Here is a 144,179-nt window from a genome sequence, read left to right on the forward strand (position 1 = left end):
ATGTTTCGCTGCTGCCTATGTCCTTAGTGTCGTTGAACATCTGCCCTCATCATACTTCACTGCAAGCTGTGAATTCTACTAAACTACAATGCTCAGGTTCAACCTCCCATGTTGTCTCACTCTCCACAAACTGCAAACTCGAGTGCACTATTTTAATGTGCAATATTGAGGAACCTATACTAAGTATTGACTTCTTGTGACACCACAAACTTTCACCGGACCTAGTGCAAAACACCATGTTTCATCACCCGTCCAAAACTCACTTCACCTGTGCTACGTTGAGCGCCCCCCCGCCCTCCACCCCCCCCCTCCACCCCCCCACCCCCCCTCCCACCATGACACATTGGTCCAGGCTCATCTCATCTGTACATGCTCGGCTCTGTTGATGACGTTACAAGAAACAATGCACAAGTGCCTTGTCGAGCTTGAAAACATCACTTGCCTATGCAAGGAAAACTTTGAGCTCTCCCCCCAGCTCCACAAACTCAGCTCCAGCTATCCGGTGTAGCAAAGGAATTACAGTCACTGTAGCAAGGACAGAGCAAGGTCTGTAAGTGTGCCGAATCTGCTTGTAGTCCCAGCAATCGGGCCTCCGTGTGCTTACCTCCCGCTACCCCTCGCAATTGTGATATCAATCTACCATAACGTGTACTGACAGTTCCACAGGACCACACCTCCCTAACATGGCAGAATTTGACACTCGGCCCGACACAAGTGTGCATGCGCAATGAGCGTCACATGTTCCCGTACTGACAGCTCCTATCACTCCCCTCGTGGACAGCACCTCGAACTATGCAACTTCAGCTCCTGCGCACAGCCGTGTGACTGCCACTGACAACACAAACATCTACATCTACATCTACATCTACATCTACATCCATACTCTGCAAGCCACCTGACGGTGTGTGGCGGAGGGTACCCTGAGTACCTCTATCGGTTCTCCCTTCTATTCCAGTCTCGTAGTGTTCGTGGAATGAAGGATTGTTGGCATGCTTCTGTGTGGGCTCTAATCTCTCTGATTTTATCCTCATGGTCTCTTCGCAAGATATACGTAGGAGGGAGCAATATACTGCTTGACTCCTCGGTGAAGGTATGTTCTCAAAACTTTAACAAAAGCCCGTACTGAGCTACTGAGTGTCTCTCCTGCAGAGTCTTCCACTGGAGTTTATCTATCATCTCCGTAACGCTTTCGTGATTACTAAATGATCCTGTAACGAAGCGCGCTGTTCTCCATTGGATCTTCTCTATCTCTTCTATCAACCCCCTCTGGTATGGATCCCACACTGCTGAGCAGTATTCAAGCAGTGGGCGAACAAGCGTACAGTAACCTACTTCCTTTGTTTTCGGATTGCATTTCCTTAGGATTCTTCCAATGAATCTCAGTCTGGCATCTGCTTTACCAACGATCAACTTTATATGATCATTCCATTTTAAATGACTCCTAACACGTACTCCCAGATAATTTATGGAATTAACAGCTTCCAGATGCTGACCTACTATATTGTAGCTAAATGATAAGGGACCTTTCTTTCTATGTATTCACAGCACATTACACTTGTCTACATTGAGATTCAATTGCCATTCCCTGCACCATGCGTCAATTCGCTGCAGATCCTCCTGCATTTCAGTACAATTTTCCATTGTTACAGTCTCTCGATATACCACAGCATCATCTGCAAAAAGTCTCAGTGAACTTCCAATGTCATCCACAAGGTCATTTATGTATACTGTGAATAGCAACAGTCCTATGACACGCCCCTGCGGCACACCTGAAATCACTCTTAATTCGGAAGACTTCTCTCCATTGAGAATGACATGCTGCATTCTGTTATCTAGGCACTCTTCAATCCAATCACACAATTGGTCTGATAGTCCATATGCTCTTACTTTGTTCATTAAACGACTGTGGGGAACAGTATTGAACACCTTGTGGAAGTCAAGAAACATGGCATCTGCCTGTGAACCCGTGTCTATGGCTGAATTTCGTGGACGAATAGTGCGAGCTGGGTTTCACACGACCGTCTTTTTCAAAACCCACGCTGATTCCTACAGAGTAGATTTCTAATCTCCAGAAAAGTCATTATACTCGAACATAATATGTGTTCCAAAATTCTACCACTGATCAACGTTAGAGATATAGGTCTATAGTTCTGCACATCTGTTTGACAACCATTCTTAAAAACGGGGATGACCTGTGCCCTTTTCCAATCCTTTGGAATGCTACACTCTTCTAGAGACCTACGGTACACCGCTGCAAGAAGGGGGGCAATTTCCTTCGCGTACTCTGTGTAAAATCAAACTGGTATCCCATCAGGCCTTTCCTCTTTTGAGCGATTTTAATTGTTTCTCTATCCCTCTGTCGTCTATTTCAATATCTACCATTTTGTCATCTGTGCGACAATCTAGAGAAGGAACTACAGTGCAGTCTTCCTCTGTGAAACAGCTTTGGAAAAAGACATTTAGTATTTCGGCCTTTAGTCTGTCATCCTCTGTTTCAGTACCATTTTGGTCACAGTGTGTCTGGACATTTTGTTTTGATCCACCTATCGCTTTGACATAAGACCAAAATTTCTTAGGATTTTCTGCCAAGTCAGTACATAGAACTTTACTTTCAAATTCATTGAACACCTCTCGCATAGCCCTCCTCACACTACATTTCACATCGTGTAATTTTTGTTTGTCGGCAAGGCTTTGGCTATGTTTATGTTTGCTGTGAAGTTCCCCTTGCTTCTGCAGCAGTTTTCTAACTTGGTTGTTGTACCACGGTGGCTCTTTTCCATCTCTTATGATCTTGCTTGGCACATACTCATCTAACACATATTGTACGATGGTTTTGAAGTTTGTCCACTGATCCTCAACACTATCTGTACTTGACACAAAACTTTTGTGTTAAGCCATCAGGTACTCTGTAATCTGCTTTTTGTCACTTTTGCTAAACAGAAAAATCTTCATACCTTTTTTAATATTTCTATTTACTGTTGAAATCATCAATGCAGTAACCGCTTTATGATCGCTGATTCCCTGTTCTGTGTTAACTGTTTCAAATAGTTCGGGTGTGTTTGTCACCAGAAGGTCTAATATGTTATCACCATGAGTCAGTTCTCTGTTTAACTGCTCAAGGTAGTATTCAGATAAAGCACTTAAAAAAATTTCACTTTATTCTTTGTCCCCATTATGAATGTTTGAGTCTCCCAGTCTATATCCGGCAAATTAAAATCTCCACCCAGAACTATAACATGGTGGGGAAATCTACTCAAAATATTTTCCAAATTATCCTTCAGGTGCTCAGCCACAACAGCTGCTGAGCCAGGGGGCCTGTAGAGACATCCAATTACCATGTCTGAGCCTGCTTTAACCATGACCTTCACCCAAATTATTTCACATTTCGGATCTCCGTCACTTTCATTCGATACTATTGCACTTCTTATCGCTATAAACACGCCTCCCCCTTCACTGTCCAGCCTGTCTCTGTGGTATACATTCCAATCTGAGTTTAGGATTTCATCACTGTTTACGTCTGGTTTCAGACAACTTTCTGTCCCTAGTACTATATGGGTGTTGTGACCGTTTATTAATGAGAGCAGTTCTGGGACCTTTCTATAGATGCTCCTGCAGTTTACTATTAGCACATTAATATTGTCATTCCCTGTTGCATTTTGCCTACTCCTACCTTGCCGCATCTCAGGAGACCTCTTGTCGGACCTAGGGAGGGAATTCTCTAACCTAAAAAACCCACATGTGCATTCCACACATACTCCGCTGCCCTTGTAGCCGCTTCTGGCATGTAGTGCACACCTGACCTATTCAGGGGGACCCTACATTTCTCCACCTGATAGCGGACGTCGAGAAATTTGCACCCCAGATCTCTGCAGAATCATCTGAGCCTCTGGTTTAAGCCTTCCACTCAGCTCCAAACCAGAGGACTGCGATCACTTCTGGGAATGATACTACAAATAGTTAGCTCTGATTTCACCCCACTAGCGAGGCTTTCCGCCTTCACCAAATCCGCGAACCGCCTGTACGAACTGAGGATGACCTCTGAACCCAGACGGCAGGAGACATTGGTGCTGACATGAGCAACAATTTGCAGTCGGGTGCACCCAGTACTCTCTTTTGCCGCCAGCAGGGCCTCCTCCACATCTCGGATGAGACCCCCCAGCAAGCAGACAGAGTGAACACTGGCCTTCTTCCCCAACCTTTCCGCTATTTCCCTAAGGGGCTCCATCACCCGCCTAACGTTAGAGCTCCCAATAACTAATAAACCCCTCGCCCCGTGTGCCTGCTTGGACTTTGCTGGAGGAGCGGCCACATGTCCACTCACAGGCAGAGCAGGCGATGCCACACAGCAAGCCTCCATATTGACCCTCCGCCTCGTGCGCCGTGAACACTGTTGAACCCGCCACTCCCCTTGGGGAGAGGGTGGCCCGAACGTGCCCGGTACCCGTGAAGATGTCTCGACAGCAGGGACAGTGGGTCAAGCATGTAACACCTGAGGTGTACCATGCGACGCACTAGACTCCCCACTGCCGCTACACTCCGAGGCAGCAGCCTGAAGACGGCTGATCGCGGCCATCAACACATTCAGCTGTTCACGAACAGTGGCCAGCTCCTCCTGTGTCCGTACACAACAGTCACACATCCTATCCATCCTAAGAAATCAATTTACTCTAGAGAGTTAATCAACTTTTAACTAGACTGCTAATTCACTAAAGGCGGCTGATTGTTGACTAAACAATGGTTGCTAGACACTTCTTGTGGAAAACAATGAAAATAGCACTACCTGCCTCTGGACTGTATTGAAAACAAACACTAGCACTACTGGCACTATGGCTGACTAAAGGGACTCTCTCTGACTGTATTCAAAACAAACACGAAATCTATGGAACACTATTACTAGCACTTGACAATTAAAGCTTCCTAAAAGCAAAAGACACATGGAAGAAGAAGTGACAAGTAAGAAAAATGCAGTTAATACTTAAATTAAGGTAGCTCGCTGCACAGCAGACGTGAAGCAGACGGCAGTTACGACGACACTGACACTAGTGGAACTATGGCTGACTCGCCACTAGCACTTCACCCCGACCATGCTGCCACAGTCTGCACACTCAGACAATGGACTCACTAATGCTTAACGAGCTCTACCAACCTCACCCAACCGCAATGCCACTGGTTTGGGCCGGCGGCCAACTTGTCACGTTAACTCCTGCGACACTACAACGCCTCGGCTCCCGCTGGATCTGCCGAGTGGCTCCAAACACCACGACCTTGCCACGCCTGCCCCACCCATCTCACATTGTAAACAAACCACCTCCCGTGCTGCCGGCAACATTTCCGTCATCATCAATGTCACAGTTCTCAAGCTTCGCCTCACACCAGGCCCCCCCATCTCCAGTAAACCATGTCAACTTTGTCCCGAGCGCCTCTCCGACCTTAAAAAGCAGATTTCTTAACTTCTAAGCTCTGGCATCATCGAACCATCTGCCAGCAGCTGGTCTACACCCATTCATATGACACCCAAGAAAGATGGGTCGTGGCGCATGTGCAGAGACTACCGTCGAATAAACGCACGAACAATTATGGACACCTACCCCATACCCAACATTGCCAACTTTACCAGTTCCCTCGCAGTTGCGACCACATTCTGTGTCATTGATTGCAAACGGGCCTATCACCAGATCCCCATGGCTCCTGAAGACATCAAGAAAACAGCAATCACCACCCCAATCAGGTTATTTCAGTTTTGATTCATGCCCTTCAGTCTGAAAAATGCAACCCAGGCCTGGCAACACTTCATCAATGAAGGGCTATTCAGACTAAAATTCTGCTTTGCATATCTTGATGACATTCTTGTGTTCAGCTCCTCCATTGAGGACAACATTTGACATGTGCAAACTGTTATGGACACACAAGACAAATTGCAGCTACATCAACCCACTGTCACTTTTCTTGGTTTTTGGGTCTCTGCCAATGGCATTTCACCACTCCATGATGAAGTACAAACAATACTAAACCTACCCAGACCTCCGTCATTCAAAGAGCTCCAGCGCTTTCTGGGGACAGTTAATTATTATCGCTGTCATCTACCTCGGGCTGCGGAGATTCAGGCTCCACTGACAGCCGCCTTGGCAGGCATCAAGGCTTCTGGATCTCGGCCTGTTCCATGGACCCCTGCTATGACTGACTCTTTCACTACCCTCAAAAATCTTCTTGCTGAGGCCTGCACCATCGTGCACCCTCATCCCAATGCACAGCTTTTCATCACCACAAACGCGATTGATACTGCCATTGGCGCTGTCCTTAGCTAGACAATCGACGGCCAAACTTTGCCTCTGCAGTTCTTCTTGAGCAAGCTCACCAATGCACAATGGAAATATTCCGCATTTGACAGGGAGATGCTTGTGGTCTACGAAGCGATCAAGCATTTTAAGACCGACGTTGAGGGACACCCTTTCTACGTTTTAACAGACCACAAACCCCTGGCTGTGGCCATTTCAAACCCGCCAGCTGACCCACCCCCTCACCGTTTCAGATACGTGAACTTCATATCTCAGTTCACCACCGATGTCAGACACAAAGGGTGCTGACAATATAGTTGCTGATTTCCTTTCATGAGTCGATGCCGTTCATTCACTGTTAGACCTCTCTGAACTGCCTAACCTCCAACCCGCTGACGAGGACACACAAAACCTGATTTCAGACTCTACTTCTTCACTACACTTCATCCGCACCACCTTCCCTGGCATTTCTGGTGAGATCTGGTGCGACGACAGTACGGGCCCGTTACGCCCCCTCAACCAACCACGCTCCATCAAGCTGTCTTCAACACACTGCATAATTTAGCCCACCCCGGTGTTCGTGCGTCCGCCCACCTCATAGTGGAGCGCTTTGTGTGGAGAAATGTCAACAAGGACTGCCAGGAATGGGCAAGCTCCTGTGTCGCGTGCCAACACTGCAAAGTACACAAGCACATTTCAACCCCACTCGGCCCCTTTTCGATCCCTTCTGGGCATTTCCAGCATATTCACATTGACATTGTCGGCCCTCGCCCCCCTCCCCCCCCCCCCCCCCCTCTAATGGATTTCGTTATGTTCTCTCGTCTATCGACCGAACAACTCGCTGGGTTGAGGCTGTCACCCTCCCCAGTATCACGGCAGAAACCGTTGCTCGAGCTTTCGTCGCGTCATGGGTATCGCGTTTCGAATGTCCAGCTATCATCACGACTGACCAGGGCAGACAATTTGAGTTAGCCCTGTTCAACATTTGTAACATTTGGGGCATCCGGCGCATCCATACCACAGCATATCATCGGCAAAGTAAAGGGCTAGTTGAGCACTGGCACCGCACTTTCAAGGCGGCTCTTCGATGCCACAACTCTCTTTGGACGGAGGCCCTTTCCCTTGTGCTACTTGGCATACGTGTGATCTATAAGGAAGACCTCAAAGACACAATAGCTGAGTTCGTATATGGCCAGAACATCGTTCTCCCTGGCGAACTTGCGAGCCCTTCTGCTTCTCTCCCTCAGTCTGACTTACCTTCCTTCATGGACCACGTCAGACATCACTTCATCAACCTCCACATCCATCCGCCCACCAGCCATTCCCACCCTAAGGTTCACATCCTGAAATCTCTGAACCATTGCAAGTACATCATGCTTCGAGATGACACTGTCCGTGCTCCCCTCCAAGCCCCATATACCAGCCCGTACCGAGTCCTCTGGCGCTCAGCCAACACCTATGACATCACCTGCTTCTACGCCCCTTCAGGCCACAACCACGCCACTCACTGTCGTGGCTCATGATGCTCTGACCACTCCCTCCATGTCAGACTTACTCACTCAGTCGAGTGACTTCCAGCTATAATCGTCGAGCTCTTCTCCGACCTTGCCCTCTACTCTGGTCTCACACACTCTGTCGAGTGATCACTTGCTCCCCACATTGAGCTTACCTATGATCACACCCTTGCCACTGGGCCCTTCTCCTTTCCCTTTGACCTCTCCGCCCTCGCCTGCCTCGCCCTCTTGAGGTTTCTCACGCCCCCCCCATCTTGAATGGGCCCTCGCTCAAGTGTTTGTGGCTGTCCCCCCAGACGTAATCCACGACATCTCTATAATAATACACGATGACACACTGTTCATCATGTGTTTCGCTTCATCCGGTACTCATGACACAACCTCCGTCATTTCCTGCCACCTGGTGAAATGTGTTCCCCTCTCACCCGACGTCGACCTGGACATGCTTCATGTGTTTGCCACACCGACCGGAGACATCGTCGTCACTGCCCTGTTCCTCCCGCGAACTGCCAACCTACCTGTTGCCACCTGACCAGCATGCCCAGTATGATGCCCTGCACGCTTCAATGACTTCCAAGTTTGGTGGCCGGACCATCCTTCACGACATCTACCCACATAGCTCCCCGCTGACAATGTCGAGCTGACCGTGGTCTAGCTCCCGTGGACCACCACCCCTGCCAGCGCCATATTCACCCCTCCCCCCCCCCCCCCCCCCCCCCAGCCTCTCAGGAGGCGCCGATGAGGTCGACATCAGTATCGATCTGAGCACCAATCATCTTTGAACTAAGCAAAGCATTATCTTTGTGTAGTTCCGCCATCCAGTTCTGTGTAAGCCTTACTTGTGTGAAGAGGTGAATAAATGAACTCCTGATTATAAGGTGTTGTTTGATGTATCTCACCTGAGCATCCACCTCGCATGCAATTCATAAAAATTACTGTGAAATATTTTGCATGGTTGAAATATTTTGTGAAAACTCCACACTACCTACTTGCTTATATATCAATGCTTATATACCAGCACTTGAGTCATCTTGGTTTGAATACACTCCTGGAAATTGAAATAGGAACACCGTGAATTCATTGTCCCAGGAAGGGGAAACTTTATTGACACATTCCTGGGGTCAGATACATCACATGATCACACTGACAGAACCACAGGCACATAGACACAGGCAACAGAGCATGCACAATGTCGGCACTGGTACAGTGTATATCCACCTTTCGCAGCAATGCAGGCTGCTATTCTCCCATGGAGACGATCGTAGAGATGCTGGATGTAGTCCTGTGGAACGGCTTGCCATGCCATTTCCACCTGGCGCCTCAGTTGGACCAGCGTTCGTGCTGGACGTGCAGACCGCGTGAGACGATGCTTCATCCAGTCCCAAACATGCTCAATGGGGCACAGATCCGGAGATCTTGCTGGCCAGGGTAGTTGACTTACACCTTCTAGAGCACATTGGGTGGCACGGGATACATGCGGACGTGCATTGTCCTGTTGGAACAGCAAGTTCCCTTGCCGGTCTAGGAATGGTAGAACGATGGGTTCGATGACGGTTTGGATGTACCGTGCACTATTCAGTGTCCCCTCAACGATCACCAGTGGTGTACGGCCAGTGTAGGAGATCGCTCCCCACACCATGATGCCGGGTGTTGGCCCTGTGTGCCTCGGTCGTATGCAGTCCTGATTGTGGCGCTCACCTGCACGGCGCCAAACACGCATACGACCATCATTGGCACCAAGGCAGAAGCGACTTTCATCGCTGAAGACGACACGTCTCCATTCGTCCCTCCATTCACGCCTGTCGCGACACCACTGGAGGTGGGCTGCACGATGTTGGGGCGTGAGTGGAAGACGGCCTAACGGTGTGCGGGACCGTAGCCCAGCTTCATGGAGACGGTTGCGAATGGTCCTCGCCGATACCCCAGGAGCAACAGTGTCCCTAATTTGTTGGGAAGTGGCGGTGCGGTCCCCTACGGCACTGCGTAGGATCCTACGGTCTTGGCGTGCATCCGTGCGCCGCTGCGGTCCGGTCCCAGGCCGACGGGCACGTGCACCTTCCGCTGACCACTGGCAACAACATCAATGTACTGTGGAGACCTCACGCCCCACGTGTTGAGCAATTCGGCGGTACGTCCACCCGGCCTCCCGCATGCCCACTATACGCCCTCGCTCAAAGTCCGTCAACTGCACATACGGTTCACGTCCACGCTGTCGCGCCATGCTACCAGTGTTAAAGACTGCGATGGAGCTCCGTATGCCACGGCAAACTGGCTGACACTGATGGCGGCGGTGCACAAATGCTGCGCAGCTAGCGCCATTCGACGGCCAACATCGCGGTTCCTGGTGTGTCCGCTGTGCCATGCGTGTGATCATTGCTTGTACAGCCCTCTCGTAGTGTCCGGAGCAAGTATGGTGGGTCTGACACACCGGTGTCAATGTGTTCTTTTTTCCATTTCCAGGAGTGTATATGAAGCAGCAATCCCCTCAAACAGAAACTTTTTGATTGCCATTTAATTTTGAAAGTAATACTACTAAATGGAAAAGTGCAAATGTTTTAATTAGTTTGCTCATTCAGGATTTTATGTCTTGGCTGCGAAAAAGAGGGTAGAGTGCTTCAGCAGTTATCAGCTGAAGCATTAGAACAAGAAATAATACTGTCCCACTTGCAGTCCCAAAATATGATGCAATGTTCTATCCAAAATGACAGCTACAAGAAACAAACCCAATATCTTGTTCATTAACAAGTTACACAGCTTAACAGAAAGAGCCTGGCTAGCATAATAAACCTGGTTATGGTGACGTAAGTGTACTAATGAATGTTGGATCATATGAGAGTCACATCAAAAGAAATGCACACTATGTTTTAAATCCATCTTTTATTCTACATGTTTGAAAGTTTTACAGTGTATAGATACATCCTTTAGGCACAATATTTTCATTTCTCCACATAATTTCCATCCCTCTCAACTGCCTTATGCCATATTAGAACCAGCGCCTGTATACCCACATTGTAAAATTCTGGACCAACCTGTTGGAGCCACTGTGTGGTAGCATGCACATGGGAGCCATCATCTTCAAACCTTGTTCCACGAAGAGAGTCTTTCAGTTTCCCAAAGAGATGTTAGTCACATGGAGCCAGGTCAGGGCTGTAAGATGGGTGTTTCAGTGTTGTCCATGCGAGTTTTGTGATCACTTCCTTGGTTTATTGACTGACATGTGGCCATGCATTGTCGTGCAACAGCACAAGGTACTCCTCCACAATGGCAGCTTGGTGGGGCCATGTGTTATCATCCATCCGGAGGAAGGTGGGACCCACTGCACCCCTGAAAATTCAGACATACTGGTGCAAAATGATGTCCCGATACACCTGACCTGTTACAGTTCCTCTGTCAAAGACATGCAGGGGTGTACGTACACCAATCTTAATCCCACCCCACACCATCAAACCATGATCTCCATACAGGTCCCTTTCAAGGACATTAAGGGGTTGGTATGTGGTTCCTGGTTCACGCCAGATGAAAACCCGGCAAGAATCACTGTTCAGACTATGCCTGGACTCCAGTGGCTGCAGCAAGGTCCTGAGCAAGGCTACCTGCAGTACTCTGTGGCTGTCTGCAGGCACTGATGGTGAGATATCGGTCTTCTTGTGGTGTTGTACACTGTGGACATCCTGTGCTGTAGCGCCTGGACACATTTTCTGTCTGCTGGAGTCATTGCCATAATCTTTTAGATTAGATTAGATTCACTTTCATTCCAATTGATCCGTAGTGAGGAGGTCCTCCAGGATGTGGAACATGTCAGAAAAACAACAATACATGACAAATATTTACAACTACAACAAATAAGCTAATGTACCATTCCACAGGTCCCAAGTGGAATGATCGTCATTTTTTAATGAACACTAAGAGTCATTTTATAAATATTATTGCACTGAATTTAAAATAAAAAAGTTTTTTATTTATTTATAAGGTAAGAAACATGTAATACAACTACTGTAATACTTATTTACAATGAACACATTACTGCACTGAAATGGTGCAGAAGTTAGATTATACTTACACACTTACACACACACACACACACACACACACACACACACACACACACACACACACAAATTTTCAGTGAACACATTACTGCACTGAAATTGTGCAGAAGTTATGTTGTACTTATATACAAATCAGTTGGTTTTCCTAATAAATTCATCAATGGAGTAGAAGGAGTTGGCCACCAATAAACCCTTTAGGCTTCTCTTAAACTGAATTTCATTGGTTGTTAAGCTTTTTATGGCTGCTGGCAAGTTATTGAAAATGTGTGTTCCTGAATAATGCACACCTTTTTGTACAAGACTAAGTGACTTTAAATCCTTGTGAAGATTATTCTTATTTCTAGTATTGATTCCATGAATTGAGCTGTTGGTTTGAAAAAGTGATATATTTTTAATGACAAATTTCATTAAGGAATAAATATATTGGGAAGCTGTAGTTAGTATCCCTAGTTCCCTAAACAGGCTTCTGCAGGATGTTCTTGAGTTCACACCACATATAATTCTTACTGCACGTTTTTGTGCCCGGAAAACTTTAGCTTGGCTTGATGAATTACCCCAGAAAATAATCCCATATGACATTATGGAATGAAAGTAAGCATAGTATGCCAGCTTTTTCATTTTTATATCCCCTATGTCTGACAAAATTCGCATTGCAAACAGAGATTTGTTAAGACGCTTCAGCAGTTCTGTGGTGTGCTCCTCCCAGTTGAATTTATTATCAAGCTGTAATCCCAAGAATTTAACACCGTCCACTTCTTCTATCTTCTTGTCATCATATGTTAGACATATACTCTTGGGACACCCCTTACAAGTACTGAACTGCATGTAGTGTGTTTTTTCAAAGTTTAGTGACAAAGAATTGGCTAGGAACCAGTGATTAATGTCCACAAATATTTTATTGGCTGATCTTTCTAAGACTACACTTGATTTGCTATTTATTGCAATGTTTGTATCATCAGCAAACAAAACAAACTTGGCATCTGGTAATGTTACTGATGAAAGGTCATTGATATACACAAGAAAAAGTAAGGGCCCCAAAATGGAACCTTGTGGGACCCCACATGTAATTAGTTCCCAGTTGGATGATGCCTGATAGCTTGATACATGTCTCTTTCCTAATAACACCCTTTGTTTCCTGCCAGAGATATAAGATTTGAACCATTTTGCAGCATTTCCTGTTACACTATAATATTCTAGTTTACTTAAAAGGATATTGTGATTTACACAGTCAAATGCCTTTGACAGATCACAAAATATACCAGTTGCCTGCAATTTTTTGTCTAATGAATTAAGTACATTTTCACTGTAAGTGTAGATAGCCTTCTCAATATCAGAACCTTTTAGAAATCCAAACTGTGACTTTGACAGTATGTTATTTGAGATAAGATGGTTATAAAGACGACTGTACATTACTTTTTCGAAAATTTTTGAGAATGCTGGCAACAGTGAAATTGGACGGAAATTTGATGCTATTTCTTTATCTCCCTTCTTAAACAGTGGCTTAACTTCAGCATATTTCAGCCATTCGGGAAATATTCCACTGATAAACGACTGGTTACACAGATAGCTTAATATGTTACTTAGCTCAGAATCACATTCTTTAATTAACTTTGTTGATATTTCATCATACCCACTAGATGTTTTTGATTTTAAAGATTTTATGATGGACGTTATTTCTGTTGGGGTAGTGAGGGTCAAATTTATATTATGGAAGTTACTTGAAATGTCTGGTCTAAGGTAATCCATAGCAGCATCTACCGAACCTGACAACCCCATCTTTTCAGTAACAGTTATAAAATGTTTGTTAAAAAGTTCTGCAACACTATACACATCTGTCACCAATGCATCTTTTACTCTTAATGCTATTTGTTCCTCTTCATGTCTGGTTCTACCAGTCTCCTCCTTCACTATATCCCATATTGTCTTTATTTTGTTATCTGATATGACTATCTTTTCCTTGTAATATATTTGCTTTGACATCCGTATTACAGTCTTTAATATTTTGCAGTATTTCTTATAATGTGCTATAGCATCAACATTGGAAATGTTTCGGATTGACAGATACAGTTTTCTTTTTGTTTTACAAGATACCCCTATTCCTCGAGTAATCCATGGCTTCTTTGTAGACTTTGCTCTAACCTTGGTAAGTTTTGGGGGAAAGCAGTGTTCAAATAAGGTAAGCACTTTATTAGCAAAAATGTTATATTTTTCATTCATGCCATGAGCACTGTAAACATCAGTCCAGTGAATGTCTCTGAGGAGTGTCCTAAAATAATCAATTTTTGGCTTACTGATTACCCTCTTGAGCTCAGATTTAACAGATTTTATATCCTGTTCAGTATTAACATTTAACAGAAAGAACTGCATGTCATGGTCTGAGAGGCCATTGACTATTGGTTTTGTAATATAATTTTGTTCATTTGACTTTTCTATAAAGATATTATCAATGGCTGTTTGTGAGCAAGTGGTTATCCTAGTGGGGAACTTTACTGTGGGAATTAAGTTGAATGATAGTGTTACTAACTCAAATAGGTTCTTATTGGGAGAGTCTTTAAGGAAATCTACATTGAAATCACCAGCAACCACTATTTCTTTGTTTTTGGTTGTTAAATGGGCCAGTACAGCTTCAAGGTGGTTTACAAACAGATTAAAGTTACCTGCAGGTGCTCGATATACACTTAATATTATGAAAGATTTTTTGTGAAAATCTAATTCTGTTGCACATCCTTCCATATGCTGTTCTAGGCAAAATTTATGAATGTCTATGTTCTTAAATTTATGACAGTTCCTGATGAATGTGGCAACTCCTCCTTTCTCCATTACTGATCTACAAAAATGAGATGCTAACCTAAACCCTGTAACACTTAAAAAGTTCTATACCAGTGGTCACATGATGTTCAGAGAGGCAGATTATATCAGCTGGGTTTGAAGACTCTAATTCATCTATGCAGATAGTTAATTCATTAATTTTATTTCTCAGTCCTCGAATATTTTGATGCAATAAAGATAGCTGACATTTCACATTGACTGACTTAAAATTGGGTGGAGTTAAAATATCTGCTGACAGTTGAAAATTCTTAACCAATGGCTGTTTATGTTGATGTAATAAGCTGGAATTATGTTTTTTGATTTCTTTCTCAAACTGAAGGTTTGTCTCAGTTCTAACCTCTCTTAAAATTTGTTTTCTTTCTGTCCTCCCTACCCTAAAAAAGGGTCTTTTCTGAATCCTATAACCACTGGTATTTTACCACTCATGACAGTGCCTCCCCCCTTTAACTTTCTTGCTATTTCCCCAGCCAATTTACCCTTCCCCTTCCTGTTGAGGTGAAGGCCATGCCTAGTATAATCCCACCTACTGATAGAATCAACATGAACCACACCAATGTGTGACCCCGCACCCGACATGAGCAGCCGTTCCAGCTCCAAATTAACTCTCTTGACAGAAGAGTTCAAATGAGGTCGGTCATGGCGCCCAAGAACAGATACAAACTCAACACTGGTATGCCTCGATGCTGATGCAATCTTCGCCAGGTCACACTCTACGCTGTACCCAGGATCTCTGTCAATACTGTTAGCTGCCCCACCCACTATAACCACGGTGTCTTCCTTAGTGAAATCTTTGCAAAGTGATCCTAAATCCTCTGTCACCTGCTCCAGACCAGCACTAGGTTTAAAAAAATTGGTGACCTGGTATTCTGATCCTAGTTCATCCTGCAAGAGTTGGCCAACACCTCTTCCATGGGAACTACCTAACAACAACACTTTCTTTCTCTTTACTGATTTCCCTACATTCTTACTTTTCAATTTGCTGCTGAAAGTTTGTTGTGCCCTGTCTACACCTGTAACTGCTTGAGGCTCACCAGCTTCTAACTGAAGCAACAGGTCAAATCTATTTTCCACATTCACCATAAAGCTGTCAGACAAAGTTCTAGGCCTGTTCCTCCTGTTGCCTGTTGCCACTTCCCACCTCTCTTTACCCTTCTCCCTCCTTAACCTGTCAAGATCTCCCCTGGCCTTGTCTAACTCAGCCTGAAGGGCAGCAATTTTCCCCTCCTGTTCCAGTATCTTCCTATCTCTACTACAAATCCTACAAAACCACTGATGAGTCTCATTTACTTCCCCTATTCCCACGCCACTACAGTCACCCACATGGAAGAAACTACAGCACCCATCACACCAAAGCCCCGACCTAACAATTCTACGGCAAGTCAAGCACTTTTCACTCATGATAAACGTAATAATTTATTAAGAATAAGTCAGTTAAATTACAGATAAACACGAAAATATGGTTACACAAAATTGGCCTATACGCAACTGTGTGTAAACAAAAACAAAAGTGCAAAGTTTCTGAAACAACAAGTTAAACTTTACGCTACTTTCCGGAAATGCTAGTTAAATAATGAAGAGGTACGCTAAGTTAAATTGCTGGAGAGAGAAAGGAACAACTAAACGAAATTCTATAGATTTGCTGCAGCAGAACGTAAACAGAAAATACGACTGTACGGTCTTTTCGCGTTTTACGTAAAGAGAAATGAAACCTTTAATGGTACACTTAAACGGCACACTAATACACTTATTTACCACGTAATTAGTACTAATCTATGTGTTTTATAATCTAAAATAACTTATCTTTACGAGAACACCAAACCTCGCGCTAGTCGCTTGGCTGCAGGGCTGCCAACCTTCGTGACACACGGAGGGCTGGTGTTACGACCTGCTGTGTTTGACCAGCCTCCAGTCGTCCTAGTATTCTACCCCTCATAATGTCATCAATATGTGTTCTTTCAGCCATTTTCAACTCACAGTAACAATTAGCACATCTGAAAACGTCTGCACACTTACTCGTTGGACCGTACTCTGACATGCACCAACACATCTCTGCGTATGTGGACTGCTGCCAGCGCCACCGTGTGATGACTGCAGGTCAAATGCACCGCATGGTCTGACACCGAGGTGATTTAAACCCTCAAACTGCCCACCAGAGCGTTGTTTCACCATGTATCAGCATTATCCTTAATTTATGAGCATGAGTGGAGTTGGAATTGGAAGTGGCATATGGATAAACTAGAATGTTGTGGATAGTGAGTGGGAGGTGGAACATTACTTTAGGACGCATGGGAGGGATCTTGGATAGAATGACCCTCATATCAGGCTGTGATAAGTGCTAATCAAAGCTTTGACAGAGGATGTAGTTCTGTTGTTCCAGTTCAGGGTGGTATTGGGTGATAAAGGGAGCACCCTTTGCAGCTGGCTCTTGGTAGCTGTGGTAGAAAGATTGCAGGTGTGTCCAGTTATGCCACCGGAAATATGTTTGTGGATTAGGTCTGTGGGGTAGTACTTGTCTGTGAAAGGTTTTGCAAGACTTCCAGCATAATGGGCTGGATTAGACATTGGAGTGTTGGAGAATAGATTATTTTGGGATAAATTCAGAGACGGAGTCAATTAGAGGTGATTGGGTGTATGAACATTGATAATCAAGTAAATGGTGATTGTACCTGTTAAACGAAATGCTATGATCATATACTTACGATTGTGAAGAGATTTATTGACAATACAGAAACTTTTATGTTGAATTAGGACTTTATTCACTGTATGCGAATTATTAAAGAGTATTGGGACCGAAAATAGTTTAGACCTTATCACACTAGTATCTTTGCCAGTCATTGTCAAGGTGACCTTGCTACTAAACAAGAAATGAAAAATAGTGCCCGTTAAAAGACTAAACTTGAGCTGAACAGACATTGAAATGATACGAACCCATAATTAATACCATGTCATGAGAATTGAGAAGCTTAGACATTGTAAGGCCCAGAGACATATTTATAATTTATCGGACATTAATGGCAAATGACAGTTTCATGGGAAATCATACCTTTGGTGATAGGTATACAAAGGAATGTGGTATTGACTGACTGCTATCATACCAAAACAATGCTCACTACGATCAACTCTCCTTTCATTGATCCCCCAGTTCCATCTCTCATTAATTTAAGAACTTAATTGAGTCAATGAAACAGAAATATATGAGACATTCCCAGTGTTTAATAAATTCCATAATCAGCTAGTGCATAGACAATAATATCTGTGAACATTCAAAGGTTATTAAAGGAAGCTGATAAACCTTTTTACAAACAGATTTAATGGGATTCAACAAGTGCATACAGACTGCTAAAGTAACTAAATCAAATTACTTAGGGAAACAAATTGGTAAAAATAGACTGGAACTCAATTGGTATCTTACTCCAGAGTAATAAAAAAAACTATCTTTGGATCCATCATGGTTGAAAGTGTATGAAATATCTCAGGAAAAATGCGATCAATTTTCAACTGCTAGTTCACACGAAAAGATTCAAAACATGATTCAGAGATGTTTTATGCCCAACCCACATGGCAGGGAATGGTTCTTAACTAGCTGGGACAATATATACACAAACTTTTGAGATCAACTCCACTGCCAGGGAGGGGGAACGGCAAAGTGATATCTGTGCAGTTGCGATGACGGTGGGTGTGCAGGTATAGATGGCAGACTTAGCTGAAGGAGATGAGAAAGAAGGTGTTGACGCTGTGGAGGAATGAGGTTAGGATGCCTTGGCTCCCAAATATGAATATATCACCTCAAACATTAATATATCATCAGTGAATCTGTAGCAGACCATGGATTTGGGGTTTTAGAAGGCTAGGAAGGTTTCTTCTAGATGGTCCATAAACACTTTAGTATGGGACAGTGCCATACAGGTGCCCACGGGTATACCACAGATTTATTTATATACCTTTCCTTCAAAGGAGAAGAAGTTATGTGTTAAGAACGTGTATGAGGAAAGAGGTAGTGGGATGGAGACTGAAGGACATTATCCCCCAGACTTAGCCGGCAAACAGATTTCTCATGCCATATCCCAACACACTTCCAATTCTCCCACTACTCTCAAGAGCTAGCTACAAAGGAGTGTTCCCTTCATTATTCAGTACCACCCCCGACTGCAGCAACTGAACCACATCCTAAAATGAGAGACATCCTACCCAAGATACTTCCCACCCCTCCTAAAGTAGTGCTGCGCCACCCACCCAACCTCCACAATATACTAGTGTATTCTTATGTGACTCCCAATCCCAACTTCTTGCCACAGGGTGCAAGACCTACCCAATAGAACCACTCTGCACATTCTATTCCAATCCTGCCCCAGGCTTATCCTACCCCATCAGAGGCCAGGCCACCTTTGACAGCAGCCAGTCATTTACCAGCTCTGCTGCAATCATTGTACAGCTTTTTATATTGGTATGACTACCAACCAGCTATCCACCAGTATGAATGGCCACCATAAAACTGTTTCCAAGAGCAAAGTGGCTCACACTCTGGCACAACATGCAGCTGAGCGTGACATGCTTTATTTCAATGGCTGATTCACAACCAAGGCCATGTGGGTACTTCCAGCTCTTCTGAACTTTGCAGATGGTAGTTGTCCTAAAAACACATTCTCTGCTCTCAAAGTCACATTGGCAACCTATAGCTTCACACCCTCTGCCCAAAAGTTTATGCCCCCTCTGTCCTATCACCTCCTCCCAGTGTATGTCCCCTCACCATCATTGAGTACCACTCTCTGCCAATGCATACACCAGTCTTTTCCCCTTCTTTGTTGTCCTGCCACCTAGTCCCTGCATGCTTTGACAGGCAGTGCTGACTCCTCTTCCCCCTGCCTGTACCCTGCTATCCCTCCCACTTGCCCACCCCAACCCAGATTGCAGCTTCCACTCAATGTGACACAGCACATTCTGGCAGAAACATCCAGAGATAGTAGCCAAGTGCATGATAGTAGTATTGCATGAGGTATGGTTGCTTGTGTGAGTGTTTGGTGTGTTTCTCTTTTCCTTTATGAAGAAGGCTTCGGTTGAGAGACAATTGTACAGCAGTCTTTTTATTGTACCTGTCTGAGCTTAATGTGTTTTCTTTATAATGAGTGGCAATTAGCACTCAATCCTTTTCATAATATTGTAGCTGTATCTTAAAGGGTAATACAAACTAAAAAGTAACAGACTTAAAGGTTTATTTTTCATTTTTATTTTAGTTCATTGATAGATTAAAAATTTTACAATAATAATGGCAGAAAGTATACTTATCATTAAAAAACTATAACATGAGTTCTTGAGCAATTTCACACATAATTTGCTTATGTGTGGAAAAGTCTGAAGTATTCTGGAATGCAGAGAGATGTGTTGCAATCAGGATAATAATTGCTTGTTTCTTGTCCTGCTTGTTTTGCCAGTAAATTGTCACATATTCTCCAAATAAATCTTGAATTCCTGTGTTGGATGCTGCTTCATCATGATATTCATGTGTAAAGAAGATGAGATTCAGGGCAAATATAGCATAACTAAACTGTAATTACAGTTCCAACAATATTAGCAATGAAAAATTGTGTCAGATGACAGTTTACCTGAGTATGAATCTAGTTCAGAGTTTTTCCACTCTGCTATTTCTCCCTCTGGCCCCAAATCATTGAATTCTTACTCTTAAGTTTCCAAATTACTTTCTCACTCGGCAAACATGATAAAATTGTAGCAGAATTACAGCAAACTACCAAACTTAATGAGTGTATGCACAAAACACATGGCAATGTGAGCACACATTGGTCCTGTCACTCATCACAGCAGCTATTATATTCTCTTCTAATTCTTTTCTATTTATTTTAGAAATTGACAGCAAAAGGCAGCATCTGTCAAGATCAGGTAGCAAGAAGTCTGTGCACTGTTCTCATAAAATATGGGTCCAGCTTTAAAGAGACAAATGGCTCACACTTCAAGAAAATCTTCTGAACACAGCATTTGTACCAAACAGGACTAACAGGTGATATTGAACATATACAGAGAAGGGCAGCATGAACAGCCACAGGTTTGTTTGATCTGAGGGAGAGTGTCACAGAGATACTGAAGAAACTGAACTGGAAAACTCTTTGAAGATAGATGTAAACTACCCAAGAAAGTCTATTAATAAAATTTCAAGAACCAGCTCTAAATGATGGCTCTAGAAATATACTACAATATTACTCACATAGGGATCCTGGACACAAAATCAGAATAATTACTGCATGTACAGTGTCATTCAAACAATCATACTTCCCACAGTCCGTATGAGAATGGAACAGGAAGAAATCCTCATAAATCACACAATAGGATGTACCATCTGCCATGCACCTCACAATGGTCTGAATAGTATAGATGTAGATTGTTGTCCAAGTTGTGCTTGTACTCGATCGCCAAAGTGTTAATAATCGTACTGTACATGTGGCACAATTAACAACGTGAAGAGGATTTTTTGTGAACTGTTCATTGCTGAACTGTGCTTTAATATTAATAAAAGTAATAAGATATTCAACTCAAATCAATGGTGTTGTGTTCATTACTGAACTGAGAGACTACCAAGTAAAGCTATTTCAGAGTGGGAAATCTCATTAAGGATTTACAGTGCCACCACCAGGTTAGTATCCTTACACACATTGTCTCAGAAGGAGGATCAGTCCCACCTTGGCACTGAAAGCAAGAATTATGATTTTTTTTTTTTTAAATCCTGTTTAAAATTGAAGGGACAGTGACAGTGAAGGGACAGAGTAGTAATAAAACAATGAACTTATAAAAAGGTTCAGCTATAAGTTTTAAAGTGCACGACTTATTATTTACTATATAAAATGGACAATGTACCAACTAACATGAGAAAGTGAAGGAATGTATAATTCATTGCTTAGCAGGATTGCATACGACACTATATGGGTAGCAACATATTTGAAAACAATCAGTGAAAATTCAGGGATTTCAACACCATACTATATGGGGTTCATCCAATAGGATTAAGAGGAGGTCAGCACTACATTTGATGAGCTCAATCATGAATGGATCAGCCTGAATTTTGAGAAATCAAGACAGCAGATGGATGAGATAGAATGCAATATTGGAAGTGATAATCTGAGATGGACTGCAAGGCAACAGAAGAGGGTTGAGAAGAAATATAAAGTAAAGTGTTTAAATTTTAAACTTTTATTCAGAATCTTTTCAAAATTAGTGACAAAACTGTGAAAGGGGCTTGCTTGTTGGGTGTGAAAATGGAGTAGGAATTAGTGGCAAAAAGGTACTGTTTAAAAGTGAGCCTTGTGGACATAGTGGATCTAAATCAGTGTTGGATTAAATCTACCTCAATCAAATGGATGACAGGTTACTGGTGAGATGTCAAGAGTTTCACATAGTAAGTACTGTGATATTATTATTGTTGTTGTTGCTGTTGTTGTTGTTGTTGTGGTCTACAGTCCAGGGACTGGTTTGATGCACATCCCCATTTAACTCTACCCTATGCAAGCCTCTTTATTTCCAAGTAACTACTGCAACCTAAATCCTTCTGAATCTGCTTAGTGTATTCATCTCTTGGTCTCCCTCTATGATTTTTACCCTCCATGCTGCCCTCCAATACTAAATTGGTGATCCCTTGATGGCTCAAATTATGTCCTACCAACCCATTCCTTCTTCTAGTCAAATTGTGCCACAAATTCCTCTTCTCCCCAATTCTATTCAATACCTCCTCATTCATTACATGATCTACCAATCTAATCTTCAGCATTCTTCTGTAGCACTGCATTTTGAAAGCTTCTATTCTCTTTTTTTTTAAACTATTTATCGTCCATGTTTCACTTCCATGCATGGCTACACTCCGTACAAATACTTTTAGAAAAGACTTCCAGACACTTAAATCTATACTCGATGTTCACAAATTTCTCTTCTTCAGAAATGCTTTCCTTGCCATTGCCAGTCTATATTTTACATTCTCTCTACTTCGACCATCATCAGTTATTTTGCTCCCCAAATGGCAAAACTCCTTTACTACTTTAAGTGTTTCATTTCCTAATCTAATTACCTCAGCATCACTTGATTTAATTCGACTACATTCCATTATCCTCATTTTGTTTTTGTCGATGGTCATCTTATATTTTCCTTTGAAGGCACTGTCCATTCCATTCAACTGCTCTTCCATGTCCTTTGCTGTCTTTGACAGAATTACTATGTCATCAGCAAACGTCAAAGTTTTTATTTCTTCTCCATGGATTTTAATTCCAACTCCAATTTTTTCTTTTGTTTCCTTTACTGATTGATCAATATACAGATTGAATAACATCAGGGATAGGCTACAACCCTGTCTCCCTCCCTTGTCAACCACTGTTTCTCTTTTGTGCCCCTTGTTTCTTATAACTGCCATCTGGTTTATGTACAAATTGTAAATTGCCTTTCACTCCCTGTGTTTTATCCCTGTCACCTTTAGAATTTGAAAGAAAGTATTCCAGTCAACATTGTCAAAAGCTTTCCCAAAGTCTACAAATGCTAGAAACATAGGTTTGCCTTTCCTTAATCTATCTTCTAAGATAATTCATAGGGTCAGTATTGCCTCATGTGTTCCAGTATTTCTATGGAATCCAAACTGATCTTCCCCAAGTTCAGCTTCTACCAGTTCTTCCATTCACCTGTAAATAATTCGTGTTAGTATTTTGCAGCTGTGGCTTATTAAACTGATAATTTGGTAATTTTCACACCAGTCAACACCTGCTTTCTTTGGGATTGGAATTATTATATTCTTCTTGAACTCTGAGGATATTTCACCTGTCTGATAGATACATCTTGGCCACCAGATGGTAGTGTTTTTTCAGGGCTCATTCTCCCAAGGCTATCAGTAGTTTAAATGGAATGTTGTCTACTCCTGGGGCCTTGTTTCAACTTAGGTCTTTCAGTGCTCTGTCAAATTCTTCACGCAGTATCATATCTCCCATTTCATCTACATCTACATCATCTTCCATTTCCTTAATATTGTCCTCAAGTACACTGACCTTGTATAAACCCTCTATATACTCCTTCCACCTTCCTGCTTTCCTTCTTTGCTTAGAACTGGTTTTCCATGTGAAATCTTGATATTCATACAAGTTGTTCTCTTTACCCCAAAGGTCTCTTTAATTTTCCTGTAGGCGGTATCTCTCTTACCCCTAGTGATGCATGCCTCTACATCCTTACATTTGTCCTATACCCATCCCTGCTTAGCCATTATGCACTTCCTGTCGATCTCATTTTTGAGATGTTTGTATTTCTTTTTGTGTGCTTCATTTACTGCATTTTTTATGTTTTCTCCTTTATCAATTAAATTCAATATCTCTTCTGTTACCCAAGGATTTCTACTAGAACTTGTCTTTTTGCCTACTTGATCCTCTGCAGCCTTCACTATTTCATCTCTCAAAGCCACCCATTCTTCTTCTACTGTATTTCATTCCCCTGTTCTTCTCAATCATTCCATAATGATCTCTCAGAAACTCTCTACAACCTCTGGTTTCTTTCAGTTTATTCAGGTCTGATCTTTTTAACTTCCCACCTTTTTGCATTTTCTTCATTTTTAATCTACAGTTGATAACCAATAGATTGTCTTACAATTTAAAGCCTGATTCCTAAATCTTACCATTATATAATCTATCTGAAACCTTCCAGTGTCTCTAGGCCTCTTCAACATATACAACCTTCTTGCATGATTCTTAAACCAAGTGTTAGCTATGATTAAGATATTCTCTGTGCAAAATTCTACCAGGCAGCTTACTCTTTCATTCCTTACCATTATATAATCTATCTGAAACCTTCCAGTGTCTCTAGGCCTCTTCAACATATACAACCTTCTTGCATGATTCTTAAACCAAGTGTTAGCTATGATTAAGATATTCTCTGTGCAAAATTCTACCAGGCAGCTTACTCTTTCATTCCTTACCGCCATTCCATATTCACCTGCTACTTTTCCTTCTCTTCCTTTTCCTACTATTGAATTCCAGTCCCCCATGACTATAAAATTTTTATCTCCCTTCCCTATCTGAATAATTTCTTTTATCTCATCATACATTTCTTCAATCTCTTTACCATCTGCGGAGCTAGTTGGTATATAAACTAGTACTCCTGTGGTAGGCATGGGCTTCTTGTCTATCTTGGCTACAAAACTGTGTTCACTATGCTGTTCATAGTAGCTTACCCAGACTCATATTTTTTTTATTCATTATTAAACAAGAATGAATAGCAATCTCAATTTGAGAAAGTTAGATTCAAATACTAGAATAGATACAGAAGGATGAGAAGTGGAAAGCAAGTGTGTGGCTGTTATTGAAAAGAGTTATCAAAATGAAAGAAACTACAGATAAATATTGGGTTGTAATTGAATCCAAGTTTACTAAAAGTGAAAACAAATTTAATAAAGCCCTATATGTATATCATAATGTATGTTCTGTGTCTAGCAAAGTTTTGTAATTGTAAGAAGCTCAACAGTTTTGAATGAAATTGTAACATTCACCTACTTGATTTTATTATTTTATTCAATGATTTACACAGTAGTTAGATAATGAGAAAACATCATTTGTGCAAAGTTATTTAATAGGAGAATCATATTGATAGGCAGCTGAATTTAGAGGGTCTTGTAAAACATGGGAATACTATAGTAAGGCATTTATGGAGGCATACTGCTGTAAGAATGAACAGCCTAACATTCTGAGTGAATTTTGGAATGGTGATTTATTTTATTTATTTATTTATTTATTTATTTGTGTTCCATGGATCCAGTATACAAGAGAATTATTTGGATGTGGAATGAGTCATAATTATATATGGGAACAGTAGCTTACTTATAGATTCTAATAGAAACAAGTTGCAATATATGTAAAGGAACAAAATATGTTACAAGCTTAGGCACTTCCTAAGGTAAAACAGAGATATAAAACAATACAACAATAAATTACAGTTACCACACATTAAGTTATAACTTTTCTAGAAATCAAGTACATTGTTATTCTGACATAGGTCATCATGTTCAGTTAGAAAGTGGTAACAGCAAATATTACAAGTCAGTGTACCATATCTGACCTACAATTTAGAAGTGTTGATGTCTAAGAACTCATCAAGAGAGTAAAAAGAGTGTTTGAGAAGATATTCTTTTAATTTACTGTTAAACTGTGGCATTACACTAGTAAAACTTTTTATGTCTATAGGAAGTGCATTAAACACTTTTTTGCTTGAGTAGTGTATACCTGTTTGTACTGGGCTCAAATTTTTTCAATCCACATACAAGTTGATCTTGTGTCATAGCCATCATAGTCACTGTAGGTTTTGTGCATAGGTAGGTTCTTAATTAAAAAGGACTTAAGGGGTAGAATATATTGTGAGGTCACTGTTAATATTTTGTGTGTTTTAAAAAGATTTCTGCATGCATGATTTCTATTCACTCCACTTAGAATTCAGATTGTACTCATTTCTGAGTGACAAATATTTTATTTGCCACTGGTTGATTTCCCCAAAACATTATGTCATATGACAACAATGAATGAAAATAGCCAAAATAAGCAGCCTTAACAGTGTTAGTATTTGCAGTCACTGCTACAAAATGTAGTGCATAAGTTGCTGAACTAAGTCTTTTTCTTAAGTCCAGAATATGGCACAACCAATTTAATTTATTGTAGATGTAGAGGCCTAAAAATTTGGAAGAATATACAGGATATACATCTTGATCACTACAGCTTAGACTCATGTCCTCCTGCACTTTCTTTGACCCATGGAAATTAATGTAGTTCCCCAACCAGATGAGGCTATTGTGCCATCTCCATGACTAAATGATACCCTCTTCTTGCTATCAGTTACATATGATCAAAGTCACACTCCACATTGTGCCACTTAAATCATAATAGACAGTGAGAGATATGATGCCAGGAAAGGAACTATTAAAAGTTTCTGTCAATACTGGATTAATAGGATTAAGTGTTTCGGCAAAGAATTAAGTAGTGAATCAGTAATTGTAGGGTTAGAGAAAGAATTTCCTCAAATAACAAAATAACTGCTTTTGTCAGCTCCCAGAAGTAATATTAGTGATTTTCCAAATTTTGTGGTAAAGGTAGAAAGGGTCAGGCAGATAGAAAATGAAAATGTAAGAAATTCTGATGCAAGATATCCACCCATATGAGATAACCAAGCAAATAGAATGAGTAGGACTGGTTCTAGGAGAAATATTGGGAATCCCAGGGCAAGATGAGTGACAAATTATCCTAGTGGTCAAATAAGGAGTAATTCCAGCTTGCTATGTTCCATCATGTGAGAGCTCATGACAAGAAGGAGATGTAATATAAACCTAATTGGTATTTTCACTGAAACTTTCACTAATGACTGATGGGTGGAATTTTTCCCACAACAGTAACCAAAGTTCAACTCCTATCACCACAAGCTGTGGGCACAGGCCAGAAATGTTACATGTGCTGAACATGGTCAGGACATCACCAGTGCCCTGTCTTTTCTTGGCCTAGCCATAAGTGCAAAGAACAATGTAAAAGAATGTGTTTCACATCTCTATGCATCACATTCTAACCCAGTTCAGCCTACCATGCTCTCTTAATAACCTTATTTCATTGCACTCCAGTAAAATCTTCAGTGATAAACAATACAGTCAGATAATAACTGATATCAATATTTTTTTAAAAAAACACAGTGATCTTCACCTACTTCCAAGATTACCCTGTGGATGAAGTAGTTCTTTAATGTGCCAGCCGTCAGCATTTTGTGTTTTGAAGTAATAAGAGGCTGACATTCAGGTAGCAGCAGGTGGAGAAAAGTGAGAAGCATTGCAAATGTTTTCACACTTCATCATCTACAGCAGACCTATGCCTCACTCGAGCAATATGAATTACCTGGAAGTGATGACTGACTGACAATTCACCTGATTTTAGTACCAAAATAACAACATGCACAAGGCAGCATACCTCACTATGGCAATAAAGCTATCCTTATTTGGATTAGTATATTCCGTTGTAGATCAATGATATTTGGAAAACTGATGAAATGTAAAATCACCTGACAACAGTTTGCACAAAACTCATTGCAAGATCATACAGAACATAAGCTGTGATGCTTCTTGGTAACAGAATGCCACTGATTGACATAGCTTGCTCTCTCACTCAAAAGGCTCAGAAACTTGTTATCGTGGGTCTTCTAAGTGAAGACTGCATTGAGTAGTAAGAGATCTGTCTACTGGGCCTGTTCAAGTGGTTCTTGAGAAAAAAATTAAAAAAAAAAAAACTACTCACCTGCACTTGTGGTGTAACTGATATCACCAAAGAGAGCTAACATATCTATTAAAAACAGAAAACTAGTATAGAATGAAAACCCACAAACTGTAAGTCATCATCTCATTGTGGTACTTTCTCACGGCTAATTCCATAGCCGCACAGGGAATTATAACATTACAAACATGTTCATAAACAGATGGATATATTCATATTTTCACAGTACCTACAATTCTTTTATAACCTTTCTCATAATTTCACAACACTTAAATGGTTAGAAAATGAGCATTGTTCTCAGTAAATATATATCTGTAGCAAAATAGTCTTTGTTTCTTCCAAATAACCCTGTGTTTTATGCAGAAAGTATTTCATACTTCTGTTACAATTATCTGTATTCATAAACTTTGATCACAACTTTGTCAGTAACGAGGAGCAGTACAAACAATGCCAGTGTCATTTTCATGTAGGATAATATGCTACAAGAACTTCTAAGAAAAATGGTTGTGTTTTGTGATGGAAGCATTGTTAATAACATTACACAATAAAGAAAACAAGAGGAATCCATTTAGAAACTTTTACCAACTGATTGTGAAAAGATTTAGCCTAGTTGCGACTACAGTTTTCAGCCTTAATATCAGGACTACATCACATGATTGGATTTGATCAGCCTTCTTCACTAGTCAAAATCTCCAGGAGGCACTGCAAGGCTACAGTCTCAGTCCACAAATCACCATTAGTTCCAGTGTGTTGGAGGTTGTGAGTAAATACGTATTGGTAACACTAACTACAGAGCCCATCTCACAAAACAAGACACAAGTTGCACACAAAGACCAGGAAGGAAAAGCTTAACAAGTTCAAGGTGTGGGTTAGCACTAATGTAACAGGAGCTTAGATTAGATTAGATTAGATTTACTTCCATTCCAATTGATCTGTAGTGAGGAGGTCCTCCAGGATGTAGAACATGTCAGAAAAACAACAATACATGAGAAATATTTACAACTCAAACAAAAAAGCTAATGTATCGTTCCACTGGTCCCAAGTGGCATGGTCATAATTTTTTAATGAACGCTATATGAAAGAATCATTTTACAAATACTAATGCATTGAATTTAAAATAAAAAAGTTTTTTATTTATTTATAGGTAATAAGAAGTTAGATTGTACTTACACACACACACACACACACACACACACACACACACACACACACACACACTTATTTACAATGAACACATTACTGCACTGAAATTGTGCAGAAGCTATATTGTACCTGTATATACACACACACAAGTCAGTTGGTTCTACTGAGACATTCATCAATGGAGTAGAAGGAGTTGGCCACCAATAAATCCTTTAAGCTTTTCTTAAACTGATGGCTTCTCTTAAACTAGTACAGAAATTGCTCGGAAATGAATTCCATATGCAGAATATTTTTATATCTGTGAAACTCCAGCACATAGTGATAGCAAATAATAGACAACACAGTGGTATGGAATATATAGCACACTTTATTTTATAGAAACTCAATACATTCATGGGTATACAACATAACACTCTGCCACCATCAAAAATCAGAGATAAGACTGTGAGTTGTTTTCTTTGGCCAGCAATGCTAATGTTGCCACAGACAGTGTGGAGGCAATGACTGGGGGGTGCCAGTTAGGGTGGCCTGGTGTAGGATGTAAAGTTGATAGTCATGAAAATGGGAAAAAGAGCGGGTGGGTGGATTGTGCAGCCCATGTAAGTCAGTATGGGAGGGGTAAGTGGAGAAGATGTATCACCCAGTATGTGCACATTGGGCGAATCCGTGAAGTGCTCACTGTCTGGAGGGGGCAGGCAAGTAGTGGAGATAGCCAGGCAGCCATCATCAGTGAAATGCGTGTGCAGAGTTGTGGGGTCGACGTTATCAGGTAAGGTGAGAACTTCCCGCAAATGGTGTATTAGGGACTCAGGCAAGACCATGGAGTCATCATGGCTCTCTTTGACTACCAGCTCCTTTTCTATAACTGTGAGGTTAAAATCCTCCAGGTGGAAGCAGCATACATCGAGTAGTGGCTGGAAAGGATGGGACACAGTCAAAAAGGGAGGACGGTTGGGAGTAGGGGGAAAGTCACTGTGGGGATACAGTCTATATCAGGGGCCTCATTGATGAGATACCAGGTAAGTTTCAGTTGGTCGATGGAGACCATGACTGGTTGGCCATTAACCAGAATGTCATAGGTTTTGGTGCCACATCAGACAACTCTATGCAGGCCTGAGAATAGGGGCTCAAGTGCAGTAAGGAGGGTATCAACATGCAGCATGATGGGGTTGCATGTGGCTAGGTCTTTAGAGATGCAAATTTTAGGTGGTGTATGGGACGGAGGGAAGTGGGGAACATGAAGGTTGGCAATGTGACGCTGGATATTGCCAACCAAGCTGGGAATGGAGACTGGCAAGGGAAGGGGGGGGAGGGGGGCAGTCAGAAGAGATGAAATCACCAAGGAGGGATAGAGTCTCACTGTACAACATCTCGGTTACTGAGGCACTGAGATCTCGTTTATCTTTATGCACAGTGCAGATGCCCAGCAGCATCCATGGGAGTGGGTCTGACCAGTCATCCCCTTGGTACATAAGAGCGGACTGCAGGGTGTGATGCCACCTCTCAACAAGCCCATTAGCTTGAGGGGGGTAGGCGGTGGTTCCGTACTGCGTGATGCTGCATAGTTTACACAGTTTGGCGAACAGCAGCATCGATGGGAGTGGGTCTGACCAGTCATCCCCTTGGCACATAAGAGCAGACTTTAGGGTGTGATGCCACCTCTCAACAAGCCCATTAGCTTGAGGGGGGTAGGCGGTGGTTCTGTACTGGGTGATGCTGCATAGTTTACACAGTTTGGCGAACAGCAAGGAATTGCCTACCTTGATCCACAGTTGTGGATGCAGGCCAGCCAAAATGTGCAAAACAGGTAGACACAAGACCTCTGGCAACTGGTTCAGCAGTGTCATCTTGGATGGAGGTAGCCTCTACCCAAAGTGTTTCCTGCTCAACAATGGAGAGGAGGTAATAGTAATTGCTGGATGCGTGAAGGGTACTGATGAGGTCCACATAAACATACTGGAAGTGTCTCTGCAGTACCTGGAAGGTGACTAGCAGGGGCTGAGTGTGCTGGATAGTTTTACATTCTGGCACAGTACACAGACCCTCGTCCACAGCTTGCAGTCTCACTTAACATGCGGCCAAATGTATCACTCAGTTATAGGGTGAGTAGTAGGTTTGACACTGGAGTGGGCAATCACAAATAATTCTGCAGAACTGTTGTGGGAAGAGCGAGTGTGTGCATCCCTGGATTGTGTCACAGGCGACAGGGAGGATTGAACCAGGGATGAACTTTGGCGCAGTGGTGAGGGTGGAGGTGGCATCATTTAAGAGGTGTTGTAGCTGAGGGTCATCCTGCTGAGCCAGTGCAAGCTTGTCAAATTCGATCATGGCTGAGATGGCACCGAAGCATGACAGTCAGTGACTACATTGTCTGCCTCTTTCAAATGGTGGGTGCACTCATCCTAGGGTGGGCTCTGGGTGGTGTCAGTTAGGGGCCAGTGGTCCATGTAAATGGCAAGGGGGCCTCCTTCAATATCTTCTCTGAAATACCGCAGAGGTTCATAAACAGCCAGTAGGTCCTGGTCATAAGCCAACCACATGTGCTGCGCCTCAGTCAGCTTACAGGAGAAGAAGTTCAAGGGTTGATTGGAGCCATTGACCTCTTGCTGAAAGACAGCTCTTATTGTAAATCACTAGTGTCAGAGGTGATGGACAGGGGAGCTTCTGGAATAGGGTGAGCTAAGGTGGCTGACTGAAGCAGATCACCGGTGATCATTTGGAAAGCATGTTACATGTCTGTGAACCATGTGAGCTTCCTGAGACCAGCTGCTTAAGGATTTGTGCTGGGCAGCAGCATGGGGCAAGAGAAGGTGAAGCAAATTGACTGTCCCAAGGAAATGGCACATTTCATGGTAGTTGGATGGTGGTGGCAGGTTATGGATCAGCTCAGTGCACTCTGGAGTTGGACAGATGCCAGAAGCATTAATGATGTGGCACAAGAAGGTGACCTGATGGAGTTGACATTTTTTAGTGTTGGTCACTACACTTCAAAAGTGATGTGTGGAGTGTGAGACCAGGTCTGGGAAAAAGAAATGAGGATATCATCCAGATATGCATAACAAAAACAAAATTTTAAAAGCAGGCTGCCTAAAAAGTGCTGCCAGGTTTGTCCAGTGTGTTTTAGTCAGCAAGTCATAAAAAGTAACTCAAACAATCCAAAAGTTGTGGTTATGGCATTCTTGTGACTGTCATCAGTATCTGCAGATATGCCTTCTTGCAATCAATTAGAATGAACGCTTTAGCACTGGCAAGATAGTGAAGTCTTGAATATTAGAGACTGGGTAATTGTCCATGACTGTGCGAGCATGTAAGGCATGAGTGTCCCCACAAAGTCTGGCCGAGCTGCCCTCCTTAGGGATGAGGCTGATAGGTGAAGTCCAGCTGCTATCTGATGGGCAAACAATGCCAGTTTGTAACAACTCATCCACTGCTGCCTTTGCCATGTGGAGGCAGTAGGGGCTTGTGTGGGGTGCTGACTAACCGACAGGCTGACGTTAATGTGGTGCACCATGCTGTTCTTAATGGTTGACAAGACAAAAAGATCATGCAGGGTGGAACCACTGGTTGAGAGTTTGCCACTGGGGGCCATGTGGCGGTTGGTGTTCCAAGCGGCAGAAATGACACTGGGCATCAACTACCGGCTGGAGCTGGGTTGCCTGAGCAAGGTGGTAGTCTGCGCATGTGCTGTGCGGTCAGTGAACTGTGGAGGTTCAGACACAGCGCAGCAGGCAGTGCCACGTGCAGGCTCTGGCTCAGCCCAGGAAGTGGTGCTGTCAAATGGCAGCTGCAGAATGGAGCCAGGCTACACAGGTCAGGTTGGTGTGTGCACATGTACTGTGTGGTCAATGAGCTGCGGAGATTAGGCCATGGTACAGCAGGCAGCACAGGGTGCAGGCACTGGCTCAGCACGTGCAATGGCATACTGCATAAGTGCAGGTGCAGCACTGATGAGGCTCTTCTGTGCAGTCACAGTGTACAGGTACATAAAGGAAAAGCACTAACACGCTACAATAAAAGTTGTTACCAATGACAATAAACGCTAGTGCGGCCACTGTAAGCATTGGCAAAGAGATATTTTGCTATGCTGGAAGGCGAAAGACAAATGGTGAAAACTTTTTTCAATTTTTTTGACAATTATGAGAGAGACTCCGCCTTTAGTTCTTGTGGCAAGAAGATGTATTTCTTATCATACAGTATTGTCTGAGTAATAATTTTATGAAAATATGAAATCTGAGAATTCGTTTTTGTGCAAAACCACGAAAGTTTTCTTTTCTTGTGCGCATTATCCCAATGTTATGTCACTATAACTGCCTGCATCAGACGAGGACGTCCAATTAAGAATCAATATTCTGAACACGGTCCCAAATGAGAACTTATTATGGTGGGAGGAGAACCATTTAAGCAACTTGTGTAAATGTCAACAGCAAAGTGAATACAGGAATCGATGTAAGTTAAAAGTGAAAGACATTGCATTCGCTTAAAAATCTATAAGGGATCAAAATGATAAAACTGTGAATAAAATTAATTTATCCAATTATTTATATTATATATACTTTTTTAGTATAAATTTACACAACTGGTGACCTGGTGACATGACATTGAGAAAGCCATCAAACCAGTTGTGGAAATTATTCAAAATTATTTATGACATTGTATGAAATTTTTTTGCATGTACTAATTATTTTCAAATTTTCATGTGCAACATTGTGACTAGGAGCAAAATAACCAGAACCAGAAATTATTGTGGATAAAGTAACCAATTCAGAAGGGAATCAAAAGCGAAACCAGAATTTATGGAAAATTTTGGAAATACGCTGTTTGTTTCATCGCAGCAGAGGTAGGACGGCTACCCAACCGCTTGCTTAGCTATGTTTGGTAGCATCTCCTGCACAGTAATTGGACATCCTTTACCATGATTTCCCTTCCTAAACGTATTGTAGTGAATTTTTCAGAAATTTTACTTAATGACTAGTGAGAGAAAAGTTCGAAGTTTTTGTGTCATAATATTTTGTGTGTCATAAAAGTAGCCAATTAAAGCTTGACAACACGTAAATCACACGTTTAAATTTACAAAAATAATATATTTCAGTATTCTGTTTTCCAAAATTTTTAATTTTAACATTCAATCAGAAGGGCACAAAAATCAGTTTCCATTATTATTGACAATGGCAAAAATGAAATGAGCCAAGATGGCGTACAATTGCAAGACAGAACAATTGAAACACCAGTGCCATGTCTTCCTCGCTTAGCCATATAAATAGCTTGGAGATGAACATAACCAAAGTGAAAAGTGCTAGTGAGCTTTCACAGAGCTCTAACTTTGATGATATATTGATGACAACAGCTGAAACTACATTACATATCTCAGCAAGCAACATTCTGCTTACACTGGACAACATAGAAAGAACACATAACATGTTTTTTGATGACACTTTACCATCACCCATCACACAAAATCCAAATGCTGACTTACAAAGTACAGTTGTTAACAACCAAAGCACATTAGATAGCAACCAAAATAGCGCATTAGCCATGGTACTTCAAAAACTTGAAAAATTGAGCACTGAAATAAAAAATACAAACAACAATTTCCGAACAGACATAAATACAAAATTTGACATTCTGGCACAAAACCTTACCATAGTCACACAAGACATAAACAACATAAAACAAGAGGAAAAACAAGTTTTAAAAGATTTTCAGGATGTAGTCACACAACAGATCAGTGATTTGATAAAGAATTTCCACAAGGGAATGAATGTAAAATTTAGAGACATGGAAAAACAGCTAAAGCAAGATATACACTGCTGGCCACCGTAAATGCAACACCAAGAAAGACAAAAGGTAGCACAACAAGATTTATTTTGTAGATGACATGTTGACCAAGTAACAAATGATTACGTTTACAGACGTCTGTGACATGTGGTTCCTGCCAGAATCAGTAGCCAGAGTAGCCGCCATTGTTGGAGATCACCGCTGCCACACGTTTCGGCATTGAGTCAAAGAGACACTGGATGTGTTCCTGGGGTACAGCAGCCCAAGCAGCTTCCACACGTTGCCAAAGATCATCTGGTGTGGCAGCTGGGGATGTAATCTGGGTCACTCGTTGAGCAACCATGGACCACATGTTTTCTATCGGCGAAAGATCCGGAGAGCGAGCCGGCCAGGGAAGCAATTCAATCTGGTTATTGACGAAGAACCTTTGGACAATGCGTGCCATGTGTGGTCGCGCATTATCCTGTTGAAATATGGCTGTGGCCGAGCCCTGAAGGTAAGGAAGGACAACTGGCTCCAGCACCTCGGATATGTAGCGCCGGCTATTTAACGTACCGGCAATGCGTACTAGAGGCATGCGAGAGTAATATCCAATACCGCCCCATACCATAATATCCGGTGCAAGACCAGTGTGGCGGTGCATAATGCAGCTGTCTAGCATCCTCTCTCCACGGTGTCTCCACACTCGAATCCGACCATTGTGGTGCTGCAGTCAGAAGCGTACCTCGTCAGTAAAGACAACGTCATTCCATTCTGCCGTCCACATCCGTCTGTCATCACACCATTGGTGACGGAGACGTCTGTGGTTCTGCATCAATGGTAGACGAAGCAATGGACATCTTGCGGACAGACCACTCTGCTGTAAACGGCGTCGAATGGTACGCGCAGACACTGGATGATGTGTTACAGATGCAATGTGCTGTGCTATGGTTCGGGATGTCACTGAGCGATCCGTCACTGCCATGCGCACAATTTGCCTATCAGCACGTGCAGTGGTGCACCGAGGTGAATGCGATCGACCACGTCAGTCCGTCGTACCCTCCTGCATCCAACGGTCACATATCCGCATTACAGTTGTTTGGTTTCGTCCAACACGACTAGCGATGTCTCTGTATGATAATCCACAATCTCGGTAAGCCACTATCCTTCCTCTGTCGAACTCGGATACTTGATCAAATGATGTTCGCTGTTGTCTACGAGGCATAACTGATCGTCTTGTGAAACAACCACAAGGTAAACACACGTGCCGAACGTACACTCGTCGAAATTGCCAAGCCTTAAATGGCATTATGAGGTGGCGCCACAGGCGCGCGTGATGTGCGTCTGCGCTCAAATTCTAATCAGTTGCATATCTAATCACTGCAAACCCATGGTGTAAATTTCACTTGATTCGGATGCTTCCTTCAGGGTGTTGCATTTACGGTGGCCAGCAGTGTAATTTCAGAAATAAACAATGACACTATGAAAATAAATCAGAAATTAGACACTCTTAACGAGCAGAATGATACAGTAGAGCAACAAATCAAAGTGATTAAAGGCACACACACAAACTTGGAAGCTACACAAACACAGTTAACTTCCACAGTAAAGAACATCTCTACCATAGTGAACAAACTGCATAAGGATTACAAAAATATACCAATAGCTATTGATGAACTCACTTTAAAAGCAGCATCACTTGAAATCGAATCAGTCTGTGCCAAAAAGGAAAGAGACAAAGTTAATTAAAAATTTATCTCATGTAATTTCAAAAGCTGAAGTAGGTACTTTGGACAAAACCAGTATTGCAGCGGAAAAGGTAGAGAAGGAATGTTGATAAAGAAATGGTGTAGTTGAAAAAGTTATTCAGCAGAAGGAAAATGATATTATCGACAAAGTGAACACCAATTTGCAAGCTACAGAGCACAGGATACGCAACTACTTAAGTGAGTGATACAGAGACACAAGTTCTATACATAAACAAAGTGCCAGCCACAGCAAACCAAAGTAATGTATGCACACAGATCATTGCAAACCCTACAAACAATGCTGGCAGTAATGACAAGAATGCAGAGTGTAAGTTTACAAGGCATGACACCAGAACCAGTACCTACAAGAAATGTAAATAATTATGACAGCTATGTAAACACAGCACAAAATGCAAACAGCTTGTCCACTATATTTGCTGAGGAAGGTCTATTAAGACACTGTCAATTCCCAATGTTTACGAGTGAAGGTAAGAAGATGAATCCTGTTGTATTTGTTAGTGCTTTTCGACACGTGTTTCCTAGAAATTGGATGGAAGCACAAAAGATCAGGTTTGTTGTTGGGTACATGCAATGTGATGTACTTTTGTGGGCAACTGAGGTAGCTGAGCATTGTGCCACATATTTACAATCTGAACAGGCATTTCTTGACAGAAACTGATCAGAAGCCATACAGGAGGTTTTTAACCCCGCCTCTTTTAACACCAAATATGGTAGCTTGCGAGGGTATTTTGAGAAGTATCTCAATAAAAGATATTATTGGGCAAATCTTATTTCTTGTGTTGATGTTTTAAACATTTTAAAAAGTTGTTTGCCATCACACATTCATGAGAAATTATTTACTACACCCGAACGTGACACAGAACATCTTCTTTCCATTTTAGAGTCAATCGATCTAATATATGAGGAGAAAGTAATAACAAATAGAGTGTCAGACAGCCAAACACCACAACAACATAACTTGAATGGTCAGTACAAAAGGCTAGATGTGAAGATACAGCAAGGCTGGTAAGCGCAACTGCAAGGATACATTAACCATGATAATGGATAATGGAATGAAAATGGCAGGAACAAGAGATTTAAACAAAACTTTCCATATAACAGGAACGATTACCATTCACAAGCTAATTTCCATCCCTCCTCTAACAACTATTCACCGCATGTAAATAAAAACAGTCAGCTGTACCAAAGGCCGGCATGAGGAAACAATAATACCATGCCGCACGCCATACCGCATCCAACTTTTGCCGAGCAGAATCGCAATAAGGCAACATTCCACAACAGCCATATGAACACACAAGAAAGCATGTCACGAACTGGAAATGATACACACTGGGGAAACAATCACACAGTACAACTGACAGAAACTGTCCAGTGTACCGAAGTAGATCAGACTACACCGCAGGAAAACCCAAATCAGTCGTAGTCGAGCCCCATACTATAGACATTATAAGCGATGGGGGAAAATCAGATTTTCAAACATGTTTCATATGATTCGATGAGCAAGGAGACATAAATGATGATCTATACTAACATGAACTAGGACCAAAGAAAAATACACCAGAAGAACAAGCGCAAGCAGTAACCAGGGTGAAAATTTTTGGTATAGACACACAGTTAATACTTGATACAGGAACCATAACTAATTTAATGTCTGAAGCATTTTTCACAGAATTAAAAAGACAGAATAAATTTCCTGTTCTGCCAGTACAAAATTGCAAAGTACAAACTGCTAACGGTGGCAAAACCAAGTTAGTAAACCACCAAGCTCTTATCACCGTGCATGTTGAACAATTTTCTGTGCAGTGTAATTTTGTAATAGTAGACAAACTTATAGTCAGCTGCTCGATAGGTATGGACAAATTTAGAACCTACAAAACTCAAATAGACATAGGTAATGGTAAGTGTCATTTCTTTGGGAAAGACCAAAGATTTTCTGTCAGCCTGATTACACACCAGAGAGGTATGACACAGTAAACCCAGAAGCCCATGGCACTGGACAGTATTCATATCCCACCATGTATTTGTTGAACAAATGTGATAACAAACATAAGACTGGCACTGAAGTTAACCAGGAATTAGTAGACCAAAAACCGAATGAATCAAACATTCTAGATGCTACACAATGACAAGAGCTTTCTGACTTACTTTTTAAATATGCAAATGTTTTTAATAAGAATCCAGGAGTAATCAAAGATTATGAATATAAACTTAATGTCTATCCTCATGAAAAGTTTTGTGTTATGTCTTACCCTACACCGTGGGCAAAGTGTGAAGCAGTTAAGCAGGAAATTAATAGAATGTGTGAATAAGGAATCATACAGCCATCATTTTCATCATACTGCAGCCCAATACTATCAGTTAGAAAACCTGATGGATCAGTATGACTAGTTTTAGATGCTAGAGGCATAAACAAAATCCTAGTACCAGTAAGAACAAAACCAGATAATTTTGATGAACAATTGCTAAAATTTCATAACACCAAATATTTCAGCACTCTTGACCTTAAAAAATTCTATTAGCAAATAAAGTTACAAGAGGAGAGCAGAAAATACACAGCATTTGTCTGCAATGGCAGGAGTTATGAATTTCAAGTTCTACCCTTTGGCTTAAACATTAGCACAAGCATATTTATATCAGCTTTGGACAGGGTCTTAGGACCGGAATTGCTCAGTAAAATTACCATTTATGTTTGAGGGGCTGGGGGCATGTTTGTTTCAGATACAAGAAAAAGAAGAAGGAAAAACAGTACCCAAAGTCATCAGCTTTGTCAGCAGAACTTTATCGGAGGCAGAAAGAGCATAAGAGCATATTCCATATCAGAACCGGAAAGTTTAGTATTTCTTTGGGGTAAAAACACTAAGATCTATTGTAATCATCAATCATTATCTTTCCTCTTAACATGTAAACTGTTACAACGAAGACTAGTGAGGTGGTGTTTGCACCTGCAGGAATTCAATTTTGAAATAATATACATAAAAGGCAGTCAGAATATTATCGCAGATGCACTATCCAGATTACCGCAGGAACTAGACGAGTTCAGTGAACTGCCTGAACACAATTCAGAAATCCAAACATTATTAATGTAAAGTAATACACAAAAATCAGACTACAAAAAATTTTGTAAACAGATGGGAATGATACAACACCAAGACAATAGGTGGAAAAAGGTAATACAAAATCTCAACCAGAATACAAACCATAAAGTAAGTAAATGATATCAGTTATATAAAGGCATTTTGTTTCACCGGAAGCAAGGAAGTTCTAACAATTGGTGTGAATGCATTCCAGAGGAATATATCAACAAATTTATCAAACACACACACAAAGTATGGGGACACTATGGAGTAACAAAATGTAAAGACAAGCTTTCCAAACTTCGTTACTTTCCTAATTTACGATGACATGTTTCACAAATATTGAAAAAGTGTGTTATTTGCTGAAGAACAAAACCGTCCAATATGGCATTACAGAACTACACTCCATACTAACCAAAGCTCCACTGGAAATGGTTTCTCTGGATATCGCACGGCCATATCCTAGAGCAAAAGGTGGTGTCAAATACATAATAGCTCTTTATGATATTTTCACAAAATACATCAAACTTTATGCTATCAAAATCACTACAGCTAGTAGCATCATAAGGCGGATTGAAGAGGATTATTTATGAAGAGTGAGGAAACCCAAAGTCAAATTAACAGACAACACAGCCTATTTTGTGGGAAGAAAATGGAAACAATTCATGAACACACAGGGCATTAAACACATCTTGGTAAGTTTTTTCCAACCAGAAGCAAGTTCCATGGAGAGGGTGTTTAAAGAATTCAATAGATTTATAAGCACATACACTCATAATAAGCATTCACAATGTATTGAATGACTCCATTTATGCAAATAGCAAACAATTTCCCCCACACTTCCACAGGTTTCGCTCCTAATGAACTTATGTTTAACAGAAAGCAAACTGACGAATGGGAATCACCCACACCAAAATTACCTATTAAAGAGTTAACTTTACAGGATAAAATCAAATACACAGTAATTACACTAGGGGATAGAGCAGAATACAAAAAGAGAATATATGACAAAAAGTTAAAATGAGTTACTCATTTTTTCAAAGGGCAACGAATCCTCTTGAGAACACATCCCAAATCGACAAAGGTCAGTAAGCTAAATAAAAAATGGCAATTGCCATACTCAGGGCCCTATATTATTGCAAAAATACCTTAACCTGGAACTTATAGGTTTGATATATGAAAGAATGGGGAGTGACAAAGGTCTCCACCCTCACAGACTTAAAGGCTTCTCACGAGTAGTGGCACAGTATCACAGCAGCTTTTTTTTTTTTTTTTTTTTTTTTTTTTTTTTTTTTTTTTTTTTTTTTTTTACTCATAAAATATAAGTAAATGTCATAGTTTTATAAGTAAAAATTTTTATTATGTGTATTTTTAAGCAAAGACAAACATTTGACTAGAAGGAAGTGTAAAAACACAGCTTCATGCAATGTGAAATGCAAACTGGAGCAGTGTACGACTCAGCTGTGTGCGCTCAACAATGCATGCTAATGTCAGTACTAGGGAAGGGACATTGACCTTGCACAAGCACAACAGGCTAACTCATGGTGCAACCAAATAGAAAGGTGAAGCTACACAAGTATCAAGCCCAATTCCAAAATAAATAATAACACGTAACAACTACATTTACTATCAGGGAATGAAAGAATATAATATTACATTTATATCAACATGCGAAGTTGTGTCAATACTAAGGTACATACATTGTAACTAGAATTAAAAGTAATCATTACAACGAAACATACAGGACATGTTAGCTAACAAAAAGATAAGGTACCGCAGGAGATGTCGAAGTAACTTCCTTTGCAGTAAATGAATAAAAGGAATACAAATAAATATATAAACAAATAAGAATGAAATATGAGAAATGTCTGTGAATTAATGTGATGACCGAGTATATGCATGGCCTATGAGCTACGAAACACAAGTAGTTTTTATGTTAGTTATAAGTTTTTTACACTGCAGTGACCAGTGCATTGACACGGCACAGAAGAAGAGATTTACAATGGATAGTATGGCACTCACAAGGGAACCTCCCCATCACACCCTCCTCAGATTTAGCTATAAGTTGGCACAGTGGATAGGCCTTGAAAAACTGAACACAGATCAATCGAGAAAACAGGAAGAAGTTGTGTGGACTATGAAAACAATAAGCAAAATATACAAACTGAGTAGTCCATGCACAACATAGGCAACATCAAGGATAGCATGCGCTCAGGAGTGCCGTGGTCCCGTGGTTAGCGTGAGCAGCTGCGGAATGAAAGGTCATTGATTCAAGTCTTCCCGCGAGTGAAAAGTTTAATTTTTTATTTTCTGACAATTATCAGAGTTCAGGCACTCACACATAATCAACTTCACTCTCCAAAATTCCAGGACATGTTCAGATTTGCTTGGACATATGCAGGATTTGACGGTCTACACACGGAAAAATTTGAAAATATTAAAAACATATGTTTTGACAGAGCACAGGAAAAACTGTGTGACTGTGAAACTGTTGAATTCATTTGTTGCAGCTTATGTGACAAACTCTTATGTTTTCATCACTTTTTTGGGAGTGATTGTTGCATCCACAAGAAAACCTAAATTGGGCAAGGTAGAAGAATCTTTCTACCCATTCGCCAAGTGTACAAGTTAGGTGAGTCGACAACATATTCCTGTCATGTGATGCACATCCCGTCACCAGTGTCGTATAGAATATATCTGACATGTTTTCCTGTGGAGGAATTGGTTGACCTATGACCTTGTGATCAAATGTTCTTGGTTCCCATTGGAGAGGCACATCCTTTCATCTACTAATCGCACGGTTTTGCGGTGCGGTCGCAAAACACAGACACTAAACTTATTACAGTGAACAGATACGTCAATGAATGAACGGACAGATCATAACTTTGTGAAAATAAATAAAATAAACTTTACACTCGAGGGGAGCCTTGAACCTATGACCTCTCGTTCCGAAGCTGCTCACGCTAACCACGGCATTCCTGAGCTCACATTCTCCTTGATGTTGCCTATGTTGCGCATGGACTACTCAGTTTGTATATATTGCTTAATTTTTTCATAGCTCCACACAACTTCTTCCTGTTTTCCTGATTGATCTGTGTTCAGTTTTTCTAGGCCTATCCACTGTGTCAACTTATAACTAAATCTGAGGGGGGTGCGATGGGGAGGTTCCCTTGTCAGTGTGAAAGTGACACTAAAGCAGGAGTGGAAGCATGAATGACCATACACAATAATGTGTGGAGCGCTAACAGCTCTTGCCCAGCCAACAAACATATTTCATACACAGGCACACAGAGACTGGCAATGTTGCCAAAAGGACAAGCACCAGCTTTCGCAGTGTTGTCATGTAAAATACTTAGTGAATTACCATTCCGTATGTATGTTGTGTATTTCCTGTAAGATAATGTGTAAGCAAGACAAGCTGACATCTCCAACCCAAAATACAAAGAAAAATACGCCAACAAATAAAGGTCATTGTACCCCTTTTGGCAAAAATTTTGATTTAAGCTGTACAGGTGTATAAAAAACACTGTGCGCCACCATTGCATGTCACCATACAGTGTGGGGGCAATTGTATAGGTATATATAAGGAAAAGCCCTGACATGCTACAATAAAAGTTATTAGCAATGACAATAAATACTAGTGCTGCCACTGTAAGCGTCGGCAAAGTGATGTTTTGCTATGCAGGAAGGTGAGAGGAAAATCATGGAAACTTTCTTCAATTATTAGAGGGGCTCTGTCTTTAATTCTTGTGGCAAGAAGACGTATTTCTTGTGATACAGTATGTTGTCTGAATAATAATTTTATGAAAATATGAAGTCTGAGAGTTCAATTTTGTGCAAAACTACAAAAGTTTTCTTTTCTTCTGCACATTATCCCAATGTCATGTCACTGTAGCTGCCTGCATCAGAAGAGGAAGTCCGATTAAGAATCAATATTGTACACATGCTCAAAAATGAGAACTAATTATGGTGGAAGGAGAACCATTTAACCAACTTGTGTAAATCTCAACAGCAAAGTGAATATAGGAATCTATGTAAGTTAAAAGTGAAATACATTGCATCTATAAGGAATCAAAATGATAAAAGTGCAAAACAAAAATTAATTTGTCCAATTAGCCAGCCACGGTGGCCGAGCGGTTCTAGGCGCTTCAGTCCGGAACCACGCGACTGCTACGGGTGCAGGTTCGAATCCTGCCTTGGGCATGGATGTGTGTGATGTCCTTAGGTTAGTTAGGTTTAAGTAGTTCTAAGTTCTAGGGGACTGATGACCTCAGATGGTAAGTCCCATAGTGCTCAGAGCCATTTGTCCAATTAATTATATTATATATACTTTTTTTAGTATAAATTTGCACAACAGGTACAAAGTAGGAGGCAGCATACTGCACAGGTACATACATGACACAACAGGCATCATCTGACATGGGCACAGAGACATGAGGGAGGCGAGTGACAGTAGCACAAGTGTTGTGCAGATGACAACAGGTGGCGAAGGAGAGGGCACAAAATAATCAGTAGGCAATGTTCTGACCTGGATAAATGGTGAGGCAGGGCCGACTGTGTCAGGTGCCTTGAGGTGTCAGGTGACACGTGCAGTTTGCAAGCATAGTTGGTACATGAGGAACGGAATTGCTCGAGGGTGGATTGAGCCTCTGTGGGTTCTGTCTGTGCTGTTTGGATGCAGCTGGGTAGGGATGCAGTGTCCTGTTGGAGGTGAGTGAGTGTCTCTTGCATGTTCATATTTGCAGTAAAAGGTCAGTGCAGTCCACACAGTGTTGTATGTACTGTTGTGTGGGGCAAAGGAGCATCAGTGTCATAGCATTGGGGCTGTGAGGCAGCCAAGTGCATGCACTGTCAGTAGTGCAGTCAAGAAGCATCTTAGTGAGCTTGTTTGCACGCAGTAATGGCACAAGATGAAAGACTTTAGCAAATCAGCACCCAGGACTGGTCCCTGGATGTAGCAGTCTGTGTCTGGATGTCCCTAACAGCAATAGGAGAGCCACTAGCAGCCATCAAGCTATAACATTTCTCTAACTACTCGTAATAATGGAGTTGATTATAGTTACATTTTATCTGCTGCATTTGTGGTCCTGAAAACATTAAGGTCACTGTAACACAACTACTGGAGAGTTGATTAAGTTTAATCTTGTATTGATTTTGTTAATTTTTATTATAGCTTCAAAACAAAATAAAAGTATTATTACAAAGGCAAAGAATACTTACAATACAAAAGGAGCAGATACATGCTCACTGCTCAAAAACTAAAACCAGACTGACTCTCTATGCCAACATGGCAGTCACTATTTATAATTTCCTAACAATCCTGAACAATCCTCGGCATTGTTTGAAATCGTTTTTTGATTAATTAACAATTAAAATTTACATATAAAAACTGAAAATACATATATAAACATATGTCTGCTCAGAACAGTAAGTACACTACAATATTAGTACATGTCTGTTATTTCATTTGAGAATAAACTCTCAAATAAGGAATTACAATAATACTTTTATATTTTCTATTAATTACTGGAGACTCCCTTCACAGGAATTATTCTCTTCATTTACAGAGCTTCTACACTTTGTACTGAAATAGATTAAACAGTTATTTTCTCAGTCATAAGTTTTTCTAGACGAGTTACATATTTTGTCTACATGTGCGATCCTGAATTAGACTGGGAAATGTTCATTTTAAATAGGCCTTAATGGGCTGCTACATTTCAAAGCAAAGATGGAAGTCTTCATACGTAGGCAAGGCAGGCATGTGAGGTGCCATGCAGGACTGCAGTCCAGTGTCAACCAGAAAATGTAGCCCACTGATGCAGTCAAGGACATACAGATGGTTGGCCAGAGTGACATCAGAGGCCAGTGAGCAGGCGGCGTCTTTGTGTGTGTCGAGATGGCTTTCTCATTATTCACAGGTCAGGGTGATGATAGGTCGATGACAGCAGTGTGCGATGTCACCGAAACACACATAGTAACAACAGCAATGAGACTGAGCATCCACAGCTGCCAACACCGGGAGTGACAGCTGCTGCTGAGTTTGTTTTGTAAACACAGGGGATGCTTGCTGCTGTGACAGCAGCATTGGGCAGGGCTGCAAGCACTCAGTGACTGTCAGTTGCTGCAGGAGATCATGCGCGTGGCAGTGCAGTATGCATATCCATACAATTGTATGGGAGCTTTGTTGATATTATGCCTATGTCGAGAAATGGAGATAATACTGTTGGTCAGGGATAGGCAGGTGTCAGGTGACTGGTTACTAGTGGTGTGTAAAGTCATCATCACCTGGGATGGGAGTTTTGTGATACATATTGTCCACAGCACCTCATTGGGAATGATGCCTGGGTCTATTTTGCTGTGAAGATGCTGCCATAATTCAGAGGGGCTTCCATCCTGTAAATTCTCATTGTAAAGTTCCTGGTGTAGTTTCTCTTAAGGAGTCTAGGAAAGGCATCATAAGAACATTGTTTTGGTGGTCTCATACTTGTTCACAGATGCACTGCAAGGATGGTGTAAAACATAATGTCAACATGGGTGCCAATGTTGCTGTAAAGTCATCATCACCTGAGATGGGAGTTTTGTCATACATATTGTCCACAGCACCTCATTGGGAATGATGCCTGGGTCTATTTTGCTGTGAAGATGCTGCCATAATTCAGAGGGGCTTCCATGCTGTAAATTCTCATTGTAAAGTACCTGGTGTAGTTTCTCTTAAGGAGTCTAGGAAAGGCATCATAAGAACATTGTTTTGGTGGTCTCATACTTGTCCACAGATGCACTGCAAGGATGGTGTAAAACATAATGTCAACATGGGTGCCAATGTGGCTGAGTAGAGTGACGTACTTTGTGTGATCTGTGATGACAGCACTGGAGATGAACATGCTTTCGACAAATATGAACCACAGGTGCAGGTTGTCTGTAATGTGAGCCACAAAGCAGTTGAATGCTTAGTTTGGTAAAGTGGTTGGAATATAGCCACACTGCATGGGAAGAACTGTGGGTGGGTGGTGGTTGGTACGCAGGCAGTGCATGGACTGGAGGACAGACGGTCCACCATATACCGTGGATGAGATGGCACACATATTGGGTGGACATGTGTCCAGTGCATACATTAATGGCCAAGATGTGGTTGGCACAGCTCAGTAGTCCAGGTTGTGAAATTGTTGATGGAATGCAAGAGTAGACGTTACATTGGTAGATACTGTAACAAAGTCAATAAGAGGATTGTCAGTTGCATTGCACTGTATTTCCCCTGTGAGTTGCAATGAGGCTGCTCTGTGAGAAGTGTCATGTCCTCATTTCATCATGTGGGCAATGTATGGTGGACTAAATTCACAGTCAGCATAACACAACAGAGGAGTGATGGCTACATGGTCATGACATGAATTTGCACCATTTTAGTGTTTATTCAAAGTTTGGGGTCACCAATGTGGAACTCTGGTAAATAGTGATAATGAATGACAGATGACACAGTGGTATGGAGTACACAACACACTTTAATTCATAAAAACTCGATACATTTAAGGATACACAACATAAGCCACCCGAGTCTCAGAGCAAACTGAATTGTGACCCTCAACTCTGAGAGATAAGACTTTGAAACTTTCCTCCAGCCAGTGCTGCAAACATTCCCACATATTAAATACGTTCTTCAGCAAATTCACTTGTTACTTGGATGTACTTGGGAAAGATGTTTGCAAGGGACACCATCTTATGACAATCACAGGACAAGAACTAGCATGAATTATAATCTATATTGTGTAATTTAGGATTATATCATGCTCCAACAGAGAATGTTGCCCACATTACGGTGAAGATGGTGTTATCCTGTGGGTGGTGCAATAAGCTTTGGTCAAAACATTCTGTGAGATATGTTAATATAGAGCTTGGAGAATCACTCAGCAGTAAGGGACGTCCACATGTGGGTGCAAATGATCCAGTGTTGTGAGTCAAATATGTCAGAACCGACAAGGTTAGCACTTCGATGCTTTTGATATGAAGTTGAGGCCAAAAGTATGCAAACTGACCACATCATTATCTATTCGTTCCCAATTACATCCAATGTTTCCAATGCATCTTTATCACCCAAAAGTCAGATAGTGGTGTAAATACTGTTGCAGTTGAAACAGCTGCAACCAAGGTAAAATGTAACAGGCTTAACATTATCACAAATATGTAAGAAAAATCTTTTTTTATTATTATTATGGACATGATAAGCTGTTTTGCCTCCCCCCCATGAACCATGGACCTTGCCGTTGGTGGGGAGGCTTGCGTGCCTCAGCGATACAGATAGTCGTACTGTAGGTGCAACCAAAACGGAGGGGTATCTGTTGAGAGGCCAGACAAACGTGTGGTTCCTGAAGAGGGGCAGCAGCCTTTTCAGTAGTTGCAAGGGCAACAGTCTGGATGATTGACTGATCTGGCCTTGTAACAATAACCAAAACGGCCTTGCTGTGCTGGTACTGCGAACGGCTGAAAGCAAGGGGAAACTACGGCCGTAATTTTTCCCGAGGGCATGCAGCTTTACTATATGATTAAATGATGATGGCATCCTCTTGGGTAAAATATTCCGGAGGTAAAATAGTCCCCCATTTGGATCACCACACTACTCAAGAGAATGTCGTTATCAGGAGAAAGAAAACTGGCATTCTATGGATCGGAGTGTGGAATGTCAGATCACTTAATCGGGCAGGTAGGTTAGAAAATTTAAAAAGGGAAATGGATAGGTTAAAGTTAGATGTAGTGGGAATTTGTGAAGTTTGGTGGCAGGAGGAACAAGACTTCTGGTCAGGTGACTACAGGGTTGTACACACAAAATCAAATAGGGGTAATGCAGGAGTAGGTTTAATAATGAATAGGAAAATAGGAATGCGGGTAAGCTACTACAAACAGCATAGTGAATGCATTATTGTGGCCAAGATAGATACGAAGCCCACACCTACTGCAGTAGTACAAGTTTATATGCCAACTAGCTCTGCAGATGATGAAGAAATTGAAGAAATGTATGATGAAATAAAAGAAATTATTCAGATAGTGAAGGGTGACGAAAATTTAATAGTCATGGGTGACTGGAATTCGGTAGTAGGATAAGAGAGAGAAGGAAACGTAGTAGATGAATGTGGATTGGGGCTAAGAAATGAAAGAGGAAGCCGCCTGGTAGAATTTTGCACAGAGCACAACTTAATCATAGCTAGCACTTGGTTTAAGAATCATGAAAGAAGGTTGTATACATGGAAGAACCCTGGAGATACTAAAAGGTATCAGATAGATTATATGATGGTAAGACAGAGATTTAGGAACCAGGTTTTAAATTGTAAGACATTTCCAGAGGCAGATGTGGACTCTGACTACAATCTATTGGTTATGACCTGTAGATTAAAACTGAAGAAACTGCAAAAAGGTGGGAACTTAAGGAGATGGGACCTGGATAAACTAAAAGAACCAGAGGTTGTACAGAGTTTCAGGAAGAGCATAAGGGAACAATTGACAGGAATGGGGGAAAGAAATACAGTAGAAGAAGAATGGGTAGCTCTGAGGGATGAAGTAGTGAAGGCAGGAGAGGATCAAGTAGGTAAAAAGATGAGGGCTAGTAGAAATCCTTGGGTAACAGAAGAAATATTGAATTTAATTAATGAAAGGAGGAAATATAAAAATGCAGTAAATGAAGCAGGCAAAAAGGAATACAAACGTCTCAAAAATGAGACCAACTGGAAGTGCAAAATGGCTAAGCAGGGATGGCTAGAGGACAAATGTAAGGATGTAGAGGGTTATCTCACTAGGGGTAAGATAGATACTGCTTACAGGAAAATTAAAGAGACCTTTGGAGATAGAGAACCACTTGTATGAACACCAAGAGCTCAGATGGAAACCCAGTTCTAAGCAAAGAAGAGAAAGCAGAAAGGTGGAAGGAGTATATAGAGGGTATATACAAGGGTGATGTACTTGAGAACAATATTATGGAAATGGAAGAGAATGTAAATGAAGATGAAATGGGAGATACGATACTGCGTGAAGAGTTTGACAGAGCACTGAAAGACGTGAGTCGAAATAAGATCCCCGGAGTAGACAACATTCCATTGGAACTACTGACGGCCTTGGGAGAGCCAGTCCTGACAAAACTCTACCATCTGGTGAGCAAGATGTATTAAACAGGCGAAATACCCTCAGACTTCAAGAAGAATATAATAATTGCAATCCCAAAGAAAGCAGGTGTTGACAGATGTGAAAATTACCGTACAATCAGTTTAATAAGCCACAGCTGCAAAATACTAGCATGAATTCTGTACAGACGAATGGAAAAACTAGTAGAAGCCGACCTCGGGGAAGATCAGTTTGGATTCCGTAGAAATACAGGAACACGCGAGGCAGAACTGATCCTATGACTTATCTTAGAAAAGACAGTTAAGAAAAGGCAAACCTACATTTCTATCATTTGTAGACTTAGAGAAAGCTTTTGACAATGTTGACTGGAATGCTCTCTTTCAAATTCTAAAGGTGGCAGGTGTAAAATACAGGGAGCGAAAAGCTATTTACAATTTGTACAGAAACCAGATGGCAGTTATAAGAGTCAAGGGACATGAAAGGGAAGCAGTTGTTGGGAAGGGAGTAAGACAGGGTTGTAGCCTCTCCCCAATGTTATTCAATCTGTATATTGAGCAAGCAGTAAAGGAAACAAAAGAAAAATTTGGTGTAGATATTAAAATCCATGGAGAAGAAATTAAAACTTTAAGGTTCACCGATGACATTGTAATTCTGTCAGAGACAGCAAAGGACTTGGAAGAGCAGTTGAATGGAATGGATAGCGTCTTGAAAGGAGGACATAAGATGAACATCAACAAACGCAAAACGAGGATAATGGAATGTAGTCGAATTAAGTCGGGTGATGCTGAGGGAATTAGATTAGGAAATGAAACACTTAAAGTAGTAAAGGAGTTTTGCCATTTGGCGAGCAAAATAACTGATGATGGTCAAAGTAGAGAGGATATAAAATATAGACTGGCAATGGCAAGGAAAGTGTTTCTGAAGAAGAGAAATTTGTTAACATCGAGTATAGATTTAAGTGTCAGGAAGTCATTTCTGAAAGTGTTTGTATGGAGTGTAGCCATGTATGGAAGTGAAACATGGACGATAAATAGTTTGGACAAGAAGAGAATAGAAGCTTTCAAAATGTGGTGCTACAGAAGAATGCTGAAGATTACATGGGTAGATCACATAACTAATGAGGATGTATTGAATAGGATTGGGGAGAAGAGAAGTTTGTGGCACAACTTGACCAGAAGAAGGGATTGGTTGGTAGGACACATTCTGAGGCATCAAGGGATCACAAATTTAGTATTGGAGGGCAGCATGGAGGGTAAAAATCGTAGAGGGAGACCAAGAGATGAATACACTAAGCAGATTCAGATGGATGTAGGTTGCAGTAGGTACTGGGAGATGAAGAAGCTTGCGCAGGATAGAGTAGCATGGAGAGCTGCATCAAACCAGTCTCAGGACTGAAGACCACAACAACAACAACAAGCTGTTTTGACTCCATACCAATTACAGCCTATACAATTTTCATGAAGAGTTCATATTCCTGGATCTGAGAGAGTCAAATTGTAAGACTTATTGTGTTTGGCTTTCATCCCAGGAATTTCTGCCAACTTTTGCTTAATGATTTTTCTGACATTCTCCCAGCATGAGTGGATGACATCTTCTAAGTGTTACCCTCCATTGCTGGTGGCACAAAGAAGTCCATGGCCAGAGATTATATTTACATGTCTTGCCAATGTCTGAGGGCCTTTCTCTTGTCAATACTGCTGTGGTTCTACCTTTGTTACCTGCAACACTCATCTGTAGCACCATGGGAATTCAGGATCCATTCCTTGAGCTTTTCTTCTTCCTTGTTAAAACTATATTCATTTTTATGAATTTCAATGGTTTCCCTGAACATATGGGAATGGCAGCAGAGAGAACCAGATGTTGGAAAATTTTATTACGTGATCACATTCACATAGCATGTGCTCTGCCAGAGTTGATTTCTCCACCTCTCCCACTCTGCAGTATTGTTCACATTTGATGATTCTGGTACTAATGGATCATTTGGTCAAACTTGTATGTTTCATGAGTATATTAATCATTCCAAAACTAAAGAAGGTGTATGATCAATAGTGCACACAAGCATAACATGTGAGCTGCATCACCTTGGACATAAGATGCAATACCAGGAATATGTGCTTAGGATTAATGGGTACTCCAACAGTTTGATAAAGAGTTCATGAAACCTTACATCTGGAGAAGTGACAATTCACATTACTGAATCATGCTTTCAGTTTAGTAAAAGTTTGTATCTGATTACTGATCACATAGTAACTTCATTCACATCGCAGCTATGCATCTGTGTTGGTGTGTTGTCTCCACTGATGAATGTTTATTATGTCTTATATGGTACTGTTGTTCAGTTTTAATTTGAATGCAAACCCAAGAACAAAGAAGTGTGTGTGTTTTCCCAGCTGGTGAATGACTATTGTTTGGCTTTAATTTTAATGTAAATGGAAGAATGAAGAAGAAATTAATCAAAGCATATTATTTAGGAATAAAGCAGATGACTCACCAAAGGCAGAAGCACTGCGACATCGATAGGTACACAAACAAAAGGCACAGAGCTTTGTTAGATTTCAGAATAAACTTACTTTTTCAAGCTTACAGGAAAAACATGCACACTAATACACATATACACTCACTCACATGCATATGCCTGTCTCCCTACAATGTACTCAGTCAACTGCTGGGCACATGATTTCACAGGCTATGGCATGAGATAGCAGCATATAACTAGTTGGCATGAATTGGGTGGGGGTGTCCACACACACACACACACACACACACACACACACACACACACACACACACACACATATACACTATTGGGAGGGGGGGGGGGGGGGACAGTGAGGTTATGGGAGCAAAGGACATGCTGCATCTCTGCTGCTCAGCAAAGCTGATGGTAGTCAGGAGGATCCCAATGGCACAGGTTGTGAAGCTGCCATTGAAATCTCACATGTTGTGCCCTGCTGCATGTTGTGCCTCTGGATGGTCTACCTTGTTTCTGGTAACAGTTTGGCAGTTGCCATTTGTTCTACTCTACAGCTGGCTGATTGTCATACCAATTTAAAATACTGTATGGTGGTTGCAGTAGAACTGGTATATAACATGGCTGCTTTCACAGGTGGCAAGGCCTCTGATGGGGTAGGATAAACCTGTGATAGGACTGGAGTAAGTGGTGCTTGGTGGGTAGTTTTGGCAGGTCTTGCATCTGGCTCTTCCTCAATGGCATGGTCTCTGTGGCAGGCGATTGTGGTTGTGAGAGACATAGGGATGGACTAGGATGTTTTGGAGGCTGGGTGGGAGGCAGAACAGCATTTTGAGAGGGGACATAAGTATCTTGGGGCTGATGATAGATAATTAAAGCTCTGATGAAAGATGTGGTTCAGTCGTTCCAGTCCTGGGTGGTACTGGGTGACAAGGTGGGTGCTTCTTTGTGGCTGGTTCTTGGAGTGGATGTGAGGATTAGGTGTGTGTATGGATACGGCACAGGAGATCTGTGTATTAATTGTGGAGGGTATTGCCTGTCTGCAAAGGCCTTTGTGAGGTCTTCAGCATATTGGGTGAGGGAATTCTTGTCACTGCAAATGCATATGCCACAGGTGGCTAGGCTGTATGGGAGGGAGTTTTTGGTAAGAAAGGGCAGGTAGTTGTCAAAGTTTACGTACTGATGGTGGTAGGTGGTTGTGATGTGGACCAAGCTGTCGATGCAGCCATCTGGGAGGAGAGGATCAACATCTAGGGAAGTGGCACAATGGGTGGAGGATGGCCAGGTGAAGTAGACGGGAGAGAAGGTGTTGAGATTGTAGAGGAATGAGGGTAAGGTGTCCTGGCTTTGGGTCCAGATCGTAAGGATGTCATCAATAAACCTGAACCAGGCCAAGGTTTTGGTGTTTTGGGGAACTAGGAATATTTCCTCTATGTGGCCCATGAAGAAGTTGGCACAAACAGATCTCCTTGCCATATCCCCACACACAACTGATCCTAACATCTATCTCAAGAAAAAACCACACAGAAGTGCCTCCCTTGTCACCCAGTACCATCCAGAACCAGAACAACTGAACCATGTCCTTTTTCAGGGCTTTGATTATCTATCATCATGCCCTGAAATGAGGGACATCCTACCCAGAACACTTCCATCCCCTCCTAGTGTGGTGTTTTCCAATACCCACCCAGTCTGCACCCCTATGCCACTCCCACCTCCAATCCCCTGCCACAGGGATCATGCCCTTGATGAAGATCCAGGTGCAAGACCTGCACAGTCCACCCATCCAGCATCACCTAGTCCAGTTCCATTACAGGCCTATCCTATCCCATCAGTGGCCATGCCACCTGTGAAATCAACCTTGTTGTATATCAGCTCTGTTGCAACCACTGCACAGTGTTTTGCATTGGTATGACAACCAACCAGCTCTCAACTAGAACGAATGGGCACCACCAAACTGTTGCCAAAAACAAAGTGAACCACCCAGTGGCACAACATGCAGCAGAGCGCAACTTGCAAGATTTCAATGGTTGTTCCACAACCCATGCCATCTGGATCCTCTCCACCACTACCAGCTTCTCTGAGCTGCACAGATGGACATTACCCTTACACCACATATTTGCTCCTGTAACTTCCCTGGCCTAAAACTAAGGTAACTTACTGTCGCCCCACCCCCCAACCAATAGTGTGTGTGTGTGTGTGTGTGTGTGTGTGTGTGTGTGTGTGTGTGTGTGTGTGTACACCATACCCCATCCCAGCACCCCCTCCCAGTTTGTGTCAGCTAGTTGTATGCTGCTATCTCACACTCTAGTTTGTGATATCACATATCCAGCCATCTGCCACCTGCTTCCTCTACCTGCACCCTCCACAATCTGTTAGATGCTCCCCCCCAACCCCTCCCTGCCAAGAAAGAGCTGGCAATCGACTGAGCACAATGTAGAGATTTGCATGTTTTTCCTACAAGCTTGAAAATGGAAGTTCATTCTGAAAGTTAGCAAAGCTCTGCACCTTTCATTTGTGTACCTGCTGATGACACAATGCGTCTGTGTTTTTGTGAGTTGTTTCCTTTATTCCTAAATAATTCATAATTATCAACCAGAACCTTCTGTACATCATAATCTAAGCATAAGTACTATTTACAGCTGGGAAGGAAACAAATTGACATATTATTACAACCCTAGTATCATGAGAATGAAACAGAATTGTTCACTATTTTATTTTATTTTCAATGAAAATTAGGTAAAATTGTTATACATATGGTTGCTACTATATATTAATACATAACAGTCAAACCCATTTACTCATATGTAACACTATTTATTCAAGATGCACTCATAATGGTAAAATAATGTCAAGCAATTGAAATTAAAGGATAATTATCATTCATATATTACTAACCTCTTCTTCATATTGATTAATTCATCAGGGTCAAAATTTGGATCACATGCATTAACATTTTTATCTGATGTTTTTACAGGAAGTTTCTCATTTTCACATGCATTAACATTTTTATCTGATGTTTTTACAGGAAGTTTCTCATTTTCCTTCATAGATTGTTTGGCATGTTCAGATCCTTGTAGTTTCTGCTAGAAATTAAAAGTTAATGTCAAAAATGATTGCCATTTATGTGCTTCATGGGGAGCAATTTTTTCAAAGTCATTTTGATACAAATATGATACTGATCTTATTTACACACGAAATTCAAAACTCCAAGCAAAAGATTCATCAACAATACTTTTAAAAACCTGCACTGGACACAACTTCTTATATCTTTAAAATGCAGTTAAAAAAGAGTAATTTTTGCTGATGACACAAGGATACTAAGTTCAGATGTTAGTTCAATATATCTACAACTGGTGCACAGAAAACAGTTGTCGATGTCTTATTCTGATGAAGATTCATATTATGCAATTTCAAGCAAGTAAATAATGGACAACTAGCAGCAAAGTTATGAAAAGGATAGATTAATACTCACCATATAGTGGAGAAGCTGAGTTGCAACCAGGCAAATCAAAACGGTTACTAAACATCCAATTTTTTGGCCACAACAAAGATGATTTTCTGGCTGAAAGCTTCTGTCTACAGTAGTCTTTTTGTAGAGCCTGTCTATAACCAATAATCTCTGCAATATGGTCAGTAGCAATCTATACTTTTCATAATATTTCCATTATTCCATCCTGAATTTTCCATTGTTTAAATTCAACTAGCATCAAAGTTAGGTTTTAATAGTCATAAACTAAATGATATACTGTGCATAAAATTTCTTGGTCTCCCATAGAAAGTCATTTTATGTAGAGATTTCAATATTGATTTCATCTAGGCACTTACACTTATTGATTTCCAGCTTTGATATGTTCTCCAAAACAATATTTTCAATAAGAACAGCAGGGCATAATATAATAGTGATAGATAATTAATTTCAAAATCCAACTGTCTTACAATTAATAGATGTGAGTCCAATAATAAATAAATCTGGATGGTCAAATGGCAGCACTGATGCATCCCATTAATGAGGTTTAGAGAGAAGGGAAAAGTGCAGCTGTACAGAATTATAAAGTTGTCTCAGTCACACTACTCAGGAAGAATTTACTGAAAGAACAATGGAAATAAGTTTACCAGAGGCATTTGGCATGTGAATGACATAATTCTTTCACAAAAATATTCTAATAACTATATGAATCCAGTTTCCCTTAACAAAAGATAAGGAACATTTGCAGTGGGAGCCAAGAGGAAGAGTGACTAACAGCTGGGACCAAAGTATCTTCTGCCAGGAAGATAAATAATTTTACTTCATGTAGATTATTAGATCTAATCAAGAGACAAACATGCACTATTAACAGTTTTGCAAAATTCCTCACAATATGAAAAAGATTAAAATTCACACAAAATTAAAAATCCCTCAGAAAAAATGACAGTTTGGAGAATTATTAGGTACAAAATAAATAAATTCAATGAGCCAAATCATATTCAAGTCCTTGGTGACAGTAACAGCAAAGAAGATGGTTTTAAATTCAGATCATTAGCCCCTAAGTTCAACAAATTCTCCCTGTAGCTAGCTGAAGGCACAAAGACTGGAAATGAACCATCAAAAGCAGATTCATTAGGCATGCTTGCATATTCTATCAGCAGAACTAACTTTTGACATCCTCTCTAACAATTCAATAACATGAGTCTAAAAGACTGAAAAATGTGATATGAATTAGGATGGATTCCTACTCATCTTACAGAAAAAGTATTGAGTGGCAGATAGGAAAATTATTACGCCATCACACAAAGTCATTTCTATTTTTCAATGTCAATAAACTTTACCAACAGCTATACACTTACAGGTATTTTATTTTATTCTGAAAGCAACCAGTTTTGGTAATTAATTTTGTCATCTTCAGGCCCCATACATTTTTTTCAAATCAACAAGCTTATTGCATAGTGCCATAAGTTCGTTGATTTGAAAAAAAAATATATGAAGCCTGAAGATGACAAAGTGAATTGCCGAAACTGGTTGCTTTCAGAACAAAATAAAATATCTTAAAATGTACAGCTGTTGGTAAAGTTTATTGACATTGAAAAGTACATACCACCCGATGTCCTGTAGTTGTAATGGACCAACAGAGATTGAAAGTCCTGTCTTCTAGAAACACACACTTTCACATGCACTAAAACATGCACAACTCATACTCACATGGCCCCCATCATCTCAGGCACAGAGGCCTAGCTGCAGGAAGTAACGAGTTTCAGTTGGGGTGGTAGTGAGGGTACAGAAGAGAGAAGAGGTGGGGTGGGGGGAAGAATTGTGATTTATTCATCTAATAACACATATATGCTAATTGTTTCAGTAGAGTTAAATATTGTTAACACAGTTTCACTGGTACAAAACCGTAGTCAATAAGACAGAGCAGTATTTAAACATTGATTTAACTTTTTGTGAAAAATTACCCATATTTACATCACAAGACAACTAATAACCTACATCCTGCTCAAATATTGAGTTCACCTTTCATGAAATCTTGAACTGAGTAGTAGAATTGCTGAAGTAGAGCATAATGTAGCTTTCTTTTCAGTGAATCTAGGCCCATACTCAGAATGTTCTTGGGTTTTAGTTCATTGTAGATTTTCATTCCCATATACTGGGGAGTCAGAGCATGTAAGTTTAAATGATGAGCAGGGAACATAAAATTATCTTTATTTCTTGTATTATAGGTGTGATTAAAACAGCTTGCCTTGCATAGTTATATGGGAATACAAGCAAGTGACGTCATTGACAACCATTGATATTTCAACAGGATCACTCCTTGCCTTGACAGGGTGTGTTCCTATCAAAATATTGGGGTGTGTCAATGAGGTCATCTGGCTGCAGTCTTGAAAGTTATGTGACCATGATATTTTGATAACAGCACACCCTGTCATTTTCAAAACATAATTTCAGGAAGTAAGCACTATGCAAGGAAATTTTCAAGACTTGTCATGCAAATAGCAGGCTGTGCTCCTGTCAAAATAATGAGGGTGTAAATGATGACACCGGGATGCATTCCCATCAGTTACCTGAACATGATATTTTGGTAGGCGCACACTCCACCATTTTCAAGACATAATTGCAGCAAGTAAGAACTGTGCAAGAGAATTTAAAACCTTGGGTTGCAGAAAAATCCTGGAAGTTCAGGTCTCTCAATGGGCAACATGGTTTCCTTGGATGCACAGCACAGGCTTCTAATGATTATTTTCTATAATTTCAGTATGTGCATTATGTTGCTTGAATTTCCCCCAGTAAATACTGTGCCTTGTAACTGATTGGAAGTAGCTGTGGTAAGAAACTTTCCATGTGTACATTTCAGTGGCATTAGCTAATATTTGCATTGCAAATTGCAAAGCTATAAAGTTTGTTTACTAGATGTTTATTCCAATTTAAATTCTTGTCTGTGTTTAACCCTAAAAATTTCAAAGAATCCACTTCTTCTAGACTTTGATTTTTATGTTTAATTTTAACGTCAAGGGATGTTGCCTGTTTTGCTCTCAACTGGATCACAGTGTATTCAGGGTTAATCCACAGAGTTGTACCCATGTTTCTAAATGATGTATGTATTTATGATGCAGACAAGAGATATTTTCTGACTCATAGTCCTCAGTTAATACCAATGTATCAACAGCAAATAAAGCCAATGGGGCATTTATATCGACTGTTTGGTCATTAAAGTAGAATAGAAACAAAATAGGTAATAGGACAGAACTTTGAAGGATACCTTGTGTTATTTTCTTCCATTTGGAAGAATAATTTGCTACATTTGCAGAGACTACCACTCTTTTTTTTTCTACTGCACAAGTATGAAGTAAGCCAATGCAGAACACTACCCTCAATTCCATTCCTGTCAACTTTATGGATAAGAATGTGTGATCTACTGAGGGATAGTAGGGTTCAATTTGGGAAAGTTTTTGTAATGTTGTCTGTGGAAGTATTTAGGGACATGGTGGTGAAATGATGGTGGGCTGCTATGTGCAGCATTAGGATGCTAGCCTAGGGAGGAAGAGAGATGTGGAGAAGAGGAAAACTTTATGCAGACACACTGGGAAGATAAAAGACCTGTGTAAAGCTGGAGTAGTAGTAGGGAAGCGGATAGAGGACAGAGGCTAGCAAAGTTTGAGGCCAGTGTAATTACTGGAATGAAGGGTATGTCACTAGGAGAGTTTGCAACTGTGCAATTCAGGAATGCAAATACATTATGTTGTCCAGCATGCTCAGCAATTGGGTTGTCCAGCTGTCTCTTGACCACAATAGAGTGGCTGATTCCTGCAACAAACACATAGTTTGTTAGTCATAATTCCCATGAAAAATGCCACATAGTGTTGCTCAAGTCCTATGTACTATGTAGTCACAAGGGTAGTGCTCCTTTTGTGACCAATAAGTGGGCATGTGGGGGCTGTAGATGACTGGGGAGATAAGATGTGGGATATCTGTTTCTCAGTAAGGTGGGGAGGGTAATTTTGGTCTGTGATGACCTCAGCATGTGGGTTGGTTAGTGTGCATGGAAGGGACTTCTTAGTGTGGAATGGGTGACATGGGTCGCATCCATATATACACTCCTGGAAATGGAAAAAAGAACACATTGACACCGGTGTGTCAGACCCACCATACTTGCTCCGGATACTGCGAGAGGGCTGTACAAGCAATGATCACACGCACGGCACAGCGGACACACCAGGAACCGCGGTGTTGGCCGTCGAATGGCGTTAGCTGCGCAGCATTTGTGCACCGCCGCCGTCAGTGTCAGCCAGTTTGCCGTGGCATACGGAGCTCCATCGCAGTCTTTAACACTGGTAGCATGCCGCGACAGCGTGGACGTGAACCGTATGTGCAGTTGACGGACTTTGAGCGAGGGCGTATAGTGGGCATGCGGGAGGCCGGGTGGACGTACCGCTGAATTGCTCAACACGTGGGGCGTGAGGTCTCCACAGTACATCGATGTTGTCGCCAGTGGTCGGCGGAAGGTGCACGTGCCCGTCGACCTGGGACCGGACCTCAGCGACGCACGGATGCACGCCAAGACCGTAGGATCCTACGCAGTGCCGTAGGGGACCGCACCGCCACTTCCCAGCAAATTAGGGACACTGTTGCTCCTGGGGTATCGGCGAGGACCATTCGCAACCATCTCCATGAAGCTGGGCTACGGTCCCGCACACCATTAGGCCGTCTTCCGCTCACGCCCCAACATCGTGCAGCCCGCCTCCAGTGGTGTCGCGACAGGCGTGAATGGAGGGACGCATGGAGACGTGTCGTCTTCAGCGATGAGAGTCGCTTCTGCCTTGGTGCCAATGATGGTCGTATGCGTGTTTGGCGCCGTGCAGGTGAGCGCCACAATCAGGACTGCATACGACCGAGGCACACAGGGCCAACACCCGGCATCATGGTGTGGGAAGCGATCTCCTACACTGGCCGTACACCACTGGTGATCGTCGAGGGGACACTGAACAGTGCACGGTACATCCAAACCGTCATCGAACCCATCGTTCTACCATTCCTAGACCGGCAAGGGAACTTGCTGTTCCAACAGGACAATGCACGTCCGCATGTATCCCGTGCCACCCAACGTGCTCTAGAAGGTGTAAGTCAACTACCCTGGCCAGCAAGATCTCCGGATCTGTCCCCCATTGAGCATGTTTGGGACTGGATGAAGCGTCGTCTCACGCGGTCTGCACGTCCAGTACGAACGCTGGTCCAACTGAGGCGCCAGGTGGAAATGGCATGGCAAGCCGTTCCACAGGACTACATCCAGCATCTCTACGATCGTCTCCATGGGAGAATAGCAGCCTGCATTGCTGCGAAAGGTGGATATACACTGTACTAGTGCCGACATTGTGCATGTTCTGTTGCATGTGTCTATGTGCCTGTGGTTCTGTCAGTGTGATCATGTGATGTATCTGACCCCAGGAATGTGTCAATAAAGTTTCCCCTTCCTGGGACAATGAATTCACGGTGTTCTTATTTCAATTGCCAGGAGTGTATAAGCCCTATATGCAAGCCTGTCCCATACATCCCCCCATTACCACCTACTCCTGCAGCTACCATGTGGCACTGTACTCCCCCCCCCCCCCCCCCCCCCTACATCACCACCACCATACCCTCTTTCAGTACAGCCTCCCAATGCTGCACCTAGCAGCTCATCATACTGCTTCACCATGTACCTCCACATTCATACACTTACCAACACAATATCTTCTCCAACCCCTTACCCTGCTATCCCTCCCATTTGCCACCCCGTACTTCTTTTGTACTCCCACTATACATCCCAACTGAGATCACTAATTACCACCATCCAGCTTCAGTATCTGCATGTGAGTTGTATCAGTATGAATGTGATTGTGTACTTGTAATCTGAGAAATAACTCTGTCGAACAGTTTAATAATATCCAACAGTGTACTCAGCACCTTCTCTGTGCAGTGAGCTGTAATTTATCCCAACCCATATTCCCTCCTCAATTTTCCATTGTTTGAAATATGTAGTAGAAAATTTTGTTCATACAAGAGGTGATAAACAAGCATCCTTTAATTATAGACCCATCTCCCTCCTATACAGTCTTTTTAAACTTTATTGAGAAAGCATTTAGTAACAAAGTCTCATCCACTTTGGTAACTATGACATTTTAACAACTGCTTGGTCTGGCATCGGGAATGGGATTGGAGTTCAATTGAAAGATTCTTGGATTGTGGTAACCTGTCTGCAAAGAAGGGTAGAAGTGTAAAAATTGAGGGAAGGGAGTGGAGAGAATTTAAACGTGACAGGCACTGGAAAGGAAAAATGGATTCACAGCTCAATAATGGGCTTGTAGCAAACAGACAGATCTGGGGAGGGGACTACACATAATTTATTACCAAAATAAATAAAAAAAAATACATAGAGTGATAATTTGCTTGTTGGATGTTTTTTCTGATAATACAGAAATAGTTCAGGGGAAGAAAATGAAAAAAAGAGTTGTCAAATTTAACACAGCAAACATAGAGGAAATAGAATATATTTTGCTGAGAAGTTAATGTATTGTGATCAGAACTGCAGCAGATTATATTAGAATATGAAGAAAAGCATGTTCCATGCAAAGTCATAAAATAATCATAAGACCAAGTCTATTACAGTAGAAGAGTGTGAATAATAAAAAGGAAGTTTTCTATGCAGAGAAATGAGATCACAAAGGAAAAGGGAGCAAGGCTTGTCTGGAAACACTAATGCAGGAGTTAAATGAGATTAAGACTGCTTACTAGTAGTTATGCAGCAATGCAGCAATGGATTGTTGGATTGTAGGGGGTGGAAGGTGAGAGGGGAGGGGGGATGAAAGAGGAGATTATTAAGAAGGGTAAAAAAGTATGTCTGAGTATATAAGAAGCCTTAAAGGAAAACAAAGAACAGCTACAAACATTAAGACAGAGAACAAAGCAATATCTAGGGATGCACAAAAAATAGTGTTTTTGACCAGAAATACAGTAGAATAGTGGGTATGGTTGGGGAAGTGCAAGAAGAAAGAGTGAAGGAACAAGAGAGGGAAGTTTTCAAAGGGTTTACATTTAATAACAGGAAAATATATATTGTCATAGAGCAATTGGCATAAGGAAGGCAGTAAGGGTGGACTGAATAAGTGGGAAATTAAAAAAAATCATGGATTGGATTACTGTGCTTTACCTAAGACTCCTATTTGACTTCTGTACAAATAATAGTGTACCCCCGGATGACTAGAAACAAGTCATAGTACTATTTGCATACAAGAGAAAAGGACGAAGGGGCAATACCAAAAATTTTGGACCAGTTAAGTTTTACCTTTATCATAAGCAAAATATCTGAAGGGATGATTGACAAATATATAAGAGGTTTCTTGAAGGAAATACTGTGGTCATAAGGTGCCAGTATGGATTCACAACAGAGTTTTCATGTGAGTAACAGCTATCTGGTTTTCAGCTTGATGTGTCAGAAGCGATTGACTGTACAACCACTGATCTCTCCAAAGTCTCTGATAGGGTGAATCACATGGTACTGCAAACAAACTGTTAGGGAAGGGTCTTGATGAAATAGCTGCTTCTTGATTGACAGCATATCTAAAATACAGAAAATGGGTGGGAGAGTTCATATCAAAGACAGCAATATTACAGAGAGTTGTATCACAGGGCAGTAAATTTGGACAAAAGGAAAAGAAACCTCCCATAGAGCCTTGTCATCATCCAGGGATGGTGTCTCTACAGTGACAAGAACTACCTTTCACAGCATGCTGAACGTCTCACCAAGGGCTTCACAGACAGGTACTATCCCCCAGACCTAGTCCACAAACAGATTTATTGTACCATTTCCCCACACATCCCCATTCCTCCCCTCACCATTGTAGCTGATTATTATGTCCCCACTGAAAGGATTTCAGCCCTCACTGACCATCACCTTCAGTCAGCTGCCCATAATCTAGCCTCCCATATCAAAGATATCAATCACTTATTTCTCTGACTCCACCATCCCCACTCCTATACCTCCTGGTTCCCTACTCATTGCTGTTGACACTTCCTTCCTATAGTCCAACATCCCTCGTACTCCCTCCCTCACCCCCCCCCCACACACCCACACTTCATTTATCAAGACTATATACAGCAGTCTCTCAGTCTCTATTCCCTGCATGCCCCACCAGATAGCGATCTCCTCTGTCCCCCTTCCCCCCTCCTTGCACGTAACCTGCTACCCCTCCCCTTTCCCACCCCACTTGAGATTGCTATTCACGTAACAGCTGCATTCCAGTCAGAGCTGCCGTTGTTAGCAGTCGTGTTTCCGTGAGCTGTGCTTCCTTGTGTGAATGTGTGTTTATTTTCTTTGCTGTTGAAGGCTTTGGCCAAAAGCTATAATGTGTAAAAGTCTTTTTGCTGTGTCTAACAGCAACTCAATGGGTCTTCTTTACAGTGAGTACTGATCTAGCCTTTTCCTAATATTGTTAATATTTCATCCAGGAATTTCCATTGCTAGAAGACTGTGAGATAGTGCAGAATGACCCAAAACTCATTAGAAATTGAGTCAGGAGAAATGAGATTTTAGCTAATACAGAATGTGTTTATTAGGTTACAGATACAGTTACTCCTTGAGTATCAGTATTTGTACCTTACATGTAGCACTGCTGCCTGGGAAACCTCAGTGGTCAAGAAGTTCAGTCTGGTACCAAGTGAGTCGTTAGCAAATATCAGTAAAAGCAATGGTTACCTCAGAAAAGTAATAACATGATAAAATAGGAGTGAACATGTCTGTGAGTGGGCATTTGTGCATTTGTAGCGTGCCTTGTACTAGAGACAATCAACCTTTTAGGTGTATGAAGTCAGTGTCTCCTTTTGAATCCATGATGGAATGTAATAATATTATGAAAAGAATAGTTGTAACTCACCGTATAGAGGAAATGCTGAGTTACAGATAGGCGCAACAAAAAGACTGTCAGAAAGTGAGTTTTCAGCCAACAATAGACAAAAAACACACACACAAGCAAACATAGTTCATGCACATATGACCACAGTCTTTGGCAGCTGAAGCCAGACTCTGGATCCATCTGCCAGAGATATTGAGGTCGTCTGTGTGTGAGTTGCTTTTGATTGAGTGTGTGTGTGTATGTCGGCTATTTGTTGGCTGAAATCTCACTTTCTGGCAGTCTTTTTGTTGTACCTATCTGTGACCCAGCATCTCCACTATATGGTGAGTAGAAACTATCCTTTTTATAATATTGTTATGTTCCATTCTGGATTTTCCATTATTGGACATAAGAAGCACACATGGTGTAGCACATGAATACAGCTCTAATGTTTCAACAGGTGCTTGAAGTCTGCACCATCAGATGCCATGCATATATGACACTGAAGGAGCACTGACATGCTCAAAGACACAGGGAGTGTACTTGATTGTACTGTGCAGACAGTTACTGTACCAAAATCCATTTCAGATGCCACCAGAGCATGATACATGAAAGATTTCATGACTCCCAACAGAAAAACATCAAGCCACAAAAAACTCAGTGAGCATACTGCTCTCCAGTGCTCTCATGTACAACAACACCTAGCAGCATACAACAATGTTTGCAGCCATGGGTTGCCAAGCAATTCTCAATCCTTATGATATGCCCCACCTCCCCTACAAGTTTGTCAAAACTTTTCTGTATATATCTTAGTAGACAAGGTATTTCTGACAGTAAAAATCTAGATGAACCATGTCTTTTTAAGACTGAAGTTAGATCAATGATGCAAAACCAGTTACTAGTTTAATAAAAAATATCATTAACTTTTTTCACTGTTGATACTTATTTGTTTGGATTTACAGTAATGCTTCCATCCTCAGCACAAAAAAAGGACTACCGTGGTTCCTCATTCAAATAAAATGAAAACTCATGACCAAAGAGCAAGAACAGTATTGGGCCCATGACCAAATCCTGTGGCATGCTAACTATCATTTTTCCACAGGCAGGTGATGTGGCACCCCAATTAATTTATATAGCTCAAAAATTCTGGTCCAGCTTTCTGCATCCTGTTTATTAAATACAAAATCAATCAGGCATGTTATGAATAATGTATGCTATAAAACTTAATTTCTCTAATAGAATATTATGACTGACATACTCAAAGGGCTTTAAACATTCACAGCAAATATCAAATAGTAATACTTTATCTGTTCAGATATTATTATGTGCTCAGTTACATTACAAATAGATGCTTTAGTAAAGCAGCCTTTTGAAATCCAATCTGTGACTCATGAGAATCCCATTGCTAAACATATGGGTGACAATCCTTGAGTATAGCGCCTCCTTAACAAATGAACTGGCTTCTAGCTATTGACACAAGAGAAGTTGCCTTTCATATAGAGAGACCTATCAATCGCAATTTGATCTGCCTGGGGACAGGCTGAACTAATGATACATTACCCAAGTCACTCAGAACACTACATGCTTAAAGTTACAACGTTTTAGAGTTTTATCGGAGACACCACCAGCTCCATGAAGTCATCCTTTTCACTTTTGGCAGTCATGACAATTCTCATTCCTCCTTATTTCGATTGGGGATGAGTGGGAAATTTTCATTTCACTTAATTGTGTCTATGTTGATTGTACAGCATATAGTTTTCTTTCTCTTCTGAACTTCCTGAACCGATATGCTCACCAACTTTGCAAAGTAATTTTTAAAAAATATCTAGGCTTAGGAAAAGTGAACTGATAGAATCTAAATAATAATAGAAATAAAGATAACAATGCACAATGTAGCTGATGCACTGAGCAGGCAGTTGCTTTATAAACAAGACTGAGATAAACTCTTTTTGGGCTTCAAGTCCCTTCAAGTAGTTGCGTATCCATGAGCTATTGGCTGAGTTATTCATTGACCATTGTCAATAAGTAACTTAGTGGTCTCTGGTTGATGCCTTCATCCTTATATAACCACAGTACTGGTTGTGAAATTACTGGTCCCAGTCCATTACTGTATAAAGCAAAGGTGCCTTCCAAAGTCTGCTGCACTCACTTTAACATCCTGATGGCCAGCTCCCATATTGTTCAAATGCAAACTGGTGTTTTCAGATATTTTTATCTCTATTGCTTCTTTAATTACATGATCGAAGGAAACCTGAGCCTTGTGGCATGCCTTCTGCACAAGAGGTAGCTTCTTCACAATGAACCAAAGTCTTTGAAACAGTTGCTTTTGGGTGAGGTACTGAAGGCTGTAAGCATGCAGATACCAGTCTGTATGAGGTATACTATAGCTGAGATATGCAACACATTTTTGTCAAACCAAAGTCTTTGAGAAAGGGTGCATTTTGAGCGAGGTGATGACAGCTAAAAGCATGCAGATACTAGTCTGTACAAGCTATATTATGGCTGAGATACCCAATGGATTTTTGTCAAATGAGGATATCAAGTAAGAGCAATGCACTATAGTTTTCAATCTACATTGTGATCTTCTGGGTGTTATTGAGGTGTTCAGAGAGCTCTCTCAGTCTCCATATCCACTTAGGCACAAAATTTAATGTCATCATCAAAGTAGTATAACACAAAACACAAGCAAACATGAAAAGTCCTCTGTGACTATGGATAAAACTATCAACAAATATCACAAGCAACTGCAGGTTGTACATGCAGGCAGAATACCATTGAAAAGGACAGTATAAAGCTTCCACTCAATCCCATTGTGTTGTTCAGTGACACAGATAACTAGCCGGTACCTGAAGAGACATAACATCAAGTTAATCTTTATCCCTCAAGCTAAAATAATGAGGCCTATTAAAAATATGTATGCCTCAGAACTCCTGGTGTCCACAAATAACACCTGTTATGATTCAGTAATGGAATTTTTAAGAGATGAAGATTTCTTTTCAGAGTGATGAAAAAATTTGTAATAATTTTTGTAAATTAAGACTGATTTTTTGTGACATTGTTTATACCTCTGTTACATTATTTAAACTGATGAGTCTCCAGCACTTTAAATCAATGATTTATGTATGTATGAAATGTATCCAGAAAGTAAGTTTCCCAATGTTGTTTCCTTTAAAGTAGATACATTTAGCTGCCAAAACTGTACATGTACAACAGAACTATGACATGAAAATCAAATTCTGGTTGGACAGGTCCCAGCTGGTACCATTACCATGGCAGCAGTGCCCCGAATTGGGGCTCATGATAAGGCTCCTTAATACACAAAACAAAGTGCCCATTGAAATTCATCATCAGCTCTTTCAGGTCTACAGGAAGATCATGAAGTTGAACATGACTGTCACATGCTGGTTCAATTCACAGGCAGCAGACTTCTACGACACAGAAATACAACAGGTGATCTCATAACATGACAAGTGTATCAAAAAATAGCTCAAACATTGCTGTATCCATTGCCAAAAAAGTTTTTCATATAACTGTGTTGTCTTTGTTTTTAAAAATATGCTCCTCATATGTCATGAGATAGTAAAATCCTGATTCCTGCGTGTGCACAGTATCATATTGCTCCGACCACATACACAGTACAACAATGCTGGATTGAACTTGTTATGTGCTTGCAACTGCATTACACAGACAATACAACAGCAGCTGAACATGCATTGGAAAAGAGACAAAAATTACATCCAGTGACTCATGTATTATCATGAAGGCTACTGGCTCCTGCAAAAGTGTGATTAAAGCTACAGATATAAAAAATATCTGTCAAACCCATGCCATTTGAATCCTTCCCATAACTACTAGTTTCTAAAAATCAAACAGATAGGAACTGTCCCTGCTACACATATTTTGACACCTTAACCCTCCCAGCTTCAAACTCCACTAGCCACTGTTGCACATCAACCACGAACCCTGTACAATGACACTACTTCATTCACCCTACACTCACACACTCTCTATTGAAGTATCTCTCTTCATCTGATACATTCCTCTCCAAAACCTTCTGCACAAAACACAACTGCTCTTGGTGCACCATAGAAACCCCTCCACTGCCACATTACTGTCAAAAGGCTTTGCTTCCTCTCTCCCACAGACATCAGGCAATTTCTATCCAACCTTCCCTCCTGCTCTCTGTCTCCTCCCTTCCTTCACTTACATCACCTAAAACCACTCTTAACACCAGTCAAGTTGCAGTGTAGTCACAAAGTAATTGGCTGAACTATGTATCCAAGCAGGTGTACAGATGGAAGAAAGAAAGAAGGAAGATTGCGTTCAACATCCCATTGACATCGAGGTCATTAGAGATGGAACACAAGCTTGGATTGTGGCAAGGATGGGCAAGGAAATTTGCCGTGCCCCTTCAAAGGAACTACCCCTGCATTTGCCTGGATAAATTTAGGGAAATCTCAGAAAACCTAAATCTGGATGACTGGATGCTGCTTTAAACAGTCATCCCAAATATGAGTCCAGTGTGCTTACAGACAGGGAGAGAATTCATGAAAATCCTCAGCATTTCGTTTTGATAAACTGCAAAGCTTTGCTGTATGTTACACAGCATGGAGACACAGTACTAGAAAACATACTTTCTACCATACATTGTTGTTGTTGTTGTTGTCTTCAGTCCAGAGATTGGTTTAATTCAGCTCTCCATACTACTCTATCCTGTGCAAGCTTCTTCATCTCCAAGTACCTACTGCACCTACATCCTTCTGAATCTGCTTAGTGTTTTCATCTCTTGGTCTCCCTCTATGATTTTTACCCTCCATACTGCCCTCCAATACTGAAATGGTGATTCCTTGATGCCTCAGAACATGTCCTACCAACCGATGCCTTCTTCTGGCCAAGTTGTGCCACACATTTTTCTTCTCCCCAATTCTGTTCAATATCTCCTCATTAGTTATGTGATCTACCTGTCTAATCTTCAGCATTCTTCTGTAGCACCACATTTTGAAAGCTTCTATTCTCTTCTTGTCTAAACTAGTTATCGTTCATGTTTCACTTCCATAGAGGGCTACACTCCATACAAATACTTTCAGAAAAGATTTCCTGACACTTAATTCCACACTTGATGTTAAGAAATTTCTGTTCTTCAGAAACACTTTCCTTGCCATTGCTAGTCTACATTCAACAATTATCAGTTATTTTGCTCCCCAAATAGCAAAACACATCTACTACTTTAAGTGTCTCATTTCCTAATCTAATTCCCTCAGCATCACTTGATTTAATTAGACTACATTCCATTATCCTCGATATGCTTTTGTTGATGTTCATCTTATATCCTCCTTTCAAGACATTCTGTTCAACTGCTCTTCCAGGTCCTTTGCTGTCTCTGACAGAATTTCAATGTCATTGGTAAATGTTGAATGTTTTTATTTCTTCTCCATAGATTTTAATTCCTACTCCAAATTTTTATTTTGTTTCCTTTATTGCTTACCCAATATGCAGGTTGAATAACATCAGGAATAGGCTACAACCCTGTCTCACTCCCTTCCCTACCAAAGCTTCTCTTTCATGCCTCTTGACTCATATAACTGCCATCTGGTTTCTGTACAAATTGTAAATCGCCTTTCGATCCCTGTATTTCACCCCTGCTACCTTCAGAATTTGAAATAGTGTATTCCATTATACATTGTCAAAAGCTTTCTCTAAGTCTACAAATACTAGAAAAGTAGGTTTGCCTTTCCTTAATCTACTTTCTAAGATAAGTCGTATGATCAGTATTGCCTCATCTCTTCCAACATTTCTACAGAATCAAAACTGATCTTCCCTGATGTCAGTTTCAACCAGCTTTTCCATTCATCTGTAGAGAATTAAATATAGTATTTTGCAGCTGTGACTCATTAAACAGACAGTTCAGTAATTTTCACACCTGTCAACATCTGCTTCCTTTGGGATTAGAATTTTATTTTGCTCACCAGATGAAAGAGTTTTGTCATCGCTGGCTCTCCCGAAACTACCAGTACCTGTAACAGAATTTTGTCCAATCCCGAGGCCTTGTTTTGACTTGGGTCTTTCAGTACTCTGTCAAACTCTTCACGCAATATCATATCTCCCATTTCATCTTCATCTAAATCCTCTTCCATTTCCATAATATTGCCCTCAATTACATTGCCCTTTATTTATTTATTTACGCATCACGTTCTACAGAATCAAATGGAGGATCAAATCTCCAAAGTCATTGAACGTATCAGAACATGAAATTACAACATAAAAGTAATAACAGATAAAAATAAAATGTTTATGAAGCCAAAAAATGTCAATCCATAAGTTTATGTAAAAACAGTCAACAATACAAGAAGAATTAGCTTAATTTTTCAAGTAACTCCTTGACAGAATACAAGGAGTGACCAATGAGGAAACTCTTCAGTTTCAAATTGAAAGTGCATGGATTACTGCTAAGATTTTTGAATTCAAATTGTAGCTTATTGAAAATGGATGCAGCAGTATACTGCACACCTTTCTGCACAAGAGATCCAAATGCAGGTTTGATTTCTGCCAAGTAGTAACTGATTGAAAGCTGCTTATTCTTGGGAATAAGCTAATATTGTTAACAAGAAATGACAGTAAGGAATATATATATTGAGAGGCCAATGTCAAAATAACCTGACCCGTGAGCTGGGGTCGACAAGCGGTTCGTGAACTTATACCACTTATTGCACGAACCGCCCATTTCTGAGGCAAAACGATCCTTTTACAATGGGAACAGTTACCACAAAATATAATACCATATGACATAAGGCAATGAAAATAAGGAAAGTAGACAAATTTTCATGTTGAACAATCACTCACTTCAGATACAATTCAAATAGTACAAATTGCAGCATTAAGTCTCTGATCAAGATCCTGAACGTGGGCTTTCCACAACAGTTTACTATCTATCTGAGCACCTAGAAATTTGTACTGTTTAGTTTCACTAATCATATGCCCATTCTGTGAAATTAAAACGTCTGGTTTTGTTGTAATGTGTGTTAGAAACTGTAAAAACTGAGTCTCACTTTGATTTAGTGTTAGTTTATTTTCTATGAGCCATGAAGTTATGTCATGAACAGCACTATCTGAAACTAAGCCAATGCTGTGCACAACATCCTTTACTACCAAGCTAGTCTCATCAGCAACAGCAATATTTTAGAATTACCCTTAACACTAGAGGGCGTAACATGTATATAAATAAGGAACAGGAGTGGCCCCAACACTGATCTCTGGGGCACCCCCACTTGAACGTACCCCACTCACATCCCACATCATAGCCATTCTCATCACTGTGAATAATGACCTTTTGCTGTCTGTTGCTAAAGTAAAAGGTGAACCAATTGTGAGCTACTCCTTGCATTCTGTAATAGTCCAACTTCTGGAGCAATATTTTGTGATCAACACAATAAAACGCCTTAGTTAAAAAAAAAAAATATGCCTAGCATTTGAAACCTTTTGTTTAACCTATCCAGTACCTCACAGACAAAAGAGAATATAGCATTTTCAGTTTTTAAACGATTTCTAAATCTGAACTGATAATTTGGTAGCAAATCGTGTGATATAAAATGATCAATTATCCTTACATACACATCCTTTTCAATAACTTTAGCAAACACTGATGGCATAGAAATAGGTCTAAAATTCTCTAAATTATCCCTTTCTCCATTTTTATTAAGTGTCTTTACTACTGAGTACTTTAATCGTTCAGGAAACTGACCATTGCTAAAGGAAAAATTACAGATATGGCTAAATACAGGGCTAACATGTGCAGCACAGTACTTTAATATTCTGCTAGGCACTCCATCATAACCATGAGAGTCCTTAGTCTTCAGTGATTTAATTATTGACTCACTCTTCATCTTGTCTGTATCACAGAGTTCTTCAGACATCAATCTCAGAAAGGCATATGCCACGAAAGTTATATGATTCTCCGTAGAAACTATTTTTTTTAAATTCACCAGCAATGCTCAGAAAATGATTGTTAAATACTGTACATATATCTGATTTATCAGTAACATAAATATTTTTACTAAGAACTGACTTTATATCATCGACCTTGTGCTGCTGACCAGACACTTCCTTCACAACTGATCATATGGTTTTAATTTTATCCTGTGAATTAGCTATTCTATTTGTATACCACATATTCTTTGCCTTCCTAATAACGATTTTAAGCATCTTACAGTACTGTTTGTAATGGGCTACTTTAGCTTGATTGTGGCTACTTCTAACATTTTGATATAATTCCCTCTTTGTTCTACATGTATTCTTATCCTACTAGTCAGCTACCCGGGCTGCCTACTACAGCTAGTATCCTGTTTAGAATGTTCTAATGGAAAGCAACTCTCAAAGAGCATGAGAAATGTGTCAAGGAAAGCATTATATTTATCATCTATGTTATTGGCACTATAAACATCCTGCCACTCTTCTTCCTTGACAAGGTTTAAAAAACTCTCTATTGCTGTTGGATTAACTTTCCTACATAGTTTGCAGTTATATGTGACATTTGTTTGAGTACAAAAGCCTTTTAGCGTTAAATTTGTGCATCATGGTCTGAAACACCATTACCCTTTTACTAACAGAATGCCCATCTAATAATGAAGAATGAATAAAAATATTGTCTATGGCTGTGCTACTGTTCCCTACGCCCTAATTGGAAAAAAACATGGTCAGCATCAGATCATATGAATTTAGGAGATCTACCAACATCCCTTTTCATTCACCATCATGTACTAAATTTAAACTGAAGTCACCACATACAACTAATTTCTGGTACTTCCTAGAAACTGAATCAAGGACCCTCTCTAGCTTGAGCAGAAATGCTCTGAAGTCAGAGTTGGGGGACCTATAAACAACAACAATTAGAAGTTTAGTTTCACTAAATTCAACTGCCCCTGCACAACATTCAAAAATCTGTTCAGTGCAGTGCTGTGATACATTTATGGACTCAAATGGAATACTGTTTCTTATGTACATGGCCACTCCCCAACCCTGCAAGGAACTCCTTGAAAAACAGCCAGCTAATCTGTGTCCTGGTAAAGGAAGCCTCTAAATTATCAAATTATTTAAGTGGTGCTCCGACATACCAATAATTTCAGTCAACATCTTTAAGCAGTTCACTAAATTACCTATAATACCTCTTATATTTTGATGAAATATGCTAATTCCTTCTCTACTTGGAAACATGACATCCTCTGAAGGTGACTCTTTAGTCAAAGAGACTTCCGTTAAATAGGTATACCTATCAGCTGACTTCAATCTAAGAAAGGTGCAGCTCTAACACCAACTACTACAGGACTTTTTCCATGAGTGATCTCACCATCACCCACTACACTGTCTTTGCCAGCCTCCCCTTCCCATATCTACTGAGGTGCAGGCCATGCCTAGTGAAGTCCGATCTACTGATAGGCCCAACTGGCATCACTTAAATGTGACTTGTGCCCTCTGCCATCAGTGTCCTGCCCAGCCACATGTTAACACACCTAACAGCCGCATTAAGATGAGGTCGATCATGGCGCTGAAACAGCTGCACAAAATGTACATTAGTGTCACCAGTTTGAGTAGCTATCTTTACCAGGTCACCACCTACATCATATTCCCCATCCCTATCAAGAATGTTCCCTGCTCCACCCACTATCACTAACTGATCGTCCTTCATAAAATTCCTACATAACTCCCCTATGCTGTCAGTCACCTGAGCCAACCCTGCACTAGGCTGCAGAATACTGGTGACCTGGCACTCAATCCCCAACACTTCCTGCAACTGCTGGCACACACCTCTACCGTGTGAACTACCTAGCAGTAGAACCTTCTTATTTCTGTTAGACTTTTCAACTGACCTAGGCCTCCTAACTGCTGAGTACTGCTGCATGTTCCCTACATCTACAGCTACAAGAGGCTCCTCTTCACTCAACTCTGATAGTTGGTCACATCTATTGCATATACACAGTGTATAACTGTCTGAATACCTCCTCCTCCTAGCTGCCCTTGTATAAACCTTCTACATACTCCTTTCTACTTTCCCTGCTTTGCTTAGAACAGGTTTTCCATCTGTGCTCTTGATCTTCTTAGATGTGGTTGTCTTTTCTCCAAAGGTCTCTTTAATTTTACTGTAGGCAGTATCTATCTTTTCCCTAGTGATATATGCCTTTACATCCTGGCATTTGTCTTCTAGCCATCCCCGCTTAGCCATTTTGCACTTCCTGTCAATCTCTTTTTTGAGACACTTGCACTCCTTTTTGCCTGTTTCATTTACTACCACATGCACTGAAGGAAAATGAGCATCTATCATCCTCACAGCTAGTTGTAACAACATTCTTCAGGATGCACATTTTTTCTTAGACATATTGAAGAGCTTGTAAATGGATTTACTAACTGGATTGCAAATTTTATATTTCGCATTCTGTATCAAACAATGGAAACCCCAGGTCAGAATATCAACCATTATGAAAAGAACAGACTGCTACTCACTCTAAAGATGACATGTTGATCTGCAGACAGGCAAAATAGAAAAACTATTTAGCACTGAGCTTTCAGCCAAGGCCTTCTTCAGAAAAGAAAGGAGAACACACACACAGATTTTTCTCAAATGCTCCATAAGTCAAATTATAATGTAATACCATATGCAGTATACATTAGGACCTTACTGCCAGGAGAAAGCAGGGGACTTGTGTATGCAAATTACACTGTGTGAATGTTTGTGAGCCTTGTTGTCTACATCTGATGAAGGACTTAGTCTGAAACTTATATGTAGAAGTCTTCTTCATTGTGCCTGTCTGCCACTCAGTGTCTCTTCTACGTGGTGTCCTTTTCATATTGTTGTTACACTGTATACAAAATATGTTGTAACTCAAGAGGTATCAACAACAAAAAGCATCTAAAGAGAGAACACATATTATATAACGGATTATCATTGTAATGCTGTGAAGCAATAATTTTAAGATAAAATGTAAGACTTACCTGATTCCACACTGTGCAATACCTACATATCCAATAGAAATATTATTATTATTATTATTATTATTATTATTATTATTATTATTACTATTATTATTAAGTTTGTGTCATCTAAGGACCACACATCAATTTCAATGCTTCCTCCTTTATTCTTCTTCTTCTCCCTCCTTCCTTGTAATCCTTAAATTTTTAACACTTTCTTCTTCAAAATCTCTCTTTCTATTGCATCTTCTTCACTTATATTGTTTCGTTCCAAATCTTTCCTTACTTCTTGAATCCAGACTACTATTGACTCCTTGTCCCAACGATATTTAAAAATCTGTTTGGCTAACCTGTTGCTGTTCATTATCTTATATATTATATTATTTCTAATATGAGAAATGTGATTTTCCAAGTTACAGAAGGTTTAATCCTATTAGAGGCATCAAGCTCAAAACATTACTTAAAATGAGTACTGTGTGTTTGTGGGCTTTTACATTCACCTGTAGTTTTTGATTGAATTTTTAGGCATAAATATTGAATCAACAACTTGACTGAACCCTATAAAGCACATAAAAATTTTTATGTTTACTATAAAATGATTAGTATTTTCAAAGTGTTGTGATTCCAGCTTTTAAATACTTATCAACTTTTGAGTATTTTGTGGCTCATTCCAAGATTTTGACTCATATGGTTTTGCAGTGTCTGAGAAAAATAAATAGTCCAAGTATGTATATAACCTCTTAATATGAGCAATTGCTTTTTATTTTAATTATATGGATACAGCACTGCAACTGGAATGTCATTTATATTGCAACACTTAAGACTCCACAAGAAAAATCATACCATCTAATCAAATAAGGGCACACAAAATACCATGAGGATAATCTTTTTGATTAACACTAGCAAGACTGAGGTTAAAATAAGGCCTTCTCTATAATTTATAAGTTGTAGAGTACTCTTAAGGCCCCTGAGAAGATGTTTTCTTCGAAGAAGGTTTGTACTTGTATCCTAATATAGGCTACTCATTAAAAATTAGCTTTTATAAGCTGCTTGTATTACTAATTATCTGGATTTATGATCTTATATACACTCCTGGAAATTGAAATAAGAACACCGTGAATTCATTGTCCCAGGAAGGGGAAACTTTATTGACACATTCCTGGAGTCAGATACATCACATAATCACACTGACAGAACCACAGGCACATAGACACAGGCAACAGAGCATGCACAATGTCGGCACTAGTACAGTGTATATCCACCTTTCGCAGCAATGCAGGCTGCTATTCTCCCATGGAGACGATCGTAGAGATGCTGGATGTAGTCCTGTGGAACGGCTTGCCATGCCATTTCCACCTGGCGCCTCAGTTGGACCAGCGTTCGTGCTGGACGTGCAGACCGCGTGAGACGACGCTTCATCCAGTCCCAAACATGCTCAATGGGGGACAGATCCGGAGATCTTGCTGGCCAGGGTAGTTGACTTACACCTTCTAGAGCACGTTGGGTGGCACGGGATACATGCGGACGTGTATTGTCCTGTTGGAACAGCAAGTTCCCTTGCTGGTCTAGGAATGGTCGAACGATGGGTTCGATGACGGTTTGGATGTACCGTGCACTATTCAGTGTCCCCTCGACGATCACCAGTGGTGTACAGCCAGTGTAGGAGATCGCTCCCCACACCATGATGCCGGGTGTTGGCCCTGTGTGCCTCGGTCGTATGCAGTCCTGATTGTGGCGCTCACCTGCACGGCGCCAAACACGCATACGACCATCATTGGCACCAAGGCAGAAGCGACTCTCATCGCTGAAGACGACACGTCTCCATTCGTCCCCCCATTCACGCCTGTCGCGACACCACTGGAGGCGGGCTGCACGATGTTGGGGCGTGAGCGGAAGACGGCCTAACGGTGTGCGGGACCGTAGCCCAGCTTCATGGAGACGGTTGTGAATGGTCCTCGCCGATACCCCAGGAGCAACAGTGGCCCTAATTTGCTGGGAAGTGGCGGTGCGGTCCCCTACGGCACTGCGTAGGATCCTACGGTCTTGGCGTGCATCCGTGCGTCGCTGCAGTCCGGTCCCAGGTCGACGGGCACGTGCACCTTCCGCCGACCACTGGCGACAACATCGATGTACTGTGGAGACCTCACGCCCCATGTGTTGAGCAATTCGGCGGTACGTCCACCCGGCCTCCCGCATGCCCACTATATGCCCTTGCTCAAAGTCCGTCAACTGCACATACGGTTCACGTCCACGCTGTCACGGCATGCTACCAGTGTTAAAGACTGCGATGGAGCTCCGTATGCCACGGCAAACTGGCTGACACTGACGGCGGCGGTGCACAAATGCTGCGCAGCTAGCGCCATTCGACGGCCAACACCGCGGTTCCTGGTGTGTCTGCTGTGCCGTGCGTGTGATCATTGCTTGTACAGCCCTCTCGCAGTGTCCGGAGCAAGTATGGTGGGTCTGACACACCGGTGTCAATGTGTTCTGTTTTCCATTTCCAGGAGTGTATTATTTATAATATGAGAAATGTGATTTTCCAACCTACAGAAGGTTTAATCCCATTATAGGCATTCTGCTCAAAACATTACTTAAAATGAGTACTGTTTGTTTGTGGACTTTTACATTCACCTGTACTTTTTCAATGAATTTTCTTGCAATCATTTGTTTATATATTTGAGAATTTATATGATAGTGATACTTAAGTCTCTATGCTAGTCCAGAACCTGCACTGATATTCCTGATAGCTGGACCTCCTGGCAATCATGGAATGTCTCATTAGAAGAAACAGAACGCACTTCCAACTGCTGATGCCTTATTTGGTCCTCCAGTTGATCCTTTTGTTTAATTGTTTCATTGAGTGCTTCTTCTAAAAAGCTCCTAGAATAAAAAAAACACAAATTTCAAAACATTGTCTGCATATGCATAGCAACAGTATATCCACATGAATTTTAATTAGAGGCACATAGTTAGAAGCTTCTAATACTCTCTTTGCCCCTGGCAGAAGCTAAATCTCATGTCAAGGACTCCATGAGACACAGAAAGCACTGGGGAGTCATTTCAATCTATGACTATGCAGATGTCTCACCCAATTCATGGACATTTGTCAGAGATCAGTTGAAGGTGGTCACAACCCACTGCACTACATCCCAGATGTTCATATTGATAAGACCCTGAACTAAAAATCACATTTTACAGATCTTCTTACACATCTTAGTTCTACAACTCACACATTAAGCATAATATCACATTTTACAGGCATTAAATGTCAAAAAATTAACCTACTTTTCTTATTTTCCTACAGAAGTCTTTTGGGGTAATATTCTGTGATAACTTATCATTGAGGAAAAAAGTATTTGTTGAACGCAAGTGTGTAACAAGAACAATATAATCCTTAGTAGACATCTATTCAACCAGCAGCTAATGACATCAACCTCATAGGATGTTTACTCCCTTATGAAGCTTGTTGCCAAGAACTGGCCACAGTTTGAGAAAAACAGTAATGTTCATAAATACAATACTAGAAGGAGAAATAATTAATACTAACCATCACTTCACCTTAGTATGGCACAGAAAGAAGTGAGGTATTCAGCTATAAAAAGCTATGATGGTGTTTGAAGAGATGTCTACTAGGGATTATATTGTTCTTGTTACATACTTGCGTTCAACAAATACTAATAAAATTAACTTCAGATACCTAGAGATAACATATCTGCTTACAAGTCCCGATACTACAGAGGAGAATTTATGAATGTTTAGTACTGCCTGCTGCTGAACATTTCCTCAGTCAATGCCCACCTGATTCCAAACCTATGACATCATTATTGCTCACCTTAATCAGCTTTGTACTTACCAACAATTACTTCATCTCTGAGGGGCAGACGCACAAACAGATCAGAGGTATCGCCAAGGGAATGAAGATGGCTCCTTCCTGTGCCAGTCTTTTCATGGGTCACTTGGAGGGGGCATTACTGGTATCCTTAGACCTACAGCATCTGGCTTGGTTTAGATACATTGATCACATATTTGCCATGTGAATGCATGGGGAGCCTGACCCGTTAAAATTACCTTCTTCCAATTAAATTTCAAATGGTCCTATTTTGAATGCCATACCGCCTCCCTTGATGTTCATCTCATCCTCACTGAAGGCCAGCTACATACTTCCGTCCACATTAACCCTACTAACAAGCAACAGTATGTACATTTTGACAGTTGCCATCCTTTCCATGTCAAACATTCCCTCCCATATATCCTTGACATTCGAGGCAAACATATTTGTTCAGATGCTGACTCTTTACAGCAACACACTGCCACTCTCATCTCACCCTTCACTGGATATAATTATATCAACAGCTTAGTTCAAAAGCAGATTTCCCAGGCCATCACATCCAATCCTGGTACTCAGCAGTACCAGCAGTACTCCAAAAAACAACTTCAGGGCATGCCACTTGTAACTCATTATTATCCTGGCCTTGAATGTATTAATCATCTACTTCAACAAGGCTATGACTTCCTAAAATAATGCCCTGAAATGAGAGCCATTCTATTTGAGATTTTGCCCTCCACACCTAGAATAGCTTTTCACTGCCCTCCCAATCTCCACAATATCCTTGTCAGACCCTATGCTCCATCTTTATTCATCTCCCAACCCTATGGCTCCTACCTCTGTGACCATCTCTGCTGCAAGACTTGCTGATGCACCCTTCTACCAGCACCTGTTCCAGTCCAGTAACTGGCAAAACATATACTATCAAAAGGAGAGTCACCTGTGAAATGACACTTGTTACATACCAGCTGTTACTTAAACACTGTTCAGCCTTTTAGATTGGCATGATAACCAACCAGTAATCAGTCAGGACGAATGGGCACAGGCAGAGTGCGTACACTTGCAACCACAATATCCTGTTGCAGAGCATGCTGTACAACATGACAATCATGACCTCTGTGCCTCTTTCACCATACACTCCATCTGGATTCTTGTCCCAGATGTCTGTTTCCGAGAACTCTGCAGCTGAGAACTAGTGCTCCAACATGTCCTTCATTCTCACCACCCACCTTGTCAAAATTTATATTAATTTCTTCTGTCTCAGCATTTCTTCAAAGTAACTATTCCTTTCTTCACTCCATTTTAGTTTCCTACATCTCTCATTTTCTGAGTTGTCTGTTTTTCATCTTCCACCCTCCCACCTCTGTTACACATAATGCACTTAGCTTTTCACTCTTATTCTCGTGCATGCTGTTTTAGTAGGAATCTCTGTCTTTCATATTTACCTGTCTTCCACCGTTAAGCTCTCAGGTTTTCAAAACTCATCCAGTGCAGTCCCCAACGATCAGCCTTTCCTTGTCATCCTGTCCAGTAAGTCTCCCCTGACCTAGGCTTCTGTGTGACTTTTATGAGTTGCAGCCATTTCCATAAACTCTTCCTTTCCCTTCAACTCCTCTGTCACAAGAAGGGGTCAGTGCCCCCCAAAAGCTAGTAAAAGTTAAACTTTTTTTGTGTGTGTGTTCTCCTGCCGCAGCTTGGTAGTTGATTTTTTTATCAATATATTGTCAATAACAAATCATTTAATTGGTAGAATGTTATCAAATTTTTTGCTGGGAAAGTAAACTACAATTGTAAAGCTGGCTTGTTCCACATCATAGCAAGAGGATCGCAATTATGGTCCATAGAACATGCTAACAAATAACAAACAACAACTTTACACACATTCTATCTGAAATGATGCACTGTCTACCAACATTTCTGTAACATTTTAAAGATGTAAGACACTCATACTGCGCACAAAAACTGTATTTCTCTCAATAAGCTTCCATACATTAAGTTTTTACACACATTCTATCTGAAATGATGCACTGTCTACCAACATTTCTGTAACATTTTAAAGATGTAAGACACTCATACTGCACACAAAAACTGTATTTCTCTCAATAAGCTTCCATACATTAAATTTTTAAGAAAATTATCTACAGTTCTAGGTACTACATTTGATTTATTTTGACAAGAGACATGCATCACCTTGATAAATGAGGTTGACCAGATGTTGTATCAAGTCCTATAAGAGATTAATTTAATCTACATCTACATATATACTCTGTTAGCCACAAAACGGTGTGTGGCGGAGGGCACAATTCCCGCCAAAGTCATATTTCCCACCCTCTGTTCAATTCGCGGATCGTGCGAGGGAAAAATGACTACCTGAACACCTCAGTATGAGCTCTAATTTCCTTTACCTTTGAATGGTGATCATTGCATGATTTAGACATTGGTGGTAATAATATACACTCTACATCCTCGGTGGAGACTGGATTTCAGACTTTGGGGAGCAGCTCCTTCCGTTTAGCGTGTCGTCTGTCTCCAAGTGTGTTCCACTTCTAACTTTCTATGAGATGTGTAACACTCTCGCAATGGCTAAATGTACCAGTCACAAACCTTGCCACTCTTCTTTGGACATTCTCAATCTCTTTAATCAGACCCAACTGGTAAGGGTCCCATACAGACGAACAATACTCTAAGGCTGGGCAAACTAATGTATTGTAAGCAATGTCCTTTGTTGAAAACTGCATCGCTTCAGGATTCTACCAATGAACTGCAATCTACAGTTCACCTTGCCAGTTACTTGTGTAATCTGATCATTCCATTTGGGATCATTTTGAATAGTCACACGCAGATACTTCATGGATGTTGCTGCTTCCAAAGACTGGGCATTTATTTTGTACTCGTACATTAATGGGGATTTTCGCCTTGTTATACGCAGTAGGTTACACTTACTAATATTGAGAGATAACTGCCAGTCATTACACCACGCATTTATTTTCTGCAAATCCTTGTTGATTTGTTCCAACTTTCATTTAATACTACTTTCCTGTAGACTACAGCATCATTGGCAAACAGTCTAATGCCACTGTCAATACTATCAACCAGATCATTTATGTAAATCGCAAAAAGCAGCGGACCTATTACGGATGCCCTGTGGCACACCTGAAGTTACACTTGTTTCTGTTGAAGTCACCCCATTCACGATAACATACTGATCTCTGTCTGTTAGAAAACTTTCTATCCAACCACATATGTCATCAGATCAGTTTTCAGCCTGTCCCCAGCAGTTGCGAATCCCCACATAAAATATGCAACTAATGTCCACATATAATGAACAACAAGTGGCAGGGTACACTTGCTTGCCACTGTTTGTGAACCAGAAGGCAGCTTTTGAAAATGACCATGGAATACTTATTGATCTTTGCTGTCTTAAATGCTGTTGATGTTTAAATTTGCTTGTTCTTGTAAAAAAAGTGGTCAGTTGTTGTAGAAAGTTCAGGAAGCACATTTATATCATGTACATTTTCTGTATATAAATTATTTAATTAAAGTTGAAAGAGACAGTGAAACTTATCTAAGAGAATATTATTTGTTATATACAGATAGACAAAGACTGATGTCAGGTTCAATTTTTTATTGGACGCAAAGGACTAGCACAAATGTAAATGCTGACATAGTCAATATATGGACATAAAATACAGTGGACAGAGGAGAAAAATAAATCAAAATCAAATAGTATTTCACCAAAGAAAATCATTCAAATCTGTCGACAATGGACAAGGTGACAGATAATGCACTCAGTATATTCTTGCAAATGCTTGCTGCATCCTGCATAGTTTACACAGTAGAGATATAAAGCACACAAATCATATCTAGAGCACAAAATTTTCTTTTACCATTTGGAGAAACCAATAGACAAGGCACAATGTATAATTCATTGCTTATGTGAGGGAAGGTGTTTTTCTGGTTATACAAGAATCTTCCAATAAAGTGCTATAATCTTGTGCTCATCCCTACTGTTATTGTCAATGACACAATGTTTATAACCAGAAACAAGTAAATAATCCTCAATAACATACAGGTCATTTGAAACTTTTTTCCCATTACAACAAGGCAAATAATGCAGACAGCCAAAATCTGAGGCCACATATATTTGGTAATGTTGCAGAAATGGGTATGAACAATGAACAGCCCATTTGGAAATGTTGGTAAAAAGTGCAGGACTGTTAAGGCTACAATTAAAAGGGCATAATCTCCTGAGCAAGCAAGTGATGCCAGGGGACTTTGCTATTGCTAATCATCGGAGCAGGCAGCTATGAAGTAACAGAAAGTGGCAAGGAACTGAGTTACTGATGGGCTTTCCCACTTAATAGGTAGATGTGCCTCAGTGATACAGACAGCTGTACCGTAGGTGCAGACACAACTGGGGGGGGGGGGGGGGGGGGGTCTGTTGAGAGGCCAGACAAATGTGTGATTCCTGAAGAGGGGCAGCAGCTTTTCAGTAGTTGCAGGGGCAACAGTCTGGATGATTGACTGATCTGGCCTTGCAACACTAACCAAAATGGCCTTGCTGTGCTGGTATTGCGAACGGCTGAAAGCAAGGGGAAACTACAGCTGTAATTTTTCCTGAGGGCATGCAGCCATTGGAGCGTGGAATGTCAGATCCCTTAATTGGGCAGGTAGGTTAGACAATTTAAAAAGGGAAATGGATAGGTTCAAGTCAGATATAGTGGGAATTAGCGAAGTTTGGTGGCAGGAGGAACAAGACTTTTGGTCAAGTGATTATTATTATTATTACAGGGTTATTAATCCAAAATCAAATCGGGGTAATGCAGGAGTAGGTTTAATAATGAATAAAAAAATAGGAGTGTGGGTCAGCTACTACAAACAGCATAGTGAACACCTTATTGTGGCTAAGAGAGACATGAAGCCCATACCTACTACAGTATTACAAGTTTATATGCCAACTAGCTCTGCAGATGACGAAGAAATTGAAGAAATGTATGATGAAATAAAAGAAAGATAGTGAAGGGAGACGAAAATTTAATAGTCAAGGGTGACTGGAATTCGATAGTAGGAAAAGGAAGAGAAGGAAATGTAGTAGGAGAATATGGATTGGGGGTAAGAAATGAAAGCGGAAGCTGCCTGGTAGAATTTTGAACAGAGCATAACTCAATCATAGCTAACACTTGGTTCAAGAATCATAAAAGAAGGTTGTATACATGGAAGAAGCCTGGAGATACTGACAGGTTTCAGATAGATTATATAATGGTAAGAGAGAGATTTAGGAACCAGGTTTTAAATTGTAAGAAATTTCCAGGGGCAGATGTGGACTCTGACCACACTCTATTGGATATGAACTGTAGATTAAAACTGAAGAAACTGCAAAAAAGGTGGGAATTTAAGGAGATGGGACCTGGATAAACTGACTAAATCAGAGGTTGTGCAGAGTTTCAGGGAGAGCATAAGGGAACAATTGACAAGAATGGGGGAAAGAAATACAGTAGAAGAAGAATGGTTAGCTTTGAGGAATGAAGTAGTGAAGGCATCAGAGGATCAAGTAGGTAAAAAGACGAGAGCTAGTAGAAATCCTTGGGTAACAGAAGCAATATTGAATTTAATTGATGAAAGGAGAAAATATAAAAATGCAGTAAATGAAGCAGGCAAAAAGGAATACAAACATCTCAAAAACGAGATTGACAGGATGTGCAAAATGGCTAAGCAGGGTATGCTAGAGGACAAATGTAAGGAAGTAGAGGCTTATCTCACTAGGGGTAAGATAGATACTGCCTACAGGAAAATTAAAGAGACCTTTGGAGATAAGAGAACCACTTGTATGAGCATCAAGAGCTCAGATGGAAACCCAGTTCTAAGCAAAGAAGGGAAAGCAGAAAGTTGGAAGGAGTATATAGAAGCTCTATACAAGGGCGATGTACTTGAGGGCAATATTATGGAAATGGAAGAGGATGTAGATGAAGATGAAATGGGAGATAGGATACAGTGTGAAGAGTTTGACAGAGCACTGAAAGACCAGAGTCGAAACAAGGCCCCGGGAGTAGATAATATTCCATTAGAACTGCTGACAGCCTTGGAAGAGCCAGTCCTGACAAAACTCTACCATCTGGTGAAAAAAATGTATGAGACAGGCAAAATACCCTCAGACTTCAAGAAGAATATAATAATTCCAATACCAAAGAAAGCAAGTGTTGACAGATGTGAAAATTACCGAACTATCAGTTTAATAAGTCACAGCTGCAAAACACTAATGTGAATTCTTTACAGACAAATGGAACAACTGGTAGAAGCCGACCTCGGGGAAAATCAGTTTGGATTCCACAGAAATATTGGAACATGTGAGGCAATACTGACCCTATGACTTATCTTAGAAGCTAGATTAAGAAAAGGCAAACCTACGTTTCTATCATTTGTAGACTTAGTAAAAGCTTTTGACAATGTCGACTGGTGGCAGCAGTAAAATACAGGGAGCAAAAGGCTAGTCACAATTTGTACAGACACCAGACGGCATTTATAAGAGTCGAGGGACATGAATGGGAAGCAGTGGTTGGGAAGGGAATGAGACAGGGTTGTAGCCACTCCCCAATGTTATTCAATCTGTAGATTGAGCAAGCAGTAAAGGAAACAAAAGAAAAATTCAGAGTAGGTATTAAAATCCATGGAGAAGAAATTAAAACTTTAAGGTTCGCCGATGACACTGTAATTCTGTCAGAGACAGCAAAGGACTTGAAAGAGCAGTTGAACGGAATGGACAGTGTCTTGAAAGGAGGATATAAGATGAACATCAACAAAAGCAAAACAAGGATAACGGAATGTAGTCAAGTTAACTTGGGTGATGCTGAGAGAATTAGATGAGGAAATGAGACACTAAAAGTAGTAAAGGAGTTTTGCTATTTGGGGAGCAAAATAACTGATGATGGTCAAAGTAGAGAGCATATAAAATGTAGACTGGCAATGGCAGGGAAATCGTTTCTGAAGAAGAGAAATTTGTTGACATTGAGTATAGATTTAAGTGTTTGGAAGTCGTTTCTGAAAGTATTTGTATGGAGTGTAGCCATGTATGGAAGTGAAACATGGATGATAAGTAGTTTGGACAAGAAGAGAATAGAAGCTTTTGAAATGTGATGCTACAAAAAAATGCTGAAGATTAGATGGGTAGATCACATAACTAATGAGGAGGTATTGAATAGAATTGGGGAGAAGAGGAGTTTGTGGGACAACTTGACTAGAAAAAGGATCGGTTGGTAGGACATGTTCTGAGGCATCAAGGGATCACCAATTTAGTATTGGAGGGCAGCATGGTGGGTAAAAATTGTAGAGGGAGACCAAGAGATGAATACACTAAGCAGATTCAGAGGGATGTAGGCTGCAGTACATACTGGGTTCAAATGGTTCAAATGGCTCTGAACACTATGGGACTTAACTTCTGAGGTCATCAGTCCCCTAGAACTCAGAACTTCTTAAACCTAACTAACCAAAGGACAACACACACATCCATGCCCGAGGCAGGATTCGAACCTGCGACCGTTGCAGTCACGCAGTTCCAGACAGTAGTGCCTAGAACCGCTCGGCCTCTCCGGCCGGTTACGTACTGGGAGACGAAGCAGCCTGCACATGATAGAGTAGCATGGAGAGCTGCATCAAAACAGTCTCAGGTCTGAAGACCACAACAACAACAATGAATAATGCATCCTTATGACTATCTCGTTGTCACACAAAGCATGATTTCAATAACCGTGTGCTGAAAGAGTGATCTTAGCAATCATTTATACTACATTCAATCTACATAGCTCCAAAGACGCATCTGTGAGTGAGGAGTACAGTGATATAACAGATTTAATTGTACAGAAAAAATGATAAAAGCTACTGCCAATAAGTTATTAAAATAAACAGCTACTAAATAAAGATCTGAATGAGAGCTATTATGTATTGATGTATCAAATCAACCAGTCCTACAATTTGGCTCTGCAAGCTAGAATAACGTGGTAAAAAACCTTAAACATGTCAGTGACGTAACATAGACAATGATACCTTTGTACTGTAACCAGTACCGTGCCCATATCCTGATACCATGGCATTAAATTATAGGGTAGTATAGTTCAGTTAGGTAAAATTGCTGTTTTATTATACATGCATATAATTAATCAGTGATTGATACAAAGTGGTACAAGAGACAAGCAAATGACTGGTATAACCAGATAGCTTATTTCAATACTAAAACATACACTACTTGGACTGATAGCATAATTTAAAGGTAGGTTTTTATTGTGTAATTAGATCCATGTTACTAAAACTTATGACTGTTTGCATTTTATTTCAATGTGTTAGTATTTCAGTACTCACAAATGCTCTCAACTGATACACCATGTACTCAATACAGACAAAAAATGAAGCACACACAAGGGGAGGACAAAACAAAATGAAACTTCACAGGTTGAGAAGGTATATGATGTTATTTCAATAATTACAAACTTGAGTCAAATTTACAAAGAACTTGGTGGTATATGGCCAGTTATCAGAAAGAAGCTGCATCCCCTCTGGCCTAAATGCATGTACTGATTTGGCTGGGAAGGGTGTCATAAAGTCATTCCAACCTCTTCTGAGGCACTCTGGCCAACAGCTGTTGTAGCTGGTCTTTGATATCAACATCCATATCTACATACATACTCTGCAAGCCACCATACAGTGTGTGACAGAGGGTATCCTGTTCCACTACTAGTCATTTTCTTTCCTTTCCTATGCCACTTGCAAATAGAGCAGGGGGAAAATGACTGTCTATATGCCTGCATATGAGCCTTAATTTCTCTTACTTTATCTTTGTGGTCCTTAAACAAAACTTACTTTGGTGGCAGTAGAATCATTCTCCAGTCAGCTTCAAATGCCAGTTCTCTAAATTTTATCGATAGCATTGCTCAAAAAGAAGACTGCCTTTCTCCAAGGGATTCCTATTTGAGTTCCCAAGGAATCTCTGTAATACTTGTGTCCTCTTCAGACTTACTGATAACAATCTAGCAGCTCACCTCTGAATTTCTTCAGTGTCTTCCTTCAGCCTGACCACATGCAGATCCCAAATATTTGGGCATACTTAAGAATGGGCTGCACTAGTGTTCCCTTTTACAGATGAATTCTACCAATAAACCAAAGCTGATCATTCATCATCCACCCTCCCTAGTATAAACCTTATGTGCTTGTTCCATTTCATATCTTTTGCAGTGTTATGCCTAGATACTTAATCAACTTGACAGTGCTGAGCAGCACACTACTAATGCTGTGTTCTGACATTACAGGAGTGCTTTTCCTATTAAGCTGCTACATCTAGAGCTAGCTGTAATTCATCACACTAACTAGAAATTTTGTCTAATTCGTTTTATATCTTTATAATAGAGGGAAACATTCCACGTGGGAAAAATTTATCAAAAAACAAAGATGATGTGACTTACCGAACGAAAGCGCTGGCAGGTCGAAAGACACACAAACAAACACAAACATACACACAAAATTCAAGCTTTCGCAACAAACTGTTGCCTCATCAGGAAAGAGGGAAGGAGAGGGAAAGACGAAAGGATGTGGGTTTTAAGGGAGAGGGTTAGGAGTCATTCCAATCCCGGGAGCGGAAAGACTTACCTTAGGGGGAAGAAAGGACGGGTATACACTCGCACACACACACACACACATATCCATCCACACATATACAGACACAAGCAGACATATCTAAAGACATATTTGTCTTTAAATATGTCTGCTTGTATCTGTATATGTGTGGATGGATATGTGTATGTGTGTGAGTGTATACCCGTCCTTTTTTCTCCCTAAGGTAAGTCTTTCCGCTCCCGGGATTGGAATGACTCCTTACCCTCTCCCTTAAAACCCACATCCTTTCGTCTTTCCCTCTCCTTCCCTCTTTCCTGATGAGGCAACAGTTTGTTGCAAAAGCTTGAATTCTGTGTGTATGTTTGTGTTTGTTAGTGTGTCTTTCGACCTGCCAGCGCTTTCGTTCGGTAAGTCACATCATTTTATATCTTCTTATTCTGGATACAGGCACTGGGCTGGAGTTGGCATCTTAACTGGGTTCACATGTGTTCCGTAAGGGACAGATCTTGGGATCTTGTTGACCATGAGAGTACTTCAGAATCATGCAGGCAGTTCATGAAGATATTTGCTGTGATCAGATGAGTGTTGTCCTATTGAAAAATGTCCTCAATCACTACCAGCCATGACCTAAAGTCCTACCCAATGGCTCCCCATACTGTGACACCAGGAGCAACACTGCTGGGCCTCTCCAAAACACTTGGAGCATGAGACCTCTTCCCAAGTTGTTCCTGTACTTGCCAGTGTTGGTCATCCAGGTAGCTCAGAACCACATTTCATTGTTGAACATAATGAAATACAATCCATCAGCAATCTATGCTTCCCAGTCACAGCACCACCCCAAACACAGCCATTAGTTTTGTGGTGTTAATGGCAGTCTATGCATAGGATGGTACTTCCCTGGTCTGATCGCTGCTAGCCTGAAACTAATAGTGTAGTACAACACAGGATCTTGCAGGAAATCCATTACTTGTTCTCAGATAGCTTGTGCAGATGTGAAGGGATTACAACATGCTTTGTGCACAGTATATCAGTCCTCCCTTGTGGTCATCAGATGAGCTTGACCTGAACTTTGATGATTACTTTGCTTATGGAACACTGAACCACTGCATTGAGAAAAAAGTGAGCACCAATTGATATAAAAAGAAGTGTGAACAATAAAAACAATAAAGCATTATGTTCTAGTTGGAGGGATGTGTGAAATATTATATATACCCTAATGTTATACAGTGAATGCGTAAATAAGATTACATTCAATTAATGCTTTAGTATCACAAAATTCATGGTCATTTCACTGTATGAGACTGTTACGCAGTTTATGTGGAAACAAGTCCACATAACATTATTAACTCTGCAACAAAGTCAACTGTTAGGATTATTTTTTTGCTGAGAAATTTGTTTGTGCTTGATGATCAGATTGTATCTATATGGATTCCTTACCTCTGCAAAAGTATCACTCCAGTATGGCATTGCACATAGATATGATAGTACAAAGTTCCATCAAAACACATAATTTTATTGGAAAGTGCATTCATGCTACAAAAAATACAAACTGTGACATTGAGGTTTTTCAGTGCAGTGAGTATACCATGAGACTCTGAGCGTCAGTTGGAAAATGTACTGGACAGATTGTCAACCAAAACGCCATGACAAGAAGTGACATCACCTGGCTCTGATCCTGAAATTCCTTGTAGTAATGTAAGTTGTAAGACTATGTTTTCTATTTAAATAAAATGCCAGCACCAGTTGCCCTTTTCTTTTTATTTTAGAACCACAATCAGTTTCTGCCACCGAGGCCATTGTCCACTGACATAGGTGAGGTGTCCTGGGAGAACACAATGCTGCATTTTCTCTATATGCTGGACATGAAATTACTGTGGAGTTTTTAAATTATATATAAAGGATGAGGCAGGAGGAAAGGTACATGCTTTGAGGGCTGATGGTATTAGTGATTCTGAACAAAAAATTTCATATGGACCTATGCCTATTCCGAATGGCTTCTGAGAAGTGATTTAATATCACTTTTGTAAGTTTTTCTTGAATAACTCAAAAACTACACCCTCCAGCAAAAATGTGTCACAGTACAAAATTAAATTATATTAAATTTCCTACAAAAGAGGTCCTATTCATTTTTTTCTCTAGAACTAATGGTTTGTGTGAAGAGAGCACAAGAATGTTGAAAAACTTGCTCGAGGTGCATTCACTGTAGCTTACGTAGTTTTGTAGGCCAATTTGAGATTTACAATGAACCACAGTAGTGTAGATCAAGTTGAGATGAACAGTTTGATATGGGACACTTGTGGTCTATCAAGTTGGGAAACTACCTCAAATTGGCCTACAAAACTACCTAAGTTAAAGTGCATGTGCATTGAGCAAGTTTTTCGACATTCTAACGCTCTCTTCACAAAAACCTTTAGTTCTAGAGAAAAAATGAATAGGAAATTTGTAGGAAATTTAATATAGTTTAATTTTGCACTGCGACATGTTTTCACCGGAGGGTGCAGTTTTTGAGTTATTAAAGAAAAACATACAAAAGTGATATTAAATGTCTTCTGTCTCGAAAACCATTCAGAATAGGACATACATCCATATGAAGTTTTTTGTTCAGAATCACTAATACCATCACCCCTCAAAGCATGTACCTCTCCTCATATGGGTATACTTAGCATGCTGAAGGTGTATTAAATTCATTTTGTGATGGAAATATGAAACATGAAAACGTATTCCATGATCATTTTTTTCAGTCTAGAGAAATGTTTTGATTACAATAAAGTGATGTACCATTCAATTTACCACCAACTCATTTTTAATACTGCCATCAAAGAAGCCAAAAAATCACGTGAACATATGAAAATTCCCCATACATAAATAATTGCAGGAGGAAAACAACAAAAAACTTATAAAATGACAGTACTATCAAACAGCTATGCAATGGAACAAGCAGCTATATGGCTACAAGCAAACCAATGTTCAAACTTCTTGTATCATTGTAGCCAATGCCCCTCTTAAGGAAGTACCAAAAGGCTGTAAGAAATCACTAAAATCTGGTAGTGACTGACTGATAAGTGGCAGTGCTAATAATACGTATAAAAAAGAAAGATAATGCACAGAGAGTGATCTAAGTGAATCTTTTCAAAAATGTTGGAAAGGAACTACCAATTATCATAATTTTGAGTATGAAGTTTGTAGGTTACCTGTGTATTGTTGACAATTTTTGAAAGAGGGAAGAAATGAAGCCTGAAATGTACTGTGATGATCAGAATGAGTATCTCCATTTGTTGTTGTTGTTGTTGTTGTTGTGGTCTTTAGACTAAAGACTGATTTGAACAGATTTCCATGTAACACAATCTTGTGAAAATCTCATTATCTCTGAATAACTACTGCATCCTACATATAGTGAACCTGCTTATATGTATTCATCCTTAGCTCTCCCCCTACAGTTTTACATTCTGACCCTTTGTCCTATCAACAATCCACTCTTTTACCCAAGTTGTGAAACAAATTTCTGTTTTCCTCTATTCGATTCAATACATCTATATTACTCAATCTACTCGTCTACTTTTCAGCATGGTTATGTAGCGCCATATTTCAAAAGATTCTTATCTGTTGCTGTTTATCATATACATTTCAGTTCCATAAAAGGCTACACACCACACAAATACCTTCAAGTAACACTTCTTGGCACATAAATTTATAATAGATGTTACCAACTCCTCTTTTTCAAAAATGTGTATCATGCTATAGCCATGGGGCATTTGATATCTTCTGTAATTCAGCCATTACCAGTTATTTTCCTGTTCAAATGGCTAAACTCATTGTCTAGATGAACTCATAGTGTATTTTTAATGTATCATTTTCTAATCTAATTCATTCAGCGACACCTAATTCAATTTGACTACATTCCATTACCTTCGTTTTCCTTTTGTTGATGTCCACCTTATAACATCTTTTCCAGGCACTAAACGTTACATTCAACTACTTTTCGAAGGTCTTTGCTGCCTGAGACACCATTATTAATTCACCTGTAAATTTCCTTTCACAAATTTTAATTTCCTCTCCATTTTTCACTATGGTACACATTAATGTTTACTCAGCATAAGACTGAAATTCAAGAGTAGGTTACAGTCCGTTACAGTCCTGCCCCCCCCCCCCCCCCTCCCTTACTAAGATAAGTAGTATGGTCAGTATTGTCTTACATATTACTATGTATCTATAGAACCCAGAGAGATCTCTCTGAGGATGGTTTCCATTACTTTGTTCAGGATTTTGCAAGCACAACTCATTAAACTAATAATTCAGTAATATTAAAATCTTTTAGCACCCGCCCTATTTGAAATTGTAATTATTACAGTCTTCTTGAAGTCTGAGTGTTTTGTGTGTCTCATATACCTTGCACATCAGGTCGAAAAGTTTTGTTATGGATCGTTCTCCTATGGGTGTCAGTAAGTCTGAGGGAATATAGGCCCTGTTTCCTCTTAGATCTTTCAGCGCTCTATCAAATTTATCCCACAGTATTACATCTCTCAATTCAACTTCATTTACTTCATTTCCCTTTCTACATAATTGCCTTCAGATTGTTGCCCTTGTATAGCCATTTTTATATGTTCTTCCATCTTTCAGCCTTCATTTATTTGCTTCATACTGGCCATCAGAACTCTTTGTATTCATACAGGTGCTTTTCTTTCCTGCAAGGTCTCTAATTTTGCTGCTTAGCCATTTTGTACCTTATATCAGTATCTCATTTTCTAGACTCTATGTTCATTTCACCAAATTCATTGGCTCGATTTTTATATTTTTTCAATTCATCAATTTAATTCAATATTGCCTGTGTTATCTGTGGACTTCTACTAGACCTTATCTTTTTACATGCTTTATCCTCTGTTGTCTTCACTATTTCATCTCTCAAGGTTACCCATTTATCTTATACTGTACCGTACTCATTTCCCCTGGTCTAGTCAGTCACTACCTAAGGATAAGTCTGAGAATGTCACCAACATCCCATCTCCTTAATTTCCAACCACTTTGCAATTTATTTAGTTTTAATGCACAGTTCATAACCAAAAAATTATGTCCAGAGTCCACATCTGCCCCTGGAAATGTCTTACAAATCTGTTTCCAATATGGAACCTTCCATTGTCTCCAGGTCTCTTCCATGTATAAAAACTTTTTATATGATTCTGAAACCAAGTTTCAGCAATGATTAAATTATGCTCTGTGCAGAATTCCACGATGTAGGTAGCTATCTAGTTCACTGTTTTCACCCCAGTCAATATGTTATTTCTATTTTTACTTTTCTACCTTTTCTTAATACTGAATTGCAGTCTCCCAACACAATTAAATTTTCATCTCCTTTATCTGAGTAATTTCTTGTACTAATTATATATTATTTCAATTTCATCATCATTTGTGGAGCTATTAGGCATATAAACTTGTACTAATTTGTTTGGATGTTGCCTCTGAGTATCTTTCTCCTATGAGAATGCCTTCATTAGGCTTTTCATAGCAGCTATTTTCTTATCCATTATTAAACCTACTCTTGCTTTATCCCTATCTTATTTTGTATTAATAGCTGTGTATTCATATAACCAGAAGTCCTGCTCTACTTGCCACTGCACTATCTAACTTCAACCTAGTCATTTTCATTTTCTAGTATCCTGGCTTGTCCATCTGATTAAGGTACCTAACACTATACAGGCAGACACATACAGTCTGTCTGATTTTTCCTGATAACAACATTCCCCTGTGTACTCCTTGTTTGGGGATCCTGAATGTGGGACTATTCTACCTGTGGAATATTTTTTCCAAGATGATACTGTAGTAACACTGTTCACGTTTACGTCGCACTTCACTTAGCGTAGACCGGGACTGTGTCCTAGGCATGCCCGATGTTAACTGACTGGGCATGGCCCGTGCTGCCGGAGTTGTTGTTGTTGTTGTTGTCATGCCGGCAGAGGTCGCGTCCGAATTCTCACGTGCCCTCTGGTGGACGGCACTCTACTTGCGGCAACTACCATCCATGACGCGCCGTGCCAATGTGCGCCTCCTGCGATCTTTCTGGCGGCTACTACACTCCTCCTCCTTCGGGGGGTGAAGCCACTGTGACCCACTGCATCGGAAGGTGGAGCGTCGGGCAGGAGCGATGACCTCCACATCCATTGGATGGCCAGAGTCGAGGGGATCTGCCAACCCTCGAGCCGGAACCTTCGAATACGGCTGGAAGTGACCCACACGAAGAGGCCCCCGTCGTCCCACAACCGGAGCCCGGGGCAGAACGGGCGACAAGCTGTCGAACTCCGGATCCTGTTCCACCCCGGGAGGGGCAAGACCCAGTGGCGGGGACGAAGGGGAAGGGGCGACCACAGGTGAACCAACCTCCTGAGAAACCGAGCCTGCTAGGGGGGCCGGTTCTCGCTGGGGCATCTCGAACGATGGCGATGCCGGTGCTGGAGCTACTGGAGGCTGCCAAGGCTGAGAACCATCGCAGTGCGACAGAGGCACAGCGGGGAGAGGAGGCAACGTCCCCTGTGAAACCAACACAGGTGCCGGCAATGGGGAAGCCTGTGTCCGAGAGGGCGGAGGGTGGGTGCCCGAACGTGGACGTAGCTGATTTTGGTGATGACGTACCACTCGGTCCACCGCTTGCAAGGTATAGAGCCGGCGGCCATTTCGGCGCAGGACCACCGCTGGTATCCAACGTGGATTGCGACCAAACCCACGGGCCCAGACCGACATACCCAGTGGAAAGCCAGGTACTCCGTTTTGTGAAGACTGGCGAGGACCAGGCCGGAGGAAGTGCAGCAGAGTCCTAGGTTGACACCCTTGGAGGAGCTCTGCGGGGCTGCGTTCTCCCATTGGTGTGGTCCGGTATGCCATCAAGAAAAACGTCAATGCTTCCTCCACAGGAAATTCGTGCACATACTTTTTCATCTGCGTCTTAAATGTGCGCACCATGTGCTCGGCTTCCCCATTCGATTGTGGATGGAAGGGGGGAGAGCAAACGTGCCGAATACCGAAGCGCCTACAAAAATCCTGGAAGGTCTGTGAAATAAACTGGGGTCCATTGTGCGAGACCAGGGTGATTGGCAGACCTTCCACAGAAAAGATTTTTGCTAGTACCTGGATTGCAACTTCTGAAGTGGTTGAGGAGCAGTGAACCACATATGGGAATCGGGAATAAGCATCAATGACGATGAGCCAAAAACCGTTGAGAAACGGGCCCGCAAAATCGATGTGAACACGTTCCCATGCTTGGGTTGCCGGCAGCCATGAAGAGAACGCTGCCCTGGGAGATGCTTGTTGGCTCACACACTGGGAACAGGCGGCCACCAAGTGCTCAATTTCTCTGTCAATACCGGTCCAGTACACATGTCTGCTAGCCAAGGTTTTAGTACGGCAAACACCCCAGTGCCCCGCATGTAATAACGTGAGGACCTCCCGTCGTAAACTAGCAGGAACAACCACGCGAGGAGCTGTATCATCGGTAGCCAGAAGGAGAATGCCTTCCAAGACCGAGAGGTGGTCCCGTAGAAGAAAATAATTACGAAGAGGGTCCGAGGCCCGGCCCAGAGGGCGGGATGATCACCCCTGCTGAATGAGGCGAACTACTTGCCGGGGAACCGGGTCAGCTGCAGTTTCCCTGGTGACTCGAGAACTAGTGATCAGGAAGCCATCAACTGCTTGGCGGGATGCCACATCCAAATGAAAACACATAACCTCCTTTCGATCGAACGTAGGATCCGGGCCCACCGGAAGACGGGAAAGAGCGTCGGCGTTGGCATGCCGTCCTGTAGGGCGAAAATGAATGTCATAATGGTACTTAGAGAGGAACAAGGCCCAGCGCTGTAGTCTGTGGGCCGCCCTATCCGGAATCTGAGAGGCGGGGCCAAATAACGATATTAACGTCTTATGGTCAGTGATTAACTGAAACTTCATGCCATACAAGAAAGGGTGAAACTTGGTAACAGCGTAGACAATGGCCAAAGCCTCTTTTTCCACCTGGGAGTAATGGGCCTGCGCGGGACTAAGCGTTTTAGACACAAATGCCAGTGGTTGCTCGGAACCATCTGCGTTGCGATGGGCCAGGACCGCCCCCACCCCATACTGCGAAGCATCTGTAGCCAGGACCAATGGCTTATGGGGATCAAAAGTAGCCAAACAAGGGGCTGACGTGAGGAGGCCCTTCAACGAGGTGAACGCTCACTCACATGCAGGCGACCAATCAAAAGGAACACCCTTGTGCAGAAGGCAGTACAGGGGGTGGGCTATAGTGGAAGCCCTGGGAATGAACCGGTGGTAATAGGCTATCTTGCCTAAAAAAAGCTTGTAACTCTTTCAGCGAAACGGGCCGAGGAAGGTTGACAATACCTTGGACCAAACTTCCTAGTGACTGGATACCGTGCCGAGAGATGGTGTAGCCCACATACTCAATGGATGGTCGAAAGAAGGTTGACTTATGCAGGTTGCAACGCAAGCCCACAGACCTGAATTTGAGAAAGAGGGTGCGAAGGTTGTGCAAGTGTTCCTTCGTGCTGCGGCCTGTGACAATTATGTCATCCAGGTAATTAATACAATGAGGAATTGTTGACGTGACATGCTCAAGATAACGCTGGAATATCGCCGGGGCACTGGATATTCCAAAGGCCAACCACTGGTATCGGTAAAGGCCAAACGGGGTGTTGACGACCGCCAATAGTTTGGAGTCCTCATCAAGTGGTATCTGATGATAAGCCTCCGACAGATCGATTTTCGAAAAATATTGGCCTCCCGCCATGGAGAAGAACAATTCATCAGCATGAGGCAAAGGATAGGTGTCCACCACCAATTGGGAATTAATGGTGGCCTTGAAATCGCCACAAAGACGTAATTTTCCCGAGGGCTTCCTTACAATAACGAGGGGCGAAGCCCACTCACTGGAAGAAATGGGAAGAATGACCCCTAGGGCTGTCAGCCGGTCTAGCTCTTCCTTTACCCGAGGGCAGAGAGCCAAGGGGATCTCCCTCGTGCATAGAAAACGCGGGCGAGCCGACGCCTTCAACCTTAAGTGAGCTTCAAAATCTGAAACACGCCCCAGGCCCTCCTCAAAAATATCTGGAAAGTCGGAGATCAAAGATTCCAATGATTGATAGGGAACGTCTTCGGAGACCAACTGTATGGTGTCAGCAATAGAAAAACCGAGCCGGCCGAAGTGGCCGTGCGGTTAAAGGCGCTGCAGTCTGGAACCGCAAGACCGCTACGGTCGCAGGTTCGAATCCTGCCTCGGGCATGGATGTTTGTGATGTCCTTAGGTTAGTTAGGTTTAACTAGTTCTAAGTTCTAGGGGACTAATGACCTCAGCAGTTGAGTCCCATAGTGCTCAGAGCCATTTGAACCATTTTTAGAAAAACCGAAAGCTTGAAAGGCATCCAGGCCAAAAAGGTTAGCTGAGCTCGCATCACTGACAACAATAAAAGTAATAGACCAAGTGACTGATTTGTAAGTCACGTTGGTAGTGAATTGACCCAGTAGGGGAATGAACTGTTTACCATAACCGCGTAGATGCCAATAAACTGGCGCCAACGGGGGCGATCCAAGGTCGGAATAAGTTTGTGAATTCAACAACGAAACTGCCGCGCCCGTATCGACTTACAGTTGTAACCGGCGCGACCGAACCAACACCTCAATAAAGAGTTTGCGTGCCGATGCGTCGGGAGCCTGGCCCGATGAAACTTCCTGAATGTCAACGTCCATGTCCTCTGTACCTGCTTCCTTCCATTCTTTTGAGGCTGAGAGGCAAACTTTAGCAATGTGTCCTTTTCTATTACATTTGCGACAAACGGCCCAAGGCTGGGGGCACTCTGACCGATCATGATGTATATAGCACGACGCACAGGATGGCAACAGGGGCCAACGGCCGGAATTCTGTTTACGCTCCGTGCGGGAGTGGCCGTAACGGCCGGATTGTACCGCTCGCACATCGTCCACCCCTGACACAGTGGACGCGGCCGCGCCACCCTGAACCTCCGCGACGTCGCACCATGCTTCCAGCTGTTGACCTGCTGCGTGAGAGACTTCATACGATTGAGCAATGGACAGGGCTTCCTCGAGGGAAGGGTTTTCTAACTGCAGGGCCCATTGCCGGACCTCCCTATCAGGGGCCGAATGAACAATGATGTCGTGTACCATAATGTGGGCGTACGACTGTCGCGACTGCTCCGTGACAAAATGACACTTGCAGGGTAGCGGCCCACGCCCGGTAAGACTGATGGGGCTGTTTCTTGCATTGATAGAACTCGACCCTAGCCGCCACAACATGCGTGCGGCGGCGATAATATGAAGACAGCAATGAACACAATGCGTCAAAAGACAAGGATGAGGGTTCCTGCAATGGCGCTAGCTGCCACAAAACTTGATACAGTGAGGGAGATATCCAAGACAAGAAGAGAGCACGACATACCTCCACATTGGCAACATGAAACACCTGGAAATGCTGCCGAAGGCGATGTTCATATGCGTCCCAATCCTCCGCCGTCTCGTCATACGGGGGAAAGGGAGGAGGGAACGGCGCCGGAGCAGACGGCGTGGAGAGCAACGCCAGAAGCACTTGTTTCATGGTGGCCATGAGTTCCATCTGCTGCGCAACCAAAACTCGCACCAAATCCTCCATGCAGTGGAGAAGCTGCGAAACCGAAACAACGACGCAACACGCGAAAGACCGACCCTACTCGTTGCCAATTGTGTAGTAACACTGTTCACGTTTACGTCGCACTTCACTTAGCTTAGACCGGGGCTGTGTTCTAGGCATGCCCGATGTTAACTGACTGGGCACGGCCCGTGCTGCCGGAGATGTTGTTGTTGTTGTTGTCATGCCGGCAGAGGTCGCGTCCGAATTCTCACGTGCCCTCTGGTGGACGGGACTCTACTTGCGGCAACTACCGTCCGTGACGCGCCGTGCCAATGTGCGCCTCCCGCGATCTTTCTGGTGGCTACTACAGATATCATCATCGTTTAAACATACAGGACAACTGCATGCCTTTGAGAAGAACAACAGCTGTAGCCCTCGCTTGCTTTTCATTTAGAATACACTAAATACATTATTATTCTTGTGAGCCATGTATTAGCACTGAAAAGTGATACAACACCCTCCACTTAAAGTGAATTTGTAAGTTATGTATAGAGGAATGTTACTGAACTACTCATCCAGTAGATGATTGACAAAGCTAAACATGGTCTTCACAGCAACAGGAAGCACACAGTTTTCTGAAGAATATGTAATCATCAACTTAGGGGAAGGCCACCACAATATATAAGTAAGTCACTAGTTACTGTTGAGTAAGGCATAAGTAATGAACTGGAATTTGAGAAGCTAAGTGAAGCAGATATAACATACATTGTGGGTGCAGTAGAAAAAGAGAGCCAAAATGAAGCAGTAAAGGAACCTACTGTCAAACAAACTAGGGCCCTGAAATGCACTGATCTGTTGTTAATATATGAAGGACAGAACATATTTGACTACACAGGTGTTTTGACTCTCAAGAAGAAGACCTGTCATCAGGAATTATGTGAATGTAAAAGAGGATCAAAGCAAATGGCATGATTGATTACTAAAAAAAACTGAAAGTGAGTGATATGAAATACAGTGTGTTATAACTGCAGTTTTTGAACAAGTTGCCAGTTTTGATGAGTAATGTATAATTAATGCCGTGAGTTCCCAAATATGACTTATAGCATTTTTTAAATGCGGTAAATAGCATTTTCTGATAAAAATACCGTATTTTAGATTATCCATATCTTTCGTAATACATGCAGTCTCAGGTCTGTGTTAATCTGGATTCTCAGGAGGCTGCTGTTCACTATTATTAACGTACTACAAACAATCATTTCATGGAAACTTCATTTGTAAATTTCAAAATAATACCCATAAAAAGATCTTGTTAATCTTGCAAGTGCTAACATAGCAGATGCAGATGTTACTGTGTGAGGCCACTGCCCTATACAGTGTCTTCACAAGAACAGAAAGCACAAAAATTTCTGAAGAGTATGAAGTCATTAAGTGATTGGAAGACAATCACAATTCCACTCCTGTGTTCTCAATAATTAACAATAAATGCCATGTCACCTGAGTGAAAATCTATTCACCTGTAGAGGAAGTGAAGTTACTAAAGCAGAAGACATATCACTGGCAGAGGCAAACATGCTTCTGGCAGTAGAAGGTTGTCACTAGCAGTGTAATACCAGTCAACAGCAGCTGAGGACACATTGCTGGCAGTGGAAGCACGACACCTGCAGCAGAAGTCCCTTCACCAGCATCAGAAGCTCCACAGTCACCAGAAGCAGTAGTGAGCATCACAACACAGCAAAAGATATGTGAGGCTCAAAAAGCTTTTAGTATTAAAAGATTTTCAGTGCCCTACATAAAGGCAATATTGAGTATGGTAAAATAAAGTGTAAGAACAGCTGCTCTTTATTCTTGTTGTTAGCTCAGTTTAACCTACAGGACCCAAAATAAGAAAAGTACATGTTCTGAAATTGAAATTGCAATTAATGATGTCAACAATGTCCTCTTCTGCTTCTCTCCTACATAAATGGCAAACAGACCTCTGCCATTGGAAGCAGGGTCACTGTTCATGGATGAAACAGAGGTAATAATGTGGCATGATCGGTCCCCGGAAGCTGAGTGGTCAGCGCGGCAGAATGTCAATTCTAAGGGCCCGGGTTCAATTCCCAGCTGGTTCGGAGATTTTCTATGCTCAGGGACTGGGTGTTGTGTTGTCCTAATCATCACCATTTCATCCCCATTGACGTGCAAGTTGCCGAAGTGGTGTCAAATTGAAAGACTTGCACCCGGCGAACGATGTACCCAACAGGAGGCCCTAGTCATATGACATTTACATTTTATTTCATGTGGCATGTAAAGGAATCTTTGCATACAAACATGAACCAAGTGCTAAAGTCTGTAGATAACAGAAAAGGCCATTTAAATCATGACACACAGGCCTATATGACCACACTGTTACACTGATGGTCCAGAGCAAATGTTAAGCAAAAAACCCAAAAGGTTGTGTTTTAGAAGTATAAAAAGTAATTATTCTGTGACTATGAGTTTTAAATGTCTTAAGTGCACCAATCTTGTTCACACTGGTGTATCAGATTTCATGATTACATAAATGAGCAGTTCTATATAATCACTGCAGTTAGCAGTCACCTCAATGAGATAGCCACAATGGCAGCTAAACTGACTATGTCCAGGCTAGCTAATTCTAGTCATGAAACAAATTCACCAATACTTCCCAAAGATGAGCTGTTACAAATGTAGCACTCGTGTTAGAAAATGAATAAGTACAATACATCAATTTGATCATACTTATTATTACCCAAAATAACTCAAATAAATACATATCTTGATACAGACAGAGGCTAGGACAACAACAGATAATGAATAAAGTGACAGAAGAATGTAGCAAGACAAAAAAGAAAGATTTTTCCAGTCATCAATGTTGTAAGCTTACACAGTATGCAGATCTCTTCTTATCATAGAAGAAAATATTAATTGTCGAGATAAAAATAAGTCACAAAAGAAAATTGTGTCTCTACAATACATACATAATTTGTCTATAAATAAACAAATTAGTGTTAATGATCAGGAATAAACTTCAAAATTCACAAGTTAACCATGGCTATCACAGCAACAAAAATTTAACAGTGGGTTCCACAATGCACATCAGGCAATAAGAACTCAAATTTAAAAACATGTGACACAAATCAGTGTCATACATTATAATGTACTATTAGCATATATCAAGTAGTGTTTAGAGGAAAGAAATTTTACAGCTGAGTTAAAAAATTCTGACTTCAGAAATGTTTGTGGAATTTAAACAAATATGTTAACTTACGGAAATAGGAGATGGAGTCAAATGAAAACCTTAAATATTTTTTTAAATTTTTTTTATGAACCAAACATGAAACACAAGTGTATCATTTTCCAACATAGTCTTCTTGTCATTTCTACACACTTCCTCCAGCATGCAAGAAGCACACATATTCCTTGGAAAAAAATTATTTTGGTTTTGTGTGCAGCCACCAATGAACCATCTGTTGCTCCTCATCATTGGAGCCAAATTTCTTTCTTCCCATCACCTCTTTGAGTGGTCCAAACATATGGTAATCACTCAGCGCTAGGTCTGGTGATCATGATGGATGTGGCAGGGTATCAAAGTGCAAGTCAGCATTGTCATGCTGAAAAATAACACCTGTAGTTGGAAGCTCATGTTGCTTTGATCTTACTGCCACCTGAAGCTGATGTTTTTAAAATATTGGAATATGATGTACTGGTAAAGGTGATTCACCTAGCAGAGCAGTGTTCCTAGAGAACGTTTTGTTCATCCCAAAAGAGAGTCAGTGAAACCTTCCCTGCAGATGGCTGCTTCCAGAACTTCTTGGGTTTTGGTGATAAAGAAGTGTGCCATTGCTTGTTCACTCTCTTTGTTTTGGGATGGTGGTAGTGCACCCAGATTTCATCTCATGTAATCAATATTTTAAAGAAGCCATCACCTTCTCCTTCAAAACACCACAAAATTTCTTCACAAACATCAATGTGAAACATAACAGGGCATAACAGTTACCTAGCAAATACTCATCTTTGTTTGTTGGTGATCTCCAGTGCTTCAGAAGCTGTAAAAGATTGTTGCAAGTATCTGCTCCACCAAAATTCACTGCTGCTTGCTGAAATCCTGACAATGTTGCTAATGATTTGGTAGTGCCAAGAGAAATTTCAAGAAATTCAGGTTGACACGATCTTCCTTTTCAGAACTACATATTTATTGCATAAAATTGTTACAAAACTGACTTACAAAAATTTGTCAAAACACTGAGGCCCAGATGGCTGATTCCCCACTGCTTATACAAATTTCCAGCAATCACTGCTGATGTCATCCACTATTAGAAACAGAAAATGTATGGATTACAATATCATGAAGATCATTAGTTGGAGAGTGTTTCTCATATTTCCATGAGTTTCTTCCATATATACTGACCACAGGACAGTTTCACTTCTTCTAAAATGTGGCCTCTTAACCAGTCTTTAAGCGCAGCAAACAAATTCAAATCCAAGGGAGTGAGGTCAGAACAGTATGAAATATGATCGAACACTTCAAACTTCATATTCTGAAAATGGTAAATGATGTGGGCAGTGATGTGTGGACACACACTGTCATGCAAAAGTAGAATTATGTTTGACAACAAGTCCCAGGTTTTGTGCCCCAAGGATCTGTTCTTTGACCTTTCCTTTTCATTATTTATATAAATGATTTACCTGCAGTTGCACCATGTGATGCAGTGCTATATGCTGATGACACAACACTCATCACATGTGACACTAGCCTTGAAAATGTGCACCACAGCATGGCAGTGGCAATGAAGAGATGCACTACTTGGTTTGAAGCAAATGTACTGCAGAAGAATGATAGTAAAACTGAGGCTATTGTATTCAATCTGAATGCCCCCACTCATGATAACAAAACAGTAAAATTATTAGGATTTCGTATAGATTAAAAGCTCAGCTGGGATACCCACACAGGGAAGTGATGTGGCAAATAAGCACTTGTCATCTATCTGCTGTACAAGCTGAGAAGCAGTGTCAGTAAAGAACTTATCTTATATGCATATTTTGCATTCTTCCATTCCCACCTGAGTTATGGAATACTATTCTGGGCAATTCTGTAGGATCGAAATTAGTGTTTAAATGGCAAAAGAAAGTAATAAGGTGCACAGCAGGACTTAGCCCATACGAATCATTACGAGATTATTCTAAGAAACTAAATATAATAACAGTGCCTGGCCAGTATATTTACAACTATTTTGTCTACAGTAAAGAGAATCTGAGTAAATTTGGCTTAAGGAGGGCAGTTGATGACCGTAACATAAGAAGTGGACATACAATTAATATGCCATATGCTAGGCTGGCAAAGACACACAACAGTTACAAACATTTTGGTCCTGTCTACTTCAACAAATTACCTAAAAACGCCTATACAGTGCCAGTAAATAAATTTAAAATTAGTCTTTCAAGGTGGATGAAAAGTAAAGTAATTTACTCTGCTCAAGAGTTCCTTGAGAATTTGGCAAATGACCCAGTTTCCTTATGAGAAAGAACAATAAATTAACTCATTCCATGTAGGCTTTCACGGCCAGCGTCTTTATCAGTAAACTCTTCCGGGCTAAGTTGCCGTGGTCGATCTGTAGAACTTCTTCTCCCTGACGTTTCGTTCTCAACTACGGAGAACATCTTCCGAGGTGAGTCGACGACTGGCTGCTAGGAGCTGGGGCAGCCGCTTATATAGAGATCGTAGGGGGCGCCACCACACGTCGACGTTGCATCAATCACGTGACAATCGATTGCCTGCAATCGAGAGAACAGACGATAGCCAGAGATAGCTGCACATCGACGCCATGTGACGTGTGGTGGCGCCCCCTACGATCTCTATATAAGCGGCGGCCCCAGCTCCTAGCAGCCAGTCGTTGACTCACCTCGGAAGATGTTCTCCGTAGTTGAGAACGAAACGTCAGGGAGAAGAAGTTCTACAGATCGACCACGGCAACTTAGCCCGGAAGAGTTTACTGATAATAAATTAACTGTAAACTATACATATGCTACACTGTGCAACTATTTTATTACTGTTTCATGCACTTATTGTTAATTATTTATTTGATTATTTACTTGTCATTCACTGAACTATGTAGTTCATTTACCTTGTAATTGATCTGACAGAAAACTTTTTGTTGTTATTGACATTTGTATAAATATGTATTGTATCCATCTTGGATTACTATATTGTAGTTAATGACATTTGTCCAAGTTTATATTATTATTATTGTTATAATTATCATCGTGTTAACACTGATAACACTCAGCTGCATGTAATAAGGTGGAATAAAACAATTGTATTTGTATTTGTTTTCAAATTGCTGACTTTAACCCATCATGTAGTACAGCACTGGAATTGCATTGGCTGTTTACTGTTGACTCTGTCCCAGACAGTATTCCAAAACTGGTCTTCACGCATCCAAAAAAACTGAGAGCATTACTCCTCCTGTAGTGTGTTCACTCTTTAATTTCTCTTTGGATCTGGATCAGGATATTTCCATTACATGCTTTAGTGATTGTACTCTGGCTTAAAGTGGTGAATTAAAGTTTCATCTCCAGTGATTGTTCAATTCAAACCCTTTTTTACCTTACATGATGATCCAGTAGGTGCCAACACATTTTCACACAGTTGCACTTGTGCTCCTCATTTAGTTGTTTTGCGGCCCATATTGCACAGACATTACAAATGTTGAGTCTGTTTTAGATGCTGTTATATGCCGAACTGTGATTAACAAGCCTTTGGTTTGCCACTTCAGCAACAGTCACACATTAGTTATTCAAAATCAGGTCACAGTCTTGCTCAGTGGTGGCATCCGTAGTGGCAGTGATGGAAGTTCTGATCTCCCCCCAATATTTTTCAAAGAGTCTTCTATGGATTTTAGCTCCTGCTAAACCTTCATACAACAAAAGCTTATTATGGAAGGTTGTTCCCCAATGGTGTGAAAGAAGAGTGGCACAGCCACATTTATTTCACAAGAGCTTAAAGTGAACTGATGTGACAACGCTGAAATCTATCACAAATGAAGAGAACAAAGCCAGTCAGTGGAAGGTAGATGCACAAAATGGTACTGCTAGCCTGTGGACAGCTAGATGAAAGTGTAGATACTTACTGATTTATCCCCATACAAACTCAAAGAATTAATTTAATATAAGATGAGTAATGAAGTAGTTTTGTCAGGATTTTGTGTTTAAGTTCAGAAACATATCACAACAAAATTCATGTTACTGTATTGGAACTGTTTACAGTTGTGAATGATGTAAGTTATTTGTTGATTCTTGATATGTGTGATATTATGGAGTGCTTCAAGCAAAGGAAAATAGTAACAGAAGTGGTTCATCATCAAAGTACTGACTTCCAATCTAGAGAAGCAAGTTCAAAACACCACCCATGAATACCTTGGTTTTGCACGGTTCCTCTAAATCTTAATGTGAATATCAGACTCATGTACTTGAAAAGGTCACAGATAAATTTCCTCTCCTAGTCTTGCCCATTCTTAGACAAGACAGTATATGTGTAATGTATCTGACATGAATACTGTATCTTTGCACTAAATACGTTAATTTGTTTCATTTATGGAAGAACATGATTTAATCTCTAAGGCTTTTGTGATCACATCATACTATGGATTAAAAATGTTTCAGTAACAGACACAATTAGCTCCCTATTTCAGCATGTAGCAGATTAGGCCAGCATATTATGGCAAAATAAAAATTTTTAGTATTGAATATTGTGGCACAACATACTTAATAACTTTAATAAACACTGTCCCACTACAAATAAGACAAGATCATATGCAAAGAAAAAGAGAAAAAAAGCGTAACCAGAGGGTACACTCCTCATATAAGACTGATAAAGGCAATTAGCAGTCATGTTTATAAGGCACTCTATCTGAAACTGAAAATACAAGGGTAATCCCAAAAGTAAGGTCTCCTATTCTTTTATAAGTACATAGAACTGTTTATTTCTACAATGGTTTACATCAATTTACAGTTTGAACATTTAACTATTTTTTGACATAATCACCATTTCTGTCAATGCATTTTTGTAGGTGTTGCTGCAGTTTTTGTATGCCCATGTCTTACCAGCTCACCGCCATGCTGTTCAGAAAGTAATGAACCTCGTCTTTCACCGTGTTGTCGGAGCTGAATCACTTTCCGGCCAAATGTTCTTTTAAATTAGGGAACAGGTGATAGTCACTGGGCCCCAAGTCAGGGCTATAGGGTGGGTGGGTGATAATGTTCCACTGAAACTCGTGCAGGAGAGCAATGGTTTACCAAACGATGTGTGGGCGAGCATTGTCATAGAGAATGTGTATGCCCTTGCTCAACATTCCTCTTCTATGGTTCTGAGTTGCCTGTTTGAGTTTTTTCAAAGTCTTACAGTACCTACCAACATTAATTGTGGTCCCAGTGCTCAACCTTCAACACTCTCTCCTCAGAAATTGACGGTCTCCCACTCCTTTGTTTGTCATGAATTTTAGTCCTACCTGCTGCAAACTCTCTACACCACTTAAAAACATTTTTGACATCTATACACAACTCACCACACACTTCTGTCAATTGGCGACGGATTTCAATTGGGGCAGTGCCCTTTGCATTCAAAAACTGAAAAACTGCACGCAATTCGCACTTGGCGGTAACATCCGACGGGAGCTCCATTCTCAACAGCTGCCAAACCAAGACTGAGTACCTCAGTGCGGCATGCACATGTTTAAACACAGTGCATGATGCACTCTTCATAACAGTGTGACCAACTGCCACACAAACAGAGTTCCGTACTTATAAAAAAATAGAAGACCTTACTTTTGGGATTACCCTTGTATATTGCAGTATGAAAATAAGATGTACCAAAGGTTGGCACCATCGCTGAAAAATATCATTGAAGGAGAGATGTGGAGGGAGTCTTGTGTGTGGACTGAGGAGAAAAGCAGTCACTTCTGGGCAGTTTGACAGCATGATGAACACGCCCAACTTCAGCAGCTGGCCAATTGTTATCAGTTTCCTGTGATTCAGAAGTGTGTGGATGCATAAAGTGATAGTACTTCACACTGAAAAGCAGTTTTACCTAGGCAGTTGGATGGTACAGTTAATGCTCTCCATTGCAGTGGCTGGGCAGTTTTTTTTATATGAGGCATCTATGTTTCAGAAATCACTGTAAGGCATAGATCACAAGCTCTTCTGAGTGGAGGCAGTAAGACAGACACATGTAATGGAGTAAGTGATAAGCATGTTTGCTCTTGAGTTGAGCCTTAAAAGTTTCCATCAAGCGTAACTGTTGTGACCACCATCATCACATGGATGTTAATATATGTGTATTGCTCCAAATCAATTCAAGTTATAGGGAAGTGGACTCAAAATGTCTCTGTATTTTCATGGTTTGTTCTGTTCTCTAAGCATTTGTGGCATTTAGTGGGTGTATGTGAGGCTGTGCAATTGTCGATTTTTTTCTATAAGGATACTGCCTTGTTAGAATAGAATAATTATCAGTTACTTGTTGCTTCATAACTATCTATCTTTCTTTGCCCTCGCAGTGGTGAGCAGATAGCGGTTGAATAGTGACATATTAGTGAATGGAAGAAGAATGAAAAAATAATATGATCCATTATATAGTGTATGATATCTTGTTGAGAGTACTGACTGCAGAAATGTGTTGTGAATGGGCATGAAGCAGTCATTCGAACTGTCCTTAAAGTAATTATATTTCAGTGAACACTCTGCACTTAAGGAAGAAAACAATCTTTTCTATGTACGTAAGGCCATGGATCCAACTTCTTGTTGATGTTATAACGGTACAGCCTACCCCAGAACTCATATGAAATGTCCAATACCACCTTCTTTTTATATATGCATCAGGATAGTTATCGGGCAATTCAGTGGTTCCTAAGGCCTTGTATGTGTGTCTTTATATGTATCATTCTGTCCTATTTGATAAAATACTTGATACTCATTGCAAAGGCATGTGGAATGTTCTAGAAGGATGTGCATCATCGTAAATATCGGTGGATTGTTGTCATTGATAAAATTATGTACATATACTAAATTAAGTAGCTAATCAAGAAATTGAAGTAATAAGTCCTTAGCAATAAATAACTAGAGACTGCATAGATGTTAGCATGAAAAATCAATGCTTCTAATTAAGAAAATGGTAATCTAAAAATCCTTCCCCATGAACCATCGAACTTGCCGTTGGTGGGGAGGCTTGCGTGCCTCAGCCATACAGATGGCCGTACCATAGGTGCAACCACAACGGAGGGGTATCTGTTGAGAGGCCAGACAAATGTGTGGTTCCTGAAGAGGGGCAGCAGCCTTTTCAGTAGTTGCAGGGGCAACAGTCTGGATGATTGACTGACGTGGCCTTGCAACATTAACCAAAACGGCCTTGCTGGGCTGGTACTGCGAACGGCTGAAAGCAAGGGGAAACTACGGCCATAATTTTTCCCGAGGGCATGCAGCTTTACTGTATGGATAAATGATTATGGCGTCCTCTTGGGTAAAATATTCCGGAGGTAAAATAGTCCCCCATTCGGATCTCTGGGCGGGGACTACTCAAGAGGACGTCGTTATCACGAAAAAGGAAACTGGCGTTCTACGGATCGGAGCATGGAATGCCAGATCCCTTAACTGGGCAGGTAGATTAGAAAATTTAAAAAGGGAAATGCATAGGTTAAAGTCAGATATAGTGCAAATTAGTGAAGTTCGGTGGCAGGGGAAACAAGACTTTTGGTCAGGTGAATACAGGGTTATAAACACAAAATCAAATAGGGGTAATGGAGGAGTAGGTTTAATAATGAATAAAAAAATAGGAGTGCGGGTAAGCTACTACAAACAGCATAGTGAATGCATTATTGTGGCCAAGATAGACACGAAGCCCACGCCTACTACCGTAGTACAAGTTTATAAGCCAACTAGCTCTGCAGATGATGAAGAAATTGAAGAAATGTATGATGAGATAAAAGAAATTATTCAGGTAGTGAAGGGAGATGAAAATTTAATAGTCATGGGTGACTGGAATTCGAGAGTAGGAAAAGGGAGAGAAGGAAACATAGTAGGTGAATATGGATTGGGGGTAAGAAATGAAAGAGGAAGCCGCCTGGTAGAGTTTTGCACAGAGCATAACTTAATCATAGCTAACACTTGGTTCAAGAATCATGAAACAATGTTGTTTACATGGAAGAATCCTGGAGATACTAGAAGGTATCAGATAGATTATATAATGGTAAGACAGAGATTTAGGAACCAGGTTTTAAATTGTAAGACATTTCCAGGGCCAGATGTGGACTCTGACCGCAATCTATTGGTTATGAACTGTAGATTAAAACTGAAGAAACTGCAAAAAGGTGGGAATTTAAGAAGATGGGACCTGGATAAGCTGAAAGAACCAGAGGTTGTACAGGGTGTGAGGGAGAGCATAAGGGAAAAATTGACAGGAATGGGGGAAAGAAGTACAGTAGAAGAAGAATGGGTAGCTCTGAGGGATGAAGTAGTGAAGGCAGCAGAGGCTCAAGTAGGTAAAAAGACAAGGGCTAGTAGAACGCCTTGGGTAACAGAAGAAATATTGAACTTAATTGACAAAAGGAGAAAATATAAAAATGCAGTACATGAAGCAGGCAAAAAGGAATACAGACGTCTCAAAAATGAGATCGACAGGAAGTGCAAAATGGCTAAGCAGGGATGGCTAGAGGACAAATGTAAAGATGTAGAGGTTTATCTCACTAGGGGTAAGATAGATACTGTGTACAGGAAAATTAAAGAGACCTTTGGAGAAAAGAGAACCACTTGTATTAATATCATGAGCTCAGATGGAAACCCAGTTCTAAGCAAAGAAGGGAAGGCAGAAAGGTGGAAGGAGTATATAGAGGGTCTATACAAGAGCAATGTACTTGAGGAAAATATTATGGAAATGGAAGAGGAAGGAGATGAAGATGCAATGGGAGATACGATACTGCGTGAAGAGTTTGACATAGCACTGAAAGACCTGAGTCGAAACAAGGCCCCGGGAGTAGACAACATTCCATTAGAACTACTGACGGCCTTGGGAGAGCCAGCCCTAACAAAACTCTACCATCTGGTGAGCAAGATGTATGAGACATGCGAAATTCCCTCAGGCTTCAAGAAGAATGTAATAATTCCAATCCCAAAGAAAGTGGGTGTTGACAGATGTGAAAATTACCGAACTATCAGTTTAATAAGTCACAGTTGCAAAATACTAACGCGAATTCTTTACAGACGAATGGAAAAACTAGTAGAAGCCGACCTTGGGGAAGATCAGTTTGGATTCCGTAGAAATGTTGGAACACGTGAGGCAATACTGACCTTACGACTTATCTTAAGAGAAAGATTAAGGAAAGGCAAACCTACGTTTCTACCATTTGTAGACTTAGAGAAAGCTTTTGACAATGTTGACTGGAATACTCTCTTTCAAATTCTAAAGGTGGCAGGGGTAAAATACAGGGTGCTAAAGGCTTTTTACAATTTGTACAGAAACCAGATGGCAGTTATAAGAGTTGAGGGGCATGAAAGGGAAGCACTGGTTGGGAAGGGAGTGAGACAGGGTTGTAATCTCTCCCCGATGTTATTCAATCTGTATACTGAGCAAGCAGTAAAGGAAACAAAAGAAAAATTCACAGTAGGTATTAGAATCCATGGAGAAGAAATAAAAACTTTGAGGTTCACTGATGACATTGTAATTCTATCAGAGGCAGCAAAGGACCTGGAAGAGCAGTTGAACGGAATGGACAGTGTCTTGAAAGGAGGATATAAGATGAACATCAACAAAAGCAAAATGAGGATAATGGAATGCAGTCAAATTAAGTTGGGTGATGCTGAGGGAAGTAAATTAGGAAATGAGACACCTAAAGTAGTAAAGGAGTTTTGCTATTTGGGGAGCAAAATAACTGATGATGGTCGAAGTAGAGAAGATATAAAATGTAGACTGGCAATGGCAAGGACAGCATTTCTGAAGAAGAGAAATTTGTTAACATCGAGTATAGATTTAAGTGTCCGGAAGTCGTTTCTGAAAGTATTTGTATGGAGTGTAGCCATGTATGGAAGTGAAGCATGGACGGTAAATAGTTTGGACAAGAAGAGAATAGAAGCTTTCAAAATGTGGTGCTACAGAAGAATGCTAAAGATTAGATGGGTAGATCACATAACTAATGAGGAAGTATTGAATATAATTGGGGAGAAGAGGAGTATGTGGCACAACTTGACAAAAAGAAGGGACCGGTTAGTAGGACATGTTCTGAGGCATCAAGGAATCACAAATTTAGCATTGGAGGGCAGCATGGAGGGTAAAAATCGTAGAGGGAGACCAAGAGATGAATACACTAAGCAGATTCAGAAGGATGTGGGTTGCAGTAAGTACTGGGAGATGAAGAAGCTTGCACAGGATAGGGTAGCATGGAGAGCTGCATCAAACCAGTCTCAGGACTGAAGACCACAACAACAACAATCTAATAATCCAGTAACAGAAGACCTCACTATCTTGAGAAACTTCTTAAAAGTTATTACCAAGCATTGTATTTTAATTTGTTATTTATGTTTATGTCTTCCTCTGTAATTAATATTGTTTGTAGTTACATTTCTAATTAATTCTCCAGTTGTTTACATCTCACAGTTTTCCAAATTCCAGAATTTGAGCCCTTATTTGTGCCTTTTATGTATATAATCAGATAAGGCACGAGCTCTGTACTACCATTGTATGTTAGTAACCAAATCCAAACTGTAATTAATTATGTAACTAAAATAATACAAGAGGCATCATTGTAATTAAAGTTCAGAATGATTTTCTTAAGGAAAACTAAAGATACTGGTATAAAATATTGTCACTCAATATTGTATTTTATACCTTATTTGGCTGTAATATCAGTTTCTTTACTTTTTGTAAATTTTAATTGTAACATCAAAATTGTACAAAATTAATCATGCTTTAGTTTGGAAGTTATTGTTAAAATTGTGTATAAAGCGATGCAGCAATGCTGTAATGGATCAGTTCTGAAGTTACTTTTGGAAGTCAAAGAGATCAGTGAAGTCTGTCCATGTTTTGTTTACATGACAAGTGTGCAGTTTCAATTAGTGTGAATAAATTTTGTGAAGCATGAAAATTTCCCATTCATTCATCAGTGGACCAGGCAGAAGAAACTTAAATTAAGTAATATTCAACATGAATCATTACAATGTGAATAACTGAAAGTAATAGATCTTGACCTGCAAAATTTCCAAAAGTGAATTTGTTGTAATTGCTGTAAGAGAAATCTACTATGCTTTTCCTGTTGATGTGGTTAACCATTTTAAGTACTGTACTATAACTATTATTATATTTGACTCCTCTTGGAGGGCTTGTGTTTTAATTGAAATGTGTTTTAAAGGCATTGGTAGTGATAAATAACATCTTGATCAAATTCTTGTATATGGCTCATTCAAAAGAATGAGTGAAAATTTTACTGTTTTATAAAAATACATTGTTGGGACCATGGTTATATATATATCCTTTTCCATAATCAGCCACTGCCAATAGGGTCTGGTCTCAGAATCACCACAAAATAAAGCTAAACATCAGGCTAATGATATCTTCATAGATCATTCAACTAACAAATGCAAGACAGCATGGGAGATTACGAAAGTGTAGTCTAGAATCAGTGCAAATAAGCTGCCAATTCTCTTAAGCCCAGATCAACTTAATCTTAGCCTTACCAATACTTGGAAATGCACTGTATGTAGTATACATATGTAAGTATCACAGCAGTGACAGAACAAATGCTTTAGTTAGCTGACAGGGAGCAGAATCTGAAGTCCTTGATCACAGCCGAGATACATTCAAATGGTATTATGTTTCCCTATGGGTATAGCAAATGTAGTAAAAAAAAATACAGCGACTCCAGAACTGAAGATCATTATGGCCTTTCAAATTTTATGCTATTTTATTCTAAAAGAAATAATAATAAAAAAAAGAAATAATAATAGCAAAAATAATAAGCCATCCCTATGTTATCTTATAAACTGGATTGTTATTGGAAGTGCCTTTCCTGACTGTTTAGATAACTGGAGTTATATCTGTACATAAAAAGGGAAACAGAGCTTCACCAGAAAGTTATAGGGCAACTGCTGTTGCTTTCATGTTATCTAAAATCATCATGGTGATAATTAAATAAATGAATATCTCGATAACAACCTTTTCCTAAATAAGGACCAATATGGATTTTGTAATGGTCAGTCCACTATAAAAGCAGTGGAGAGTAGGACTACTGTAATATCTGTCTTACAGAGATTTGAAAAAAACAACATTCAGTTGATCTAACAAAGGCTGTAGACATGATATTACATAACATTCCTGCAAAGAAACTGAAACACTATAAAATAACAGACAGAATACTTGCACTATTAAAACTGTTCAGTAAGAAACAACTGGTGTTAACTAATTCAAAACTTCAGGTATTCTAAATGTCATAAGGAGTCCATTGGAAATATACGGTTAGCCCATTTCTGTTTATTGTTTGTGTGAATGATAAGCTTGGCTTGCTATCTTTGAATGTAGTAACATATGATCTCAGTACCAAATCAAACATGTCTCATAATGACACCACATGTTTGGGAGCAAATGAATGAACTTATGATGGAGAAGATATCTTTCTAGTTTCAATCTAACAAGTTAACAATGCAAAACTGAGAGTATAGTATTCCCCCAAAAAGATGTGTGACTATGGTCACAAAGAGTCTGTTAAATTATTGGGTAACTGACTGGAAACAAAACTGAATTGGAACACTCACACATAATGTATGAAACAAACTATCAAAAAAATAACCAAAAACTTGCTCCCACACAATCTGGCCATCCACTGATAGCATATCTGCAGTGACAAGAATTCCCTTGCCCAGTATGGTGAAGAACTTACAACACAGGCACTAACCCTAAACCTAGTGTGCAAGCACATTTCCTGTGCCATTCCTCACACACCTAATCCTCCCACCCCTCCTAAGGATCAACTACAAAGGAGCACCTCACTCATCACCCAATATCACCCTGGACTAGAGCAACTGAACCATCCTTCACCAAGGTTTTATCTATCATCATGCCTGGAAATGAGGGATGTACTACCCAAGATCCTTCCCACCCTTCCCAAAATGGTATTCCATGGGCACAGCTACCGGCAACCTCATGGTACCCTCCTATGCCAACCTTTTTATGGGGCATCTAGACAAAACCTTACTAGCCTCCCAAAACCCCAAACCTGTTGTCCAGATTCAATGGTGATATCTTAATAACCTGGACTTAGGGACAAGACACCCTACCCTCATTCCCACACAATTGTGAATACCTTCCCTCCTATTTGTTTTTCCTGGTCCTCCTTAAACCAATGTGCCACCCTCCTGGATGTTGACCTCCAGCTCTGTGTGGCTCCATCCACAGCTCTTTCCATACTAAGCCTATGAACCCTCACAATACTAGCACTTCAACGAGGGTCACCACTTCCACAGCAAATAATCACTCCCACAGAGCCTGGCCACTTGTTGTCTGTGTATCTGCAGTGAGGAGAATTCTGTAGACCAGTATGCTGAAGATCTTGCAAGGGTCTTCACAGACAGGCACCTATCCTGCAACAGATATCCTGTGCCATATCTCACACATTCCTAATCCCTTCTAAAGAGGTATTCCATTGCTCAGCCAATCTGCACAACATCTGGGTCCAGACTTACCCACTCAAACTTCATACTCTTTGCTTGAGAGGTCATGTCCCCCTGGTGCAAGGCCTGCCCAATCCACCTGCCCAGCACTTCCCACTCCAGTAGTGTAACAGATTTAGCCCACTTCATCTGAGGCAGGGCCATCTGTGAAAGAAAATGTGTCATACATCAACTCTGCTGTAATCACTGCACAGCTTTTTATGTTTGTATGACAACCAACCAACTGTCCACAAGAATGAATTGCCACAAACTGTGGTCATGACTAAAGTTGACCACCCACTGGCACAACGTGCAGCTGAACACAACATGTGCTGCTGCTTCACAACCTTTGCCTTCTGGGTCCTTCCCTCCAACACTATTTTTTCTGAACTATGCACATGACAATTGCTCTTGGAACACATCCTTTACTTCCAGAACTCTCCTGGCCTCAATATCTGCTAACCCACAGCCCCTACACACTCTACCCAACAGTTTACCCTTCCTCTGCCCTGTCCCTCCCTCCCAATGCATGCCCTCCCATCACGTTCATCATGAATCTTTCCTCATGCCTCTGTTACCTATGAGCCACATGCCTCACTCATGCACCTGCCACCCTTCCATACCATATTCCTAGCTGCCAAACCTGCCTCCCTCCAAGACTGCTACAGTTCCTTCAAATAATGCAAAAGTTGAGGGTGCCACATGAGCAGAGTCTGTGGAGATGTTGAGACTGATGATGCTCCTACTGCTGCAGGTACTGTTCTGGTGGTTGCCTAGCCACTGTTGTTGCAACAGAAATTAAACATAGATTATCTTCATTTTGCTGGTAATGATGTTTCTCCATCTTTACAATTGCTGAAGCGACATTTATTTATAATGTTATTGCCGTTGTAGTGCTAGATGCTGCTGAAAGTGTGGCTTTCCTTTTGTTGCTGGAATTTCTCTTATGGTTTCATTAACTTTTCAATGACATGATCCAATGTTTTGTCTCGTAATGTTATGATTTCAACTAAGATACCAGACGTTTACCTAAAAAGCCATCTGTTACGGTAAGCTTGAGACAGTACCGAATAGAGTCCAATGAAATTTATTGCAAATTTTCATGAACCTGAGAGCATGCAGTTACACAGAAGAGCTTTATCATAAGGCTGATCTCATGGAGTCCACAGAATGAACAGAGCCATAGCTGTTATCATTGTCCAAATAGTTTCATACCTAGCAAGACTTCTCATGCAGACAGGCAAATGAGTGATGTGTGCCAGGCACATTTCCCTTAAAGCACTGCTAAAGACAATGTCATGGTCCATAGCATGAACTTAGTGTACCTTGTAATGGTACTTGAATTACGTAACCATTACGGCACCTCACCTGAACCTCTCGATGCCAGTAATATTCTACTCTGTTTCTGTTAACTACTTATCATATTTCTGGGACAACATTCAGATTTGATTTCATTTTTGATACATCGATATGTTTATATTGCAATGATATTATTCTTATGTGTATTCTTTCTTTTGTCACTATGATCTTTGACGAACTTGTAACTCTTGATTTTTGGGCGCGTAAATAGTTAGAAGTTAGTTGTTACTTGTTAGAGAGTCGGACCTTGAGAAAGTCAAGTGTTGGACATCTTTGGAAAGATGCATATTGTAGTTGGCTTATAAAATGTGAGGAAGATATTTTCAAGTATGTTTTATAATGTGGTGTTTTGTGTATCGTGTGATATTGCAATTAAAGCAATTAAAATGAAGTGTAACTTAATTTCGGAGTGCTGATTATTTTTTTATATCACCATTGTCCAGCAGAAGTGTAATCTTCAAGAATGGTTTGTGAAGCGCATCTACAAAACTTTTGAATATAGCAGAATAAAACCTAGGCCTCTTTGCATCCGAGCTTGGAATCATAACCACCTAGATTTTCGATGATTGAGCCATGATTTTACGACGAGACCAGCGTGGGAAACACGAAAAGGTGAGTGCCTAGTTTATTCATTATTACATGAAATGACATTATTAACTGTGCTCTAATAACACTTGCACATAATAACTATGTTGTTGCCTGAAAATGGAGTACTTAGCGGCATGAGCAACACCACAATCATTATTAAAGTTTGACCTTTGTTGTGGTAGGGTTGTTAGAATGTGGAGGCTCAGCCGGGATAGGCAGCACAAAATATTCAAAAATTAACTGTAGATGTGTTTCAGCACACAGTGAATCTGTTATGAAAAATATCGCCCTAAACCTGACAATCAAATAATAAGGAGAGACAACCACAGGACGAAAAATGGGAACAAAAAACAATGGGACGACAAAGGATTTAAAATAAACACTACGACTGGATTCCGACAGAGAAGACTTCAGCTATAAGTTAAGTAAAAATTCTAACGAATTTTGTAATTTGGTATTGTTATTTCTAGTGGTTCATTTTCTGTTGACAGTTAATAATGGATAAAATTAATGTAGGGGAAGAAATAGTGGGGGAGGATCAGAAACTCGATAGGATTGAAATAATTCTGCAGCTTCTGAGTAAGCAGAACGAAAACATAAATAATTTAAAATCTGAAATGAGGGCTGAAATTGACGAAAGGTTAGGGGAGAATTTGAATAAGCAATTAAATGCAATAAAAACTGAGTTAACTGAGGTCAAAAATCCACTGGAAGGTAACTTTAAGGTGATAGAATCGAGGGTAGACAATGTGGACGAAAAAGTAATTGTTTTTGAAAATGAATTCATTGCCGAAAATAGTAACAGAGCCAGGGAAATTCAGGAACTTCAAAATGAAAATGAATCGCTAGATGAAAAATTGAATGACTTGAAAGTAAACAGTGTTAATGCAGTCAGTAGTGTTGAGAAAAGGTTGACAGTTTAGAATCAAATCTTACCAATAAATTAGACACATTAAAAACTAAAATAAATCAAGTTGAAGAATATGTTGTTAACAAGAATTTGTAGTCATGCACCAGCATGGTCAAACCTGTTAGTGAAAAGTTTTCCTTGTGATAATTTGCACCCAGTTGATTTTTTGCACCATTGCAAGGACAATTTTGTGCCAGGAATGTCTGATGATTCAAAAATTAAATTTGTCAAAAATTTCTTGAAGGGGAGGCCCTGTTCTGGGCAAATCAAAATTTCGATCAGTGGGAAACCTTTGCAAATTTTGAGAAAAGCTTCTTAAACAAATTTTGGTCAGAATCTGAACAGGGGAGAATTAAATCAGAATTTTTAAATGGACCTATTTTCAGAGGGAGAGTGGGCTCCATGAAAGCATTTTGTAAAGATCAATTGAGGAAATTAATACATTTAGATAAATCTTTTGATGAAATGACACAAATAGATGCACTGAAAAGAAGGCTACCTGAAAAATTGCAATGGGATTTAGTTCATGGGCCTGATGATTCTGTGGAAATGTTTTTAAATTATGTGGATAAATTGGATAGGGCATTAGAAAGACGGAATATGCAAAATTTTAACAATGGTGAACACCAACAGGGGGGGGGGGTATTCAAACAGGTATGGAGAGAGGAGAGACTACAGAGACAATAGATATGAACAACACAGGGGAAACAATAGGGATCATAATGGTAATGACAGAAACAGAGGGGAACAAAATTGGAGATCAAACAACAGAGAAAACAGGCAGGAAAACTCCGGACCGCTTCAATGAGGGTCCGCAGTTTTGGGGCGAGAAAATTTAATCACAATAGGACCTACAATAACAACTGGGAATTTACAGACAGAGGAAGTAGGAGAAATGTAACTTATTATTATAATAAAACCAATGAAAGACAAAACAAATACACACCACAAATAACACACTCATGTTCAACACCAAATTAATACTTTAAATTGTGATCTGACACTTCGGGATACAATAAGAGAAAATAATCATGTTGAAAGCAACAAGGTAACTATTTCTGAGAATAAGCCAGATGAGGATATTGCAATTGTGCCAGAATTTTATTATTGGGTAGAGAATGATAATCTATGTAATTCTGAAGTATCTGACAAACATTACAGCTCTGATTTGAATAAGTTATTTAATGAAAATGAAAAGTTATGTGAAGAGAGAGAGATGGAACTTAATGTGACTGTGGATAGGATTCATGATGAGGAAAGTTTTGATTTTGATGAATATATGGAAGCAAATGATGTTGTTGAGAGTTGTACGGAGGTAAGTAATAGTGTGATTAATGCTGTAGGTGAATGTCAGATATTCATTGAGATTATTTCAAGTGAAGTAGTGAAGCTATGTGATAATGAAGTTGATAATTGTGAGCATTATGATGAGGTAAGTGTGGATAGTAATGAGGAAGAATACACTCATGCATCTGAAGAACAGGTAAAGTTAAGTCAGTGTAACCAATTTAATGTAGCAGAGGACTGTAATGTTGTGCCAGCTAAGTATGAAGCATTTAAACCCACCTACAAGTTCTGAAGGGAAAGGTGAAAAATTTTTAAAAGTATTATGGAACAGTTGCAATTACAAAACAGACAGGGAAGAGTTCTGGAACTATTTAGCTAAAATTTGTAGAAGGTTATATCCTCACTGGTGGCAAAGTGTAAAATGTAATGAATATCTGATGTATGCTCAACCTGTTGTATCCATAGATGATGATAATGAAAGTGTCAATGTGTGTGTGAAGCTATTAAAAACTGACCAGGAAAATAATGAGGGTAATTTTAGAGAAATTGAGAATGACCTGTTACATGAACCATTAAAAGAAAAAGTAGAAGAATGTGAATTAGGGTGTCCATACATTAAAGCTAAAGTAAACAATTGGGAGGGTAAAGGTCTCATTGATACAGGGAGTCCTATTTCACCTATTTCAGAAAAATTTAGAAATAAAATTAGAGACGGTGTTGATTTTGTTGAGGCCCTTGTGATGGGAGTAAAGATAAGAGGAGCTACAGGCAAACACAGTAAAGTCATCAAAAGTCAAGTATTTTTATCATTTGAAATAGAGGATGTAAAATTTGAGCAGGGTTGCCTTGTTATTCCAAGTTTAAAAGAGAACATATTGTTTGGCATGGACTGGGTGTTAAAGGTAAGTGCTGCATTTAGCTGGAGTGAGATGAAGTCAAATGTGTGTGAACCCAAAAGCAATATTATTGTGTGTACACAACTGTTTATTACACACTGTGGAGAAGGTTGCAATCATGTCAGGAAAATCATAGACTATGAAGAGAATTTGTGCTGTTATGATAATAAGCCTGAGCTAAATTTTTCTGGTCAAAATTATGAAAACCTAGTTAGAAGCAAAGTAGAGGAAGCAATTAATTTGGACAGTGATCAAAAGAGACAGTTGGAAAATTTATCGTGGGAGTTTCAAGATGTTTTCAATGAAAAACCTGGAAGAGTCAGATTTTATCAATGCACTTTACACCTTAAAAATCATGAACCTTTTTTCCTCAAGCCTTATAGTATTCCGTTTGCAAAATGAAAAGAAGTAGAGAGTGAGATACAAAAAATGGAAGCTTGGGGTATAATCGAAAGAAGTAACAGTGATTATAATAATCCTTTGGTGGTGGTTTCCAAATGTGGAGGTGGTGTTAGACTTGTACTTGATTCTAAGTACCTTAACAAATTTTTGAAAAGAGAAAATGATCATCCAGAAAACATAGATGAATTGTTACATAAATTTGAGTGTGTGAAATTCATGAGCAGCTTAGACTTAACTTCAGGCTTTCACCAAATTTCTTTAGAAATAAATTCTAGAAAATACACTGCATTTTTGTATGGGGGAAAAAGTTATCAATACTGTGTTGTACCATTTGGACTAACTGTTTCTGTTGCTGAGTTTATTAGAGCATTAGATCTTGTTTTGGGGGATGAGCTACTGTCTAAACTTATTGTATATGTAGATGATATTTTGATTTCTGGAAAAACATGGGAAGAACATTTTGAATTGCTAACACAGGTGTGTACAAAATTAAGGGAAAGGGATATGACCTCAAAGTTAGAAAAATGTAAATTTGGAGTAAGTGAATTGCAATTTTTGGGACACATTATTTCAAAAAAGGGGATTGAATCTGACAGAGAAAAAACTGAAGCTATAGAGAATTTTCCTGTTCCTAAAAATAAAAAACAATTAAAACATTTTTTTGGTCTTGCTGGATTTTACAGAAAGTATGTCAGTACTCAAGCTATGAACGCTTGTTGTTTATAAGATCTATTAAAGAAAAATACTGTCTGGGATTGGTCATCTGATTGTCAAAAAGCATTTGATGAGATAAAGAAACAACTTTCACAGAGCAGAATTCTATATAGGCCTGACATGTCTTTACGCTTCTGTTTAGTGACTGACAGCAGTGATACCGGATTAGGAGCACACTTATTTCAGGAAAAAGTCATAAGGGATCATATTGAACACCATTCCATTGCATTAGCTAGTAGAGTATTACAAAAGTATGAAAAGACTGACACTGTGACTGAAAAAGAACTTTTGGCTATGCATTGGGCTTTCAACAAATTTAAAAATTACCTTCTTGGACACACAGTAATTGTTTTCTCTGACCACAAAGCACTACGTTACTTACAGGAGTGTAGGCTTTATCATAGTAGAACCACCAGATGGGCATTATTTTTACAACAATTTGATTATGAAATTAAATATATTAAGGGGAAGGAAAATGTTATGCACTTTCTAGGACACCTTTTGGGCTAAATTTTGATAATGAAACAGGCATTGATGGCAAAAATTTCAAAATTATGTATTTGAAGGGGATAAAAGAGGAAGGAGAAATTTTAAAAATGTTTATTGACATTAGGAGACACCAAAATCATGATGAAAATTGGAAACTGGTAAAAAGTTATTTGGGAGTTAAGCAAAAGGTAGATGATTATTAGAAGGTACACCAAGGGATTCTGTTCAAAAGATTAAGACCTGATTTGGATGACTGGAAGTTATGTTGGCCTGAGCAGCACATAGACACATTAGTTAAGTGTATACATGAGAGCTTTGGACATTGTGGTTCTGTCAAATGCATACAAAAGATTCAGGAAAATGTCTACTTTTATAATATAGCCAGAAGAGTGAAGAAAAAATTAGCAGCCTGTGACCAATGTCAAAGAGTAAAAGTGAGTAATCAAACATGCAGAGGGATGATGCAAAATATTTCGCCCAGCAAAAATTTAGAGCTGACAGCTTGCGACATTTATGAATCCCTCCCTAAGTCAAAAGGAGGTTACAGTTTTATCTTTGTGATTGTTGACATATTCTCAAAATTCATCAAATTGTATCCATTAAGGAAAGCCACAAGTAAACAAATTACATATAAATTAACCAGTGATTATTTCAATATGGTAGGTACTCCACAAGCAATCTTGTCAGACAATGGCTCACAATTTACATCAAAAGTATGGAATGATTTTGTTGAAAATGCAAACATAAAACATATTTTGATTTAAGTTTATCACCCGTCCACTAATCCGGCAGAGAGGTACATGAGAGAGATAGGGAGGTTGTGCAGAACATATTGTAGTAAGATCCATGTAAATTGGATTGCATATGTAAGTGATTTCGAAGACATAATGAACAGTTTGCAACATACACTCACTGGCTTTTCACCATTCGAAATTATGTTTAACACAAGACCTACTAGCTCTATTACTGAACACACAGATTTTCCAGTTTGTCAAATTTTGTCATCTCAGGAGAGAGAACAAATTGTAAAAGACACCATGAAAAAACAAGCAGATTACAGAAAGAGAAGACACGATGCAAAAGGCAGGTTTTCACACTTTAATATTGGTGATTTGGTTTTGGTTAAAATGAAAGAAAAATCTAAACTTACGACTTCAGAATTAAAGAAATTTTTTGACATTTATATAGGACCATTTGAAGTGAAAGAAAATCCTCACCCAAATGATTACAGATTGAACTATCCAAAATCTAGGAAATTATTTGGTTTGAGGAATGTAACTGAATTGAAACCTTATAAGTCTGATACCTAGAATGAAATTTGCAAACCTCAATAACCTGGAATACAAGGAAAATTTTTCACATTTTATATTGTTTATGAAGTTTGTTTCCTATATGTGATATGGAAACTATATATGGTACTGAAGCTTACTTATTGCTGAAAGGAAGTGTGAAATGATTTTGCTTGATGAACTACGTACACATGTAATATACATACTATTCATTGAATATTATGATGGTTGCTTCTGTATTTTATTTTCTGTGTGTGGTAGGACATGTGCTATTTTAGTTGTAGTTTACTCATGTTAGTTATTAGACATTTTAATGAACATTTTGACATTCATATTTTGTGCTTACTATTGTTTAAAAATGCTGTTGAAGTATTAGTAGTGTGACTTGTTAAGGAAGTTGTGTGATGAGTAGTGGAGTCATGAACAATTACTCATTTTGGTAACATGTTTATGTATACATGCTTAAATTTTCTTCATTTGCTGATGTCATTTGTGCTGAAAACATTTTGTTGCTGTTATTATATTTTCTGAGCATATATGTTGGAAAAGACTAAAATTTGAATATTATGAACAGGCTATGCCCACCTATTTGCCCACTTGACAGTTGGGATGTATGAAATTGAGGACTTTCCACACTGTGGAATTAAATCATTCTTTTGTGTATTATAGGTGAACCATTCTGTCTGCCTATGGAGGCAACACACAGATACTAACAATTGTCATTTTTCTTAATTTTGTCTTCATATATAACATGTTTAGGATTAGTGTGACACCATTTGATATTTTGCATCTTATTCTCAACTGTTACAATAATATTTCTTCTGTTTTTGTAAGACTCAGTGTAGCCCTGAGCACTTATTTTCCGTTGTACATGTCAAATTGTAGGTTTTTATGGTACAGTTAGATTGGATCTGTATTGGAGGGGGGGGGGGTGAATATTGGGATAGACAATATATATCAGTGATGGGTTTCTTAAGCTACTGTAGGGGGATTATCACAGTAATCCGTTCTGCCATGTCTGCGTTGTATTTTATATTGGTAGGCAGCTGTTGATATTCTGCTCTCAGTTATATCTTTTGATCCCTCCCCTTTTATTTCTTATCCTACTGCCTGTCACTGATTCTATTCTATTTTTCTTCTGCTGATGATGAGAGGGGGCTAGGCTGATCTCTCCAGTAGTACCTATTTCTATCTTTCTTTTCCATCCACATATTTTGAGGTATCGCTCCTTCCTTGTTGCAGTGTCTATAATTGTACCATGTCCTCATGCTCTTCAATACAGATCAACAAGCAATTGTTTTCTTAAATGCTGTCTGGTAATACTTTTCTTTGTCACAGATTTCCATGTTAATGTAGTAAACTGTATCTGGTTGAATAACTTTGAAATTAATTTCCAAATTTATTTATATACTATCATACCATATTACAGTAGAGTAAAAATTCCAATTACTTTCACATCAGAATGTTGTAGGCCTATGGGTAATAAAAGCTTGCTTATGACATGTCATAAACAAGATTTTTTAAAAGTAATGTTAGAAAATGAGAAAATTAATGTGTGTTGTAATATATAGAATTTTTATTGACTATGAATCATAATTGTTGGACTATTATAATCTTTCATATTGTTTCTTTCATGTCATTGTACTAGTGTTCGATCATTCTTGGTGACACAATATAACACTGAATATTTGTGTAGGAACTTGTACTGAAGTGAAGAGTAAAGACTATGTAATAATTTCAGGTCAACTACCTGTGTAGATAAAGAACCCACCAGCTAAAAGAAACTATGTAAAGGGAATACCTATGGACCTGCTATTAGAGGAAAAACTTAACTATGAGAACAGGAACTAGTGTGGTGAAATGGACATTGAGTTAATGCTGGACTGAAAATAACAATTGGACTCTTGTTTGAAAAAGTTTTAATACTTTTCTTATTATATTGCCAAGAGACATATTCAGTGCTCATGTACAGAGTTGTAACTAAGATTCAAAAATTTTATGAGTTTTTTCTTTGGATACAATATGTTACAGATTACATTTTGATATTTATGTGTACTGTTGTAAAGAGAGTGAAGAGAGGCCTGTTGTAAAATTTAGTAATTTTTGCAAGTTTGAAAAGATATGGCTAAAGCAATTTTTAATCTATTACATTTCATTTCTTTAGTATGTACCGTTTGAAAGATACTGTTATTCTATATAATTATTACTGTAACTTAGTACCTTATTATCTTGCTGTTTGGGACACCCAATCCCATGCAGCTTGTGCATGAAATAGTGTGTGTGGCGGGGGGGGGGGGGGGGGGGGGGGTTCTGTAATGGTACTTAAATAACGTAACCATTACGGCACCTCACCTGAACCTCTCGATACCAGTAATATTCTACTGTGTTTCTGTTAACTACTTATCATATTTCTGAGACAACATTCAGATTTGATTTCATTTTTGATACATCGATATGTTTATATTGCAATGATATTATCCTTATGTGTATTCTTTCTTTTGTCACTATGATCTTTGACGAACTTGTAACTCTTGATTTTTGGGCGCGTAAGTAGTTAGAAGTTAGTTGTTAGAGAGTTGTTAGAGAGTCGGACCTTGAGAAAGTCAAGTCTTGGACGTCGTTGGAAAGATGCATATTGTAGTTGGCTTATAAAATGTGAGGAAGATATTTTCAATTATGTTTTATAATGTGGTGTTTTGTGTGTCCCGTGATATTGCAATAAAAGCAATTAAAATGAAGTGTAACTTAAATTCGGAGTGCTGATTTTTTTTATATCACCATTGTCCAGCAGAAGTGTAAACTTCAAGAATGGTTTGTGAGGCGAATCTACAAAACTTTTGAATATAGCAGAATAAAACCTAGGCCTCTTTGCATCCGAGCTTAGAATCATAACCACCTAGATTTTCGATGATTGAGCCATGATTTTACGACGAGACCAGTGTGGGAAACACGAAAAGGTGAGTGCCTAGTTTATTCATTATTACATGAAATGACATTATTAACTGCGCTCTAATAACACTTGCCACATAATAACTACATTGTTGCCCGAAAATGCAGTACTTAGCAGCGTGAGCAACACCACAATCATTATTAACGTTTGACCTTTGTTGCTTTGGGGTTGTTAGAACCTCAAGTTCATCTTATGTTGTTTACAGTGCAATGGCACCTTTTGTGCCTGGGTGACTTTCTCTAGTTACTTGGGTGAATCAGTATCCAGATGTGCTTTTTTTTAATATTACTGCAGTAATAACTGCCTAATAGGTTTGTGGGTGTTGTGTCATCACTACCTCATTGAAATAGTGTGTAGTTTCCCAAACACCATTCAGCATAATGCCCATAAACTTCTCAAGGAATATACAGATCTATTGTGACTACTACTAGCAACCACTTGCTGAAATATGTCACAACTTAACTTTACCTGGCAGTTTTTTCTCTTCCAAGCCAATTTTCAAGTTCTTGTCTCCTGCGGACCTCGGACTGAAGCTGCTCAGAGAGTGATGACAATCTTCTTTCCTGAATTGCTAATGCTGAGTCCCGGTTTCTTCGAATACTTTCATTATGCTATAAGAAGAAAAGGACTCTGTTACTGTCTTTCAGGAATAGAAGGTACAGTGCCTGTGAACTATAGAAATTAAATAAAATGCTGAAATGTTGCTGTGTCACTAGTAAAATATTTTAATGTGTACATTACATTCCATATCATTCTTGACATCACTCTATATGTTTTATGAGCCCTGTTGTTTTACAAGAAAGATACTCATGGTCCATTTCAGATCTACTGAGAAAAATGGCAAGTAAAGTCTGACTCTGTACTGGGCCAGATATCTGCCCTTATCAACCAGAAGTTTTAGAAGTTTTTTGTTTATTACAACACTGATTCAACAAATCGTATATGACAGGCAGAAACAGCCTCCAATATGAGGCCATCGAAGCAATGCATTTCTTTATCCTACAAATTTGGTAAAGACGAACAACACCTGGGGTGGTTCATGGAAATATGTAACAAATCAGATTAGTTATCTAGCTGCAGAGTAGGCTGCTTTTACACACACACACACACACACACACACACAGACCCATGAATAGGAGCATATAGGGCAGATATGGAACCTAAAGACAATTTTGCAAATAAGAAGGCATACAAATACAGTGGTAACTTTTGTCAGCTTCAAACTGGTTTATGATTCAATAGACAGGCAATCATCATCCCATACTCTAAAGGCATTCAAAATTGATGGAAAACAATGATAATTACCCAGCAGACATTAAAAGGTACAATCTCCAAAGATAAATTCATGGTAGAAACTTCAGAAGGAATTCAAATCCACACTGGTGTACATCAAGGAGATGTACTCCCACCCCCCCTGCCATGTAACATAATTGTGAAAAAAATAAATAAATAAGTAAATTGGAGTCTTGGGATAAAGAAGAGCAGAGAATTAACATGAAATGTCTAGCTTCCATAAAAAGTCTCAATCACACTTTCCCTGAGAAGTTTCAAGAAATCTCAAAGAAAACCGCCCTACAAACAAACTTACCACATGTGAAAGAAGCCTGGAGATAATCTCCCCATTATTATTTGGTTAGGGGAAGCATCACAAGTTATGCACTTTAAATATTTAGGAAAGATTACCCAACCATCAGGAGTAAACACAATAGTCAATCAAGACTGAATCAAAAAAGCATATATGCTCACATGGCCTCACTGCAACAAAAAATATAACTCTGTCAATGCAAAGTTAAGTATTACAACACAGTTGCTCTACAGGAAGCACTCTATGCTGCAGAAACTTTGCTGATACATTGTCAAACAAAAATGAGAGAGACTGAAAAGAAGGAAAGGAAAATTCTCAGGAAAATATTTAGATCAGTTTTTCATGAAGGAATTTGGGTAGAGAAGCTGTTGGGAGAGATCTAGTCTGCCCAAGAAATGCCATACATTTTTTAAAGACATACTGTCCTAAACAGTTGCCACTGTCTTGATGAATGTGTAGTTAATGATTGGTTTACAGGAATAAATTTAATTTATTTACTTATTCACATGGACACATTTTCATCACTTCATATTGGCAACACACATTATGTACAAAGACTTGTGTTGTTGCTCCCAGGTAGATATTCGAGCTTCTACAAAATTAAATGAGAACAATGAATCATCATATCAGTAGCTATTCTTCCTGTCTTATAATACAGGGCTGGCATGCACACAGAACACTATTAGTGTAATAAGATAACTAATCATCACGGTAGATGTCCTCAGGAACAAGTATACTGCTGCCCATTAAAACTGTTAACACCAGAATGGATAGTAAATAAAACCATTTTATAGAATTCCAGCATTATGTTGGCAGAAGGAAGAGCATTTTATTTTTCTGTGTCAGTTACAATGACATTTTCAGATCATTCCATTCATTACTGAATCATTAGCTAAATAGCTCTGAAATAATGAGTGACATAACATCTCTACTTTCTGAGCTATTCAGAACTGAGGTATTTTTGCAGACTGAAGTGATAAAAATTTTTCATCAAGGCCTGGACTCCAATCTGGGTTGCGTGCTCACTAGGCAGCAATGTTAACCACTATGTCACCCTAGCACAGTGGCTATGCATAACTAAGCAGAATACCCTATCATGCCTTTCTCCTCAATTCAAATTTGCATTCACACTTCAGCCCACTTGGTATTTCCACTACACTCAAATAGCATTGCAGAAGCTCTCCAAACTGTATTGGAACAGCACCTCAGCATTGAGTGAAATGAGGGACCATGCCTGAAACCCAGGCATAGTTGCTTTAATCATCTGAAATTATATGGTTCCAGATATCTTTTCAAGTCTCAAACATCAATGAAGTACATACATAGACTCAAGCAATGAAGAAAATTTTATACAAGGCTAGGATTCAAATCTGGGTCTCCTGCTCACTAGGCAGATGCACTAACCACTACATGACCCTAGCATAGTGGCTTTGCGTAACTACATGGACATGTTTCTCTCCTCAATACAAATTTCCATTCACACCTCAATCTAATTGGTTTTCACGATAAACTCAAACAGCATTATAGAATACCAAATGGACTAAGGTGTGAATGGGAATTTGGACAGAAGAGAGAGGCATGCTAGGGTAGTGCATGCAGTTATGCATGCCAGGCTGGGCTGGGGTGGTGTAGCCATTAGCACATTTGCCTACTGAGCAGGAAACCTGGGTTCAAATCCAAGCCTTGGTATAAATTTTCATTCATCACTTCAGTCTGCATATATACATCAGTGATGTCTGAGACGTGGGAAGGTCTCTGGAACCACACAATTTGATTTTATTAGTCACAGTTATTTTCAACTTTGAACATTCTGTGTCCTTAATTTAAGCTCCTACTGTACAGTGAATTGTCTTTTGTCTGCCAACAGATGACTTAGTGTATAGTGGAAACTTAAATTATGGACACAGAACATTCTATATTGAACAGTTGTGAATAGCTCCAAATATAGAAATATTGTTTGCTTGATCATTTCAGAACCACTGTTCAATAATGAATAGAAAAGTCCAAAACCAGTCAGCATTAACCCAAAGTCTGTGCAACTGAGACAGAAGAGTATACTTTTTCTGTATATACAGTATTTTCTCGAACATATTCTCAGTTCGAATATAATGAATTCCTTGAGACAGAGAAGTTGCTGTCCATGCATCAGCACGGCTTTAGAAAGCATCACTCCTGCAAAATGCAACTCGCCCTTTTTTCACATGATATCTTGCGAACCATGGATGAAGGGTATCAGACGGATGCCATATTCCTTGACTTCCGGAAAGCATTTGACTCGGTGTCCCACTGTAGACTCCTAACTAAGGTACGAGAATATTGGATTGGTTCCAAAATATGTGAGTGGCTCAAAGACTTCTTAAGTAATAGAACCCAGTACATTGTCCTCGATGGTGAGTGTTCATCGGAGGTGAGGGTATCATCTGGAGTAACCTGGGGAAGTGTGGTAGGTCTGCTGTTGTTTTCTATCTACATAAATGATCTTTTGGATAGGGTGGATAGCAATGTGCAGTTGTTTGCTGATGATGCTGTGGTGTACGGGAAGGTGTCATCATTGAGTGACTGTAGGAGGATACAAGATGACTTGGACAGGATTTGTGATTGGTGAAAGGAATGGCGGGTAACTCTAAATATAGATAAATGTAAATTAATGCAGATTAATATGAAAAAGAATCCTGTAATGTCTGAATACTCCATTAGTAGTGTAGGGCTTGACACAGTCACGTCGATTAAATATTTGGGCGTAACACTGCAGAGCGATATGAAGTGGGACAAGCATGTAATGGCAGTTGTGGGGAAGGTGGATAGTCGTCTTCTGTTCATTGGTAGAATTTTGGGAAGATGTGGTTCATCTGTAAAGGAGACCACCTATAAAACACTAATACGACCTATTCTTGAGTACTGCTCGAGCGTTTGGGATCCCTATCAGGTCGGATTGAGGGAGGACATAGAAGCAATTCAGAGGTGGGCTGCTAGATTTGTTACTGGTAGGTTTGATCATCATGTGAGTGTTACAGAAATGCTTCAGGAACTCGGGTTGGAGTCTCTGGAGGAGAGGAGGTATTCTTTTCGTGAATCGCTACTGAGGAAATTTAGAGAACCAGCATTTGAGTCTGACTGCAGTACAATTTTACTGTCGCCAACCTACATTTCTCGGAAAGACCACAAAGATAAGATAAGAGAGATTAGGGCTCGTACAGAGGCGTATAGGCAGTCATTTTTCCCTCGTTCTGTTTGGGAGTGGAACAGGGAGAGAAGTTGCTAGTTGTGGTACGAGGTACCTTCCGCCACGCACCATATGGTGGATTGCGGAGAGTGTGTGTGTGTGTGTGTGTGTGTGTGTGTGTGTGTGGGGATGTGTGTGTGTGTGTGTGGGGATGTAGCATGAAGAATACATTAGTAAATTTATAACTGATTGGGGTACCAAGGGTACAACATCTAGCACCAAAATCTGCCAGCTCTGGCAGCAACAATGGCTCTAGTCCAACTGGCCATCAAGTTGAGCTCAGTTTGTATGACAGATATGGGTCCATTATTCTTTGCTCCTTCATCTCTATACCAGAACTCATCAGCTGTAGTCACTAGAAAGCTTTCAGTAGCTGTGACATCTGCAGCACATGCTGGCCAGAGCAAGGGTGTAGTGCCTTGAGAATTTCGGTGTAAATTCTAGAGGCACTTGGCTTTCCACCATATCGAACACCGATATTTTAAGTACAAGGGTGAGAGAGTGGCGATGTGTCTACCTCGTCACCGGTCTCTGTATGTGCAGGATGGACATGTATCAGGAGAATATGGCAATAGTGAGGGTCAATCGGCATGGGCAAGTGGTTGCCGTGTTTGTCACAGAAGTAACAAGCCTAGCGCTAGGAGCAAGCATGCCTTACTCTGTGATGGTGCTACGTCAGTCATTATTGTGAACATTTGAATTGTGTAAAATAAAAGAAAAGACACTTACTTTTACTTACTTGCTTAGTGAATTTCTAGAGTTGTGGATGGTGGACTTGTGAGAACCTTGAGAGTTTTGGAACTGTATTAATTGTTAAAGTACTTAACAGTTTCTGACAGACCGCGAGTCGTTGGGCTTACGAAATACGATTCATTTATGTGAGAACTGTTACGTGGTGTTCTGTTTCTAGAAGTGAAATGTAGTTGGATTGATTTAAAAGTATCTTGAGTGTATGCAATCATTTTAAGAGTAGACAAAATTCCTCCAAACAGCATCATATCTTTGGAGAAGAAGTTGGGCAGATCCTTGCAGCTGACTATCCTGAAAAAAAGATTGGCAAAGCACCTCCAAGTAAGTCCACTGATGAAGTGGATGTGTGAGTCTTGCACATCCGTACCACATTGCTTCCTCTAGTAGCCGGAAACTGCCAGAAAGTGACGACTGGTGTGATCAGGACTTGAAAAGGAGGGTTTTTTTTTAAGGAAATTGAGGAAAGAAGATATTGAGAATTGCCGTAGCAACCAGTTGTAACAAGACTGAGAAACTGTTTCAAGCAATTGCTTGGTGTCCAATAAACCAAGGGAAGAAAGTTGTGAATGCAACACAATATAAGATGGGAAAAAGTAGTAATGTCAAGAGAACAGAGAGAAGATCTCAACTTTTTGACTAAGGAGTTGTTGCTGTGGTGAGGAACTATTTCTCACCCACACACATTGTGCCTACATTGACACAGTAACCAACCATCGTCGATGCAGTAACCAGCCATTGACATCGACGCAGTAACCCACCACCATTGCTGGCTGCAATGGCTGCCGTTCACCGTTGCTGATTTTGTGTCCGGTCACCAAAGCTGATGCCGTAACCAACATTTGATGCTGATGGCACCTATGCTATTTATCAGTGCTGATTCTACACCTGACCATTGGCGCAGCCTAAAACTTTACGCTGGGTGAGAGAAAAACTATAATTTTTTGGTAAAGCTGAGGGTACAATTGCATGATAAACTGTTGTTATAGTTATGGTATTCAGTGGTGAATTTTCTTTAGATGATCACTAGGTCCAAGATCCATAAAATTATGGATGAAGAAGAGCAACCAACTTTAGAGCCAGCAATGGCAATGTCTCTAACAAAGGAAATGCCAGACTGGACTGAGGTATCAAATTTAATTGAAGCTTTAAGCCTTAAATTAGATAACCAGAAACAAGAACAGAGAGTAGATTCATCTTCTTTAAGACAAGAACTAAATGCTTCATTGAGAGAATAACTGAATGCAACTTCAAGTGAAAAGTTAGAAGCACAGAGTGTAACTCCAACTGCTCAAATTGCCTCTTTGAGAAATGAAATAAGTACTACTTTAAGTGAAAAGTTAGAAGCACAGGGTGAAGCTTTAGATTCTAAGTTTGATGTATTAAATGATAAAGTGGAAAATTTACCATTAGATTTAAAGAATGAATTAAGTAATTCTTTAACTGTCCAAATGGATCAAATGTTTACAGAGATTAGCCAAAAGTAGGATGATCAATTTCAGAAGTTGACGCAGAAATTATAATTTGATATTGAAGATAAGTGTAGCAATATAGAGTCTGAGGGTCATTTCAGTGTGTGTGTAATGTTACGTTCAATGCAGTGAAACAAAGACTACGTACCTTAAATGATAGTGTAGATAGACAGAATAAGCTATTGTCCAATCAAAAATTGCTGGTGTCAACACTTGAGTTGATGACATGGAGGGAAATTTTAAAGAAAAGCTACCAACCTCAGACACCATAAATATAAGCAGTCTGGAGGAACAGGTAGAGGATAAAGTTGCTGAGAGGGTTAACCCAGACAACATTCCAGCTTGTTTAACTTCAGAACTTAATGATACTAAGAGAGGCATGGATGATTTGTGGAAATAATTCAAACTTTTCCATGACAAGGTAGAAAACACAATAACTTTACATGATGTTGTGTTATGTAGTAAAGTGGTGATTGTTTTGCTGTGGGTAGACTTTCACACAAAATGTAATGAAAAGTACCAGTTTGCATTTGCTCAAGTGAGGTTAATATCAGATCCAGGGACGTTAACATTCTGTGTTAATGGACAGAGTGACAACTGTCGGTTCCTGAGTTGTTTTCAGTGTTACTTCCACATTAGTTTTCCTACACCGAATTACCTTCAAATCTTCAACTACTCTGTAATCTATTCATAACCTCGTAAACTATCCTATCATATTAATATTTAAGTTAGCAAATATGACTACAAGATTGTGACTAATTTAAGAGAATTGTGAACAAACAGTGACCTCTAAACACAAAACGGAATGAATGGAATAACATTCTGGTAGAAGGTATAATATGATAGTATTATGTAAACAGAGTGACTTTAAGATGGAATGAACAGAATAGAGTATTATATTTAAGAATAATATAATGTGAAGTGACTGATGAATTAACTATTTGATTATAGTTTATAATTTTCTGTTTAGTATAGAATATTTTATACCTTGTATGAGATATGATGTAGACAGGGCGGGTTTATATCAATTTTGAAAGGGGTGGGTAGTGTAGGTACAAACATGACTAACACAACACACACGCCACACCTTTCAAACGATCCTTGCAGACAAGTGTAACTGATTCTTTACCATTTGCCATTCCATAGGAGTTACTAAGATCTTTCTTCAGGGACTTCAAAGGTGAAGGTGAGAATAACCATTCTGCAGGAGATGTTTAACAACCTCCTCCGGCTTCTCACTCAAGTACCGGTGCAGTAGGGATCCTGGGGAAGGGGGGTGGGAAGAGTTTCCTGTCTTTGAGGCTATCTTCTTTCACTTCTTCGATCTTAGCAATAGTTTCTACTTTTTCCTTTCTTACTTCTCTATTGAGTACCAGTCTATCTGTCCCTCTTTCCATATGCATATACTTCTATTGCTTACGTTCTTCTCATTCTCTGTGGTTTTCTATAAACTTCAACTTATTTTACATAATCTGCCGAAGAATGAGCATACACGAACACACATCTACATACACACAAGGATATACTTAAGCACAAACAGAAGGATTATGAATTAGGAACCTGAAGTTATGCCAGAACCACCAAGGGATGTAGGGGAATATAGGTGTATGAACATCTGAATTGATGCACATATTATATTGTTGATATGTGACGGTTCTGCATCATTATTTTGTCACTCTAAAATATATCTTTACATGTGTCTTGCTGGTCCTTAGAGAAAAGTTGGTAAATACAGGTAGAAATAGTACCTACAATGTGTGTGCATATCTGTTTATATAGTAAAAGTGAGGCGTGAAAGAGAACTCTTATGGTATAAGATGATTTATTAGAAAGTGGAATACGAGTGTAAAGTAGATTTGTAATTTTACCAGAGAGTATTTAAGAATAATATACATAAAGTTGTATGCTAGGGCAATGAACCAGGATGAAAAGGGCAGATAGGCAGACCCAAGAGAGGCTGACCTATACTGTGCGGACAGGAGCACCAAGAAGGGGATCGACCTGTACCATAGATTAGGAAGTTAAAATGGAAGGAGAAAGGGTACTCCTAGGATCAACCCATTTAAGATATAGGTACTGTTCCTAAAGGGAAAAAGAGCAGCATCGTGACAGAAGTCGCACATTTAAAGGGATGAGTCTGGTACATTTGAAATCTAAGCATAAATAGACTCATTAAGTTCAGGCTTACAAATGTCCAAGAAGGACATTTTATTAGAGTTCCTCCAGAGTACAATTAGTAATGATTAAGTACATAATTAGAAAAGGTAGTATGGGAAGTAAGAACAAAGCAGCAGAATATTGATGAGTTACATGCACCTAGAATTTATGATTGGAAGAGGAACAGAAAACAGAGATAACTCCAACTTGGATTGAAAGGTTCACGGATTGTAATTGTGGTAAAATATGCATGTTACTGTTAAAATATAAAGAATTATTATCTTGTGTAATTGTACATAATGAATATGTATAAAATATCGTGTGTTCGAGCTAAGGGGAGGGATATGTAGTGCCTCGAGAATTTTGGTGTAAATTATAGAGACACTCAGCTTTCCACTGTATCGAACACCCGATATTTTAAGTACGAGGGTGAGAGAGTGGAGATGTATCTACCTCGCCACCACTTTCTGTGTGTGCAGTACGGACGTGTATCAGGAGAATAAGACAATAGCGACGGTCAATCGATGTGGGCAAGTGGTTGCCATGGTCGTTAGAGAAGTTACATGCCCAGCACTAGGAGCAAGCGCGCCTTACTCCATGATGGTGCTATGTCAGTCATTATTGTGAACAGTTGAATCATGTAAAAGAAAAGAAAAGAAAAGACACTTACTTTTACGTGGGCACTAATTTATTGACTTTATGGTGGACTTGTGAGAACCTTGAGAGATTTTTGGAGCTGTATTTATTGTAAAAGTACTTAACTGTTTCTGATGGACCATGAGTCATTGGGCTTACGAAATATGATTCATTTATGTGAAAACTGTGGTGTTCTGTATGTGGAAGTGAAATATAGTCGGATTGATTTAAAAATACCTTAAGTGTAAGCAATCATTTTAAGTGTAGAGAAATTTCCTCGAAACAGCATCATATTTTCGGAGGAGGAGTTGGGCAGATCATCACAGGTGACTATCCTGAAAAGAAGATCAGCAAAGCACCTCCAAGTAAGTCCAGTGCTGAAGGGGACTTGTGAGTCTTGCACACCCACACCACATTGCTTCCTGTAGTCACTGGAAACCATCAGAAGGGTTGAACACCATCTGTATCAAGGTACGCCAGGACTGCACAGGCAACATACAGTCTGACTTTATTTTGTTGAAAGACAATGTCACAAAGACCTCAAAGACAGGGCACTGCCACAAGCCTTAACACATGATAAATGTAACAACTGCTGTCTAAACAACTAGCTATGAAAACCAGAGGTGTTTGATTGTACTGCGTATCCAATGGAACCCCATACCATCACACTAAGTTCTGCTTGTATTTACTATAGTATATCGTATGGTTTCGTATTTGGGTGTAACTCCAGAAACTGCAAGAAAGGCTTTAGGGTACAAAAGTTTTAATAACTCATGGCAATGGCTATACTAACTACTGCATCTCAGTACATTTCTTGCTTAATGAAGTTCGTTACAAGCGATACGTCTCTTTCTCCAACAAAGAGCTGAATATACAATATGAGTAGTAGGAATAGAAAAAATCTATTTAAAGATTGAAACCAGTTACCTTAGCCCAAAAAGAAGTCCAGTATTTGATTCCTGCCAACTTAAATGCTCTATTAGTACTGGCTGTTTCGAAGCATTGTGCATTGTTGTTGTATTGTGTGAGTCAATTGAGATGTACATAATGTAACAAATGCATTTAACCTTGAAATCTATATAATCCACTTTCCTGACTCCTTGTTACTTCTGTGTGTTATTTACACCATATCTGCTGATCAGTATGAGGCAAGCACATCTGCAATTTGCCAGTACTGATTGAGAAACAAGTAAATATTCCCCCTCTCATGACCCCCCCTAGACACACAGCCTGTGCCACTCTTTCTCTGCTCCACACATCTCCTTGAGCCAGACAGTCTTGTTTCTTTAGAAGCATGAACAAAAAAAGATTATATGTCAAAAGCAGTACTGACTGTCATACAAGGTCTGTTCAAAAAATTCCAGAACTTTGTCCACAAACTTTTTCCACACTTACCTTTTACTTACTGTGCATGGTCTCCTTCAAAATACTCTCCCCCACAACTGATACATCACTTCCAACACCATTTCCACTTCCAGAAGTAGTCTTGGTATGCCTCTTGCTCGATCGGGTGAAGCACCATCCGCAAATTTTCTATCTCATCTATCATTGCAAATCTTCACCCTTTCACTGCAGTTTTCAACACTGCAGACAAAAAAATTCCACAGGGGCCAGGTCTGGAGAGTACCAAGAATGAGAAAGCACAGTGATTTCATTTTTGTGCAACAGTCACGCAACAACAGGGATGAATGTGTGTGTGCGTTATCGTGATGCAATAGTCACGAATTGTCTCACCACATTTCAGTCCATTTCTTCTCACGTTTTTTGCAGGCATCACAAATTGTCCTTATAATACCATTGATCAACAGTTTGTCCCTGTGGCATGAATTCTTGATGAACTAATCATTCAAAGTCAAAGAAAACTATCAACTCGGCTTAGAAATTTGACCCGACCTGATGAGCTTTTTTGGTCTTGGAGAACCTTTCCCACCAATTGTAATGATTGAACCTTAGATGTCTCACCACCAGTTATGATTCTCTTAAGGAACATCTCACCCTCATTTGTACAGTGCAAAAGCTCTTCACAGACTGCAGAGTGAAGTTCTTCCTGGCCTTGATACACAAGCCATGGGACAAAATTGGCAGCAAGATGATGCATCCCAAGATGCTGCATCAGGATTTCATGACATGATCCAACTGAAACGTTACATTCTTTTCCAATCTCACAGACAAGTAAGTTTTCAATTGGCCTGCACATTTTTGTTGATGTTCCTGACATGAGCATCATAGTTAGACATGAGCATCATAGTCAGACATCCAATGGTGTCCAGAATGAGGGTCATCTTTAACTTCTGTCCAGCCACTTTTAAACCATGTGAACCATTTGTAACAGTGAGTACAGCTTAAGCATTCATCACTGTAGGCTTCTTGCATCATTTAGTGTGTCTCTGTAAATGTTTTCTTAAGTTTCACACAAAATTTAAGCAGATGAATTGCTCCTCTAACTCTGACATCTCGTAATTTGTAAACTGTGTGACACAACGTTTCATTCAATACAACACTGAACAATAACTAACTGACATACAACAATGAAACTTCTGACAGTTACACATTAAACATAGGTGTGTGCAGAGATGCCAACCATATTTCACTCCAACACACCATTGGCACAAAATTACGAATGTTGTGGAATTTTTTGAATAGGCCTCGTATGACTACTTTTCAAGATCTTTTGGTCAGGGAATATTATGTATAGATAGTACTTTGTGGGATTAATATTTATAACAGTGATCACTCAAATAATATGTGGGACAAACAGATGGTCAATAACAGAGCCAGGAGGATTAAAAAGAAACTGCTGTAATACAGGAGATCCCAAGATATACAGCAGAGCTGGCCCCTTCAATCAGTGTCGCCCTCTCTGCTGCCACGTAAAGGAAAGCTACAACACTGATCACTGTGCTGACAGTGTTGCACTGGATATTTGTCTTGCTACATACAAAGACATTTCTATTGTGATGCTGTATACAGAACCAAGTCTCATCAGAAAAACATGTGTGGTTCTACTTCTATGTTCAGTTTTGACACTAGCACCACTGTCATCACACCTTTCTCTGCTGTCATGTCAATGGTAGTTGCAACAACTGTCACCTGCTGACAGACCACGGTGTTCCATATGTTGTTGTACTGTTTGTATGGATACTTGTTTTGGTGTTAATAAGCTCATTTCCTAACTCAAACCAAGTAACATGTTTGTGGGGATCAGCATGGTTTTGCAATCAAATATGTCTGTCTTCTCAGGTGCTAGTCATGTGGGGCCATTGAGATCCTGTTTCACGTTGGGTATGGTCCTGCTGAACTTATTAATTCCATATTCACATGATAGTCATGAACTCCAAGCCAATGTTAAAAGCAATATCACAGAACAATAAATTGTGGTCATAATAGACCAGCATCCCTTTGCTGTATAAATTCGACAAGTCTGAAAGATGTTTATCCTTCTTCCATGGGACATAACATGACCTTCCCACAATAAACATCAATCAAATGAAATTTCTGAATGAGCAAACCACTACATAATTTTTCCTTATATACAGAATGTTGCTCTGCTCCAACCTATTTTGCATGGTTATGCAGAAATGTTAACCATTTACAAATTCAAGTATGTAGTACACTTCATGACATTTTTATGTTTATTGCATGTTTTCTTTTCAGTGTTGCAGTTTAATGGTCAATAATGTACAGAGTTTGATAGCTCAAAGAAGTAGCATGAGTAAGAGTGTCCTGTATCAAATGAGATGCGATGATATGGAGCAGAAACATTCCCTTGGACGTCTTCTTGCTATGTTCCGTCTTGGAAGCCTCTTGTAACCTTGTCTGGAGCTTTCTATAGTATGATCCTGTGACATTTTGTTCCTTTTAAGCACATTTGTTAGCACCACAATCTGAGAATCCAAAAAGCCCTCAACATCACCTTGCCTGATGATGGCTAGATCTTACTTTTACCTTGTCTTGCTTTGCACCTTTGTTTTAGGGCTGTAGTGATACACCTGGCAATCATCCACAGTGATTGGATGGCCAAGGAGATTATATAGATTAGCCTGACATAACTTCAGCTTTTTGAATGGGTGTGCATAGTTCAACATGACAGACTCGTTGAATGAACAAGTATTGAGTCTGGCAGATGATGGGCAAAATACTGTATGCTCAGGCCATCAGCTTGGCTGAGCACATGCTAAAGCTGGTGAATTTTGTGAGCAGAAATGGTGCACCAAGACAGCACCTGGAGTGCAGATGGCAGAATCCACTGGAAGCAGGTATGCAAGTCAGAAAATGGTTGTGATGAAGTAGTGGAAAATTCAGTGAGCATTAGGAATAAGAGTTAGATAATGGCTTCCATCCTGAACACAGCAGTATTGCAGAATATGCCAAATAACATTAGAAGGACATTCTAAACAAAGGTTACTGATATCCTGCATAATAAGCAAGTATGCAAGCTTAGAGAATACGCAGAACTAAAATTGCTGGTGATAATGGTTTCTTGATATGGCAGTTTTATGACAAGTTACCCGTAATGAAAGATTGGAAAGTGCACCAGCATTTGTAAAATTAGTAGCACAATAAGTACTTACCTGGAAAGTGCACCAGCATTTGTAAAATTAGTAGCACAATAAGTACTTACCACATTTTAACAATCAACATATTACTGTATACCTGATAGTAAAAGCAATCAATTCAGCTACTCAGAATTTCTGCACAATATACTACACTGGTGCAAAAGTGTGAAGTACTATAGTCACATGATTAATTAGTTTGTAAAGAAGTAGCAGTAAGAAATATATAGACACTCAACAGTATCTCGACCTAGAAGTACTATATTATCATAATACAGATTCAAAAGATGTAATATATTCACATTTATTTAAAAAAACTGACAAATTATAAGATTAAAATAAAATATGAGAATGGTGAGAGATATCATCAGCCAGATTCCTAAGTCATAAAGAATGCTCTGAATGGTCAAGTAGAAAGATGAGTCTATTTCTTATGAGAAAGACTTACATAGATATCAAATTATTTACGTACATTTCTTTTATATGATCAATTTGTACAATTATGAACACTGTAGCAGTAAAAACATCAATCTCATGTAGTAATTCATGCAGAATCCACTAATCAGCACTATTCTTACTGTTTGATAGTAGGTGTGCAATTCCACTTATAACTTACATAAAATTCTTTCTGCATATAATTTCTATTGCACTGCTAAGAGCAAAGGTAGATGCTGTAGAGTTTCTTTTCCTAAAACACGTTACAAGAAATCCAACATGGTTTTAGGAAAGCGTATTCAACAGTAACTGAAGTTGGTAACCTAGTATAGACTAGTATAAATCATATATAAAATGGAAACTTATCATATCAAAAGGGTAGCCAAAAATCTCTTGCAATCATACATACAAGATAGATATCAGGTCATGCACAAAAAGAGCTCCAATCCAGCTATAGTAAAGTGTGATGTAGCCCAAGAGATGGTTCTGTGTTCAATATTGTCATATTATACATCAATTATAGGCCAATGAAACACAATGCCATATTACTTAACTACGTAAATGATGCGACAATTCTTAACTGGGAACCCAGCATGAATGATTTGGTCTGAAACTGTTCTTACTTGGATTGGAAATTTAATTGCAAAACAGTCACTTAAGATTAAAAATCAGTAGCCTGTCATTCATCTGGGCTTTGCTGGTGAAGTAATTACCATTAACATGTGTGTGTATAATCGGCATTTTCATAAAAGAGAAAGATTGGCCCTCAGTTTTAAAGAATATAACACCAGATCTAATTATGTGCTTAGTTTTATGTATGTAATTTTGACTATTCCTAGTTAGTCTTCCATTATAGGGTGAAATCAGTGGTTGTTTCATAACTTAAATTCTATTGTTGATGTATAAACAAATATCAAGTCTGTACTAATTATAAACATTTGGAAGACGAAATACTAGCAATCTTCAAGTATCTATTTGGCTATATTTGAAAACATTTTAGCAAAGCCAGCTCTTAATATATTCCAAAGTAATCAACAGTTTTGTCAAAAGTATTGTTTGCATACTTATGTTTGTTAATTTCATGATTTAATCAAATAATTCAGCTTAACCCTTGTTGTAGAAGAAACTGTTAAAAAGACAGAAGTTTTCGATGCATTCAGTTAATTTAATGAGTTAAGTATGAATTGTAATTTCTGTAAATTTAACTTCAAACAACGTGTAGTTTTGGCACCTATTATTGCGATGAAATATAAGGACCCAATTTTTGATCACGAGACAGTCAGTCCATGGATGAGTGTCAGACGAGTAACCTTTGTTTGTTAGAACAACAACAATGCTTCAACTTAACTGTGGAATAAGTGTTAAACAATTAGGCCAAGTGTGAAAACAATGACAGTGTCTGCTCCATATGTACCTTTCTATTCTTCAAGAACTGTGCACTTTGTGATTAGCTTTTTAGTGCTCATAGATGTTCAACAGGAAACTATTGTAGCAGTATGTGGAGGTTCACCTGCAGACTATTACTGAGGCTTATGGGAAGTTTAAACAATAGTGCACTGGCCATACATTTATAACTGTGTATTATTGGGGGGTTGTGCAAACTGAAAGTAAAATTACTGTGAAACGCTACTGTGCATCTGTCATCTACATTATTTACCAAAGTCAGTGTTGGAATCTATGACCATTTATCGGCCAGTGGAACAATGCAGTACATCGACACTGAGGACAGCAATCAATGAAGAAATAAAGCAGGTGGAACTGCTACAGATAATAACAGAAGTGAGGCACACACCATGCAGTCTCTATCAAATGACTTCACAGAAACTACTCAGTAAAAAAAATCATTTTTGCTTTACTTATAGCTTTACATGTCAGCTTCATGATGGGGTGCCCAATTTGCTAATGGTCATAGTTATTGTGATATTTGCATAGAAGTAAGATATTGAATGAAATCTGAAATAGTTTTCAATGAAAAATATGGGTTACTACGATTTTGCATTTGGTTCATATTAAATAATATGTTACTGCATATGAGATTTAGCTAACATATTGATTTTTTTCTTTAGACTAGGATGGATGTGTCTATCTGTCACCAATGTCTGATGTAGGGCACTCATTTGTGATAACATACACCAGCAACAAAGCCAGCCTGAAATGTCCAAAACATTCCTCATATTTCATAAATGGTTTGAAGTATTGAAATGAGATTTTGGCAAATTATAGCAATAGAATGTTTTGTCATATGTTTATCATGCAAAACT

At 40.0% G+C, this 144,179-nt stretch overlaps 1 protein-coding gene across 1 annotated transcript; it reads left to right on the forward strand.

Annotated features, from left to right (window-relative positions):
• The first annotated feature begins 118,136 nt into the window (after positions 1 to 118,136).
• On the forward strand, positions 118,137 to 122,174 carry LOC124789832. The gene is made up of 2 exons (XM_047257325.1): positions 118,137 to 118,197; positions 118,431 to 122,174. Exon 2 carries the CDS (start codon positions 120,613 to 120,615, stop codon positions 121,666 to 121,668), a length of 1,056 nt encoding a protein of 351 aa, XP_047113281.1. The 5' UTR covers positions 118,137 to 118,197; positions 118,431 to 120,612; the 3' UTR covers positions 121,669 to 122,174.
• The last annotated feature ends 22,005 nt before the right edge of the window (positions 122,175 to 144,179 follow it).

This window comes from Schistocerca piceifrons, chromosome 3 (genome assembly GCF_021461385.2).
Source record: "Schistocerca piceifrons isolate TAMUIC-IGC-003096 chromosome 3, iqSchPice1.1, whole genome shotgun sequence".
Classification (NCBI taxonomy): Eukaryota; Metazoa; Arthropoda; class Insecta; order Orthoptera; family Acrididae; genus Schistocerca; species Schistocerca piceifrons.

Coding starts and splice junctions, on each gene's coding strand:
- LOC124789832 (XM_047257325.1), top strand. CDS start 120,613: ATGTTGTGCCAGCTAAGTATGAAGCATTTAAACCCACCTACAAGTTCT.